The 142,322-nt window shown below is 48.6% G+C and overlaps 4 protein-coding genes and 1 non-coding gene across 7 annotated transcripts; 3 read left to right on the top strand and 2 right to left on the bottom strand.

Annotated features, from left to right (window-relative positions):
- The first annotated feature begins 4,453 nt into the window (after positions 1-4,453).
- Ccr4 (C-C motif chemokine receptor 4) lies at positions 4,454-5,536 on the top strand. The gene has a single exon (XM_032911432.1). It carries the CDS (start codon positions 4,454-4,456, stop codon positions 5,534-5,536), a length of 1,083 nt encoding a protein of 360 aa, XP_032767323.1.
- A 17,800-nt stretch (positions 5,537-23,336) lies between these two features.
- Glb1 (galactosidase beta 1) lies at positions 23,337-95,192 on the bottom strand. Its single transcript, XM_032910991.1, has 16 exons — positions 95,003-95,192; positions 80,584-80,753; positions 77,173-77,323; positions 76,299-76,359; positions 74,139-74,233; positions 67,163-67,343; positions 64,641-64,699; positions 61,304-61,425; positions 61,183-61,223; positions 55,643-55,755; positions 47,554-47,628; positions 44,197-44,286; positions 41,911-42,027; positions 38,793-38,924; positions 35,060-35,314; positions 23,337-23,861 (listed from the first exon to the last, which is right to left on the bottom strand). Exons 1-16 carry the CDS (start codon positions 95,078-95,080, stop codon positions 23,658-23,660), a joined length of 1,944 nt encoding a protein of 647 aa, XP_032766882.1. The 5' UTR covers positions 95,081-95,192; the 3' UTR covers positions 23,337-23,657.
- Tmppe (transmembrane protein with metallophosphoesterase domain) lies at positions 89,510-95,090 on the bottom strand. Of its 3 annotated transcripts, none has more exons than XM_032910995.1 (2): positions 95,003-95,090; positions 89,510-91,739 (listed from the first exon to the last, which is right to left on the bottom strand). In XM_032910995.1, the coding sequence occupies exon 2, from the start codon at positions 91,626-91,628 to the stop codon at positions 90,282-90,284; it is 1,347 nt and encodes a 448-aa protein (XP_032766886.1). In that variant the 5' UTR covers positions 91,629-91,739; positions 95,003-95,090; the 3' UTR covers positions 89,510-90,281. The 3 variants fall into 3 exon arrangements, with proteins under 3 accessions (XP_032766886.1, XP_032766885.1, XP_032766883.1); XM_032910994.1 differs by lacking the exon at positions 95,003-95,090 and adding an exon at positions 94,455-94,978; XM_032910992.1 differs by lacking the exon at positions 95,003-95,090 and adding an exon at positions 94,717-94,978.
- A 14,007-nt stretch (positions 95,193-109,199) lies between the features above and the next one.
- Positions 109,200-109,302, top strand: LOC116908330. The gene has a single exon (XR_004388886.1). It is a non-coding gene; the product is annotated as a U6 spliceosomal RNA (small nuclear RNA).
- Positions 109,303-114,565: 5,263 nt separating this feature from the next.
- Crtap (cartilage associated protein) lies at positions 114,566-130,279 on the top strand. Its single transcript, XM_032910989.1, has 7 exons — positions 114,566-115,113; positions 118,236-118,385; positions 121,697-121,868; positions 124,094-124,222; positions 125,196-125,341; positions 127,176-127,259; positions 129,804-130,279. Exons 1-7 carry the CDS (start codon positions 114,637-114,639, stop codon positions 129,855-129,857), a joined length of 1,212 nt encoding a protein of 403 aa, XP_032766880.1. The 5' UTR covers positions 114,566-114,636; the 3' UTR covers positions 129,858-130,279.
- The last annotated feature ends 12,043 nt before the right edge of the window (positions 130,280-142,322 follow it).

The raw sequence follows: 142,322 nt of genomic DNA, 5'->3' as shown, positions 1-142,322 counted from the left end.
TTCTAAGCCAGGCACATAGACCAACCTTCCCCTCCTCTGCCTGTGTTTGATGTTGTTGGTTTTTCGTTTGCTTTTTGCTTGTTTTGTTGTTGGTTGTTTTGTTTTCTTTCTTTTTTTTTCGGTTTTGGTCCTCTCCCAGAGCTGAAGATCAAATCCAGGACCTTGTACTTACATTTTTTTTTTTTTAAACAACTGTGTGGTCCTGGGGACTGAACAGAGGACTTTGATCACACTAAGCAAATCCTCTGCCTCTGCGCTCTGTCCCTAACCCACAACACATACATTTTACAAATTGAAAAGCTTTAAGGATTTTCTTTTCTTTTCTTTCTTTCTTTTTTTTTTTTTTTTTTTTTTTTTTTTTTTTTTTTTTTTTCAGAGCTGGGGACCGACCCCAGGGCCTTGCGCTTGCTAGGCAAGGGCTCTACCGCTGAGCTAAATCCCCAACCCCAGGATTTTCTTTTTATTCTCCCTACCTGCTCCTTCCCTCCACCCTCTTCCCACCTCCCACCCCCAGTCCCCCTTCCCTTCTTCTTTGAGGCAGGCTCACATGTAGCCCAGGTTAGCCTTAAACATGCTTTGTAGCCAAGGATGACCTTGGGCTCTTGACCCTCCTACCTCTATCCTCTACCACTCGAGTGCTGGGATTATAGTCTGCACCACTGCAAACACCCCCCCCCCTTTTCATTTTTTTCTTTCTTACCACAGAAGAAATTATACTAGCCTAGCTTTGAGTTTGGGGAAATGAGTCACTCAGGGTTTTTTTTTTTTTTTTTTTCTTTCTTTCTTTCTTCTTCCTTTTGTCAAGCAGCCCCATAAGGGTGAGGGAAGAATTGGTATGTCCCAATGTCACAGGAAGTCACCCTTCAAAGCACCTGTGCTGCTTCTAGGATCCTGGCATTTCTTCACAGACTGTCTCAGGACCACTTTCAGAAGAGCAAGGTAGGTGCAAACAGGGCCATTTGCAGGCAGGACCCGTGGTTATGCTGCTGCAGGTGTGTGTGGCTGCAGGGACCATGGACAGGTGGCCTGGCTAGTGTCACACTCGGGATTTGTTTGGGGTTTTTTTTGTTGTTGTTGTTTTTTTTGTTTTCTTGTAAATTTATTTCATGTGTAAGAATGTTTTGCCGGCATATATGTAAGTGCCCATGTGTGGGTCTGTGCCTGGGGAGGTCGTAAGAAGAGGGTCTGGGATCTCCTGGAACTGAAGTTACAGATGGTTGTGAGCCACCAACACAGGTGCTAGAAATTGAACTCACGTCCTCTCCAAGAGCAGCCGGTGACCTTAGCCACTGAGCCATCTCTCCTGATGCACACTCAGGCTTCTTAACCTTAATCGTGCTCACTGGCCTCTACCTTGGAGTTCACACACTTCCTACCTGTCTGCATGCAGCCTAAGGCTCCATCAACCAGGCAACCGCTTGGACTCGGCTCACACCCTCAACTCTGACCGGCAACTCTTGTTCCAGCAAGCCAAGAAATATCACATGCATGGGAATTAGGGAATTGTACGGAACTTATTTGCATACATTAATTTTCTTTTGAAAAGTATTTTATTACATTTCTTTATGTAGTGCACTGTGTGTGTATGTGTGTGTGTGTATGTGTGTGTGTCTGTGTGCATGTATGTGTGTGTATGTGTGTTTGTATATGTGTGTTGTGCATGTGTGTGTGTGTGTGTGTGTGTGTGTGTGTGTTTTGTATATGTGTGTGTGTGTGCATGTGTGTGTGTGTGTGTGTGTGTGTGTGTGTGTGTGTGTGTGTGTATACATGCATACTAAGGGTGCCTGTGTGGTGGTCAACGGATGATTTGGAAGAGTCTGTTGTTTTTTTTTTTTTTTACCATGTGAAACCAGGGGATTAAACTCAAGCTTGATGCAGATGTCTGCATTGGTCGAGCATCGTTTTGGCCTCTTGGTTTTGAGAGTCTGACACAGTGTAGGCCTCAGACTCATTGTGTTGCTGAAGCTGGCCTTGAGCTTCTGGTCTAAAGCCTCTGCCTCTCAAGTGCTGGCTATCGGCGCGAGCCAGTAGGCTGGGCTATCCTTTTTGTTTGCGTGTTCGTTCTTCTGAGCCCATCTTCATCTTCATCCCTCTGTTTTACTTCATTTTCCCCCCTTTATATCTCACCAGTAAAATAATAGCCACGCAAGACAGTGGGTAGTCATTGACAAGCTTCTTGGGACACCCTCCCATACAACAAGTCTTCATCATACCTTTCTAGGAAAAACAAATATGTCTTTTGAGAAATACCAGGGACTGGGGAGACCGCTCAGTGGGCAAAGCATTTATAGCACAAGCATATAACCTGAGAACTCCAGCAGGCGAGCAAAAGCGGGGTGCAGCCCTGCGCGGTAGAGATGAGCAAATGGTAGGTCCCTTGGCCAGCCTGTCTACCCAAAACAGAGAGTTCTGGGTTCGCTATTGAGACTGGGCCTCAAAAAGCAAGGTAGAGAGTGATAGTGAAAGATGCCTCTGGTCTCCATAAACACAGGCACAGCTGGATGTACATCTACACAGATGTGTGCACATGTGTATACCACATACACATACACACAGGAACAGTAGAGTGTTCAGTGTGCAGAACTGAAGATATGGGGAGAGATTAGATGTAAATGACTGAACAAAGTGAGAAGGGTTTAACAGGGACTAGGGTGCCACAGAGACAGACATCAGGAAGCAAGCAGGGTGGCCCTGGGTCAGAAAATCGCTCATGCCGCATGGCCCAGGTGAGTATGTGAATAACTGTAAAAAAGTTTTCACATGTGTGTCCATGATTTATTTATTCATTTTTAGACTTGATCATCTACCTGTGTCTGTCTATTTGAGACATGGTTTCTCTGTGTATCTCTGACTGCTCTGGAACTCCCTCTGTAGACCAGGCTAGCCTTGAACTCGGAGATCTGACTGCCTTTGCCTCCTGGGATCAAGGGTCTGTGGCATCACCTTTGGCTATGTATTTATTAACCAAAAAAAGGGGAAATTTAGCATGTGTGTGTGTGTGTACATGTGTGTATGTATGTGCACATGTGTGCATGTGTGTATGTGTGTGCATGTGTATGTGCATGTGTGTGCATGTGTGTTATGTGTGTGCATGTGTGTGTATAACACAGTGCCAGTGTGGATGTTAAATGACAAGTGTGGCAGCTGCCTCCCACCTTCTATCGTGTGAGGAGTCCGAGAGATTGAACTCAGATAGTCAGGTGTAGTGACACGTGTCCTAGCCCACTGAGTGATGTCATCTGCCCAAGACCTTTGTTTTTAATATTTTTATACCTATATTTTTAAAAAACCTCATTTATTCATTTTATGTATATGAGTACACTGTAGCTGTCATCAGATAGACTATTATAGGTGGTTGTGAGCCACCATGTGGTTGCTGGGATTTGAACTCAGGATCTCTGGAAGAGCAGTCAGTGCTCTTAACCGCTGAACCATCTCTCCAGCCCCTGTTTTTAATTTTTTATTTATTTAATCTTATGTGTATGGAAGTTTATCCTACTTTTATGTCGGTGTGTGTGTGTGTGTGTGTGTGTGTGTGTGTGTGTTTGTGCATGGTGCCTTAGGAGACCATAAGGGAGCATCAGATCCCCTGAAACTGGAGTTATAGATGGTTGTGAGCCACGGTGTAGGAGCTGGGAACCAAATCTGGGTCCTCTGGAGGAAGAGGAACCAGATTTCTTTTTTTTTTTTTTTTCTTTTTTTTTTTTTCCAGACCTGGGGACCCGAACCCAGGGCCTTGCACTCTCTAGGCAAGCGCTCTACCGCTGAGCTAAATCCCCAACCCCGGAACCAGATTTCTTAACCACTGAGCCACCTCTCTAACCCTATCTGTTCCTTTTTTTTGAGACAAGGTCTATCTATGTAGACCTGACTGACCTGGAACTCTCTATGTATATAAGGGTGGCCTCAAACTTGCAGAGTTCTGCCCCCCGAGTGCTGGATCCTGCAAGCATCACCACGCCAAGCTTTCTTTTAGTCTTTTACATCTGTTTTGTGTGTATATGGGGGAGGGAGGTTGCACTTGTGCCGGAAGAGAGTTTTCTTGAGAGTCAGTTCTCTCCTTCAATTCTGTGGTTTCCGGGGGTCAGTGAGGCTCAGTGGCAAGTGCCTTTACCAGATAGGTCATCCTGCTGGCCACAGAGACCGTCCACTCGAAACCCACTATAAACTGTACCGCCTCAGGGGGTTGGGGGCTACTCCCCTCATCTATCCATGAGAGAAATGAGCAGAAAGACAGAAGTCCAGAATGTGAGCCACCCATTTGTCTGACTCCCAAGGCTGACATGACTTCTTTTTGACCTTTAGGTATGTATATGACAATTTGGGGTAACATCGTATGCAGCTGGCTAAACCTTGCATTTATCACTCTCGGCTTATTTTACCCTCACAGGCTACTCCATCCTTCTCTTTATTGGCTTCTTCTGCTGGTACCCAGAGCCTGCGGATTCCAGAGATGAATGCCACAGATGTCACAGACACCACACAGGATGAAGCCGCATACAATAGTTACTACTTCGACGAGAGCTTGCCAAAGCCTTGCACCAAGGAAGGCATCAAGGCGTTCGGCGAGGTCTTCCTGCCTCCTCTCTACTCCTTGGTCTTTTTGTTGGGTCTGTTTGGGAATTCTGTTGTGGTTCTGGTGCTGTTCAAATACAAGAGGCTCAAGTCCATGACTGACGTGTACCTGCTGAACCTGGCCATCTCGGATTTACTGTTTGTGCTGTCTCTCCCGTTCTGGGGCTACTATGCTGCTGACCAGTGGGTTTTTGGGCTAGGTCTGTGTAAGATTGTCTCATGGATGTACCTGGTGGGCTTCTACAGCGGGATCTTCTTCATCATGCTCATGAGTATAGACAGATACCTGGCCATCGTGCACGCAGTGTTTTCCTTGAGAGCGAGGACTCTGACCTATGGGGTCATCACCAGCCTCATCACATGGTCTGTGGCTGTGTTTGCCTCCCTACCAGGCCTCTTGTTCAGCACTTGCGACACAGAGAACAACCACACATACTGCAAAACCCAGTACTCGGTCAACTCGACCACATGGAAAGTCCTCAGCTCCCTGGAGATCAATGTCTTGGGGCTGGTCATCCCCCTGGGGATCATGTTGTTCTGCTATTCCATGATCATCAGGACCCTGAGACACTGTAAGAATGAGAAGAAGAACAGAGCAGTTCGGATGATCTTCGCCGTGGTGGTCCTCTTCCTCGGCTTCTGGACGCCGTACAACGTGGTGCTTTTCCTGGAGACCTTGGTGGAGCTCGAAGTCCTTCAGGACTGTACCTTGGAGAGGTACCTAGACTATGCCATCCAGGCCACAGAAACCCTGGCCTTCATTCACTGCTGCCTTAACCCTGTCATTTATTTCTTCCTCGGGGAGAAATTCCGCAAGTACATCGCTCAACTCTTCAGAACGTGCCGGGGTCCTCTTGTGCTCTGCCAACACTGTGACTTCCTTCAGCTCTCCTCGGCCGACACTTCCAGCTCCTCTTACACTCAGTCCACTGTGGATCATGACTTCCGTGACGCTTTGTAATGTGTGTTCACAGGTACCGTGGTGTTAACAATCTCCACACACCCAGCCCTTCCTTACTCACTTTGTTTCAGTCAGGGAGCCCTGAACAGGTTTCTGAGGAAAACAAGTAAACCAAGATCATGACAAGATGGCTTCTCACCCTGCTAGTGGCTCCCTCTCTTTCTGTAGAGAAGTGTGGTTTGAAATGTGTTTCCCGGGGGTTGGGGATTTAGCTCAGTGGTTAGAGCGCTTGCCTAGGAAGTGCAAGGCCCTGGGTTCGGTCCCCAGCTCCGAAAAAAAAAAAAAAAAAAAAATGTGTTTCCCTATTCATTCACACACCAGCTGTGTCTACAGGGAGAGGACAATCAAGAGGGATGGGGGGGTGGGACTTGGGAGCAGAGTTCTCAGGGGGCTTCTAGATTGTACTAAAGAGAATGACACCCGCCCCCAACCTTCCCAGGGATGCTTGCAAGAGGTTCAGAGCCCTGATGGGTAGAGGAAATCACTCCTTCATGAAAATGAGTCCTTGAATGGATCTCTAGTTTTTATTGAACTACCTAGAATTCTTGGACATGCCATTCTCCATGAAGCCAGATGTCTAGAGAAATGAGGATCTTACATCTTGATTCTCTTCTTATAGAGGATGCTCCATTGAGGGCTGGTTATGAGTATAGAGATAAGGGTGTTGGGCTGATCCCTTCTCCACTTGAAACAAGGTGTGTAGAACACATCTGTTGAAATGTGAATGCGGTTTGGCTTGCTGGTGTGTTTTAATGGTGGATATTCAGATTGTAGAAGAAGCTCATCAGGGCAGAGAAGGGTGAAATGCTCTTGTAATCCTAGCTACTCCAGGGATAAGGCTGAGAGATATTAGACTCCAGGATTGCCTGGACAATACACTGAGAGCCTGTCCTCAAACCAAACCAAACCAAACCAAACCCTGACCCAACCCAACCCTACCTAAACCCAAACCAAACCAAACCAAACCCAAACCCAAACCCAAAACAAAACAAAAGCAAAGCAAAACCAAACCAAACCAAACCAAAACCAACCCAACCAAACCCAACCCAACCCAACTCAACCCAACCAAACCCAACCCAACCCAACCCAACCCAACCCAACCCAACCAAACCCAACCAAACCCAACCCAACCCAACCCAACCCAACCCAACCCAACCAAACCCAACCAAACCCAACCAAACCCAACCAAACCCAACCAAATCCAACCAAACCCAACCAAACCCAACCCAAACCCAACCCAAACCCAAACCCAAACCCAAACCCAAGCCAAGCCAAGCCAAGCCAAGCCAAGCCAAGCAGTACACCAAAAGTTAGCTCTGGAATGCTCTTGTGAACATCCTAACTTTCTTTTCATTTTATTTCTTTTATTTCTTCTCCTTTTTTTAATGTGAACTATTACTAGGCATAGGCTGGGTCTTTAATCCCAGCACTTGGGAGACAGAGGCAGGAGTATCTCTGAGTTCGAGGCCAGCCTTGTCTACAGAGCTAGTTCCAGACCAGCCAAGGCTACTTAGTGGGACTTTGTCTTGAAAAGGAAAGAGGAAAGAAAGAAAATAGTGGGTATATTAATAAAGTATGGCAATATTCCTTTAATGACTTTAAAGGGTCATGTCATCTATTGAGATACAAATAGTTAAAAGTCGTTACGAGTAGGGTGTTAAAATGACTGTTAAATTATGAAGTTGTAAAAAAAATCCTTTGTAAAGAATTGGCGCTAGTTTCTGAATATCAGTTGTATCAAAAGTTAGAACAGTCAGGGTATGACGGTACACATCTTTAAACTCAGCATTCCAGAGGCCAGGGCAGGAGGGTCTCTATGAGTTCAAGTCCAGCCTGGTCTACAATATGAGTTCCAGGACAGATAAAATTAGAATGGTTATTCTTATGTTATCTTAATTATTTAACATGTTGGGGTTGGGGATTTAGCTCAGTGGTAGAGCGCTTGCCTAGGAAGCGCAAGGCCCTGGGTTTGGTTCCCAGCTCCGAAAAAAAAAAATTTAACATGTTGTATCATTAAAGTAACTTGCTAAGTTTGTTTTTTATTCAGGCCATTTAAATCTTTTTTTAAAAAATTACTTCATGTGTATGGGTGTTCTGCCTGCATGTATATCTGTGTACCATGTGAGTGCCTGGTGTCTGCAGAGACCAGAAGAGAGCATTGGATTCCCTGGAACTGGAATTACAGATGGTGAGCTGTCATGTGGGTGCTGGGAACTGAACCCAGGTCCTCTAGAAGAACAACTGATTAAGGGCATCTCCCTGCCTCTTTTCTGTTTTTGAGATCTCTCACTCTTGGCACAGAGTGCCTTGGCACTCAGTACATGGCCAAGCTGGCTTTGACTTTTTCCCAATCCTCTTGCTTCAGCCGCTCACATGCTAGGATGGTAGGTATCAGGCCCTCATCCAGCTGCATAGCCGTGACTGCTCAGAAACACCAACAGAGCTTGTGAGAGTCGACCCCTCTGACATGGGGAGGTACTGAGTTCAAATGCTCCCATTGAGCCTGTACAGTGTGGCACCGCTGCCTTTATAAAGAGTGCATTTCTTGACGTTTACTTTCTGAAGAGTGGCTTTGAGAGGAAAGTTCGATATTGCCTTTATGGAAAACAAATAAAGTTGCGCTTAGCTGTGCTAAGCCTTCCCTTCCTCACGTCTCTGTGTGGTCTTCTGCTGTGGGTAGAGGCGGAATTGCTGGCCCGTCCAAGGTTTAGCCATGTGGTCCAAGTCCAAGGGACGAATGAATGAGCTGACAGATTCACATGGAGCTGGCATTATGGCTCACCTGGCAAGGGTGCCACCAAGCCTGGTGACCCAAGTTTAATCACTGGGACCCACATGAGAAGAACTGTCTCCCAAAAGTTGTCCTCTGAACTCCATCCTTTGCCATGGCATACAGATATGAGCGCGCGCGCACACGCACACACACACACACACACACACACACACACACACACACACAGATCTAGTTGGGTCAAGAGGAGACCTTGTGTTGTACACTGGGAGAGGAGGTAAGAGCAGCTCCAAACTCTGTGTGTATATAGATAGAGAACATGGCTTCCTCCCCGCAGAAAATGATCAGCCTCTGTATCCACAGATATAAGATTCGTTACACACCGAATTCATCTATTAGATTGTCACACTGTAGCCCATAAATGTGTATATACATCTTACACCCGTCAAAAACACAACGGAAGGGGTTGGGGATTTAGCTCAGCGGTAGAGCGCTTGCCTAGAGAGCGCAAGGTCTTGGGTTTGGTCCCCAGCTCCGAAAAAAAGAAAAAAAAAAAAAACAAAAACAAAAACAAAAAACAAAAACACAACGGAAGAAGGCATAGGCTTGGTCCAGGGTTCTTTTTTCTTTTTCTTTTCTCTCTCTTTTTTTTTTTTTTTTTTTTTTTTTTTGATACATGGCTTCTCTGTGTAGCCCAGGCTGTCCTGGAACTCACTCTGAAGCCCAGGTTGGGCTTGAACTTGGGGATCTCCCTGCTTCAGCCTCCCAAGTGTTGGGATTAAAGACGTGCGCCCTTGCAGCCTGGTTAGGAGTGGCTCATAGTGGAAGGCAGTTTTCTTAGGAAACTTTACCTCACGAGGAGGTTCCAGCAGGGGATGTAGCATTTGCTCAGCCAGAGCTCTCTCCCTTTGCCCGGTAAAGCTTAGTTCATTTTATCATGGTGACACTGGAGCTTGACGGATGCCTAAGGGTCTGCTCTCGGTTCCTCAGCACGCACAAGGCTGAGCAATGGGGAGCTGTGGCCCATGGCTCCCATCCTTGGACCCATGGTGGCTCTGGTGTCACTTCCACTCACTCACAAAGGAGGCAGTTGTACAGTTACTAGCAAGCTGACATCCTGCGGTGGCCTCAAAGATGGGACACCTGCCTCTCCACGCGGCCCCTGCTTAGGACGGAAGCATTGACTCTAACATTCATTAGGCTGTTGACAGCCGGTGACTCTCAGCTACTCTTTCGTCATGGGCCAACTCCTCCTGGGGACAGTTTGTAACTGGTGACTGCTCTAAGAGTAGAGACGAGCATTTGACTCCTTACTCAGCTGTGGGACGACTCTGAAGGGTCCTAGCAAATTTGAGTCCTCTAAGATGACATGAGGCTACTGTTAGACCCATCCTGGTCAGCCTGCCTCACTGGCCGAGCTCGTGGCCCTCATGTCCACACAGGTGTTTCCGAGAAGGCGCCATGAGACTTCTTGCGTGCTGCTTTCGGAGTCTCAGGCTGATTCCAGACATCTTAACTAAAACGGAACCAAGCCAGATGTCCTTGCTCCGAGGGCATCCTTCCTTCCTCATGCCCTGAACATCTTGACACACTTTCATCTTGCTTCAGCACTCCTCAGGCCCCAGGGTGCCTTGCTTCAACTGTAGATATTTCTCTTATTGGACACTCCGCCCTTGGCCAGGAGGCATCTCTCTGACAGGCTGTGCCTGTCACGGGCTCTCTTGCCAGCCTTCCCTCAACAAAACGAACCAGAGAAGCTGAACTTCTTTCTGCATCCACAGTACCTCATTACTTTTTTCCCCTAAATACACTTATTTTATCGAGTGGTACGGCAGCACTAAATGGCTTTCCGAGGATGACTTGACTTGCAGGACTCACTTGTCTCCTTCCACCACATGGGTCCTGGGATAAAACTCCGGTTCTTAGATTTAGTCCTCTCCCCAACCCACAACGAGTGACTGCTTCAAAGTTCATCACAGTTCCAAATTCCCCCTTCAGAGCACCAGAAATCCACCAAGTACTTTCACAAGTTGCAACTCATTTCAGACTTTCAAGAAGGAGATGCGGTCACTTTTAGGATTCCAAGAACTGAGGTTCCTCAGGGGATGCAGCTCGGTAGGCAGAGAGAGCTCTTGACTAGCAGGATTGGAGTCTGGGTGTGGTCTCCCTTGTCCTGCTACTCAATAAAAAGGGCTTGGTACCCCTTGCCTAAGAGACGGCACCGGTGGAGGCCAGAAACTCAGTTTAAAAACAACGAAACCAAAGCTTTTTGTTACATTTATTTGTTTAGTGTGTGTGCCAGTGTGTGATGTGTGTGTGTGTCTGTATGTGTATCTATGTCTGTGCTTGTCTGTATGTGTGTTTCTGTGTGTGTATGTGTGTGTATCTACATGTATGTGTATATGTATGTGTGTGTATCTGTATCTGTATGTCTGTGTGTGTATGTTTGTGTGTATCTCTGTATGTGTCTTGGTGTATGTCTGTATGTTTCTGTGTTTCTGTGTAAGTTCTTTGTGTGTGTGTGTGTGTTTCTGTGAATGTTTCTCTGTTTTTGTGCATGTCTGTGGGTGTTTCTGTGTGTGTCCATGTGTATGTTTTTGTGTGTGTGTGTGTCTGTGTATGTTTGTATGTTTCTGTGTTTCTGTGTGTGTGTGTGTCTATGTGTGTCTACATGTGTGTGTGTGTATCTGTATGTGTATGTCTGTGTGTATCTCTGTGTATGCCTGTATGTTTCTGTGTTTCTGTGTGTGTCTCTGGGTGTTTCTGTGTGTGTCTCTGTGTATGTTTGTATGTGTGTCTGTGTGTGTCCGTGTGTGTCCCTGTGCCCATGCCGGAGCATGTATGTGGTATTCAGGAGACAACTAGCAGGCACCAGTTCTCTGCTTCCACCTTGTTGCAAGGGTGGAATTCAGGTCATTAGGTCAGGCGGCCCCACCTTCACCAGCTGAGCCATCTCACGGTCATAAGCACCTACAGATTGACTTCAAGGCCAGCCTGGGCTACATGAGATGATAGAAAATAAACAAATAAATAGACTGAGGTTCAGGGGAACAATATTCTAACCATAAATTGAACTAACTCCACCAGCAGTAGCCACCACATCCAGGCATAGGGAAATGGACAACAAAACGGTTGGTTATTTTTTATTGCATGAATGAGTCCAAGGCCTCTGCTCTCCTAAGTCCAGTTTCTGTTTAGTACACAGAGTCTCTGACTCTTATCTCTAAAATTCCCCAACTGTGTTTCTAATAAAACTTTATGGGGTTGGGGATTTAGCTCAGTGGTAGAGCACTTGCCTAGCAAGCGCAAGGCCCTGGGTTCAGTCCCCAGCTCCGAAAAAAAAAAAAAAAAAAAAAAAAAAAAAAAAAAAAAAAAAAAAAAAAAAACTTTATGTGCCCAGGTTCAAAGACTGACCAGATTGTTTCAGAAGCAGTAGATGGATTTCGGGTAAAAACAAAAACAAAACAAAACTTCATTGAGACTTTTGATATGAACGGAAGTGTGAGAGCTGAGAGTCTGTAGTTTCAACTCTGGGAAATTGTAAAATAACACCAAGAAGAATAAATTTAAAAGCCATAAATTCCTGTGTTTTAATCTGTTGAGGCAGGGTCTCACTAACGGATAAGGCTGGCCTTGAACTCATGATCCTGCTACCCCAGCCTCCCACATGCTGAGATTACAGGCGCCATCCACTGTGCCTGACTAATAAGGCCCAAACTTTGTATTTTATTTTCTGGAGTAAGGACTTTATCCCTGTAGACGAACCCTCCTCCCGAAGCTGCACCCTGACTCAGCTTAAAGACACAAAATGAGATGGAACAGGGTTTTGTATGATCAAATATTGTATGTCCACACAAAATCACTAAACAGGCAAAACTTTATAAATCTCTGGGGAAAAAATTTTTTAACAGTGCTTGATAGAATTTTGCTGTACTTCATTGCTCATAGGAGACCTGGGTATGCACATCAACATTCTTCTATATCACATGCTCGAAATAGGCACGTTTGGGTTGAGATGGCAGCACCCACCTATAAACCCATTAGTTGGGGAACTTCTAGAATCCCGTTAGTTGGGAGGTAGAGGCAGGAGGATCAAGGAGTTCAAGGCCATCTCATCTCTACATAATTTATATTTGAGGTCAGCCTCAGGTATATGAAACCCTATACTAAAACACAAAAGAGGGGCTGGAGAGATGGCTCAGTGGTTAAGAGCACTGACTGCTCTTCCGGAGATCCTGAGTTCAAATCCCAGCTACCTCATGGTGGCTCACAACCATCTGTAGTGGGATCTGATGCCCTTTTCTGGTGTGTCTGAAGAGAGTGACAGTGTACTTATATATAATAAATAAATAAATCTTTAAAAAAAAACAAAAACAAAAAAAACCCCACAAAAGAACCAGGACTTGGGGGATGGCTCAGTGGGTAAAGGCACTTGCTGCCAAGTCTGATGACCTGTGTTCAAGCCCTGGTACCCACAAAGTGGGGGAAGAGTTGTCCTCGGACCTCCATGTGGGCACCATGGCACATGGGTACACACACACACACACACACACACACACACACACAGAGAGAGAGAGAGAGAGAGAGAGAGAGAGAGAGAGAGAGAGAGAGAGAGATTAAGAAACAACAGTGTCAAACAAAGACAAGTGTGTGTGCTCTTTGGCATGGATACTGCACATCAACAAAAGTAAATAGCATTTAAAAAAAAAAAATCTAAGCAAACCTGTCAGCAGAACTTCCTGAAGCAGGAAGTAGCTGCCACTTCAGAACCTGGGGTTCCAAACACTAGGAGGGTCCTTGAAGTTAAAGTCTTAGGCAGGTCCACGGCCTCCCCACTTCTGAAGAGCACCGCTGCCTGTGAGATGCAGGCCTCGTGAGAATGGGGATAAACACAAACTCGCACCTAGAACCAAGCCGAAGCTGCAAAGCAGCCAGGCTGCGGGCTGCAGGCAGAGGGCCTCACGGTGTGTTTCTAGAAGCAGACCCTAATCAGGAGTTCCAGCGTGTTTGGTCTGAACACGAATGCTTCTCGCAGGTCCGTGGGCCCTGGTGATGCTGTTTGAGGAGCTGTGGGCGTGGGGTGATTTTGTTTTGCTTGTAGACAGGGTCTCACTATATACAGCGTTTGGGTGTTGAGATTAAAGGCAGATGCCACTGTGGTGCCACTCTGCTGGGCTATGTCACGGAGTCTACGGGGGGGCGGGGTCTGGTTTGAGGAAGTGGACCAATGGCATGGGGCGATAACCCAGCCTCAGCTCTCTCTCCATCTTGTGTGACTAAGAGCTGAGGAGCCATAGTCAACCACTCCCTGCCATATCTCTCCTGCCAAGATGGGCTCTAGCCTTTCAATTCACGAGCCAAAGTGAATTCTCCATACATGAAGTTGCTTTTCCTCCCCGCTGAGTTGCAGGTCTGGAGATCAAACCTAAGGACTTTTGCGTGTCAGACCAGGAAGCTGCCTCGGAGCTACATTCCAGCCATGAGCCGTAGCACCTTGTCTCCTTACCAAGAGGAGAGCAACCAATGCACAGTCTAAGTATTTCTGAGCTGCTCCTCGGAGAACGGGGAGGAAGAGAGAAAAGGAACGTGGGAAGGGGGAAGACACTCGTTGTTTTGTTTGAACTAATGTCTCTCTGTGTAGCCCTGGCTGCTGGAACTCACTATATAGACCAGGCTGACTTTGAACTCAGAGATCCTCCTGCCTCTGCCTCCCATGTGCTGGGATTAAAGGTGCGCATCACCTTGCTCTGCTGTTGGCTGTTTGTTTTTTTAATTAAAAAATCCATTAAAATATTTAACTTTATTTATATATTTATTTATGTATATATTTTTATTTTATTTATTTATTATTTGCAGGACACACGTATCCCAGAGCACATGTAGAGGTTAGAGGGCTACTTAAAGGGGCTGGTTCTCTCCTTTCACCACGTGGCAATTGGGGATTGAATTCAGGTCATCCGTCGGGTTCTGCAGGAAGCCTCTTCGCCTGTGAGCCATCTCATCAACTCCGGGCTTTGACAGGTCCTCACTTAGGCAAACAACCCAGACTGACCTTGCACTTGGCCTGGTCTTGGACTTGAGGTAATCCTCTTGCCTCACGCATTCAGTAGTAGCTGTGAGGGCGGGAGGAACAGTCTCTTTAGGAGCCGGAGAAGCATGCAAAGGTTTCAGGTAGGACACTGTGTTTGCTTCTCTCCTTGTTGTGTCAAGATGCCTGACATAGCCAGGGAGGGTTTACACTGGCTCACAATGCGGGGGTAGAGAAGTCACCGCAGGAGGAACGTGAGGCAGCTGGCCACATAGCATCCGCAATCGGGAAACTGAGGCAAGCTGAACCCTTGAGTTCCTCCAGGCACTCCAGTCCATGGAGTGGTGCAGCCCACACTCCGGGCGAGAGGACTTCCTTCCTCAGGTAAGCCTCTCTGAAAACACCCTGCAGACACTGCAGAGTTCTGTTTCCATGGCGACTCTAAATTCAGGTAAATTAACCATCTTAGACACCAAGAGCATCCGACTCAGGGGCCACCTAGAAATCACTGTGGAGGGGATGAGAGGGAGGAGGAGAAGGAGAGAGATCTTAATAAACAAAGAATACAAATCATGTGTGCAAAAGAAACATCCAGCCCCAAACTGGATGAAATGAAAACACGAATTCACATAAATAGAATAGTGTGGGAAATGCTTTTATGTAGATAGACTGACTCGGACTAAGAAAAGCACCTATTGAGAACAAGCAGAAGGCTGGGCAGTGGTGGAGCACACGCCTTTTTTTTTTTAAAGATTTATTTATTCTATATGAGTACACTGTAGCTGTCTCCAGACACACCAGAAGAGGGCACCAGATCCCACTCCAGATGGTTGTGAGCCACCATGTGGGTGCTGGGAATTGAACTCAGGACTTCGGGAAGAGCAGTCAGTGCTCTTAACCACTGAGCCATTTCTCCAGCCCGAGCACTCGCCTTTAATCCCAGCACTCGGGAGGCAGATCTCTGAGTTCCAAGGCAGCCTGGTCTACAGAACGAGTTCCAGGACAGCCAGGGCTACACAGAGAAACCTTGTCTCAGCAAACAAAAAACACAAAACAAAACCAAACACACACACACACACACACACACACACACACACACACACACACACACACACACACACAGAATGAGCAGAAGACCAGAAAACATCTGCTGCGGAGGGAGAACAGCTCCCACCCAAAGGTGTTAGGAGAGATGTGCAGGTGTCAGCGGTAAACATCCGTCTAAAGCTGAACTCAGTTTCTACCTCCCGTTCTTCCGAAGGCGGGGGGGTTAACAGTTTCTCACCCACTGCCCCTGGGCCCTGCAGACAATGCAATTTTGGAGGAGTGGCTTTGACTTTTGTCATTTGTTGATAACCACTGCCTGCTGAGTTGCGGAATGGGTCCACTCTCGGTGGGGGCTTTCTTTGGGGCCACTTTGGGCGTATGCCGTGTGTACGCATGTCTGTGAATGATGGGGGTCAACCTAGAGGTCCATACATTTTTGAGACAGGGTCTCTCACTGGCTTGGAAGTCACCAACCAGGCTAGGCTGGCTGGAGAGCCCCAAAGATCACCCCATGATTGGGGTTAAGATGCAGGCTTCCAGGCCTGGCTTTTTTGTGTGGGTGCTGGGATGAAACTCAGATCTTCTTGTTTGTATGACACTTTACCAACTGAGCCATCTCTCCAGGCCACAGGGCCACTTCGTACTCAGTTTTCTGCAGTCTTGGGACATGGGAAATGCTTAGATTTCTCCTGGTCTAATCTGGGACATCAGAAGATGTCACGAAGCTACCCAGGGCCTTTGCCTTGCTGTACTCTGAGTGGGGCGGGAAGTCTCCCTCCTCTCTCCATTCTCTCTCCAGTCCACTTGAACTCGAAGGTGGCCTGAGTCATACACTAAGTCAATGCACGTTGACTACTGCAGTAGTCATGAGCCTGTAACACAAGGGAGCTCGGAGCTGTTTTTCCTCATCAAGCTTGACAGAGAGTGGTGGCTCAGAGATCTGTTTGCTCAGACCCTAACCTTCTATTCTGGGTTCTCTCACCTGAAGAGTTTTACCACGGAGGATGAGATGACTCAGGAGGATGAGATAACTCAGACTCTTAGAGGTGGCCATCGATCCCTGATGTGTGTGCGTATGTGTTCATGTACACAGGTACATGTTTATACATGGTGAAGATGTGTATGTGCCCATGTGTGTGGAGGCTGGAGCCTTCTGTGTTCCTTAGGTCAGCCATCTTCCTTTAACATTTTTTTTTTTTTTGAGACAGGGTTTCTTTTGAGTAGTCTCGACTGTCCTCAAATAAAAAGTATTTTTTAGTGTTGGTAAGCCTGGAGATAAGCCTCAGGATTTAAGAGTACTTGTTGGGGTTGGGGATTTGGCTCAGTGGTAGAGCGCTTGCCTAGCAAGCGCAAGGCCCTGGGTTCGGTCCCCAGCTCAAAAAAAAAAAAAAAAAAAAAAGTACTTGTTGCCCGTCCGTGTATAGGATCCAAGTTTAGTTTCCACAACCACAAAGCAGAGGGGAGGGGGTCATGATTGCCTGTGACTCCATTTCTAGGAGGTCTGATCTGGCCTCTTTGAGCACCTGCAGCCACCTGTATACTCACGCATGGACATAGATAAATACACATAATTTAAAATAAAAAAATTTAAAGGTTTTAAGTAAATTGTGTGTGTGTGTGTGTGTGTGTGTGTGTGTGTGCGTGTGCGCTCATCACTAGGCTGGAACCTGCTGAGTAGGCTGTCTGGGGGCTCCAGAGATCTGCCTGTCTCCAGACTGCTGGGATGGTAAGTGCGAGTCACTACACCCTGGCTGCTGCTCCCTTCTGACTCTAGAAGCCTCTTGCCTCCCAAAGCCCCATCCTAATGACCTGGACCTCGAAAGAGCAGCATGTGTCTTTCAGGAACACAGATGGGACATGCTGAGTTTGAAAATGACTAGAAGTGTGGAGGTCAGAGGGGACAAAGAAGGCCAAGGGAGGGAGAACTTCTAAAGCCTGAGGTATCGGGCTGGAAATGGGGCTTGTTGGTAGAGCGCTTGCCTGGCATGCATGAGACCCTGGGATTCATAGGATTGGCCATGTGATACACGGTGTGTGTCCACGTACAATTCTAGGACTTTGGAATAGATTCAGAACCAGAAGTTCAAGGACATCCTTGACTACAGCAGTGAGTTTAAGGTTAGCCTGGGCTACATGAAACACACACACACACACACACACACACACACACACACACACACACACCCCAGAGAAAAAGGGAACAAAACCAGCACCTCCTATTCAGTATATTGTGTTTATTGTGTTTGTACAGGCTCAGGGCAGATGGACTCTACAAATCCAAGACTTCTGGATGTTAACAGGGCCAGTGTGGTTGAGGGTTTGCGGAACTCAAGACACGCCACTCCACATTTGAGTCATGATACTGTACAAGGCTGTGTAGGATGGCTCTGTCTTTCTTGGACTGAATTTGTTTGGAAGAAGAGAGACTGTCTAGCCAGAAGAAACAACAGGAAAGCTAGCCCTCTGTGGGAAGGTCTTAAAAAATTGACGTTGGTTTGTTTTTTTTTTTTTTTTAATGAAATCTTGGATCTTTCAAGAAGATGAATGAATAAAACGGTGGGTGGCTCAGACACACCTGAGGGGCTGGTGTCGTCACAGGGACCCTATGCCCTCAGTGTGACGCAGGCACACAGGCATGCAGGCACTTACTTACCCAGCTAGTAGGCATTGACCGAGGACCTACTATGGGCCACTAGGTATTAGGAATGCAGGAACTGTACATCACACGAAAGGGTAGGAACCTTCTTGCTTTGGCCTCCCCAGTGCTGGGATCACAGGTGTGAGCACCTCCCCCTCCCACCCCTCCCGTTTTATTTATTCATTTCTGAGACAAGAAATTACAATGTAGCCCAGGGTGGCCTTAAGCTTCCTTTGTAGCTAGGGATGACCCTGAACTTCTAATCCTCCTGCCTTTGATTCCCAAGTGCTGGAATTAAAAACCTGTGCCATCATCACACGGGCTCTGGAGTAAGACCCAAACCCTTCAGCATTAATTCCTTCCAACAGCCAATAATTACAGAGTCCACAGGAATGGGGACAGGACAGACATCACAAAACCTCCAGACGCAAAGTCTCTTTGCTTAGTGAAATTCAAAGCAGAAGGGAGGCGCAAGGTTGGATGGCACCTGAGTGAACTGTCAGCTCTGAGTGAAAGATCTCACCAGCAGATAAGAAACAGAGACCAAGCTTCTCACACGCACGGTGCACAGGCTGGTGTGGGGCTCACAGGGTACATTCCTAGCCTGTGCTCAAGGCCTCTAGCCCTCCTACTTCCATCTGGTGTGTTTGTCAGGGGCCAAGGCAAGCAGAAATGGCCCAAGGAGACCTTGATATTAAATACGGGCCAGGCAAAGCTGGTATGATCAAGCCCTGGACTTTGCTGATGGGGCTGGACCAAAACTGTGCAGTTTCAGAGTGTGAACATTCTTGTGAAATGGACAGACAGACAAAATGATTGCCGCTGGGTACTATTAACAGTTTTTTAAAATAGCCACGATTGGGGGCTGGAGAGATGGCTCAGTGGTTAAGAGCACTGACGGCTCTTCCAGAGGTCCTGAGTTCAATTCCCAGCAACCACATGGTGGCTCACAACCATCTGTAATGCTCTCTTCTGGTGAGTCTGAAGACAGCGACAATGTACTCATATACATGAAATAAATAAATCTTTAAAAAAAAATAGCCACGATTGCCTGGTGTGATGGTCCCGGCCTTTAATCCCAGCACTCAGGGTCACGGTTAGAAGCAGAGGAAGATTTCTCTGGGAGTTCCAGGACGGCCAAGGCTATGTAGAAAAGAGACTGTGCCTCAAAACAAACAAAAGAAAAAAAAAAGCCCCTCTTGGGCTGGCCATTTTATCTGTTGGCTGGGGATTGGTTGGTAGACAGTTTGCCTAGCATGCATGAAAGCTCTGGGTTTGATTCCCAACACTGCATTAAACTAATCATGGTCGATCACACCTGCCATTCAGCCTCTGGGGAGGAAAGGCAGGGGCATTCAAAGTTGAATGTCATCCTCTGCTACATAGTGAACTTGAGGCCAGCCTGGGCTACATGAAACCCTGTTTCAAAAACAAGAGAAGATTAGTTGAGTTGTCACGTCCAGTGGACCGCACTGCTGTGTTACACAGTAACAGACACCATCAAAGCGGCAGACCAGGGGAGGGGGCATGCAAAATCATGGCATTGGAGCCAGAGTCACTCCTGCTGCTGGAGAACAAGAGTGCAGTGGTTTTAAGGAACCAGAACCCGGAAGAGGCATAGACTGTAGCCCTAGAGGCCAATCCCGGGTCTGGAGTCTTTTTTTTAAAAAAAAAAACTTTTTATTGATTTTTTTGTGTGTGTGTGTGTGTGTGTGTGTGTGTGTGTGTGTGTGTGTGTGTGAATTTCACATCATGCACCCCAATCCCTCTCATCTCCCTGTCCCTCCATACCTGCCCTCTGCCCTTGCAACCTCCCCATCACTGTGGGAAGCTGCCGTCTGTCACTAGGCTGTCACACAGTACACCCTTTTGCCCAGACAGCTTTACTTGCAAGGAGTCATTGATCTGGTTCGAGGCTTGTGGCTGCTGCTGCAACATCAACCCTGGATCCTCGCTGGAACTCCTCTTGGTTATCCTGTTGTTGCCCTGTGTCATGGAGATCCTACAGCTTTCGATCTGTACTGGCCCCGTCATGGTTTCTAGCAGCTCACAGGTGGGTAGATGTTGGGGTGGGCCAAGTCAAAGACCTGGATTTGGACCTCGATGGTAGCTGAGTTTGTCAGTCCACCAGCTCTCCGGAGCCCATGCCACCAGGGCCGGCTCCACTGTGTTCCCCAGGTGAGGGACTGGACCAGCTCACCTGTGCTCACACCACTGGGGGCCGGAAGCCTTTTCTCCAGGCTGAGTGTCCACCGTACTCCCAGGTCATGGCTAGAGGATCCCTTTGGGCCTTTCCTTGGTTCATCTCATGGCTCATCACAGACAGGTTTATTTGCTTAATAGCCTGAGCCTAACACAGTGTCTGGGTAGCACCATGTTGCTGAACTGAACACAGAGGGACGCAGAGAACCATCTTGGGTGGCATCGCTTTCCCCATCCCTTAGGCTTCCCAGCTTGGGTGGAGACACAATGGGGGAGAGTCAATGAATATGTGTGTGGTGACTAGCTTTGTCACCTAGATACAGTGTAGAGCCACCAGAGGAGAGTCTCAGAGAGTTGGCCTTTGGGCATAACTATGGTGGACTGTCTTAAGTAATTGCTATGGGGAGACTCAGCCCACTGTGGGTGGCACCATTCCCTGGGCAGGGGGCCTCAAACAGCACAGTGAGTCGAACTTGAGCTAAGCATGGCAAGCAAGCAAGCGATCGAGCTCTTATACTCATCACTCTGCTTTTGACTGTGGGATACACGACTAGCTTCAAGCTCCTGCCATGTTCTGCACCAGTGAGATTGTGAGTTAAAACAAGTCCTTTCTCCCTGAAGCTTTTTTTTTTTTTTTGGCCAGGGTGTTCACAGAGCAGCAGAAACAAAAAACTAGAACAACATACAACATGCTTTATGGCAGGTGCTTGGCTGGATTGCTTCTAATTGAAAAAGCCCACCAAGTGGTTCCCACACTCGAGGAGACCAAGGCATGTAAGCGAGTCACTTTCTCGACACCAATGATGAGAGAGAGGGAGGGGGAGGCTAGCATGACTTTCCATCACAAAGTCTGAACTGTTAGCACCATCACTTTTATCCTGACCCAGACCTTGCTAGGACCTTGAGCTTCCGACCTTCCAGCCTTCACTTAAGAGTGCTAGGATCGGGTTGGGGATTTGGCTCAGTGGTAGAGCGCTTGTCTAGGAAGCGCAAGGTCCTGGGTTCAATCCCCAGCCCCGAAAAAAAGAAAAGAAAAAAAGAGTGCTAGGATCACACATGCCCTTGACCAGACCTTGTTTCTTCGGTGAGGGGGTGGAACCCAGGACCCCACACATACTAGGCAAACGCTCCATCAGCTGAGCCATGTGGTAAGCATGGCTGCTCACACCTTTAATCCCAGCACTCAGGAGGCAGAGGCCGGTGATCTCTGTGAATTTGAGGCCAGCCTGATCTGTAGAGTGAACACCAGAACAGCCAGGAACACAGAGAAACCCTGTCTTGAAAAAAAAAAAAAAAAAGTATAGAGACCTCGATGCAAGTTTCCAGACAGCCAGAGGGGCAAGGGAGGCTGAGGAGAAGCTCTGACTCTCAGGGGCTGGAACACTGTCACCTAGAGCCACCGTGTTCCCTCCCACCCTCTGGACAGTCACCTTGCATTCCTGCAGCCCGCATGTAGTACTGTACCACAGCTTAGACAGATCACTCACAGTGACTAGGAAGTAATAAAATGACCTTTTATTTTTCATAGAAGAAATAAAGACCGGGGGAGATCATCTGCTGTCCCTGTCACTTGACAGGAGATTAAGGGCAAAGCAATTTCATTTTAAATAAACTGGAATTACTGAGAAACAAAGATGGACAGACTGACAAACAGAAAATGACACTAGACAATGGAGAAAAGGCCTGGGGATGGAGCTCTGTCAGTCAAACATCCAACATGCACGAAGCCCTGGCTTCCCTTCCCAACAGAGTCTAAGGATGGTGTGGTGGTGCATGTTTGTAAGAAGTGAGGGCTGGGGGTTGGGGATTTAGGTGGTAGAGTGCTTGCCTGCAAACGCAAGGCCCTGGGTTTCCCCAGCTCCGGGAAAAAAAAAAAAAAAAAAAAAAAAAAGAAGTGAGGGCTAAGGATCAGAAATTAAAGGTTACCCTTGGCTACATGATGAACTCAAGGGCAGCTTTGGGACCTTGTTTCAAAGAATAAAACAGGCCTGGAGAGATGGCTCAGCGGTTAAGAGCACTGGCTACTCTTCCAGAGGTCCTGAGTTCAATTCCCAGAGCCCACATGGTGGCTCACAACCATCGATATTGGGATCTGATGCCCTCTTCCGTCATATAGGCAGACATGCAAATAGAGTAGCATATCCACAAATAAGTAAACAAAAGCAAGCTGTGGTGGTGGCTTGGTGGATAAAGGCACTTCCCAAACATGCATGAGGACGTGGGTCTGGACCTCTGGAAGCCATGTCAAAGCTTAATATAGTAGTGCGCATGAGTGGAACCCCAGTACTCCCGTGGGAGAGGGAAACAGAAGGGCTCGAAGCTTCTAGTGTGTATAAATACACTCTCTCCGAATTTAAAGTGTAGGTTAGAAAATGTGACCAACTACCCAAAATGTTTACCACTCAGATACAAGCATATTAATTCTATTAATGAGACAGGGTTACGTAGAGCCTGAGGTCTGGATCCCACTGTGTAGCTGAGGGTAAACTTGGACTTCAGTTCTCTCATTTCACTTCTTGAATAGTGTTAATGGGTGTACTATCACGCCTGGTTTTATGTACTGCCAGGAACAGAACCCAGTGCTTCTTGCATGGTAGCTTTTTTTTTTTTTTTTTTTTTTACCAACTTAGCTAGAGCCCAGCTTCACATTAACACTTTTTTTTTTTGGGGGGGGGGGACAGCGTCTCAAACATAAGCAGAATTACATTTTATACATTCCGTATGTTCCTAGACACTAAGGCAGTCCTGAGAAATGGGCCAAAGATGGGCCTTTGACCTGCACAAATACATGTAAATACACATGCATCTCCATACATACATGAACACACACACACACACACACACACACACACACACACACTTCTACTTAACTGTAAAGAGAGACCGCAGCACCTACTTTGAGCAACTGTTAATCTCTTAGGTGGTTTGTAACTGGAGATGTCTCACCTCGTAGATATCACAGAGATTCAGAAACAGTCAAACTGGGATCAAAAACGAAGCCCTCTGCTAGCCTAAACCAGCACTCTCTCCTACCCACTTTGAATCTCAAGCTAGTGAAGTGGCTTCACCCAGCCCACTCAAGTCTAGTTGAGATTTAAGTCAGACCTCAGAGTTTAATGCCTGCCTGATACACTAATGACAGGAAGACCACAGCTTGCATTCAAATTTTATTCATCAGAAAGACATGATTATTTCAAGTCAGAATAAGGGACATTATTCAAGTTTTGTTCCAACTCGGCACACCAGCTGTGTATTCCTATGGTATCCACTCTCTTCAGCCTTCCTGGTGGCCACGAGGGTGGGTGGTCAGGCAAGGCAGGGCTGCAAAGTCACCAGCAGGATACACACATTCCATAATTCTGTACCACAATAGTGGTCCACGTAGCGAGAGTAGGGTTGTGTGCCCAGAGGATCAGTCGTCGCAGGTGGGTCAGCCCTCAGTCTTGACCAGACTGGCCTGGAAAATGGCCACTGGTCAGCCAATAACCGGAGTGTCAACAAACTCTACTGTACATAGCTCTAGGGTCCCATTACTGCAGGGTGACGACTCCAGTTCTAGCACTGTGATGTTGTTTGGGGCTGAAGTGGTCAGGATGTTCCTTGGCACAAACAAGGTCATTTGTGGGCCCTTTGTGGGCCAGTATCGCCCGAGGTTAAAGCCATTGATCCATACTTGGCCCTGAAGAGAAAGGAGAGAGAGAAAGGAGAGATCATCAGCTGAAGATCACTAGTACCAGAGAGGCAAGAGATGGCCCATGAGTCCAGCATCCCAGTATCTCGTGTTAGGTGGGAAATGGGTGGGAAGAACACTAGAGCGTTCTCCAAATGCCAATCCTTGCTGCAGGAGAAATGCACGTGGAGCCTCAGATTCCAGAAGCTACAGCTTGGGGGGCACACCTCACCACATTCTGCGATCTATCCTGGCTCCCGGATACTGCCCGTCTGTACCCCGGCCTTCTCTGCCACGGCTGCCCACACCCTTCAGCAGGAGAGTCTCCCTGCTCTCTCTGCTGCCCTACAGAGAGAGGCAGGGTCCGGCCATGCTGTCTGGTGTGCACAAAGTCTGCACACAGTCTAAGAACCGTTCCCCAAACAACCCAGCAGGAATGTGAGGGCGTGTGGAGCAGGTGCTGTAACCTCAGCCCTGGAGGCTACCGGAGGGGGACTGGTCTGTGTTGGAAGGCAGCCTGGGCAGTGCAGTGAGCTAAAGCCACAGCAGGGGGCCAGGAAGGCGATGGGAGCAGAGGGCTACTCAGCAGTGTCCACATTGCTGTTGGGCATGCGGCGCTCATAGCTCTCCTCTGAGGGAGGGTGGCGCGTCTACTTGGAAGACAAGGTTTTCAGAGTCTTACAAGCTGTGGAGATAACTCCCGTGAGCGGGGAAGTTGCTTCCGGAACAGACACAAACAGGGTTCGAGGGGCAGCAGAAAAGAGGGACCGTTCTGTTGAAAAGTCAGGGAGGGTGGGGGGTGGGGTCACACAGCCAGAGGTAAACAAACAGAGGATCTGGAGGAGGAGGGAAGGGACAGAGGGAGAGGACAGAAGGGACGAGAATGGATAGAAGGAAGGAGAGTGGTACTCGTGGTGATCCCTCCTGCTCATTTTTAAAATGAACTATTAATATTTGCACAGTCTTTCTGTATAGCAAAAACTGGCCTGAGTTGTCTAGTTCAGGTAATCCTCCTGCCTCTGCCTCCAAAGAACTGAGACTGCAGGGATAATAAGGCTTCCCTTGGCTTTATTCCAGTCCACCTAAACGTCTTCCCTGGTGTCCCATCTTATTCTTGTCCCCCTGCTAGCTGTCCGACCCCAGGCAGGTCTCCATTTAAGTTCTCCCAGCCCAGGGTCGATGGCAACACACAGAGTCTATGCAGTCTGAGAACGGTTCCCAATGCAACTCAAGATGAAAGCAAGGGTGTGTGAGGTGGGTAATTTCAGCCCTTGGGAGGCTGTGGCGGCAGAGGACGGTTATGAATTTGAGGCCAGCCTGGGACGCAGCACATTTCTGGTGGTCGGCCCAGTGCCTGGTGCAGGGAGTGGGGAGGAGGTGGGCTGCGCTGCCGGCTCAGTGTGGGCGCTGCGGACACCGAGACAAAGCTGCAAGCCTTGAGCACTCACAGAAAGAGGTCAGCGACTCACAACTGCCTGTCTGTTGGATTAAGTCATTTAGAAAAGGGTGACAGTTTCGAGGTTCTCAGAACTACTTTAGTTCTTGTTTTCACAAGGGATCCGTTATCTCCCTCCGTCCTAAAAGGCACAAACCATAATAGTTTCACCCCGGCTTTATCAGCGCCATCTCTGCTAGAATCCTGTTTTCATGGTCGTAAGACCAGCTCCTGATTTCAGTTGCCCTGCATTAGTTTTGACTAATTTTTACCTATGTGTAAGTGTACATAGATGGGCTGGGAGGATGGCTCGGTGGGTGAGAGCCATGCGTGGGCAAGCATGAGGACACAAGTTCAAATCCCCAGCACCCACATAAGAGAGCCAGGCGTGGTCGGCCCTTCCCATGCCTCTGATGCCAGTGTTGGAGACAGAGATCGAAGATCACTGGAGCTTGCTGGTCTCTGGCCTAGCTGCAGGTTTAGTAAGAGACCCGAGCAGGACGCCTCTACTCCTCTGACCTCCTGCCCTGTGACATAGGAGCACGACACACATACACAGACACACATCACATACACTCACACACATACACTAATCAGTGTACATATGCACTATTGTTTTAAATATCACACGGCATTCAAGGGTACGAATATACCAAATATTTTTAGGGACAGGGTGGGTTTGTAGCCCAGGATAACCTCAAATTCACAATCCTTCTACCTCGGTCTCATGTACACTGCGATTACAGGCATGTGCCAATGTGCCTGACTAACACATTATCCCCTCCTCCTCACCTTGTCTTCCATGTTAGGGATTAAAGCAAGGCCCATGCAGGCTACCATGACGCTATATTTGCTGGGAAAAATCCCACCGGCTATTTACCCCTTTGCTACTGAAAACGGGTTCTCCGGTGTTTCTAGCTTTGTGCAGTCAACAACATTGTTTTTGACTTTCTAATTGTTTTCATTTGTTTGTATTCTTTCCCCCAGGATAAGGTTTCTGTGTAGCCCTGGCTGTCCCGGAACTTGCCCTGTAGTCCAGGCTAGCCTCAAACTCAGAGGATCAATCAGTCTGCCTCTGCCTCCCAAGTGCTGGGATTAAAGGCATGAGTCCCACTGCTCATAGTTCTTGTTTGGTTTTTACCAGTAGCCCTAGCTGGCTTGGAACTTGCTACATAGACATGCTGACCTTGAATTTGCAGTGAGCCTCGGGCCTCTTGAGTCTGTAGTGCTGGGGTTTTAAGTAACCATGCTAGGCTTCCGGTTAAAAGTTTTAAAGACTTTATTTAGTTTTATTTTTATTAACCTACTTATTATTTATTTATTTATTGAAACAGGGTTTCTCTACATAGCCCTGGCTGTCCAGCTACAAAGAGAAACCCTGTGTTGAGAAACTGAACTAAGCAACTAATTAACTAACCAACTAACTAAATAGTAAGTAAAATTAATGCTGAAAGAGCCGAGAGTGTAGCTCAGTAAAGAACTCTCGCTTAGTACATTTGGCTGGTCTAGGCCACAGTGCGAAACTCTGCTACCGAAGACCAAGAAGAAAAATATATGCTGAAATTATTCTTGGTAAATTATTCTTGGTAAACGGAAAGGTTTATGCTAATGAGGTGGCTGCAGGGGCTGGGGGTGTCCCATGGCAGTCCCAGCTTCTACAGTCCAGGGCAGAAGCTGACTATCTCTGACCATCTTGACCCCGGCCCACACTCCTGCCCTTTGCTATTAACACTGAGGTGACAGCAATGAGGAAGTTCCTGTAAGTACCTGACCTACTTTTCAGTGAGCGTGCGTCTGCCTTAACTTACCTGGACATAGTCATTCTTCCCAGAATTTACAGCGAAGCTTTCTTTCTTAAATTTATTTTTACTTCATGCACATTGCATGTGTGTCTGTGTGAGGGTGTCAGATCCCCTGGGAGGAGAGCTATGGTTGTGCGCTGTTCTGTGGTTGTGAAAGTAGGTTGAGCATTGGTGGCTCATCCCTTTACTCCCAGCACTCGGGAGGAAGAGGCAGGTAGATTTCTAAGTTCAACATCAGCCTGGTCTACAGAGCAAGCTCCAGGACAGCCAGCATAGTGAGCCCCTGTCTAAAAAATACAAAGACATCACAAACAAGATAATAGACTACACTGAGAGGAGATATGGGTGCTGGGGTGGGGGGACAGTCGGGGAACACGGAGGTCCTTTCTCAAGGTTAAAATGCTCTCACCCTAACTCGTCACACTGTGCTGTGAGGTTGAGAGAAAGCTTGACTTTATAAGGTAAATCGTCAAGGGGCGCCCTTAGAGGTGCGACTGTATGCGGATCCCCTGAAATAAGCAAGGGGGACAAACTTTCCTTTCTCCCCGAACCCCATGGCTATCTGCAGATGGTGTGAATTATACTTACCCAGGTCTTACTATAATCAATGAAGCAGCTCTGCGCTCTCCCTGTATTTAGGAAGCATCTGGGATGGCTTCCTATTCCCCTGACAAATACCCAAGGCTCAGAGAAAGAAGTCTGGGAGCTCTCAAACCCACAGGCAGGCTGCAAAAGGCACGCACGCAGGCACGCAGGCACGCACGCACACACGTTCCTCAAACTTTAAAAGAGAAGGGAATCCAAGTGTGGTGCCTTTAATCTCAGCACTTGAGAGGTACAGGCAGGTGGATTTCTGCGAGTTCAAGGCTAGCCTAGTCCACAAAGTGAGTTCAGAGTGAGCTCCAGAATAGCCAGGGCTATGTAGGGAGACCCCGTCTCTAAAAACCCCCTTCCCCAATAGAAGGGGACGGGGCTGGAAGGTGGCTCGCCAGTTAAGAGTTCTTCTGTTCTTAGAGAGGATCTAGGTTTTGCTCCCAGCACCCACAGGGCAGCTCACGACTGCATGTAACTCCAAGGGATCTGACGCCCTCTTCTGGCCTCTGTGGGCCCTGTGTGCATGTGGTGTACACACGCATACCTACAAGCAGACAAACCCTCATACACGTGGCATTTGAAAGACATGAAAGGTTGGGCAAAATGACTCACTTGAGGGCCAAGAAGTGAAAGAGAGCATAAAAGATCAGAAACAGTCCCAGTGTCCTGTGATGAGGGCATATATATGTACACAAACATGTGAACCACCACCACCACCACCACCACCACCACCACCACCACCACCACCACCACCACCACCATCATCATCATTCTCTCTCTCTCCCCCCTCTCCCTCCCTCCCTCCCTTTCCACTCCCCCTTCTCTTTCACACACTCACTAAAATAAACTCTGTGTATTAAAAATCACAACGAACCCACTGCAGTTAACGACCTTGCCGGGAGAAGCCCAACCATCTAGTTTCCGGGTTCACAGGGTTTATGAGTAGAAAGCATAAGTTAGACTTAAAGGATGACCTTGTAGGGTTAGCACCATCGGAAACCAGGCAAAGGGAATGTGCTAGAGTCTGCCCTTTCTTTGACCCTTGCCAGGCACCGTAGGAATGGCTTGCAGGATGACAGACACCTAGTTTCCAGCTTAAAGCCAGTTGACACCCAGTCACACCCTGGTAAGGTCAGCAGCAGAGCCACAGTCTGCCAATCGTCAACATGGTGAGTGACCGGGGGTTTTCACCTTGTGCTTTGAGACAGGACTGCTCACTGGTACCTAGGGCTTGTTAGTTAGGACAGGCTAACTGGCCAGCACACTCCAGGGTTCTGCCTCTCTCTGTGTCTTCAAGGCTAAGACTACAGGCAAACACCGCCACTGTTTGCAACATTGTATACTGCTCTGCTAGGCTTGAATTTACATCCAGATGCCACGCATAGGAAACACTTTTACCAACGAGCTAGCTCCTTAACCTTCTTATAAATCCATTTAAAAGTATTCATTTGGCTGGGTGGGGTGGCACACGCTAGAACCCAGCAGAGGCAGGGAGAGCTCTACGAGTTCCAAGTCAGCCAAGGATCCATAGTGAGACCCTGCCTCACAAAACCAAAATCTGAACAAAAATGATTTACTTGTGTGTGTGTGTGTGTGTGTGTGTGTGTGTGTGTGTGTGTGTGTGTGTGTGTTCATTCATGTACATTCAGGAGCACAGGCAGGTCAGAGAAGGGTGTCAAATTCCCTGGAACTGGAGTTACAGGCAGCTGTGAGGTACTAGACAAAGCTAGATTCTCTCCAAGAGCACAAAGTGCTCCTAACTGAGGATCCAACTCCAGCCCCACACTCTTTTATGACACTCTGCACTTTCTTTGAGTCAGAATCTCATGTACTCCAGACTGACCTCGATGTGCACGCAGAGCATGACCTCGAACTTCTCCTGTATCCTCCTCTACCTCTTGTTTGGGTTTGGAGACAGCCCTGGCTGTCTTGGACTCACTCTACAGACCAGGCTGGCTTTGAACTCACTGACAGACATCTGCCTGCCTCTACTTCCCGAGCGCTGGGATTACACCACGCAGCACAGCTTGGTGTGATTTTAATGAAAGAGGTCTTTCAACCTGGGATGGAGATGAACAGAAGAGATCTTTGCCTCAGCACAGCAGGACGCCGTACGCACGCAGCGCACAGGACCCACACATTCTGACCGTCAGAGCCCTGGCGAACATGGCTCCCCAAGAGTCTACAGTCAGTCGGTGCAGAGTGCACACAGGTGCTGACCTGTGTGGACGGAGCAGGCAGGCCTGACCCCCGAGATCCACTGAGCACGTCTGCTTAACCAGAAAGCCACATCCGACCCAAGAAAAGCCAGAGTAACCAAAAGTGGTGCTTTTATCTCATGAACTGAATGTATCAGTGATTTCATTCACGAAATCAAGTTAGTTCCTTGGTAACAAATGAAACAAAAGCTAAGTGGCCCTCTGGAGGGAGGGGCCTATAAGGAGGAGGAAGACAGGGTCCATCGAGCATTAACCCAGTCTGAGGACTGCTCAGGCCTCAGTGTCACATGGTCAAGTCCTTCCCCTTCTTCCATACCGTCTGCTGAGGTGTCCCTCAGCACACGGTGAGACCCGGGGGAGGGGTGGCTTCTCTGTGTTCACAGAGGGTGTGCATGGAGGCATTTGCTGGTTTGTGTGTAAATGGAGATCAGAGGTTGACTTTGAGTGCCTCCCTCTGCTATCTTATCATTACTAAATTCCATTGCCTGAATCCATGTCTGTGCACCATGTTTGTGCCTGATGCCCACGGAGGCTAGAAGAAGGCATCAGATTTCCTGGGACTAGAGTTGCAGATGGTTGTGAGCCACGACGTCGGAGCTGGGAATAGAACCCTGGCCCTCCGGAAGAGCTCTTAGCTTCTGAGCCGTCACCCCAGCACTCTCTATTACTCTTCACTCTCTTTTTTGGAGGCAGAATCTCTCCACCGAAGCTGAAGCTGTCTCCCTGACTGTCCAGAGACCCCCACGATTGTGTCTCTGTCTCCCCTCCATGGCCTCTGCTTCAGTTCCTGCCTCCAGGTTCCTGTGCTGACTTCTCTCAGGGACAGACTATTATTACCTGAAGTATATTAAAATGAGGCCTTTCCTTTCCATGTTTCCTTTGGCCATGAGTTTTATGATAGCAACAAGAACCTAAGACACCATTGTAAAGTAATCTAAGCGTGACTCTCTAGAGAAGCCTAGACTGTACTCTAAGGTGGACCCTGTGTCTCTCCCCCTACCCCAACCCTCCCCTAGCTGCCTACCTTTTTGTATAAGCCTTGGGGCACAATGAATGCTCGAGGCTGGAGATGTACCTTGATCTGTGAAGTTTTTTTTTTTTTGTTTTTGTTTTTTGTTTTTTGTTTTTTTTTTGATCTGTGAAGTTTTATCCTTTGGTTCTGAAGTTCTGAGTCCGATCCCCAGAACCCACATAAGAAGCCTGGTGTGTTGGTGCATGCTTATCAGACCAGCACTGGGGACGTAGAGGCTCTAAGGGATCCACCGGTCAAGCAGTCCAGCCGAATTTGCAAGCCCCAGCTCCCAGGGAAAGACTTCCTAAGAAAACACGGTAGGGCAGGCAAGCTGCCTCAGCAAATAAAGGGGCTTGCTGTGAAAGCCTCAAGATCTGAGTTTGATCCCTGGAATCCAAAGTGGAAGAAGGGAACTGATGCTAAAAAGTTGTCTGTGATTCCTGTATCTATGCTCACACCCATGTCACCTGTCTGTGATTCCTGTATCTACACTCACACATACATGTCACCTGTGATTCCTATATCTACGCTCACACATACATGTCACCTGTCTGTGATTCCTATATCTACGCTCACACATACATGTCACCTGTCTGTGATTCCTGTATCCACACTCACACTCACTTGTCTGTGATTCCTGTGTCCATGCTTACACATACATGTCGCCTGTCCGTGATTCCTGTGTCCATGCTCACACACATGTCACCTGTCTGTGATTCCCGTGACCACACTCATACACACACATCACCCACACATGACAGTAATAATAAACCAAGTAAAAGAAAGTCAAACAAGCAAAACAAAACCAAGGCAGACGGGCTCCTGCAGTGTGTTTATACATTCAGGTCAGAGGTCAACCCGAGGTCCCATGGAGCCCAAGCTGTCCTTGAACTCCGTATGTGGCTGAAGATGATCTTGAATTTAGGATCCTCCTCCCTGCCTTCTGGTGCTGCTCAGTACCATCCACCCAGTTGTAAGTGGTACTCAGGGTTGAGCCCATGTAGCAAACACATACATGGATACATACATATATGTATGGATACATATGTATACATGGATACACACATATATACACTGGTACACTCACTCTATCAAGCCACACTCCGGTCTCCTTTGTCTTTTTAATTATTTAAATGCCCTGGGTGGCCTAGTCTAAGAGGCTGGGTGGCCAAAGCCGGAGATTCTGTGTGATAAACCGGGGGAAGAAGAGGACATCCTGCGGTACCGTAGCTGGGAGAGGGTCCGGTGCACAAGGCCTTGCTCGGTGGCCCACACAGGTAAAAAAGAGCCGCCTCTGATGGCCACAGTGCCCTTCACCTTCTCTCACTTTAGGTTCTTCTTGGCAGGGGAAAAACCAAAGGTGACCTAGGAGGCAGAAAGTCCCCTGCTAGGCCGCAGGGGAAGACCCAGGGTGCACCTGTCTGTTCTCAGGCCCCAGGGCCTCTGCTGGGAGAGAGAAGAAAGGCTGATGAACCACAGGCAGAGAAAGTGAGAAGATCGCTTTTGGCTTTGAGGAGGAAGACAGGAAGGACTGAGCCTTCCTTCTAGAGACCACTGGGCAGGAAGTTAGGACAGAGCCTGACAGGAAGCCCAGGAAACAGGAGTCCCAACTGATGGCAGAGAGAGGAGGTCCCCAGGGACAGGGCAGAGAGTGTCCAAGTTTACCAGGCAGGTGGAGCTTGAACGTGGGAGAACATGATGGTGACCAATGCATAGCAGAAGCCTCACTGTGCTTGGTGCATGATGAACCAGCCAGGAGGCCAAGGATGGTCACTTCCAGGGGGCGGAAGGGATGGGCGAGGGTCAAACGGACCCACGGTTCTAGGATTTTTTGTTTGGTTTGGTTTGGTTTTGAGACAGTCTCTCGTGTAGCCCAGGCTGGCCTGGAACTTGTTACTGTGAGGAATAAATGGCTATGGTCCATTTACAGTATGAGGTATGCTTACAGTTAATCAGAGTCACCAGCAAGCAGGAGTCTCAGACCCCTCTCCCATGGCCGGCAGTTAGCACTGATCTCAGAACTCTGAGAACCGGAAGATTACTGGAGTCGGCTCCTGACTGAGCCCAAGATCAGAGAAGGGGGCAGGGGTGAGCCCCAAAGTATTCATTAGATGAAGCTCGGTGAGTGAAACCAACAGGACAGGGAGTCATTCTGGCTTGTGGGAGGTGAGGACAAGGAAGCCTCAAAACCTCAGATAATTATCAACTACTGTCTTGAGCCAAGAAGCACCCGGCCCTTTTTGCCTTTTCTCCAAGCCCGCGTCTCGTTCTGCACACCTGCGTATCAACACCGCTTCGCTCTCTCCGGTCTTCCAGACTTGTTACTATCTGATTTCCAACGCTATGCGTACTGGAAGATGACTTTGAATTTTTGATTCTCCTGCCTCCAACCTCTCAAAGACTGGTTGTGCCAGTGTGTGTCACTACACTGGTTTTTTAAATTACAGTTTGTAATCTGCGTGTTTGCCCCCCCCCCCGCCCGCTTTCTTTTTTCAAGACAGGGTTTCTCTGTATAGCCTCGGTTGTCCTGGAGCTCATTCTGTAGACTAGGTTGGCTTTGAACCTGCAGAGGGGCTGCCTGCCTCTACCTTCCAAGTGCTAGACTTAAAGGAGTGCCACCACCGCCCTACTCAAGCTATGTCTTTTCAATAATTAATTTATTTGTCACTAAGAATTCCCCCAACCCCCTCCCCACCGGAACTAAGAATTTTTAAAGTATTTATTATCCGTTTGCTTACTTTCTCTGTGCAATTGCTATTCAAGTTCTCTATCCAATTTCCACGAGACCTTTTTTTATCGTATGTGTATGGGTGCTGCCTGCACCGACATCTGTGCACCATGCGCAAACTGCACCGTGGAGGCCAGAAAAGGGTGACAGATCCCCTGGGACTGGACAGTGAAGAGGTGCCATGTGGGTAGTGGGAACCAAGCCTTGTTCTTCTGCAAGGGCTGGCTCTGAGCTGCTGAGCCATCTCTCCAGCTCCCCTAAATGGTTTTCGGTTGGTATTTCTTCCTCTTACTAAGTGGAGAGAACTCTATGCGTTCTAGATTGAAGCCCTTTGTTGATGATAGGATGTGAATATTATTTTCTTTCAGACTGCGGGCCGTCGTCTTTGAAAAGTAAACGTTTTAGGGTTGGGGATTTAGCTCAGCGGTAGAGCGCTTGCCTAGGAAGCGCAAGGCCCTGGGTTCGGTTCCCAGCTCCGAAAAAAAAAAAAAGGAAAAAAAAAAAAAAAAAAAAGAAAAGTAAACGTTTTTTTTTTGGCTTACACACAGTTCTGCTAGTCTCCACCCAACAGCGACCTAGCAACAGCTTACATCATCATCGGCCGCCACGTGCGTAGCACCTGGCCAGGTGTGTGTCAGGCATGTAAGAACACTGCTCGCACCCCAGCGCTCTCTCTCCATCTTCTTTCTCTCTCTGTTCCATGTGTTCCTGGCTGACCTCTCTTTCTCTCTTCCTCCTTTCCTCTCTGTCTTTCTGTCCTTCTCTCCCCTCTTCTCTGTCCTCATAGCTCTGTTGCCCAATTCCCCTCATAAGCACGCATGTGAAGAGGCCCTGGGGATGGCGAGGTGACCCCATGGTTGAGGGTGCTTGTGTGACAAACTGAATGACCTGAATTCGATCCCCAGGACCCACGTGGTGGAGGAAGAAAGCTAATTCTATGGCTCTGACCTCACGCTTGCCTTGGCAGGTACACGTGTACACACATTTGAACGCACACAACAAATGAGTGTAATAAGAATAAAGAAATAGGCCCCAGCTCTTCCTGGAGGAAGCGAGTGAGCTGCCATTCAATGAAGAAAGTTGTCAAAGAAAATGAGTCAGATGGGGTTGGGGATTTAGCTCAGTGGTAGAGCGCTTGCCTAGGAAGCGCAAGGCAAGGCCCTGGGTTCGGTCCCCAGCTCCGAAAAAAAGAACCAAAAAAAAAAAAGAAAAAAAAGAAAATGGGTCAGAGGAGGACACCAAGCCAGACACTGGGTCCCTGAAGATCTGCCACAGTCTTGTTCCTGTGTGAGTGACCCAGTGGGAAACCCTCCCCACATCACGCAGCACCTAACTAGCAGCCTTCTAATTCCTTCTCAGATCCTAAGAACCAAACACTTGAGGTTTGAACCCAAAGGCTCATCAAGAAGACGCCTACCTTGGCCCATCCGGGAAACTGGATGAAGGTGTCCTGCGGCAGGTCTGGGATGCCCGAGGGGATGGAGAAGTTGCCCACGTAAAAGGTGGGGGGTGTGAAATTTGAAGAACGTAAGGTCGAGTGTCCATCGAGGCGACCCTCATCAGCGACCTCCCAGTTCCCAAGATGGCTGCTTGCCAGGGCCTCAGTGTCCAGTGGGAACATTGTCCAGTTGGTGAGGACAGTGAAGTTGAGGGTCATGTTGGAAATCAGACCCTGGTAAGGGAAGGCACAGAGTCAGTCAGTGGGGAAGCAGGGACTCACGGATGTCACTGACCTCCTGGGAGACGCAGCAGGAAATGAGGCTCAGCTGTGTGGACAGCAGGTGACACAGGGCTGGCTGGAGGCTCAGTCCAATCGATTCTTTCGGCAGGAATGAAAATACTCCATCCGCCTGTCTGTCTGTCCATCTTGTTTTTTCAAGACAGATTCTCTGTGTAGCCCTGGCTGTCCTGGAACTCGCTCTGCAGACTACACTGGTTTCAAACCCACAGAGATCTGCCGGCCTCTGCCTCCCAAGTGCCGGGATTTACGGAGTACACTGCTACCAACTGGCTCCTTTTTTGTTGTTTAAAAAAAATTATCTTTATTTGTGCGTGTGTGCGTGCACGCATGCATGCATCTTTTGACATAAGATACCCCGGAGTTGGAGTTACAGGCAGTTACGAGCTGCCCCGTGTGGGTCCTTGCATCTGAACTTGGATCCTCTACAAGTGCGCTCACCCCTGAACCACGCCTCCAGCCCAGGATGAAGACATTCTAAAGGGACACGTACGCCTCCCTCTGGCTGGCAGACTATTGAGACAACGGAACCCAAGGAACTGGAATTTTCCTAGAAATCTCGTGCTAGGAGAAGAAAGACCAAACAAAGCCTGGTATCATCGAGAGCCAGCTGGACCTGTCTCCCAGGAAGAGGTGTCACCGAGTGCTGACTACACCTCAGAACACCGGCTGCAGAGACTGGAGCTGGGGCACATCTTTACCAAGACCGCCAGAGCGCCTCCAGCGTTCTATTTAAACCTGAACCCCATGTTAGGATGCGGAGGATGGACTGGGGTGCAGTAGGATGGGGTGTTACAGGACTTACTTATTTCTCTTCCCAGAGTGGCCACGTGGATAAATCTGCTTTTCAGTGTCCCGTGTCTGGTTCTACTCTGCAGGCAGCTGGATCTGTCTGACCCTAACAGCTCCCGCAACAGCAGCAACATTTGGAAAGAGGTACGGCCCTATGCTCCAGCTTCACCACAAATCGCCAAAGTCGCCCTAGTGTCTGGGCTACAGGAAGTGGGTGCCTCAGAGAGAGCGCTCTAGCCTGAACCCCCTGCCTTCAGAATTTGCTAGAATGGAAAAAAAAAAAAAAAAAAAAAAAAAAAAAAAAGAATGCCAAGGAAGGGGAGAATGAGTTAGTAGGGAAATCTAGGAATAATCATCCCGATGCAGATGGCGAGGGGTCAGGCGGGAAGGGGGGGCTCAGGCAGGGGTGGCTCTGCCCCTCACACCAACCAAGGAGCAAGCTCTGACCCAGAGTGGCCAAGCATCTGGCCAGCTGTGAGGACCATGTGTGTGGACATCTGTGGGGTTGAATAAAGGCTCTAAGGGCAATGATGACACAGTGGACACCAGATTGGTTTAGAAGCTCTCCTCTTTGACCTGCAGGGGCCAGGGGCTGAGGCAGGCCTGACTACAGCCATCACACGGACACTTAGGATCACGATGTAGCAAACTTCTGTTTGTTGTTATTGAGACAAGGGCCCATGTGCTCTGAAGCCAGCGCTCCTAAACCTTCCTGCTTTGGCCTCCCAAGCACTGGACTGCAGGTCTATGCCTCTGGGAACTCCCCTAACGTCTCACAATAGCTTTTTTATTTGTTCATTGAGACAGGATCTTGCTATGTAGCCCAGACCTCACAAGGGGCTGGGATTACAGATGTGCACGCTCACATGCTCTCGAGTATATATGTGTGTGCATGTGTGAGTGTAAGTGTGTGTGTGTGTGAGTGTGTGTGTGTGTGTGTGCGCGCGTGTGCATACGGGTATGTCCCCATACCTCATCCAGTCTCTACTTTCTACATGAGGAGCTTTCCCACTCGTGAGCCATCTCTCCAGCCCTGATATTTTTCTTTTCCTTAAACAAGTTAAACAAAACAAAAACCCAGATTAAAAATGTAAAGTTTTGGGTTGGGGATTTAGCTCAGTGGTAGAGCACTTGCCTAGGAAGCGCAAGGCCCTGGGTTCGGTCCCCAGCTCCAAAAAAAAAAAAAAAAAATGTAAAATTTTGGGACTGGAGAGATGGCTCAGTGGTTAAGAGCACTGACTGCTCTTCCAGAGGTCCTGAGTTCAAATCCCAGCACCCACATGGTGGCTCACAACCATCTGGAATGGGATCTGATTCCCTCTTCCGGAGTGTCTGAAGACAGCTACAGTGTACTTATGTATAATAAATAAATAAATCTTTTTTAAAAAATGTAAAGCTTCTTAATGATCTAGAAATGTTGATCAGAACAGCACACTGGGACTGGACAGAGAATAAGTAACCGGCTGGTGGCTGAATGGCACCCAAGAGGCTTTCCCTAACACAGCTTGGTTGCAGGCCACCTCAGGTCCTGAGAGGGAGAGCTCCTGGTGAGCTGGGTGGGTTTTCAAAGCAGAGGAAGGGCATGGTGGAGTGGCTTCCGTTTCTCCCCACAGGATGACTGCACCCAAGCACAAGGAAGTGTTCTGTTTGCAGAGCTCAAGGTTCTCTTGGGCTGTGGAGGAAAAGAGCCTCTTAAAGGAATTCATCATCTAGGCTGCAAAACATCAGGGGGCTTCACTCCTTAGGCTCAGCAAAGTGTGCGGGCCTCGAAAGGGAACTGCTGTGATGTGTGACAGCTGGTCTGTGGTGACTGGTTAGAATGAAAAAAAAATTATATATGTGTGTGTATGTGTGTATTTTCCCCAGCTCTTAACTATTGTGTATATATTGATATTATATATAATCATATATGTGCTATATATACATATAGCATATATAAGTATTTATCAATTCTTAAGGGCTGAGGAATGTGGGCTCGGCTGGCAGGGTGCTTGCCCAGTGTGCAAGGGGCCCTGAATTCAATCTCCAGCATCGAATAAACAGGCTGGTAGCAGAGTTGGGATCCCAACACCTGGGTGGTAGAGGCAGAGGGATTGAAAATTCAAAGTCATGGTGAGTTCAAGAACTCACTTGAGACTTTGCCTTAAACAACAACAAAAAAGAGAACAAACAAAATTAAAAAGGTAAGTTATAGACATAGTATGTGGTGATGCAAACCTTTAATCCCAGCATCTGGGAGACACAGGCAGGTAGAGCTCTGAGTTTGAAGCCAGCCTGGTCTATATAGGGAGTTCTAGGACAGCTAGGACTACACAGGGAGACCTTTTGTTGAAAGAGAAGAGGAGGAGGAGGAGAAGACGAAGAGAAGAAGAAAGGAAGAGAAGACGATGAAGAGGAAGGAGGATAAAGAGGAGGAGGAAGGAGAGTAGAAGATATATATATATATCTGTATATATATATACACTATATTCCTTAGTAGAAATAGAAAAACTCTCTTAGATTTCTTTGTGTATAAATGAATGGAAGCAGGAAACAAGACGAATGTGCGAGTGGGTTGCATGCAGAACAGAACTCCTTCCAACCACTCAGGCACAGATCATCCCTTGTACAAGTGTCCTACCTTAAAGTCTTTGATGGACTTGCCATAGTTCACACGCCCCATGTTCTCCACCAGAATGTCTAGCGTGGCTCCGGCCTTCCCCCGAATGTTCAGAACGTTCATACGGTTTCGATCAAGGATTCCTTGGGGGACCTGTGAGTTAAGGCCAAGGCTGAATGGGGGGGATCAGATCAGAGAAGAGCAGTGTGCACAGCTCATCTGTCCCTTTTCCTGTCCTGAAGTGTCATCAGGCTACAGGATAGTCTGGATGTGCTCAGGCCAAGTTCCCACAATCGCTGTCTTTCCAAATGAGGAGGATGGCTGTACGCAACTCAGGGTCCGCTCCTCTTCTGGGAACGTGCTAGAGCGAGTGAGACCCCGTTCTACGTGGAACAAAGTCCTGGGATGCAGTCCAGGATGGCCTTGAACTTGAAACCTCCCTGACTCCACCTCATAAATGCTGGGATTATAAGTGTGGACCAACATGCTTGGTTCAGGCATTTTTCTCCTTGATATATCTGTGTGTGTGTATGTGTGTGTGTGTGTGTGTGTGTGTGTGTGTGTACACATATATATGTGTGTGTGTATGTGCATGTACTTGTATATAATAAATAAATAAATCTTTTAAAAAAAGACTTTATTTATTTAATATATATGAATACACTGTAGCTGTCTTCAGACACACCAGAAGAGGGGACATTGGATCCCATTACAGGTGGTTGTGAGCCACCATGTGGTTGCTGGGATTTGAACTCAGGATCTCTGGAAGAGCAGTCAGTGCTCCAAACTGCTGAGCCATCTCTCCAGCTCCTACATTGCTATTTTTAAAGGAATGAGTTACATAAGATACTCTAATGTCCCTGTAAGAAAGATTACCACACCTCCTCACAGCTCCTCACCTTTGCACAGTTAGGTGCAAAGAAACAGTCTTTAAAACATGAGGAGAGAGCAGATAAAATCAGGTAACAGATAAAATCAGAGTTAGGTGGAGAGAGCTCACCTCAACTGCTACGGTACATCAGCCACAGAGATTATGTAACAGAACAAGGGAAAACAACAGGTATTTTCTCAACAAGACAATTCCTAACCACTCATCCATCCATCTGTCTTCCCGTCCGTCTGTCTGTCCGTTTGTTCATTCATTCTCGGTCCCACACTTACCCCAAGCTGAGGCCAGAACATACGGCTCTGTTAGGGCGCTCAATCCCCATCCCTAACTTTTTAAAAGGTTATTTTTTTAGACTGGCTGCACTGACCATAAGTCACTAGGACACAAGCTAATGAAGGCTGGAAAATGGTAAGCACGGTGTCACCTCACAGGGCCTTGTCCCCACTGAAATTAAATCTGTTGGCTGTAAAAGAAAGCCCTCCCCCCCTTATTTTGTGTGTGTGTGTGTGCACGTGTGTGTGTGTTCAGGTCAAAGTACATGTGTATGTGTGTAGAGGCCACTGGGACAATTTTAGGTGTCATTCCTCAGAAATGGTCCATCTTCCTTTCTGAGATAAGATCTCTGGCTCCAAGCTGGAGAAATGGCTCAGCAGTTAAGAGCACTGACTGCTCTTCCAGAGGTCCTGAGTTCAATTCCCAGCAACCACACTGTGGTTCACAACCATCTGTAATGGGATCCGATGCCCTCTTCTGGTGTGTCTGAAGACAGCTACAGTGTACTTATGTATAATAAATAAATTTTTTTTTTTTTAAAAAAGATCTCTGACTCCCTCGGAACTCTGAGGAGGCTAGGCTGGCTGGCCAGGCTCCCAGAGGACCCTCTCGTCCCTTTCTCCCCTGAGATTATAGGTGCACGCTTTCGTACGTGGATCTTTTTCTTCTTATTCTTTTATTTAGCTTATGCACAGGAGTGTTTCCCTTGCAATGTATGACTGTGTACTCTGTCTGGGCCTGGTGCTCAGAGGCCAGGATGTACAGGGTCTTCTAGGACTAGAGTTACAGACAGTTGCCAGCTGCCACATGGGTGCTGGGATTTGAACCCAGGTCCTCTGGAAGAACAGTCACTGCCCTTAACCACTGAGCCATCTCTCCAGCCCCTTGTTTGTTCTACATGGGCGCTGGTGATGTGATCTCAGGTCCTTATGCTTGCAAGGCAAGCTATCTTCCTAGCCTAGAATGAAACCCTTCTGGTTTAAACTACTCTGAGTGTGGCTGTGTGCACTGTAATCCCAGCACTTGGGAGACAGAGGCGAGAAGACCGGGAGTTCAAGGCTGGCACTGGATAACAGACACGTCTGAGGCCAACCTGGGCTGCATGAAACCCTGTTTCTAAAGACAGAACCGAAACCAAAAAGCCCCCAAAGGCTAAATCTTTTCTGGGGGGAAAAAAAGGGCTTGTTTAGGAAAACGTTCTCAAGAGCTTTTCCCACAACTGTTCCAATGAGGAGCGAACTGCCAGATACCTTTTGAGTTATTCTTTCGCTGTGGGTGTGCACCCAGGGACTGAAGCACACGAGTGGGTATCAGAGGTCGGCTTGCAGGAGTCAGCTCTGTTTTGTACCACGTCACTCCCACGGATCAAACTCATCCTCAGGTTCACGGCAAGCGCCTTTACCGGCTGAGCCATCCTGAGGCCCCTGGCTCCCTGACCTTTCTCTTTTGTTTTGTAGAGCCTGGATTCCATCACACAGTTAGGCTGGTCTGAATCTCGCAATTGTCCCGCCTCAATCTTCTGACAGCTGGCATTGCAGGCGTGTGCCATCACACCGGATGTTGGGAAGGGTGTTTAAAAACATATCTGCATTTTACTGCGAAACGAAGCCCTTGGCATACTTTGGGTACAACTGTCATGAGCAATCCTTTAGAGTCTAACGTCTTATTGAGGGGAAGACACTAACTTCAGTACATTTTGTATAGTGGCAGGTCCCAAGCTGTTGTGCATGTTGTCCCTAAAGAGCAGAGAAGGCCTGGGTGTCATGCTGAGCTCAGTCAGGGCAGCATTGGCCTTGGGCTCAGGAGACCCAGGGTTTTCTAGAGTGCGCCTGTCAGAGACTAGCCCTGAATCTGCGGCGTGTGGGCCATGGCACGTACTGCCCAGGGACACGGGCTGGAGAAGTGACGTTATTAAGTGTTGAGGACCCTCCACCCTGCTGTCAAGGCTTAGATGCGGAGTTCAAAGAGAATGCTTACCCCGTCCACAGAGACGTAGGCCCGATCACGGACACCATTTATGGGTGAAGAGAAAATGGGTTTCGGGTTACTGCAATCTTGAGGAAGTGTCGTTCGGTATAGCACATACCCAAAATACTGGTGAGAAAGGAATATGAGAAAAGCGTGTCACTCTGAACGTTCAGGTGCTGAGAGAGAGCTTGGCTGCCCTGGATCTGGATGAAAGCAACGTTCTGAAAGCCGTAAGGAATGAAAAGCTTCCTCCACCCACAGCCAAACTCAAGCTGACTCCGTCCGTCTTGGAGCTTCTCTATTCAAACACAAAGGGGCTTCTCTGTCACACCAGGAGAACGAGAGTTAAGTTACTGCCCAGAGTGACCCAGGGAAATCATACCTACAGGTCAGAGGTCACTGGCATTCAACCGAACAAAACAAAAACAAAATCAAGAGCTGGTGAGATGGCTCGGTGGGTAAAGGTGCTTGCCACAAATCCTGATGACCTGAGTTCAATCCCCAGGGCCAACGGGATGGAAGGAGAGAGCCCACTCCCACAGGTTGTCCTCTAACCTTCGTATGTGCGCTGTGGGTCACAGCCATGTACACATCAACATGAATGAATGAATGAATAAATAAATAAATAAAGTTAAACCAGGCTTGCAGGCAGAACGCAGACAGGCAGTGGATCTACAGACGAGCAGGCGAAGCACTCATGCACATAAAAGAAATTAAGCCAGGAAAAGCCCCAAACACAAGACAAGCACCGAGTCCTGCTCAGTAAAACATTCTCCAGGTTCATGGGCTGAATCTGCTCTAAGCACAAAACAAGACTCAACCTGAAACTCTTTAAAGCAAAGAGGGAAAGAGAGAGTCGGGGGGTGGGTTCCCCTACCAAATCAGGAGTAACATTTATTGATTTATTTATTTTTTTTTTTTAAGACAAGGACTCAGGTAGCCAAGGCTGACCTCAACTCTACCACATCACTAGGGATAATCTTGAATTTCTTACTCTCCTGCCTCCACCCCTCAAGTGCCGGGGCTTCATGTAACCACGCCTGGTTGTGTGTAATTTTGGGGATCAAGTGCAGGGCTTCGGGCCATGCTAGGCATGTGTGTGGGTAGCAGGTTTATGTTCGCACGTGTTAGCGTGTGTGCACGTGAATGCAGGTGCCCGCAGAGGTCAGAGGCTTTGGACTGCCTGGTACTAGCGTTATAGGCAATCATGAGCTACCATTCGGGTGCAGGGAACTGAAACCAGGTTCTCTAGAAAAGCAGCCAGGGCTCTTAACTGTTGAAGCATCTCTCCGGCCACTTAAATTCTTTTCCAATCTTGTCTCCGGTTCATGATCTCACTGGAGTTTGGGTGTCAGATTTTCTCATGTTTTTCTGAGATAAGGTCGCACTGTTTCACAGGCTAGCCTGGAGCTTACTATGTAGCCCAGGCTGGCCTCTAGCTCTCCAGCTTCTTGCCTTGGCCTCCCATGCGCCAGAGTTATACTTGTGGCCTCCACAGCCGGACTGACAGCAATAGGTTTTGAAGAGTTCAGATTGTTCCTAGACCATTCCTCCCTCCCTCCCTGGAGTCAGCAAAATGCCTTTTATGTGGACACAACAGCGGAGACGGGTCCTCCTGTCCCTGTGTGGCATGGGACGGTGTCGCTGGGACATCACGGGTCAGTTGGTTCCTATGTCACACTGGATCATCTAGTTGGGATCTCAGCCCTGTTTTCTGGGGAGAAGCAGTCCACAACATACACGCCCGAAGCAGGAAAAGCGACTGCTAGCCAATGAACCGGATGAAACGTGTACAGGGTAAAATCCTGTGAAATAAAAAGCTTCGAGAAACTTCTAGCGAGACAAGGAAGTGAAGTGCCAGGAAATGAAGCACACGCAAGAGGAGCACACCAAAGTCCTTCCCAAAGCAGGAAACAGAGCCTCTAAGAATGAAAATTGAAACCAACATTTTTTTTTTTTTTTGAGACAGGATCTCATGTAGCCCAGGTTGGCCCCCAATACCATGTATCTGAGAATGACCTTGAGTTTTTCTTTTTTTTTCTTTTCTTTTTTTTTTTTTTTTTTGAGCCTCCTACCTCCACCTCCCACACGCCGGAATTACAGGCTTGCCACCATGCCTGGTTTCTGAGGTGCTGAGGATTGAATCCAGGGCTCTGCTCACACCCCAGGCAAGCACCTTACCACCGTAGCCCTAACCCGAGTCACCATTAAAATAACGACACCCAGGAAGCAATAAGGAAGGATACACCTGTGTTGCCAGAAACAGAAAGACAAGCATTTCCTGTGGAGACCTACCTGTTTTACCTGAGTGAACGTCAAGGGGTAGAGGCTTTTCACCGGCCCGTTGGGACACAGTATACCCAGAGCTTCTGTCACCGTCTTGAACTGAAAAGAAGCAAAACCAGACTCAGTGTCCTGCCACCAGTGGGTGGGTGGGAGGGGTGGTTACATTAGTCTGACTTAACAGAGACATCGAGATAAGCCTCAACTGGCCAAGTTCTATTTGTTTCCCAATCCCCTTTGGTCCTACCCACTCCCTGTTTTCTTCTCTCTCTCCCTCCACCCTCCCTTTCTCTCCGAGACAGGGCCTCACCTGTCCCAGGCAGGCCCCAAGCTTGCTCTGTGGCCAAGGACGGCCTTACTCTTTTGATCCTCCAAGGAGTGCTACTTGAGTGTTCAACCACTCCCACCCTATGTATTGTTGGGGTTCAAACCAGGGGCTTTCGGCACGCCAGGCAGGCCGTCCGCTGACTCAGTTAAAACCTAGTACCCACTCACTTTTATTTCCTCCTGTTTTCTGCAGTGCTGAGGATTGAACCCAGGGTTGGTTGGTTGGTTTCTTTCTTTGGCTTTTAAAGACGGGGCTTCTCGATGTGACAGCCCTAGCCATCCTGGAACTTACTCTATAGATCCACCAGTTTTGAATTCACAAAGATCTGCTTGCTTCTGCCTTCTAGGTGTTGAGACTGAAGGCATGTGCCATCACATCGGGCTGTGAGCCCAGGGTTCCACACAGACTAGATAAGTTCTCTACCACTGAGCGGCAAGCCCCGGGCCTTGCTCGTAACCTCTTTTTTTTTTTTTTTTTTTTTTTATCTTTTTTTCGGAGCTGAGGACCGAACCCAGAGCCTTGTGCTTGCTAGGCAAGCGCTCTACCACTGAGCTAAATCCCCAACCCTGCTCGTAACCTTTTATTTTGTTTTATTTTATTTTATTTGGAGACAGTGTCTTGCCATGTAGGCCAAGCTGGCCTTGAACTCACAGCCTGCCTTGTCTGCCAAAGGCTGGGATTAAAGCCATGCCCAACCATATCCTAAACCTGTTCTTTTCTTTTTTATTTTATGTGTTTGAGTGTTTGGCCTGCACGTACATCTGTGCACTGTGTGTGCTGTGCCTGAGGAGGGTAGAAGAGGGGGTCAAAACCTGGAGTCACTGAGGGTCGTGAGCAGTTGTGTGACTGCTAGGAATCAAACCTGGATCCTCGGAAGAAGTCAAAGCCAGGCACGGTGGCCCACAACTTGAATCTCAGCACTTAGAAGGCAGGCAAACGTTTGTGACTTTGAGGCCAGCCTGGTCTACCTATCAGATCCAGGATGCCCAGAAACTCTGTCTCAAGCAGTTTCAAGAGCGCCCATTCAGAAATAAAGCTCAGAGCTCTCTAAGAAAGGCCTCAAGACGAACGGCACCCGAGGCAGGAGGCCAGCTGCCTCTGCGAAACATCACAACATGTTTTCAAGTGAGGAAGAGTTCTGAAGCAAAGATAGTAGGCAGAGGCAAATCACTCTAAGATTAGATCGTGTGCCACGGTCGCCCCACTGTCTTCCAGGCTTCTGTGTTCTGAGCCTGTGTCACGGCTCCGGAAAGTTGCCCTCTGAACTCCACAAGTGTGTGCAAGTGCACACACAAACACATCTAATTTTAAATAAAGCTTTATTATACACTGTATCTTACATAAGTTGAAAAAAGCTGTGTGCAGATTCCCTCCCTCCCAGCCTTCTGTGTTTTGTGTTGAGTTTATTAGATAGTGTGTTTCCTGCAGCCCAGGCTAGAACCCTCTATGTAGCCAAGCTGACCCTGAATACCTCATCCTTATGCCTCCATTTCCAAGTGCTGGGATTACCTCCACATCTGCTTCCCCCTACACCTTTCTTTTGGAGATAGACTCTTGCTAGCCCAGGCTAACCTCAAACTCACTACGTAGCAAAGGCTGGCCTTGAACTTGACAGCAATCCACAGTTGGGAATGTAGGCATGAGCCACCAAGACAATTTGCTGGTTTCCTTCATAGCACTAGGCTACATTTCTCCATGGTTTTCCAATTTTGGTATCGTTGTTGTTTTAATTATTTGTAGCTATTTATATCACGTGAAAGAACTCCCGACTGTTTTAAAACCAAGCCACCCTTTGTCGTAAGCAGCTACGGAGATGAACATGTGCCCCTTTCCAAGTGTGATTCAAGTGCGATTACCCCGAGTAGAGATTCCTATCAGAGACCACGTTCTTTGTAGAATGTGGCACAGGATCTGACACTACACGGAAACTATTACGGCAGCCCGACCAGCCAACCAGAAGCTCAAGGCTATGGATGGAAAAACTATGCTGTGGGGTTTGGTGTTTGCCTTAAAGATAAAAGCTTGGGTTGTTATTTTAGAATTTCAAGGTTCTTAAGAAGTAAGTGACTATTCACGTTTTCTTCTTTTTTTTCTGGTGAACGAATGCACGTGGGAGTAAAACATGGGGCTAGGGGAAAACCGGAGACCCAAAGGGTCAAAACAAACCAGTTTTGTAAACTATTCAGTAACTCTCTCCTCCCCAGAATAAAATTACCTGAACTCTTAGTAATGATTAATTTCTATTTCCTCCGATGTTCCGGTATTCAAAAAGTCACTATGGTATGATTTTTGGATCTAATTTAAGAACAGAGATATCCAAATTCCAGTGGCTTTGAGGGGCTCATTGAATAAGGGGTGGATGGGACTCTCAAGAGGGTTCAGCGGATAAGGGAGCTTGTCACCGTGTCTGATGACCTGCCCGACTGGCCTCCACCTGGGTGCCACGGGTGCATGTCTCCCAACCGAAGAAATAAATTAAGAAATAATTAAGAAGGAAACGATGGGAGTAGGCCTCACCGGACAGAACTGTGAGGTATGACGTCACTTCCGCGGCCACCGGAAGCACTGCCTTTCAAAGCCAAGCACCGAACCAAAATGGACGGAGTGGCCCACGAGCACCTCTTACTCTTCTGTGCCGCGCCCTGCATCCTGTCAGCTTGCACAAGCATCCTCTCTTCCATCTCTCTCCTCCCCTGGAAATGCCAACTCTCCCACCCAGCTCTCAGAAAACAAATGCAGGGAACAGAGCAACCCCCTGGCCGGCTGATGACACACCAGTCTCTGTCTCCCCATCAGACGCTCAGTGAGGATCTGACTTTGTTTTTTCTTTTCGAAGCAGGGTTTTATGTAGCCCAGGCTAGCTTCTAACTCACTATGTAGCTGAGGATGACCCTGACCTCTTCATCCCGACTGCCCGGGTTACAGGTGTGTGTCAGCATGCCTGGTTTATATGGTGCCAAGGAGAGACCCCAGGGATCCACTTATGCCAGGCAAACACTCTACCCACTGAGCTACACTACCAACCCTGTATACTGTCTTACCTTTCTCAGAGCAACTTTTCCATATGCGAACTTGGGTGTAGATGGAGGGATTGGGCCTTCTGGGACTTCTTTAAACTATAAAACACAGTAGGGAAGAGGAGAGGAAAAAAAAGTTAACCCTTTATACGTTCATCTGTAAAATTCTTCTTTTTTCCTTTTTTTCAAGACAGAGTTTCTTTGTGTAGTCGTAGCTTACCTGGAATTTACTCTGTAGACCAGGCTGGCCTCGAACTCAGAGATCCGCCTGCTTCTCCCTCTCAAGGTCTGAGATTAAAATTGTGCACCACCACGCCTGATTCTGCTTAATAGCTTTTTATTGGTACCAGTTTACGGCTCAGCAAAATCATAACATCCTATCCTGGTAGTGAATGTTTCAGAAAATAAGCAAATATGTACAAATACCTCCTACCCTTCATTTCTCCATTCTCCAGCATAATCTATGCCTGAGACACGGCATCCGGACTGACCATCAAAATCACCGCATTCAAAGACGCATACCCAGCGGACTGCTGCTCTTTCCCCTCATGGAGTCCAGCAGATTCCATGGAAACCGGCCTTTCCAGCAGTCACAGGTTTCTGTCCCTCCATCTAAAGAGTCTGCTTAGAAAGCACTTTGTGTAGAGATGCTCAATAGCGGGGGGCTAGAAACAGTCCTTGCTCAAAGAGTGAGAAAGACCACAGCCGGCTGCATTAAACCTCGCAGTAAGTCACGTAGTAAAGATTCCCACATCACCACACAGCCAGGAGACAGCATGGGTGACTTTGCCCAGAGATGAGTCAAAGGCTGGGGAGACGGCTGAGTGGGTAGCGTGCCCACCTCGGAGGCATGACGACCTGATTTCAGATCCTCAGGACTCGCATGAAAGCCAGGTGTGGCAGTGCATGGGGGTTGGGATGGGGGATACAGAAATGGGGGATCCCAGGGCTTGCAGCAGCCAGCACAGCTGATCCAGCAAGCTCAGAGTTCAATGAGGGACCCTATCTCAAAAATAAACCCTACAGAGATAGGGGAAGATGCCAGAAGTTGTTCTCTATCCTTTACACAAGCACACTCGTACAAGTGCACGTGAGCTCCTACGGGTACACACACATACACGCAGGTTGGCAAGGCCAAGGCACACACACACACACACACACACACACACACACACACACACACACACACACACACAGGCATATGTGCGCGTTTGAAGCTAGCCTGGTTAGTGGGTTCTAGGTCAGCCAGGGCTACACAGCGAGACTGTATTAAACAAACTCGTAGTACCAACAACAAAAAAAAGCAAAATTTAAAAAAGGCAATAAGTGGGCTGGAGAGATGGCTCAGTGGTTAAGAGACTGCTCTTCCAGAGGTCCTGAGTTCAATTCCCAGCAACCACATGGTGGCTCACAACCATCTGTAATGGGATCGGATGCCCTCTTCTGGTGTGTCTGAAGACAGCTACAGTGTACTCATATAAATAAAATAAATCTTAAAAAAAAAAAAAAAAAAAAAAAAAAACATTAAAAAAAAAAAAGAAAATTTAAAAGAGCCCATGACTAGAAACCAACAAAGAAACTCAAGTCCAACCCTCAAAAAAGCAAAAAAAAAAAGGCAAAAAAAAAGGAAGTTAAAAAAAAAAAAAAAAAAGGCAGTAAGTTCCCAGAGTCGGTCAGCCACCTGAGGTGTACATTCATTTCCGGTGTGGAGGACGGAGTGGTGAGCATGCTCAGGGGTACAAGGAGCTGTGCTCCATTCAGCATAGTTCTCTGGGTGGTCTGGTCCATTCTAGAGCCAGCATTAAACATAAAGGGGGGATTACCAAGAGATGAGGTTGAAGGGCTCTTCTCACAGTCCTGCCTCGCCCACAAAGTGCTAAGATTACAGCGGTGCACCACCATCCTCAGTTAATGACTAGCTGGGAACTGGACCAACAGAGCTGTGTCTCCCGCTTTGGAAACACTGGGACCCACAAGCCCGGCCAGTCCCAACAGCCACCTTTTGGAGTCTCCAGTGTCCTATAGCTATTGGGGTCCTCAACCACACCTACTTAGGTGTAATTATGTTAGCCATCTAAAAACCCCGCTGGACTCTCCCAGAGCTGGGAGATGGCTCATGGGGTAAAGCCCTTGCAGCCTAGGAAGCCTCATGAAGGCGGAAACAGGGGCATGCATCTAGTAAGTGGAAACACCAGCATCCATTCCTACAGTGAGGTGGGAGAAGACAGGGCTCCTGGAAGCTCAGGGAACAGCTGGCCTGGTGACACAGGTGCAAACAACACAAGGTCCACCACAAACAAGGCAGAACCAGTCCTCAAGCTCATCCTCTGACTGCCACACTCTCTCACAAGCGTGGAAGTGTACACACACACACACACACACACACACACACACACTGTGATGGCTTGTATATGCTCAGTCCCAGGAGTGGCACTATTAATGGGTGTGGCCTTGTTGGAGTGGGTGTGTCACTGTGGGAGTGGGCTTTAAGACCCTCGCCCTAGCTGCCTGGAAGTGAATCTTCCACTAGCAGCCTTCAGATGAAGATAAAGAACTCTCGGGCTGGAGAGATGGCTCAGTGGTTAGGAGCACTGACTGCTCTTCCAGAGGTCCTGAGTTCAAATCCCAGCAACCACATGGTGGCTCACAACCATCTGTAATGAGATCTGATGCCCTCTTCTGGTTTGTCTGAAAACAGCTACAATATTCTCAAACATAAAATAAAAGTTAAAAAAAATATAGGGGCTGGAGAGATGGCTTAGTGGTTAAGAGCACTGACTGCTCTTCCAGAGGTCCTGAGTTCAATTCCCAGCAACCACATGGTGGCTCACAACCATCTGTATTGGATTCTGGTGTATCTGAAGACAACTGCAGTGTACTCATATACAATAAATAAATAAAATATTAAAAAAAATAAAAAAATATACAACTCTCAGCTCTGCCTGTATCCTGTCTGCCTGGACACTGCCATGCTCCCACCTTGATGATAATGGACTGAACCTCTGAACCTGTAAGCCAGCTCCAGTGAAATGTTATCCTTATAAGACTTGCCTTGGCCACAATGTCAGTTCACAGCAGTAAAACCCTAACTAAGACACACACATTTTCTCTCTCTCTCTCTCACACCCACACACTTGTTCACACCCACACACACACACACCACACACACACACACACACACACACACACACACACACACACTTGTTCTCTCACACACCCACACACATGGTGGAGGTTAAGATAGAACTGTTAAAATAGATCACCAATTTAATTAAGAGCTCATAGAGACATGACTGTCTCATGAGGATGGGAGGGTGTATGTGTGTGTATGTGTGTATGTGTGTATACAACACTCTGCCCCAGAGTTTTATGGTCAAGGTGTTAACCCTGTCTACTTTAGTTTTACCCACACCAAAGACAGTGTCTTACAGAAATGCAAATGTCAAGTTTTGTCAAGCCTTGAAGACTCCCACGTGACCTTTACCAGCGAGTTTAGGCTTATGCAGTCGGCTGGGAAGCCATTCCCTCCATACTCCAAGGCAGGGGGAGACACTGCCCATCTCCACGGGGGTACCCTGACACTGTCTCACTGGGAGAAACTTCCCACTCCCTAAGTCCCTAAGTCGGTTGAGTCTGTACAGGCCCCTTGTCCTTTGTTATGTCTCTCCATGGCAAGCAAATATCCAGATACTTTAACAAATCAGTTACCCATGCATCTACGAGTTCCGGGAGAAATTCCTCTAAGAGCCAGAGGCAGTCCTCAGTGCAGAGTGCTTGCTGAGCATGTGCAAGCCAAGCCTGGGAGTGATCCCTAGCACTGGGCGAAACAGCATTCCACTGAGTCTTTTAAAAGAAGCCATTCCCAAGCCAAGGGGTGGTGCTTACCTTTAATCTCAGCATGCAGGAGGAGGAGGAAGCACGTGGATCTCTGAGTTCGAGGCCAGTATGGTCTACAGAGCAGCCAGGGTTACACAGAGGAACCCTGGCTTGAAAAACGAAATCAATCAATCTCTCTCTCTCTCTCTCTCTCTCTCTCTCTCTCTCTCTCTCTCTCTCATGTCACAAGGTAAGTGTGCATATGTGAAGATCAGAGGACAACTCTGAGAGTCAGTTTTCTCTCGTACCATTCGAGGACAGGAGACTGAGCTCGGGTTGTCAGGCCTGTCAGCGAATGCCTTCACCTGCTGATCTACCTGGCCAGCTTTTTGTATTCACTGCGACGATGGCTCCCCTTGCAGGTCCCCTTACTTGGCCTGCTGGGTAGATACACGGGATCTCCTGGGTTGGTCTTTTGCATGGCTCTCTGCCCTCTCTCTCCCTCATGTTCCACAGGCAATGTTAGCCACAGTGTGACCTGTGGACACCCTCTGCTGATGACAGTCATGGAACTGTCTCTGACCTTCACATGAGCATCACAGCAAGCACACACATGTGCGACCCACCTACACGCCCCACATACATGTGATTTGTACCGCAGGGGTGACAACACTAGCCTTGGAGTCTGTCAGGCCAAACAGTGAGAGACATTGATTCTAGTTATTATGGGCTTTATGTTGTTGATATTATTATTATTATTATTGTTATTATTATTATTATTATTGTATGCACACACAGACTGCCACCGCTTGCATATGGAGGTCAGAGAACAACTTTCAGGAGTCACTTTTCTCTCTGTACCACGTGGATCCTGGGGCCTGAACTCAGATCCTCAGCCTGGGTGACAAACGTTTGACTCGCTGAGCCTCCCTCGGGCTGAGGCGACTAATTCTTGCCCTTTCCCCTCACACTTACCCCAGAAAGTCACAAGTATCTGCATTCTCCCTTCCCTCCATCCCCGAGACAGGACTTTCACCCTGTAGCCAGCTCTGGTTGGCCCTGAACTCACTACGTAGCCCAGATTGATCTCAGACGCATGGGCGCCATCCTACCTCAGCTCTGCAAGTGCCGAGATTATGGGTGTGAGCCAGCGCGTGCGGCTTTCCACTTTCATATCGTGGTCTGAGTGTACACACACCACAGTTACCACCAGTGCGCGCCCGGTCTTCCTGCTCCACTGGGCTTCTCTCCCTGGTCAGTTCATGTCACAGCCTGCATAACCCTCCAGTTCTTCTACCCAACCCGCCCATGCGTCCTCACCTAAGCGAGTCTCGGTCTGGCCAGGAGACGGACTTAACCTGGCTTCGTCCATCTCAGACTTCACTGGTTGGGCTCCGTCCATTACATTCTAAAAGCAAGGCGCCTTCCTCTCCCTGGCTGAGTCCTGACAATGTTCCAGCCCTGGCTGTCAACACGATGCTCGACTCTCTTGGCTCTGCCTGAAGACTTTGTACAGGTTTCACCTTGAGCAGGAGGCCTGTATGTACCAAGCAGCTAAAACCAGCTAGCGCAAAGCAGTACATGACACATACCTGTTTAGTCATCTGTGAAGGAATGAGATTTATAGGTTCAAAACATCTGAAGCCATGGGATGGGGAGATGGCTCAGCGGTTAAGAGCACTGACTGTTCTTCCAGAGGTCCTGAGTTCAAATCCCAGCAACCACATGGTGGCTCACAACCATCTGTAATGAGATCTGATGCCCTCTTCTGATGTGTCTGAAGACAGCTACAGTGTTTATACACACACACACACACACACACACACACAAACACACACGTGTGTGTGAATATATATATATATAAATTTTAAAAAATCTGAAGCTATTATGGTACTAATTAAGTATTAATTAAAACAGGACTCCAAGTAGCAAATTCTCAAGGTTGCTGAGGATAACCTTGAACTCCCAACCCTCTTGCCTCCACCTCCCAAGCGGGATTACTTGTGTTTGCTATTATGCCCAGCTTAGGTTTCCTGGGTACCGTGACTGAAGTCAAGGAGGCGCCTTGGCCTGCTGAGTCATCTCACCAGCCCCTTAGTAATTTTTTTCAGGTACGGTTTCATGTAGTTCAGGGTGGCCTCAAATATACTATGTAGCCAAGGACGACTCTGAATCTCTTGTCCCCCCCACCCCCAATGTTAGGATGGCGGATGTGCATCACCACACAGTTCACACTGCTGGGGATAAAACGCAGGCCTCTGTCCGTGCCGGGCAAGCACTCTATCAACCGGGTTCTACAGTGCTATAAACTACAACTGAGGGCAGGAGCTTCCCGAGGGCCAGACACCAAGGTGTGAATTGGATGAATCTATTTTCTATTATATGAATTCATTTATATCCAGTTTAAAACAATTCCATGACTACGTGGTAACAGGAGTTGGGGCAGCGGTTCGCTCCAGGCACGGGGGTGGGTGTAGAGGAAGATGGAGGGGTACCAGGGAGGCTCCTGCTGGGCGTCGGCTGCTGTGCTCTGCTCACTTCCCATACACAGTAGCCTAGGGAGCCCTGTTTGTTCTTCTAAGGGCACAGATAACACACTTGAATAGGCAAGAAAACAAACACAGAGAAAGACAAACTTCCTACCCAGAAGAAGGGGGAGGCATAGAAAACAAAAACATCCTCGAATAAGGTGAAGAGAAAGTAATACAGGGAAGAAAAACAATGCAAAGGGGGAACACGAAGAAACTTAAAAAGAAAAAGCTGAAATTAATCCCTGCATGGGCACAGGTGCTGAAGAGCCAGGCACTCCAGCGAAGGAGCCCAGTTCTATCCCCAGCCCCACAAAGAGCTAGGCAGGGTGGCACGGACTGTGATCCTAGAGATGGGAGAGTCTAGGGGGCCTGTTGGCCAGCGAACTCCAGGGGCAGTGAGAGATTCTGCTTCAAAAATAAGGCGGGGAGAGTTTGAGGAAGATAGGCACTTAGAAGCACATGCATACACAGGTGCAAAACACAAACCAGTCTCTGTGTATCAAGAGTTACACTTACAAGCACGAACATACATCAGAGAGTTACAATGTCTCCGGCTGGAGACCAGGTGGGGTGGTTAAGGGTGCTTAGAAAACTCCACTTCAATTCACAGTGTCAACCACATTGGATAGCTCCCAACCGCCTGCTGACTCCAGCTCCAGGGGACTCAATGACCTTTTTGGCATCCTCAAGTACCCAACACACATGCACACACGTGCTCACACACACACACACACACACACACACACACACACACACACACACACACACACACACACACACACATGCACACGCACACATACACACACACCTACACCTTAAATGAGAATATACCCACCCCCCTCTCTCGTTTTTTGGAGATATGGTCTGTGTGGCCAAGGCCTTGAACCATGGCACTGAGAACCTAACTCCTGATCCTCTCGCTCTGAGTCCGCAGTGCAGGCATGCATCACCCCAGGTTCATACCGTTTTTCCCCATAACATGCCAGGTGTGGTGGTGCACAGCTCTCGGGAGGCAGAGGCAGGGAGACCTCTGCGAGTTCAAAGTACAAACCTCACCTACAGAGAGAGACCGTGTCTCAAAACATAAACCACCCTCCCACCCCCCCAAAAAACCCAAAATATTTCTGAACACAAACCTTAACACATGCTTAAATTATCATTGCATGACACATAATTTTTACCACTTATAGGCAGAAAATCTGTTTTTTGTTTTTTTTTTTAAGTTCAAAACTTAGGTGACTGAGCAAAAAAATTTTGGGTTTGCTCTTTTTTTTTTTTTTTGTGCTTTTTTTTTTTTTTTTAATTCACCTCAGAGACAGGAAACCCCACCTGAGAGCTTTAGGCGCTTCAAAGGCTTGGCTGCCAGTAGAACAGACACGATGTTCCGGAGCCAACTAGAGGAAACAGCAGTGCTTGCCCCAGATGGACCACAGCACCTCTCTGCACCGGTCATAGCTGCTCTGCACACTGGTGACTATCGGTTTCCTCCCTTGCTTGAGCCACCCCCACGAGGACGCATTTTCTGGCTTCTCCTCGCTGCAGTCAGAGACCAGGCTGGGTGGCCTGCAGTCCTTTGCTCTCCCTGTAGCATTGATTAGGAACCCTAACCCCAGCCTCACAGATGAGGGGTGCAGAGCCTTGCTGATGGCAAACCTGGGTCTCCTTCCTTCTCCTCTGTTAGTGAGGGAGCCATTCAGAGCCATGAGGAGTTTACGGCAGGCTCCCCAGATGTCCAGCTCACTGAGAGTCTGAATCAGAGGACCCACCTTCCGAATGACATCTCGTACAGCGAAGTACTTCTCAGTGAGGTCTCCTGCCTCGCTCAGTGGGGCATCATAGTCATAGCTGGTCGGCTGTGGGGCATAGGGCATGTTGGCACCTGGAAGACAGAAAAAAAAAACATGGCACTGGTCACTCGAGGTCACTGCGAAGGGGCTCACGTTAGGGCGAGGAGAGACGGAAGATGCATTAAAGCCCCAAACCGTCAGAGGTAGGACAGAGTCTCCACAGCTCGTCAAGTGCTTCTGCAGCAGCGCGGACACTGGATGCTTGTCACTGAGCACTTGGGAGGTGGGGCGGGAAGATCAGAAGTTCAAGGCCATTCTCCTTTTGCACGTGTGTACGTGCTTTGCCAGCAGATCCGTCTGTGCACCATTTGCAATCCACAGAGGCTGGAAGAGTGTGTCAGATCTCCTCGGACTGGAGCTGCAGATGTGGGTGCTGGGAATCGAACCTGGGACCTCCGGAAGGGCAGCCAGTGCTCTGATCTGCTTTTCCAGTTTACATCCTTCCAGGGAAAGCCTTTATCTAACAGCCAATCAGTCTGGGAACATAAAACCACCTTTCCCTGCCTCCCCTGCCTCAGATTTCCTTAGGACAGGCTGAAGCTGCCCACGAAGTTACGTCACCTTGTCTTCTACATCTGTGTGACAGACGCTGCCCCTGAGAACACACCAAGGAGCATCTTCTGGGACAGTTGACATTAACTCGACAGGACTTAGAAGCACCTAGGAGGGACTCTGGGGAAGAAGCTACCACCCCACAGTGAAGACTAAGCTAGCTGAATACCAGCATTCATCTCTGGACCTTTCCTGACTGCAGATATGACATGGCTAACGACTGTCAGTTCCTGAACACTTCCTTATGTTTGGTTTTGTTAGGTTTCTGTCACAACGATGGGAAGCATCATCAATACAAGTTCCCAGAACTTGACCTGTGACAAGACCCATGAGCAGAGTCAGAGCTGGGTACACAAAAGCACCAGAAGAATAATTCCCTTCCAATTATTGTTCAAGGCTCAGAGTCTAGACCAGAAACTTCCAAGCTTGTCAAAGAGGATGCTCACAGGTTTAGGATCCCTGTACTATTGCCCAGTCCTTTGGAAGTTTACCCACGAGAGCTCAGTGGTTAAGAACACTGGCTGCTCTTCCTGAGGTCCTGAGTTCAATTCCCAGCAACCACATGGTGGCTCACAACCATCTGTAATGGGAACTGATGCCCCCTTCTGGCGTGTCTGAAGACAGCTACAGTGTACTCATAAAATAAACAAATCTTAAAAAAAAAAAAAAGACTGAAAAAAGTGAAAATTTACCCACGAATGAGAATGAGAGACATATGAGTCTGCAGAAAGATTTGAGCCCTGCCCTCGAGTCTGGTTCCTGTGAGGGATTGCGGGAGGGGATGGGGAGGAGGATGTGTGGTTGGGTGTGGGGGCAGGGGTGGTCTCTCTTTCCTTCTCTGCTCTTTCTTTTAGATAAAGTTTAGATTAGCTTTACATAAGCTATGTAGCCAAGTGCGATAGAGAAATTCTGATCTGCTTTTTACCTCTCAGGTGCTAGGATCACAGGTGTGTATCTGGGATCATGGATGTGTATCTAGGGCCACAGGTGTATATCTGGGATCACAGGTGTGTATCTGGGGTCACAGGTGTATATCTGGGATCACAGGTGTGTATCGGGGTCACAGGCATGTATCACTAAACCTAGTTTATGCAGTGCTGGGGTGGAATTCAGGGGCTAGCGCAGGCTAAGCTGGCACTGGGCCAAGAGGGTGCCACCTGCAGCTCTTGAGATAGCAACACTGTTGCAGCTAAGGTTTTCACCTCCTCTTCTAGGTTGGCAGCACTCTGCCGTGCACACGGGAGAATGAATGAAGCTGTTCTACAACGGCTCTAATTTATAAGTAAATGAGACACAAAACATGCGGGTTCGCCAACGCTTGGTTATAAGTTCACAAGTGATGGGCTGAGGACCAGCTGTCAGAGGGCTGACATCAGTGAGCAGGGATCAGGTCCGCGCGAACTTTCTCATCAGTGCTCCGCACAGAATCTAAGCAGCCCTAGACTTTCAGCCAAGAGACTGGTGTATTCATCTCCTCTACTCCCCATCCTCAGAGGCAGCTCTTTGCCAGGTCTGCCTGCCCCAGGGGAAGTACAGGTTCAAATACATTCCTTCCCATGAGACACAGAGAGATTAGAAACCACATCCTCACCTAAGGCGTTCACCTTCTGTGTGGCCCCTCTCCAGAGTGGATTTCTCATTTGACTCATACATACTAAGCTTCACACACCTTACAGACAGAGCAGCCTGTGCTGACCGACCCCAAGTCCTCAGCCTGAGCCTGGCAAGGGTTTGGGGGTGTATGGTGTGCAGGTAGAACAGGTGTAACTTTCCTAGTTCTTTATGTGTGTGTGAGTACATGCATGCACACGTGAGTACACATGCACACAGGGGCACATGTATGTACAGTGCATATACATATAAAAGCCAGGGGCTGGCTGCCATCTTGTTTTGAATGGATGAAAAACTGAGTTAATGACTTTGTTTGCATGTGTGTCATGGTACTCATGGGGAGGTCAGTTTCAGGAGTCATTTCCTTTCCTTCCACCATAAAGGTCCCAAGGAGCAAACTCAGGTCTTCAGCCTGGGCACCGGACCTTCAGCCACTGGACCATCATCTCATCTCATTGGCCCTCAATCTGGTTAGGGAGACAGGGTATCTCACCAGCCTGGAGCTTCTAACTCAGCCACAACTACACCAAGTGACTAGTAAGTCCCAGAAATCTGCCTGTCTCCCCTTTCTAGCACGAAGATTACAGAAGTTCACCTCATCACGCCTGCCTGGTTTGGCTTTTCTTTCCTTCCTCCCTTCCTTTGTTTTGAAAATGGGTTTCTCTCTGGAGCCCTAGCTGCCCTGAGGCTTGCTCTATAGAGCAGGCTGGTCTCAAAGCGCTCTGCCTCCTGAGTGCCCGGATTAAATTGTGCCACCAGGTCTCAGACTCAGGTCCCTGTGTTTGCACTGCAAGTTATCAACGCCATAGGGGAGAGTTTGCGCTTAAGGCATGTGGGGGAATTTGTGGCAAGATGGTGATAGAAGGCTGGAGAGATGGCTCAGTGGTTAAGAGCACCGACTGCTCTTCCGGAGGTCCTGAGTTCAGTTCCCAGCAACCACATGGTGGCTCACAACCATCTGTAATGAGATCTGATGCCCTCTTCTGGTGTGTCTGAAGACAGCTACAGTGTACTCACACATGAAATAAACAAATAAACGAATGAATAAAAAGATGGTGACAGAGACTGGGCATGAGTGTCCCTCAATGTACGCAGACGCACGCACACGCACAGAGGGAGTGTGGGACAGCCGAGTTGGGGATAAGAGCTATGCAAAAGCAGCGTCAGAGAGGCCTGGAGAACAAGACCTGGCTGATTTGGGGTTCACTCCGGGCCTGAGGGCAACAGGGGGTCATCAGAAGGGCAGTAACCTGGGGCTGAAACCTGGGCTCTAATCCAGACTCCGCCCTTTTCCAACAGAACGGAAAATGGGGGGCAGTAGGGGGAGTGATTTGGGGTATCCATATATTCTTATCTGTAAACTGATGTCAATAATCACTAGTCTGAAAAAGCCTGGTAAGAGAACTCAAAGACAAGCAGGAGACGGATCCCCACCGACACAGCAGGGCCAGGGCCTGAAGGCTAAGAACAGCTTTCATCATTTTTTTAAAAAAACTCTACAAACAAACAAACATTTGTCTGTTTACTGATTGTTGAGACAGAGTTACTTTGTAACCCTGGCTGGCCTAGGGCTCACTATGTAGATCAGGCTAGACTGGAACTTGTGGTAATTCTGCCTGTCTCCCAAATGCTGGGATCATTGGTTCCCACCACCACACCTGACTCAGCCTTCACTCTGTTTATTTTTATTTTTTTTTATTTTTTTTTAATATTTTTTAAGATTTATTTATTATGTATGAGTACACTGTAGCTGTCTTCAGACACACCAGAAGAGGGCATCAGATCCCATTACAGATGGTTGTGAGCCACCATGTGGTTGCTGGGATTTGAACTCAGGACCTCGGGAAGAACAGTTGATGCTCTTAACCACTGAGCCATCTCTCCAGCCCCAATGTTTATTTTTTGAGAGAGGGTCACAAGTGGCCTCTCACCCACTGTGCAGCCTGAAAACTACCTTTCACCTCTCCCTCCCAAGTGCTGGCATTAGAAACGTGTACCACCATGTACATGGGGCTCAAACTCAGGGCCCTGTGCATGCGAGGCAAGCACCCTAGCAATATTATTTAGCAATAAAAATAAAAGGTTAATACACGGTAGAACGTGGATGAGCCTTGAACAGATTAGGATAAATCAAAGAAATCAGATTACTTGTGACTAATTACAAACTACCTAAAATAATTACCTCTATATTATATGGTTCCATTTATAAGAAGTACCCAGAGCAGGAGAGTCCCTGGCAGCAGGAAAGAGCTTAGTGACCTCCATGGGCCTCGAGGAAGAGGGGAGACAGTGTGACAATGTGTGTTCTTTCTGGGGTGGGAGAATGTTCCAGAAGTAGAAGGCAAGGACTATACGACTCTGAGAGTGCTTAGAGTAGTTACTTAACATCACCGGTTTTATGGGTTTTTGTTGTTGTTGTTGTTTGTTTGTTTTTAAATTAAGGGCTAGAGAGATGGCTCAGAGGTTAAGAGCACTGACTGCTCTCCCAGAGGTCCTGAGTTCAGTTCCCAGCAACCACATGGTGGCTCACAACCATCTGTAATGGGATCTGATGCCCTCTTCTGGTGTGTCTGAAGACAGCTGCAGTGTGCTCATATGTAATAAATAATGGGAGTGGAGAGTGGTAAAGACACCCCACCAGGCCCAACCATCTGAGCTCAATCCCCACGATCCACAGGGTGGAAGAAGGGGATCAAGTCATTCTTTGACCCCCACAGACACATAACTAAATACATGTAGTAATGAAAGAGACAGACAGACAGATCAGGGGAGGTAGAGACAGGAGGCTTCCTTGGCTCAGTGGCCAACTCAATCTACTTGGTAAGTTCTGGGTCAGTGAGAGATCTTGTTTAAAAAAACAGGAGAAGGTGCCCGAGGACCGACACTGGAGGTTGCCCCTGACCTCCACATGTATGCACACCCACAAATACTCATGGGTACAGACACCTGCACAACACATGAAGGCACACACAGGAAGACCAAAGCAGAGGATGAACACACATACACACACACACACACACACACACACACACACACACACGCACACATACACCCACACTAGAATGCCAGACAGACTGGCTTAAAAGCAAGGCCTCAAACCATTAAACCATCAGACGATGGCCCTTAAGGTTTTTTCCCCACACTCAAATGTGATTCATATGGTGATTCTTACATGTTAGAAAATGTAGAAGACAAACGGAAACAGAAAATAAGAATTGCCCACAGATACACCATCTCCCCAATCACACACGGTAGACAGGATAAGCTTTTAGCAATGGATGGGAAACGGATCTTACCATTCCAATAGGCAAAGTTGGTCCCACCTATAAACATGTACCTACAGAGAAATAAGAGAACACACGTACTTCACTGTGAGCCACAGCCACGGGGCTCCCTCTCCCAGTCCTGGGTACTCACAAGTTCACGCTGGCCCCGTAGGCAAGCAGGTTATAGAGGGAGGCCACCAACTTCTTAGTATTCACTTTGGAATGGGGTTGACCCCAGTGGTCTAACCAGCCAGTATAGAACTCAGAATTGATCTGAAAGGGAAAAGGGGTGGTGCTTAGGAGACGCTTACGACCGTCGATTGACGCTGAGGTGTCCCTGTAACGCCCTTCAGCAAGAGCAGGGAGGGTCCCATGAGAACCTCCAATTGCAACAGTATCGACACTGGGTCTCCGAGGGTCAACCAATTGTGACATTTCATCTTACATAATACAAGTACAGTTCACCATCAACATCCATGGGTTCTGCATTGAAGACCCAACCTAACAACAATCAGAAATATCTGGGATGTGGTTCAACTGGTAGAATGCTTGCCTAGCATGAATGAAGCCCTGGGTTCCGTCCACAGCCCTGCAAAAACTAGGTCCTTGTAAATCCAGCACTCAGGTCGTAGAGGCAGGAGGATTCTAAATTCAAGGTAATCTTTAGCTATATGGTGAGTTGGGGGCCAGCCTGGGCTACATGAGACCTTATAGTTTTAAAACAATTTTTTTTTCTTTTGAGAAAAACTTTGTATCAGTACTGAGCATGTATAAACTACCCCACCCTAGGCATTATTAATTACCTAAATAGTAAATTAATATGCTATCCAGACAGTATCTATACTGGGTCAGATACAAGCAACCTAGAGAAGAATTACACCTAGGACAGGATGTGCAATGTAGGTTTACAGGAAGTGCATCATTTTACAGAAGGGACTTGAGTATCCCACGCCCGAGATCCATGGATATTTTGGGACAACTGATTCCTAAAAGTCTTTTGCCTCCCTCAGTTTTGTCAGCTGGGAATGTCCCACACTCCCTGTCCAACACCAAAACATTTATCCAGGGAAGATATTTTCATAATTAATAGCTCCAGTCAGGCATGGTGGTGTGCAACTATAATCTGAGCACTTGGGAAGCTGAGGCAGGAGAATTCTGAGTTCAGAGTCAGCCTAGACTGCATAGTTAATCTGAAACCCACTGGAGGCTACCTCGCAAGACTGTATTGGAAATGAAACACAAAAACCCAAGGGCCAGGGATATATCTCAGTGGTAGAGAAATTGCCTACTGTGTGTAAACTCTGTATTCAATCCCCATGTGACCGGGCAAAACAGTACAGACACTACAGCACTTCATAGACCTGGAACTCACTGCCTGGCCTGTCTTGTATTCTTGCTGTGGCCATTTCAGGTTTAACGGGTATTTAATCTCTTTGATGAAGAATCCAGTGGAAGATTAGCCAATCCTATTCTAGGCCTTGAAACCAAGATGCCCTAGCTAACATATCTTGGCTACTGTTAAACTGTTTGCTTGAGCAATCCTCCCCTCACCCCCTGGTCCCCCTAAGCTGCTGAAAGAGATAACAGATATGTTGCTGTTCCCTATAAAAGCCCCATCGTCTAAATTCTCAGGGCTACACTGAGGTCCCCAAAACCTGGGTGTAGTCCCAGCTAGCTAGAATAAAGACTTCATTTTTTTTTTTTTAAAGAGTTATAAATACACTGTAGCTGTCTTCAGACACACCAGAAGAGGGCATCAGATCCCACTACATAAGGTTGTGAGCCACCATGTGGTTGCTGGGATTTGAACTCAGGACCTCTAGAAGAGCAGTCAGTGCAGCAGTGGAGAGTGGCACTGAGCCATCTCTCCAGCCGGAGGAATAAAGACTTTCAACTGGGGATAAAATCAGTCTGAGTGGGGCTGGAGCGATGGCTCAGTGGTTAAGAGCACTGACTACTCTTCCAGAGGTCCTGAGTTCAAATCCCAGCAACCACATGGTGGCTCACAACCATCTGTAATGGGATCCGATGCCCTCTTCTGGGGTGTCTGAAGACAGCTACAGTGTATTTATATACAATAAATAAATCTTTTAAAAAAAAAAAATCAGTCTGAGTGGTTATCTCAGGCGGGATCAGGTGGGATTCAGTAATGCCTTATACCATTAACAACAACAACAAACAATAAACAAACAAAAAGCCCCAAATTTATTCATTATGCAAATTGCACAATTCCCTGTGTGTGTGTGTGTGTGTGTGTGTGTGTGTGTGTGTGTGTGTGAGTATGTGTGTGTGTGTGTGTGGGTGTGTGTGAATACTGATCTTGAGAGCCTTTGGCCGGAAGCAGCTAACATCAGTTCTGTGTCAGAATAGGAAAAGGGAACCTGGAGAGGAAGTGGCTCTCCCTGCCTGAGGCTCTGCAGAGCTCCAGCCGCGCTTTTTTTTTTTTTTTTGCAAACCAGGCCTGCTGCAGCAACCTGGTGGGAAGAGCTGAGAATGCAGGCTCATACAGGCCGGGCCAGGCTCTGGTCTCTCTTCTCCCAGCAGGCTCAGCAGAATTGAGCACCAAAACTGCAACCCTGCTGCTTTCTGGCTGCTCCGGAAACAAGCATCAGGTCCACCCAGGCTCAGCAGAACTGAGTTCTGCATTTCAACCAGATCCTCAAGAGAGGCGGGGAAGCTTGTGGAGTTAAGAAACAAAAAAGTCTGCGGGCTACAGAAGCTGCTTTGAGGTTAAAAGCAGCTATTGAGCATGTGGTGATGCATGACTTTTATCCCAGCATCTGAGGCAAAGACAGAAGGATCTCTGTGAGTTCAAGACCAGCCTGGTCTACAGATCGAGTTCTAGAAGAAATCCTGTCTTGAACCCTTTCTCCCCACAAAAAGCACCTGCTGTTCTTCACAGCATCCCACATCAGGCAGCTCCAGGGCATCCTACATGCCATTTTGGTTTCTGAGAGCACCCATACGTGTGCATCATACACAGACACAATAATAACAAAAATAAATCTTAAAGAACACACACGTGAACCAGATCCTGGCCGTGCCACTCCTGGGCTCCTCCTCAAATCAGAGCAACTGACAAGTGTTCCCTGAGATGTAGCTCAGTTAGGAAAGCAACAGCCTTCGCTTGCAGGGAAGCCCTGGGTTTGATTCACCACATAAAGCTGGGCGTGGGAGTGCAGGATTATTCCCAGTGGCCAAGAACGGGAAACAGGAGGCTCAGGAGTTTAAGGTCAGCCTCCGTTACACATTGAGTTCTGAGCCTCTGGATACCTGAGATCCAGTCAGGTGAGAGGAGGGGAGAAAAGGAGAATACAATAAAACGAGAGAACTGAAGACAGCCCCGCTGAAGACATCTCCTTCACTTCAGCACAGAGGTTTTTAGTTTCCAAACCGGAGCACTGGCCCCACTGTCACTCAGGGGTCAGAAAGGAGCTGTGATGAGGTTGGTACCAGCCCAGTCTCTACCCCTTACCCCCAGTTCTTACCAAAGGTCCTTTGGGTTCAAAATTCCTCTGGATCAGGAAAGCTCGTGTGATATTGCCGGCTGGAAGAAAGAGAAGACAAGTCAGTCATAGGCATTAAGAAGCTAAACAGGCCTGCTAAGGTCACTGGTAGGGAGTTCACGAGGCCAACCATAATCCCAAATATGAACGTATGAGAAGTGGAGGGCCAGCAAGAGGGCTCAGAGGGAAAAGGTGCTTGCAACCAAGGTTGATGACCTGAGTTCAATCCCCAGGACCCAAATGGCACAAAGAGAAAAATGACCGCCGAGGTTGTCCCCTGACCTCCACACATGCTCCGTGGCTCTTGGGCACCCTCTCCCAGTAAAAAGAAATACATGAAAAAACTGTGTCTTAAAGGCTTTATAGTGGAGGGGGGCCCTCACCCCTTTCTGCCACGTAAGGACTCAACAGGAAACTGATACGTGGAGTTGAAGGAGAGACCCTCATTCAGCACTGCATCCAAGGGAACCCCCCCAGAACAGTGAACAGGACAGGAGATCCTGTTTATTTCTTTTAGCTTCTCCTAAGACAGGGTCTTACCACAAAGCTCTGACTGTCGTGGAATTCACCATGCAACCAGACTGACCTCAAGCTCAACTCTCCTCCTGCTTCAGCCTCCAGAGCGCTGAGAGAAAGGGATTCACCACTGTATCCAGCTCATTAATTTGCTATAATGGCCCAAACTGGGTTGGAGATGTAGCTCAGCCGGGAGCATGCACAAGGCTCAGTCCCCAGGACACACGGACTCAGGGAGTGAGGCCTGCCTGTGCGCTCCCAGCACTAGGAAGGCAGAAGCAAGAGTATCAGAGGTTGAAGGCAAGCCTCACCTATGAAGGGAGCTGAGGCCAGCCTAAACTACAGCCCTGTCAACAACAGTAATAGTAACGGCTTAAATGGAAGGAGACAGTGCCCTGCCTTCCCCCACACTCCCTCCTTTCCCTTTCTAGCTCCCTTGTTTGTGCCTTTTTCGAAACAGGGTGTCTAGAATGTTTTATGTAATATATTATAGTTCCAGCTGGCCTCTAAGTCAAAGCAACTTTCCTCCCTCCGTGTGTCTACAGGACTGGGATTGCAATTATGCCCCACCGTGCCCTGGAAAAACAATTCTTTTAAGTGAGGGTCTCACATAGCCTTGGCCTGGAACTTGCTACGCTGTCAAGACTAGTACTGAACATTCGCTTCAGCATTGTCTTTATTTATGCGCATGTTTGCGTATCCATGTGTGGGTGCCCGTGGAGGTCAGGAGAAGGCTTTGTATCACCTGGAAGTGCAGTTGTAGATGAGTGTGGGTGCTGGGAATTGAACCCGGGTCCTCTGGAAGAGCAACTAGTCGTCTTACCTACTGAGGCATACCTCCCGCCTGTTTTTAACTTCTGTTTTAAAAGGTGTTTTGCTTGTATGTACCTATGAGCTGCCATGTGGGCAAACCCTAGTTCTTTGTGAGGGCAACCAGAGGTCCTAACCACTGAGCCATCACCTCTCCAGGACCCTGTTTTCCATCGTATTAATCTCCGTTTGAATCTATTCTTGTTGGTTTTTTTTTTTTTTTTTTTTTTTTTTTTTTCAAGACGGTTACTCTGTACAGCCCTGGCTGTTCTGGAACTCGCTCCATCGACCAGACTGGCCTTGAACTCACAGAGATCCCCCCTCCCTCTGCCTCCTGGATGCTGGGATTACAGGTGTGCTACCTGTTGACTGAATCTGTTTTTTCATCACATTTTTATTGGGTAACTTTGTGTATGTACACGTGTGAGTGCATACACGCATGACTGTGTACGTGCGTGCCTGTGCACACGTCCTGGAATGCTCTTGGTCGGAGGACAATCTATAGGAGTTGGTACTCTCCTCCCACCCTGTGGGTTCCAGGACACAATCTCAGGTCATCAGACTTGACGGCAATCACCCTTGGTCACTGAGCCATCTTGCTGACCCATCACTTGAAATCTTGTACAGCTGTGGAAGAACAGTACAAAGAAGCTGAGGGTAGGGGTTCCACACATCTAGAACCCCAGCACTTGGGAGATGGAAGTAAGGCCATCATCCTTGGCTATACAACGAATAAGAAGCCAGCCTAAACTACAAAAAAAAAATAAATAAATAAATTAAAAAAAAAAAAATCCTGTCTCAAAAAGAGGGGGGTGGGGTGGGCAGAGCTTAGATTTTAGGTCACTGGGAACATGTTGGAGAAAGACATGGTGTCAGTCCCATCTCTCCCTCTTTGAGGGCCTCAAGCCATGAGGTAAATGGGTCTCCTGAATCATACGCTCCCAGAAAGACTCTACTATAGGTCAAACAGATTGTAGATTGAAGCTTCCACAACTGTGAGCTAAAACAAAACCTTCCCTCTTTATGCGTTGATTCCCTCAGGTATTTTGTTACAGTAATGCAGAGCCCACCTGATAAAGGGAACTCTGAGACACCTCACTCTGTCTGCGAAAGCTGTGCTGAGAGTGACCACTAAACCAACGGTCCAACAGCATTTTCTAGTTGCCACAGACACTGACTTGTTCCAAAATCCACGGTGGCGTAGAGGTCCTGCAGGGTCCCACACTTGAGTAATTTTTCAGCCGCTCCGTCAGTGGTGAAGAGAATGATGTCGTTACCCAGATGGTAGCGGAAGCGGTGCTCCAGGAAACGCAGGTAGTTATAATCGCAGGCGAAGTAGGACCCGTACTCATTCTCAACCTGTGTGTTTAGAAAGAAGAACGAGAGATCAGCAGATGCCAAGGCAGCCTTAGCCATCTCTGGGAACATACCCAGATCTGGTCTGAATTGGTCTGGCGTGCATTAGTGATAAAACCAGCTGTGTGCTCTTGACACACACACACACACACACACACACACACACACACACACACACACACACACACACACACACACACACACACACACACAGGAAAAGCCCAGAGGCCCACGAACACCCGTAATTCACCCCTTAGTAACCAGCACCCCTTCTGGCCACCCCCTGATAAGGAGGCTGTGCTGGCTACAGTCATCACAGAGAGGACCCTCAATTGAGAAGATGCCCCCATGAAATCAGGTAGCAGGCCAGCCTGCCAAGCATTTTCTTAGTGATCGATAGTGGGAGGGGCCAGCCCAGGTGGGCGGAGCCAGCCTCTGGCTGGTGGTCCTGGGTTCTGTAAGAAAGCAGGCTGAGCAAGCCATGGGGAGCAAGCCAGCAAGCAGCACCCCTCCATGGCCTCTGCATCAGCTCCTGCCTCCAGGTTCCTGCCCTGCCTGAGTTCCTGTCCTGACTTCCTAGAGGGATGAGGCATAACATAAATGACTCCTTTCCTCCCCAAGTTCTTTTGGTCCTGGTGTTTATCACAGCAGTAGTAACCCTGACTGAGATAGAGGACCCAGGCACTAAAGAGCTTCACTCAGTGGTTCTCCACCTTCCCGATGCTCTCAACCTTTCATGAAGTTCCTCATGTTGTGGTGACCTCGGATCATGAGATTATTTCATTGCCACTTCCTAACTGTAGTTTTGCTGCTACCATGAACCGTAGTGTAGATAGCCCTGTTCTCTTATGGTCTTAGGGGTCCCCCGAGAAAAGGGTTTTTCGACCCAGAGGCTGAGAACCACTGCTCTAAGTCAAAAGCTGTTCTTCTCTGGGAGCACTGCTCCTTGCCTTGGTTCTGCTTCCTCACGCTTCCTGTCAGGACAGCCTGCGTGTGGTCCTTCAGGTTTCTGGAAAAGACACGAGGAACCTGGGAACACTCAGTCGGGAGAGTGACCCCCCCAGAAACAAAGCGGGTGCTGTCAACTTTATTTGTTGTTGCTGCTGGTTTGAGACAGTGCGCTCACACCGCAGCTCAGCATAGCACTCACTAGCCCAGGCTGGCCTTGAATTAATTCACAGCAGCCCTCCTGTATCAGCCTCTGGCTGCTGGGTTTATGGGTCTGAGCCAGCATGGCTGGCTAGCTTTACTTATTCTAGGGAAAAACTGGGATTAACACTTCATGTGAAACCCATCCTCAAGGCCCCGCCTGGCTTATCTCTCCTGAAAATAAACATTTACATATCTGTGGCAAGTCCAGTTGTCCGGAATCTGGAAGAACAAAGGTAGAAGGGCCTGCGTGCCCTTAGGCCAGATTGGAAGGCACAGCCCATTTCACCCTGGTTATAGACACAGCCTCTCCTCCTCAGTGTCCTTGGGCTCACCTGGGAAGTGCCAAGGTCAAGTTCTGGGTGAAACCCTCACTACCACTTGATCTAGCTGAAGAGACAAAAGCAACAGTCACATTTGGGCGTGGTTGGGTATGGCTGCCCCTCCAGCCCTCAAGAGGTAGGAGCAGGAGGCCCACTGAAAGCCCAAGGCTAGCTTAGTCTACCTACAGACACCTTAGTCAGAGTGCAGCAATGGGGGCTGGGAACATGGCTGGAATTGTGTCTCAGCCTCTTGGTTAAGATCAAGTGGGTGGTGACCCGAGTTGGGACCTTCAGCACCCGTGGCAGCGTACTGTCTGTGACCTCAGTGCTGGGAGGCTCGATCATCAGCCAGCCTCGTCACTCTGCAAGCCCTAGGTTCAGTGGGACCCCGTCTTTAGAAAGTGAATGGGGTGGGATTCCCAGCCTTGCATACGCCAGGGACAGGTGGGAGTCGGTCATCTCAGTACTTGGAGGCAGAGGCAGGGGAATCAGGAGGTCAAGGTCAACCTCAGATATGCGTTGAATTAGAGGCTGTTGGGACCTGGCTTGGAGGACCACACTCAATAATAGTCCTAGTACCAGGGAGGCTAGAGGACCACTGGGTCTGAGGCCAGTCTGGGCTACACGGGGTAACTATGCCTCAAAGCAACAGACAGACAGAAAGACAAGGAAACAACCAATGATATACAAAAGAACCGTAGATTATGTCCAAACTGCAGGTGTGAGACAAGGCCTTTGACAGGGAAATGAGGTGAAAAATACCACACAGGAAACAGGTCACATCACATAAGCTGCAAAAAAGGAAGAGAGGGAGAGACAAAAATCTCTTCCGCAAAACCCCTGAAATATGTTTCTGGCTCCTGAGGTCTGAGTGACATAATTGGAGGGGAGGGGACCAGGCCGAGAGCAGAGTCACCCAGTGAAGCAATGGCCAAGATGGATGGGAAAAGAAATATCCCCAAGGAGTGTAGGTTTGCTCTCTTCTTGTAGCGTTAAAATAGGTCTTTTACATCTTGGTTTAAAAAATTAAAAAATTGGGGTTGGGGATTTAGCTCAGTGGTAGAGCGCTTGCCTAGCAAGCGCAAGGCCCTGGGTTTGGTCCCCAGCTCCCAAAAATAAATAAATAAATTAATTAATTAATTAATTGGGGCTGGAGAGATGGCTCGGTGGTTAAGAGCATTGGTTGCCCTTCCATTGGTCCTGAGTTCAACTCCCAGCAACCACAATGGTGGCTCACAACCATTGTAATGGGATCTGATGCCCTCTTCTGGTGTGTCTGAGACAGCTAGAGTGTAATCATATACATAAAATAAATAAATCTTTAAAGAAAAGTGACTTAGCCTGGTGGTGTCAGCACACACCTTTGATCCTGGAGGTAGGTGGACCCCAGAGGCAGGTGGACCCTCCCGTTTCACTGCCCTACCCCAGTACTGAGGTCACATTTGCATGGAGACATTCCTGGCTTTTCACATGGGGCCTCAGGGTTTGAACTCTAGTCCTTGTGCTAAGGCAGTAGGTAGTCTTAACCACAGAGCCATCTCTCAGTCCCGTGGATCTTCCTTTGACCTGGTCTTAGGTGAGATCCACTTGCCTGATGTTTGCTTTCGGTCCTGACCTCATCTCGAGTCACATTTCGGCCCACAACTTTTCAGCATCTTTTGGTTAAAGAAACTTCATAAAAACTGTGATCAAATATAGGACACGTTGACACACTTAAAATTCCAGCACTTGGGAGGCAAAAGAGGGGACGGTCAGGAGTTTGAGGCCAGCCTCAACTACCTATTAAGTTCTTGGCCAGTCTGGGCTACCTAAGATCCTGTCTCAAAAGCCAAACGAAAGACTTTAATCAGTCAGTCATAATGAATGCAGGTTCAGGGACCACCCTCTCTCGAAGGAATCAGGTAAACAGTGATGAACAGCACACCTGATACCCTCCTCTGCACAGAGTACAGACATGCCCAAGTTTCCTGTCTTCACACAGGAAGCTGTGGCCTTGGTACAGGCTCTACTTGAAAAAGAGATCAGGGGCACTCAGGGGTCAAGAGCTACATTCTTCAACAGGCAGCCACCTGTCCCCTCACAGTGGACCCCTGACCCCCCCTCAGTCGTTTCATCACCTCTCATCACTTACACCCGATGGCCACGCTCCTACTCCATCAGCACTCGTCCCTAAAGCAGCCCACAGCTGGGACTCTGAACCACAGTCCTCAGAGAAAGCCACACTCCATTTAGCATCTCAGGGCCCAGGCAGTTCCACACGAACTTTGCTCCTTTCCATGAAGACATGCTCTGCCAGAGCTCACAGAACCAGGCCTCACCATCCACCCAAGTCATTTTTACAAATACCGAAAGTTGTTGAAAGTCAAGTGTGCGTTCTGCACCCTGGGTTGCAACCACAGCCAAGCGCCTTCGCAGGGCCCAGAGCACACTGGGAAAGATCACGGCAGGAAGTGGGAGAGGAAACAGCACAGTCCCAGTTCATCATTTGCTCTGGCCACTTCAGAGAGGCCTGAAGTCCTTCTGTCAAGGTTACAGCCCAAGCTTCCTGCACGAGGACGATTCACTACGGCGTCAGCCGATGAGGCGGTGCTCGCAATTCTACTACCTGCCAGCTAGGCAGCGTTAGCTAAGTCACTTAACGTTTTTGAACTTTTTTATTATTACTCTTTTATGTGTATGGGTTTTTATTATTACTCTTTTATATGTATGGGTGTTTGGCCTGCATGTGTGTATGTGCACAATATGTGTGCAGTACCCACGGAAGACAGAAGAGGGCACCAGATCCCCTGGAACTGAACTTGCAGATGGTTCTGAGCCGCCATGGAGGTCCTGAGAATCAAACCCAGGTTCTCTGCAAAAGCTGTCAGTGCTCTTTACTGCTGAGTCATCCCCTGCACCCCTCTTTAAACCTCTTCATTTAAAAGGGGGCATCTGGAAGAACTGAGTAACACTGGCAGGACACTGGGGACAAAGGCAGATGCTCATGGGCATTAACAAAATAATGACGTGAGCCAGGCATGGTGGCACACACCATTGGTCCCAGCACTTGTGAGGTAGAGGCAGGTGGGTCTCTGAGTTCAAGGCCAGTCTATCTACATGGTGAGTTCCAGGACAGACAGGGCTATGTAAAAGGACTATGTCCTGAGGTGTCGGGGGAGGATTTAAAAGGCAACATGAGGAGCCAGAGAGATGGCATAGTGGCCAAGAACACCAGCTGCTCTTCCAGAGGGCCTACGTTTAATTCCTAGCATCCATGTGGGGCAGCTGACAATCTATAACTCCAGCGTCAGGGGACCCAACTCCTTCTCCTGGCCATCACCTGTAACTGTATTAACATGTACTGACAACCAGGCAACAAAAACAGGAAGGGCTGGAGACATGGCTCAGTGGTAAGAGCACTGGCTGCTCTTCCAGAGGACCTGGGTTCCATTCGTAATACCCACAAGACGGCTCACAACCATCTGTAACTCATTCCGGGTGATCTAATGCCTGCAGGACTCTACCAGTTCCTGAAGGCACATGGTACACACAAGCTTACACGAGCATGCACACATACACATAAAACCTAAAAAACTAACAATACCAAGCAACCAGAGCTTCCAGGGACTAAGCCACTACCCAAAGACTATACATGGACTGACCCTGGACTCTGACCTCATAGGTAGCAATGAATAGCCTAGTAAGAGCACCAGTGGAAGGGGAAGCCCTGGGTCCTGCTAAGACTGAACCCCCAGTGAACTAGACTGTTGGGGGGAGGGCGGCAATGGGGGGAGGGTGGGGAGGGGAACACCCATAAGGAAGGGGAGGGGGAGGGGGATGTTTGCCCCGAAACCGGAAAGGAATAACACTAAATGTATATAAGAAATACTCAAGTTAATAAAAAAAAAAAAAAACTGATGACAAGAGAGATGGCTCAGTGGTTGGGGTCACTGGCTGCTCTTGCAGGGGACCCAGGTTCAGTTCCCAGCACCCACATGGCAAATGCCAACTATTCACCATACCAGGGGATCCAATGCCCCCTCTGCTGACCTCCACAGACCCAGACACATATGGTACGCACACATACATGCTTACAAAACACTCATTCTCATAAAATAAAATAGATAAGCTAAAGTTTTTAAATAAAACAATTAAATTTAAAAAAAAGTAAAGCTGTTTGTTTTTCTTTTTTTTTTTTTGTTTTTTTGTTTTTTGTTTTTTGTTTTTTTTTTTTTTTTTCGGAGCTGAGGACCAAACCCAGGGCCTTGTGCTTGCTAGGCAAGCACTCTACCACTGAGCTAAATCCCCAACCCCCTGTTTGTTTTTCTAATTCTAATTCTGTCCTGGAGTTTTTTGGGTCCGGTGGTGGCTAGGGACACAAAATGTACGTGATTCTGGACTGAGGGTGTGGCTTGGCTGGTAGACTGACTGTGTGCTCAAGGTCTTAGTTCAGACCACATAAAACAAGTATGTGGTGCACCCTGTCATGGCAACACTCAAAGGGTAAGGAGGGAGGAACAAAAGTTCAAAGTTATCCTCAGGTGCAGAGTTTGACATCAGCACGAGATACATGAGACCCAAACTAAAGGGGAGACAGAGACAGAGAGACAGAGGATAGAAAGACAGAGACAGAGAGACAGCGACAGAAAGAGGAACAGAGACAGAGAGACAGAGAAGGACAGAGAGACAGAGAGTCAAAGACAAAGAGACAAGACAGAGACAGAGAGATATATGACAGAGAGACAGAGAAGGACAGAGAGAGTGACAGAGACAGAGAGACATAGAGAAGAACAGAGACAGAAAGAGGAACAGAGACAGAGACACAAAGACACAGAGAAGGACAGAGAGACAAAGACAGAAAGAGGAACAGAGACAGAGAAGGACAGAGACAGAGAGACAGAAAAGGACAGAGACAGACAGACAGAGAAGGACAGAGACAGAAAGAGGAATAGAGACAGAGAGACAGAGAAGGACAGAGACAGAGAGACAGAGGACAGAGACAGACAGACAGAGATAGAAAGAGGAATAGAGACAGAGATAGAAAGAGGAATAGAGACAGAGAGACAGAGAAGGACAGAGAGACAGAGAGACAGAGATAGGAAGAGGAATAGAGACAGAGACAGAGAAGGACAGAGACAGTCAGAAGGACAGAGACAGAAAGAGGAACAGAGACAGACTGACAGAGGAGGGAGAGAAGCGAGAGAAGACAGTTAACACTTCCCCAGACTGTGTCACAGCAAGTGTCATTTTTAGTGTGCAGCCAGGTGACAGTTGTCATTTCTACGATGTCGATGGACAGCCGCCTCCCTTCTCGCCCTCCTTCCTCGTCCAGGCTCGGCTCAGGTACCTGCACGGTTATGATGGGCCCTCCGTTCTGGTAGAGCAGACGCTTCATCTTGGGCAGAAGGACTGCCAGCCATTTATCCACAGCTGCGAGGTAATCTGCAAAACAGGGCGTGCAGCAACTGTCAGCAGCCTTTGTCACCAGCTACTGTTAGCCTGTGTGTGTGCAAGTGCATGTGGGCGTGCGAGAGAGGCAGTGGTGGTGTGGTGTACGTGAGCACAAGCCCTACAGTGGCTTTCAGGGATCAAATTCAAGTCAGCTGACTTATCTTGGCAGCCCCGTCCTTTTAAAGCCAGGAGACCCCAATGCAGCCTGTCCCCGGATAGACTGTCCTCAACAACTGTCTTCTACAACGAGGCAGCCACAGTCTGCTGAACACACTTGTCCTGATATCCGAGTATGCCTGGGAACTTACTCCGCCATGGGGCTCAGTAAGAAGCACAGGCAGCAAGGCACTGTGGGATAGGCACAGAGAGGTGCTGAGTACTGAGTCCTCCTCTCAAACACAGTAGGGGGCTTTTTCTGCGAAAATCAATCAAGTCAGCTGGGTAGAGGATGTGGCTTGGTTCGTTGGCAGAGTGCCTACCTAGTGTGTGCCAGGCCCTGGCGTTTGATCCCAGCACTAGACCTGGAAGCTCACATCTGTACTCCCACTGCTTGCCGAGGGAGGAGGATCAGAACGTCGGGATTGTGTACAGCTATATAAAGTGTAAGGCGGAATTCCCAGCACCCACGTGGTGCCTCCTAACTGTCTTTAACTCCACTTCCAGGGCATCCAACACCGTCTTCTGAATTCTGTGGGCATCAAGCAAGCACGCCTGTGGTGTAAAAAGTAAAACAGAGCGGGGTGTACGCTCCCAGGACTGGGGAGGCAGAGGCAGAAGGATCTTTGAGATCAAGGCTAGCGTGATCTACAGCGTGAGTCCCAGAAAAAAGCCAGGGCTACACAGAGAAAACTTGTCTCAAAAAAACAAAAAACAAAAAACAAACAACAAACAAACAAACAAACAAACAAAAAAACCAAAAACAAAACCCAAATAAGTAAGGCTATACTCACACTTGATTCGTAGCTGGGGAAGACCTCGAAACCCTGATCCTCCTGCCTCACGTTCCAAGTGTTAAGGTTGCGGTGTGTGTGTCCATAGCCACCCCAAAATTAACAACTAACAAACCATATGTTTACAACCTCAAAAAAGACTGACAAAAACAGGCATTTCATACAGTTGTCAGGAGAGATGGCTAAGTGGTTAGGAGCACTGGCTTCTCTTCCAGAGGACCTGGGTTCAATTCCTAGCACCTCCAGGGCAGCTCACAACTGTCTATAAATAACTCCAGTTCCAGAGGACCTGTGGCACTCACACAGACATGCCAACAGGCAAAACATCCAATGCACATGAAAATAAGCAAATCTTCTTAAAAATGGTTAGGAAGATTCAGGAGAAAACACATGTGAAAACAGCAATAATGTAGTAAGAGTGCACGCTCACATGCAGGCACATAGATGTGCACACACACGCAGACACACACAGGCACACACACACTCACACGTACACAGAAACACACACGCAGGCACACAAACACACAGGCACACACACACGTACCCATAAACACACACATGCAGGCACACAAACACACAGGCACAAACACACACACACACACACACACACACACACACACACACACACACACACATTCGTGAAAACCGAGATGCAACTGAATGGCTGTTTAGGGTTTTACAGATAGAAATAATATCTCTTGTTCTGAAAAGATAAGACAAAAAGCTGTCATTGACAAGTCCCTCTGAAAATGCACAGAAACAAGGCACACAGCTACCAAGAAAACTAGTGACATCATCCCAGAAACAACCCTGCCATTTTGACTAGCTGGCTGCGTAATATACTAAGTGTGTGGGAAGAAGAAACCAAGTGTTGAACCCAGTTGGTTAACCGACAACCAGGTTGCAAACGCAAAAGGTGACCCACTTATCCGTGAGATCTGTTCAAGCCTACAGAGGAAGCCTACACGCCCACTGTCCAGTGAAATGAGACTTACGCCCCACTAAGGGGTATTTATACAGAAGAAGCCCCACCTTCAAATGCCAGGCTCTTTTGATATAAAGTGTCCAATCTCTCGTAAGTCTTTTAAGGGGCATCGGTAACTCACCTGGGTCGGAAGACCGGAGAACGATCGATTCTTTCTCTAGTAACCAAGCGGGTAAGCCCCCCTATGAGAGAGAAAACAGCAGTCATTTGCCTGTCACTTTAGGAGAGATTGCTGTCAGCAGGGAGAGAGAAGACAGAGGGGAAAATGACCTGGGCTTCTGGGAAACTGGAATATAAAAAAATTAGGATCTCTCTATTAATCCTGTTCTAAGAATCAAGACACTTTCCCCTTTGTTTTGAGCTAAATTTAAAGCTGGAACCCTCCTCCTCCCTACTCCCTCATAGGGCACCTGCTGGCCCCATCCTCCTGCCTCTGCCTCTCAAGTGCTTGGATTACAGGATTGGTCTAGCCAGGGCCCTACCACGGAGCTATACCCAAAAGCTCTTTTTAAAAATAAAAAAAAGGATTTACTTATTTTATGTATACGAGTACACTATAGACTTTCACTCTCTTCAGACACACCAGAAGAGGGCATCGGCCCTATTACAGATGGTTGTGAGCCACCATGTGGTGGCTGGGAATCGAACTCAGGACCTCTGGAAGAGCTGAGCCATCTCTCCAGCCCCCAAAGCTGTTTTTATGTGCTTCTCTTAATTTTATAACTAATCCATGAAGGAGACAGAGCGGAGCGCAGTCCATGTCTGTGACAGAGGAAGCCGAGGAAGTCCCCAGGTTCTGCCTCCAGCCTGCTCCTCTCTGCCTGGCACCTCACCAAAGGAATGAATGCTGGTGGATCACAGCACCACACGTTCTAGACTCTGTGTCTTAGATCGCTTATTTAATCTACTCTGCCAGAGCACCGCCCCAGCCCCGGTCAGCCTCTCCTGCCTGTACTCACGCCGACCAGGAGGGCAGGGTCCTGCAACAAACTCACCATGTCCCACTCTGCACAGATGTAGGGCCCAGGCCTCAGGATCACCAGGAGTCCCAGCTGGTGAGCCAGCTGAATGAAATGTTCCACATCACGGTCCCCAGAAAACTCATATTGTCCTGGCTGGGGTTCATGGAAGTTCCAGGGCACGTACCTGTGAAGACACACATGGCTGAAATCCTCACAGTGGTAGTTGAATGGGAGGGAAGAGAAGGGAGCCCGGGTTCTATGACCGTTTGACACCATAGGCATAAGAGTGGGACATAAGCCAGTGCTAAGGCCCGGTGGGTAAAGGCCACCGCCAAGCCTCACCCCAGGAGTTCAATCTGGGAACCCATATAGTGTAAGCAGAGTGCTGGCTTCTACAGGTTGTCTTCTGTCCTCCATACACATGCTGCACTCATGCACACACATGCACACACACATGCACACACACATGCACATACACACGCATACACACATGCACACACATGCACACACACATGCACACACGCACACACACATGCACACACACATACACACACATGCACACACACACATACACACATGCACACACATATGCACACACGCACACACACATGCACACACACATGGTACACACATGCACACACATATGCACACACACATGCACACACACATAATACAGCCAGCTCAGGCAAGTACAGGGATGGGAGTCACTGAACTTGACAAGAAGCAGGAGGCCGAGGCTGGCCTCTGTATGTCACGCTGGAGATGGTCCAGCAGGGCCACTCTCATTCACTCTCTCTTGCTTCCTGACTGGTGGCATGGCGGGGGAGGGGGGAGGTCAACCTGTGGGTTTGTTTGTTTATTTTTGTCTGTGGTCTGGTAGGATTACAGATGATGCTCCTCACACACAGAACTGCTCTGAGGACAAATGAGTTACCAGCGTTATCTGCCCAGGCGGATTTACTTCAGATGGCTTCCTGGTCAATTCTGTACACCTCTCCTTTGGCTTCACTTTATACCCGGCAGGTTTGACACCTTGAGAATCGGACACAGTCCTTGAGCATACCAGGTACCCACTCTAATGCAGAACCCCAAAATAGGCCTCTCTGAAAACAATTCCATAAAAACTGTGACAGAAAAAGAAATCTCCCAGCACACCGAAAACTTTAATTAGTGCACGAACTCTAATTATCATGCTAAAGGAATATGAGATATTTATTTAAAAAAATAAAGGTTAAACAGAACACAGTGGCACTTGGGAAGTACAGGCAGAAAGGTAAGAGTTAAATGGCCAGCCTGGGGTCACTGTAAATTTTAGGGTAGCCTGGGCTACGTGAGCGTCTACTTGAAAAATAAACAAAGAAATAGCTGTCACAGCGGCATTTACCTTTAACCCCAGCATCCAGGGGACAAAGGCAGGTGGGCCTCTATGAGTTTAAGCCTGGTCTACAAAGAGAGTTCCAGGACAGCCAGAGGACAAAGAGAAGCTCTCTCTCAAAAAACAAACACTTAAAAGAGGCAGCGTGTGTGTGTGTGTGTGTGTGTGTGTGTGTGTGTGTGTGTGTGTGTGGGGTGTGTGTTGTGTGTGTGTCTCTGTGTGTGTACGTGTGTCTGTGTGTGTGTATGAGTGTGTGTGTGTCTGTGTGTGTATGAGTGTGTGTGTGTGTGTGTGTGTGTGTGTCTGTGTGTGTGTGTGTGTATGAGTGTGTGTGTGTGTGTGTGTGTGAGTGTGTGTGTCTGTGTGTGTGTGTCTGTGTGTGTGTGTGTGTGTCTGTGTGTCTGTCTGTGTGTGTCTGTGTGTGTGAGGTGTGTATCTGTGTGAATGTGTCTGTGTGTGTGTGTGTGTGTGTGTGTGTGTGTGTGTGTGTGTGTGTGTGTGTCTGTGTGTGTGAGTATGTGTGTGTGTGTCTGTGTGTGAGTGTGTGTGTATGTGTGAGTGCATGTGAGTGTGTGTGAGTGTGTGTGAGAGTGTGTGTGTGTCTGTGTGTGTGTGAGTATGTGTGTGTGTCTGTGTGTGTGTGAGCATATGTGTGTGTGTGTGTGTGTGTGTGAGTGTGTGTGCGTGAGTGTGTGTGTCTGTGTGATGGCTCCCTCCTCAGTGGTTAAGCTCACTTACCGCTTTTTCAGAGAATCTAGGTTTGGTTCCTAACCACATGGCCACTCACAACTGTCTGAAACTACAGTTCCAGGAGATATGCCTCCCTCTTCTGGACTCTGAGGGCATTGCATGCGCATGATATATAGATATACATGTTATATGAATATAACATTATATGTCTATATGTCCATCTATAACAAGAAACAAAACAAAACAAAACAAAAAATCCCACCCAGTCTAGAGAACTACATAGCCCTGTGGTAACGTTCTTGCCCAACATGTGCGAAAGCCTGAGTTTGGCTCTCAGCACTGAAAACAAAGCCACAGGTAAACCTCCAGCCTACAGGAAGATGAAAGACTTTCATCAGGGATCCCAGGCCAGGAAACGGAATGAGCCAAACTGAACCACCTTCCCCAGCTCTGGTGAAGACACGCACGCGCGCGCCCATTCATCGTCACTCTCGGCACAAAAGCCTGGTTGATGAGCCCCACAAGCACCATCCCTCCTCATCCGGACGATCCAGGGTGAGCCACGGCCCACCGGAACTCAGTGTTAGCAACTGTGAGTGAACTGGGATCCAGAATAAATGGGGACTCCCCTAGATTTCTACCAAACCCACTAAAGCTTTCTCACCCTTTATCTTTTAAGATGTTATCGGTAATTCACACTGGCTCTGCAAAATCCAGTGATCAGCTGCCCCAGTTTCTCTCCCACAGTCACCTCACAGAGTCAGAGGATTCTGGAACATGCCTGTTGATGTGAACCTATATCCTGGCTCAAAAAATTAACCCGGTAAGATGAGCTGGGTTCCAAAAACCTAAGCACAAGACTTACTTCCTCACATCAAAAGCAGCCACACTCCATACCTCCTCCCATTCGGCTCCTCACTGGACCTTGGACCAACGACATGGCCTTGGCATAAATGTAAGTTTCATGAGCTATGACCTTTATTAGCGTATTGTGTGTGCTTGCGGGCAGACATGCACACGCACACATGTAGATCAGACAACACCCCGTAGGACTCTGTTCTCTTCTACCAGGTAGGTTCCCAGGATCGAAATCAGCCTGTCAGGCTTGGCAGCAGACACCTGTGCCTTCTAAGCCATTCCCTGCCCTCCTACCTTTGCCTCTTCAAGCTGATTTCAACTTCATGGTTTCTGAGAACAAAGTTCAAGTGAGAGGTGCTTCGCTACCTTTAGGAAGGCAGGACAGGCTCCTAATGAGTCCCTCTCGGGTGCACACAGAGCTCTCTCCTACTTCTGAGCAACACAATAGCTAGTATGGAAGAAATAAAGTTAGGCGTGGGTATTGGGGGAGGGGGGGTCCTCAGGCAAATGTCCTTCCTTACGTCTGGATTGCATCCAGCCCAGCCATCTTCATCTTTAGCAGCCGGTCCTCCCAGTAGAATCGGGGTATCCGGAAGTAGTGAATGCTTCCCGAGATGTAGCGGAATGGCTGCCCATCCTTGAGGAAGCGGTCCCGTTTGTAGTCCAGCTCAAATGTCCTCTGGGAGACATTCTGCAGGGCAAGTAAGGGGCCAGGTGAGAATGTGAACCTTTACTTCAGAAGTGCAGCCCGGGGCAGATGCTTTTCTGTTTAAGTTACACAACGAGTAGACTTACTAAGTTACACAATAACTGATACACAAGTCATGGCTCAGCCCAGCCCAGGTGACTTGGCTACAGAGTAACTGAGGAGGCCACCCCCTCTTTGGCTCTACTCCCAAAATCTGGAGCCTGCTGACATCCAGGAGCTGGGACTCCATCCACTGAGCTGTGTGTGAGGCGTAGAGGCACACGCATCAGCTCAACAGCAATGTCCCCCGTTCGGATCACCAGGAATATAAAAAGCAGGGCAGACAGCCAGGATCAGGTGCTGGGGGTGGAGTGTCAGAGAAGTGGAGGAACGAGGGTCAGAAATCCAAGGCGATCCTTAGCTACATTCAGAATTTGAGGCCAGCCTGTGCTACAGGATTGCCTGTCTCGAACGCACGAAGCAATAGACCCATGGGTCCCCATCCTAACTGCTGCTCTGAGTCCCAGAGTGACCTGGGCAAGTGTCCTCTCCGTCCCCATCTCTCATCCATAACCGCCGGGGAATCAGAGGAAAGGAACTTTCAAACGGTATTCTTTTTGTTATTTTATCTCTGCCCCCTCCCAACCCCCTTCGGAGCTGAGGACTGAAGCCAGGGCCTTGCGCTTGCTAGGCGCTCTACCACTGAGCCAAATCCCCAACCCCTGGAACCGTATTCTTGAAGTCGTAGGGTCGAACTGAATGGGGCCCGGGGGGGGGGGGACGTAAATCAGCACCTATCTCAGGGACAGAGAACAGGGCATCGCACCCAGCACAGTAAACTCCAACACGCCCGGTATACACCTTCACCGGCTGAAAGGTCAAAGAAAGGAACCCAGTTTGGGATTCCCATCAGAGCTGTTAAGCAGCGTGGAACACTGCACCCTGGTGGACGAAGGCAGGTAGCAAGGGGCAGCAGACACCCTCCAAACCAGGGTTACGGGGAAGCCGGAGTTGGCACGTGCGCCTGGAAGTTTTGGGGGGGGGGGGTGGTGAGGAGCCAGGTTCCACCAGCCTCCTAGCCCGCAGCAACTCTGGAACAGAAACATCTGGCAACAACTGCGGGAGTGCTGAGTCCTGGTTCACACGAGGTCGATATCCGCTCGGGAGCGGAGCCTCCCCTGATCCGTCAGACGGATCGCTAGTGTCTCCATCTCAGGTCTAATTCTCTGCTTCTTCGCGGTACCACTAAGGTCAAATCAATGACGGCTCAGGACCACTTTCCAGGCACTTACCACGGGCGCTGTAGTGAAAGACACCACACCTGCTCCTTTATTGCTTCCGAGGCTGAAACTGAGCAGAGGATGGTTCTGGAAAGCTCATCCCTGGTCTATAGGAATTAGTCACAGGTGCCACGGGGCTGAAGAACGTGGCACACAGATCCAAGACTGCAGAGTGCAGTTAACAAGGACTTACAGAAGCTTAATCCTAAACCGCAGACTGGCTGATTGCCACAGTATGGGCTAGAAAATGAGGTGTATATTCGCAGGTCTCCCCTCCTCCCCCTCGTTCCTGTGATCATTTGGATTCTCAAGCCACCTGCCCCCAAGCCTTTGTTTCAGGTTCTGTTTCCAGAGGGTCCTAAATTAAGGCAAGTGGTACCAGGAACGGCCTACGGTGACGAGTAACTTTGACTGTCTCCAAGAACAGAGACGGACGGCTAAGTGTAGTGGTTGAGAGTGGTCCCCATGCCCTCGTATATTTGAATGCTTGGTCCCCAGCTGGTAGAACTCTTTAGAAAGGATGGGGAGGTGTGGCCTTGTTAGAGGAGGTGTGTCACGGGGGGTGTGGCTTTCGAGGTTTTTTTTTTTTTTTTAAAGATTTACATCATGTATATGAGTACACTATCGTTCTCTTCAGACACACCAGAAGAGGGCATCAGATTCCATTACAGATGGTTGTGAGCCACCATGTGGTTGCTGGGATTTGAACTCAGGACCTCTGGAAGAACAGTCAGTGCTCTGAGCCATCTCTCCAGTCCACCTTCAAGGGTTTCTAGAGCCCGAGCCATTCCTAATTACCTCTCTCTGCCTCGTGCTTGGGGCTCAGCTTCTGCCCTGGCACCATGTCCTTCTGCCAGCTGCAACGCTCCCCACCCCACTCCCTGGCACCCTGCCATAATCATGGACTCTAAAACTCTAAGTAAGCCCTGCAATTAAATATTTTAGAAGTTGCTTTGGTCATGGCGTCTCTTCATGGCAACAGAACAGTGACTAAGACAAAGGTATCTGTGAGGGAATTCCCGGGGAGTTTTAAATGGTGGTGGGAGACCTACTCTGATTGTGGGCGTTACTATGCATGGGTTGGGAGCTACGGCTGAAGAAAAGAAACTAGGCCTAGTATCAGTACTCATTTCTGTCTTTCCACCCTGGACCCAATGTGATCAGCTGTCTGCCTCACAGTCCTGCCCCATCTCGCTGGACTGCACCTCCGCACCACAATCCAAGGACCCTTAGGTTTGTCAGGGCAGTGAGAAATGAAACAAAGACCTACACATGGGCTGTGGGCCAGCATCTGGAGTTTTTGGAGGTGACCCTACAGCTAGTGTTCAATGGGCGAGCAAGGACACTCCAAAATGTATGCCACGTTCCTCACCTTCACTAGATACAGAAGAGGTCCAGGTTAAGGGGGACAGGATTTGGCAAGTTTAAATTAGCTTTAGTGTGCACGTGTATGAGTGTGCATGTCTGTAAGTGTGCATGAGTGTGTATGAGAGCATTGTGTAAGTGTGTGTGCTCACACACGTGTGTAGCATGCTTGGCGTTGTACGTGTCCCACAGTGCACATGCAGAGATCAGAGGACCATGTGGAGTCCATTCTCTCTCTCTTCCTTTCCCTGAGTTCTTGCACAGCAAGCGCAGTACCTGTTGAACACTCTCCTCATGCGGGAGTTGCCACGTGACTTAGCACTTTTGGTTTACCAGGAACTGGACAGACCAGGGCTGTCTGTCTTGGCTAGCAGGTTCGGAAGCTCTGAAGAGAGGGACTGACAGGTTTAGGCCACCCGGGGGATTCTTTGAGTGGCACGAATGTCTGTAACGGTTTCTACAGAGACCCTCATCTCCTACCAGAAACGCAAGGTTGAAGGTTTAACCATGGTGGGACACTGGGATGGACCTAGAGGAAACAAAGAACAGTGTCCTGGGAGAGGACAGCGGGATGGGGTATCTGGCCTGACTCAGGAACTATCACCTTGGTGTCAGCTCGAATACCTAAGCTCATGGAATAGTTTCTTGGGAACAAACATGACACTAGTCTGCAGGAAGGGCTGCCTATGACTGAGGGAGCAATGGAGTGTTTGTTCAGGGAGGGAGTAACTAATGTAAAGACGCACCTGAGAGAAACCACTGTCTGACCCTATAAACCGTATACCTCAGGAGGCCCAGAGGATGCACGTTCAGTCAGGGAGAAAAGCTTTGGTAACCTTAGTAGTCCTCAGTAGATGCCAGAGGACAAAAGATACCACCATGACACTGGGCCCTCATCGCTGGAGTTGGTGACATCCTGGCATTATCGACCACTGTGATAATCCAAAACTGGGAGACACAATTCCCTCATTGTCCTAGGCAATAGAATCCCCGTGTGCTGAGAGGGCCGAGAGAAAGCTGAGGTGCCTCTTTCCAACCTCCAGCTCTGAGTCAGTTTGCTGCCACACTGGTTAAAGGGGGCGGTGAGTATCTCCTGAAGGAAGGACCCCATAGTGTAACCGCTTGCCAAGCAATAGCTAGCCGCTCCCAAAGCCCTCAACAATGGGACTTGGGGTACCTACCTGCAGAGAGGTGCGTACAGGCCATTGGTACAGCTCAGTCTTAGCCAACACTGATACTATGAAATGTCACAGATCATCTTTCTCCTTTGTCACTCCCAAGAAGGTCCAAGTCCCTCACACAGTGGATCCCAGAGGTAGAGCAATCCTACCATTATTTCCCTGGTTTGAACGCAAGCTGGAACCAAGCAGCCAGCAGAACCCTCACCACACACAAGGGCTTTTATGAGTGCAGTGAAAGTTCCAGAATTGGATACTCATCATCTCTTCCTCAAGAAAAACCCGGAGACCACGCTCCTGGAAGAATCTCCTTCCATCAAGGTTTAAAGGTCATCTTTATCGAATTCCATCTGATGTATATGAGTACAGTGTCGCCGTCTTCAGACACACCAGAAGAGGGCATCAGTTCCCATTACAGATGGTACTGAGCCACCATGTGGTTGCTGGGATTTGAACTCAGGACCTGGGAGAGCACTCAGTGCTCTTAACCGCTGAGCCATCTTTCCAGTCCCCCCTCTGTTCAGTTCTTATCACCTAGGTTAGGCAGCTCACGGCCACCCGTAACTCCAGCTCTAGAGGACCTGATGCCCTCTGCTGGCCTCCATGGGCTACTGCACACAGTGCACATAAACTCACATAGGCACACACATGTGCAAATTAATAATCATAAATAATAATTTCTTTAAAAGAGAAGAGGAAGCAGAAGGGAAAGAAGGGAGAAGAGAGAAGAGGGAAACAGGAGTGAAAAAAGGGAGGGAGGTGAGGGAAGAGGAAGAAAGCAAAAGACAAGGAAAGACAAGAAGCTAGCTTCTAGTAATTAAAGGAAAAAGACCCGCAAATTTGCCCAGGGTATGACTCAATCCCTTCCGAACGAATGGACACCAAAAAGTGATCACGAAGAGAGAAAACTTTATTTCACACTTGCAGGGTGGAGTAGCATCGGTGTATTTACAAAGTGCATAGCCACAGGAACACAAAACAAAACACAGTCCTAAGCACAGCCATAATGGATGTTCAGGTCGCCTGGAGTCCCCACCCCCACTATACACACACTGCATATCATACTGGAGGTTTAAGAAAAACCAAATCAGCACATACAAAACACCCTTAGATGGACTCATCAGGGGTCCAATTCAGTGTGATTTCTTCAGTTGCAAGCATCTTTAAGAAAACAACAACAAAAACCCCCACTAACTGTAACACAGAATTGAGCGTCACTTGAGCAACCTGAACATCTCCCCCAGGAGTTCTAGTCCTCAGTGCTAAAAATAAATATATCTGCATCCCCCATGCACATCCCTGGACTTAGTAAAAGCAGCTTGGTGACATCACAGGTTAAGGGTCATTGTGAATGAGCTGATCAAGCCAGACCTCGGTCTCCAAGTCTTCTGGGAGAAAGCTGAGAAGTTCCAATCCAATGGGTCCCTACTCACCCTCCAGGAGCCCTGCCAACTCACCCCGGCGGGGAAGAACCCAGCTGTTTCACTAGCAGCTCAGGGCTATGGAAAGCGGGGGAGTGGGAGGGAGGGCAATGCTCACTAATGGCCCTTAAGGTCATACATGGAGAGAAAGCCAAGAGTAATTTCAGGTGGCCGGAAGTCCAGAGGCTGCTGTGGCCAGGACCTCATTTCCAACAGGCTGGTGAAGCAAAGCAATTGAGGTTCTCCATGATGATGCCCCGGGGGCAGATCTGTGGATACCACACACCCATGCTCACTCATCTTGCTCATGTGTCTTGTGTCAAGAACATTTTCTCACCTCTGAAACACAGGAAGAAGAGGACCTGTCCTCTGACCTCCATATTAGTACTACACACACACACACACACACACACACGCACACGCACACGCACACGCACACGCACACGCACACACACACCCCTCTTTCAAAATATACCTTAAATAAAGATATCCTCAATTATTTTTGTTTAACTTTTTTTTTTAACGTATGTGGGTACACTGTCACCATCTTCAGACACACCAGAAGAGGGCATCAGTTCCCATGACAGATGGTTGTGAGCCACCATGAGGTTGCTGGGAACTGAGCTCAGGACCTCTGGAAGAGCAGTGCTCTTAACCGCTGAGCCATCTCTCCAGCTCCCTTAACTTTTTCGGGTGTGTCCACGTTTACATGAGTAAGAGGAATGTCACAGAATTAAAGAGAAGTGGTCCTCAAGACACACGGAACTTGTCAGGCTTTGACTCATACGAAGATCAAACTGTAAAGAGACATTTCCTCAAGAAATTAAAGAACTGAGCACGGGGAGGCAGGCAGATCTCCTGGACTTTTAGGCCAGCCTGGTCTATGTAGTGAGCTCCAGGCTAGCCAGGGCTACATACTGAGACCCTGTCTCCAAACACAAAAAAGAGAAGAGAAGAGAGAGACTACTGGAACAGGGAGCAGAAGAAAACAGCGCAAGAGTAAGCAAAATAGACATTTGGCTAAAAACACAACGGACGGACCTTTACACAACAGCTCAGTTCAGAAGGGAAAGGGGGTGCAGTGCAACTGAACCACAGAAATAAAAGTGACCTGAAGAGGGTGGGCCTGGCAGCACCGGCAGTGCCTAGGGTGCGGCCCTGAGACTGTCAAGGAGGAAACGCGGTGAACACTGCGTGCTAACACGCACGCCCTGAAGGCTGAAGGTAAAGCAGTGTAAGAGGGATCGAGAAGAGAGGACCTGACACGAACACGGCATCGCTCTTCCCTTTATTAGGATAGAAGACCTTCAGAAGAACAGGCAGTACCATCTCGTTAGACAATTTTATTTATATAAGCATTATGTGCTGTGCAGAGGTGTGGCACGGAGTCCATGGGGGGAGGTCGGAGAACAGCTCTGTGGCGTTCTATCCTTCCACCATGGGTTTCGGAGATGGAGCTGAAGGGAGGCTTGTGAGGCGGCCTGCTGAGCCACCCGACTGTCCCTCACCACTGTTTTTTCCTTTCTCTGACGTCCCGAGATCGAACCCAGAGCCTCACACTTGCAAGGCAAGTTCTCTCTCAACCGAGTGGCAACCCAGCCCCTGTCTGTTAATAGAAAAGCATTTGGCAAAGCAGAGTTCAGAGAGGACGAAGGAGCCAGCTGTGGTGACGCATGCTGGCATCCAGCTCTTGGGAGGCAGAGGCAGGAGGATAACTGCAAGTTGAAGGCCAACTGGTGTACAAAGCAAGACCCCGCTTCAAAAAAAAAAAAAGAAAGAAAAAAGAAAACACCCGAAAGCCAGAAGAGCAGATGTGCACACAGGTCACAAGACGACCGTATCAAAACGAGACCAGGATGGGTCTAATGCCCCGAAGAGAAAGAACCAGAAAACGAGGAAGAATAGAAATGGCAGGAGTCGAAGGCCACCAGTAGCCTAGAGGATTGCACTGAGAAGGCATTGACTCCGTCTGCTGAAATCCAAAGCTGAGGATAGAAAGGGCAGTCGTGACCCCAAGAGGGTTGACAGCAGAAATGGAGGACATGGATTAAAGGCCTTCGTGAGGTTGGAGGGGTTGCAGTTTGCGAGAGGAGGTCTCGGGGGACAAGGTGCTGAGTTGTGGCTTCTCCTAGAATCCCAACTACAGATTAGCCCAGTGCATTGAAATCCTCTCTGGGGTGGGAGGGGAATGAGACCATCACAGTATCTAGGCAAAGCTATTTCTCTCTCTCCTTCCCCCCCTCCCACCACTCACCCCCCAAGACAGGATCTCACGTAACCCAGGATGGTCGCAAACTCACTACGAGCTTTGAACTCCCAACTTTCCTGTCTCTATCTACTGAGTGCTGGGAATTACAGGTATGTTTGCTTCATTCATTCATTCATTCATTCATTCATTCATTCGGGGACCAGATGGCGCCCTGCCAATACTGGGATGGGAGACAAGAATGAGTCAGTAACCTCCTGGACCCACTAGACAGCATCACACCAGAAGGACAAAAAGGTGAAGAATCCTCCATTTACGGAAGCAGAGAGTGCATAGGAAACTCGAGACACTTGCCAGGAAGGTGGCTCTTAGTATCACATGTACATCTGGGCTGTGCTGGAGGGCAGCAGGCCAGCCATCGGCAGTCCCCCGGGTTGGCTCTCTAGGCACTTTTGCTTGGCAATGCTCCCTGGCAGGTCTTGGTGCACTGATTAACGAACATTACAGTGCGTGCCCACCGTGGGTACGGACGGGCTTAGCGTTCTCTCAGCACAGCAGCCTTGAGGTAGATTCAGGAAGTACGGCCATTTCTGGGATGACGGAAGCTAAGAATCTAGGAGGACTTGCCACTGTCAGGTCTCAAGCCTCTCTCACAAGCAGCAGGAAGAGCCATTCCAGACAGAGGACTCTCAGCCTCCCAGATGTTCTTAAACACATCTCAGTAGAGCCTCTTCCTAAGCCCAGCTAGCTCTCGGCTCTGCAAAGGGCAATGTCTCTCTTGCCCCTGGCAAAGAAAGACTAGACCGACAAACTGACACTGCACAAGAGAGCGCTTTGTTTCTTGTGGGTCTAGAAGCCCTGCGAATGACCCTATGCTTCTGTGACCAGAGGCCAAGGTATGGGTTAGAATTCCCCCAAGCAGGTAAGACAGACCCTGTCTTTCCAGGGCCTAGGGCAACCTGCAAGGGCAGAGCTGGGTCAGACCTGGGGCAGCTTCAACTTTCCTATGGGTAGACGAGAAACCCCAGCTTCTCACCAAAATCTCAGACCCAAACCTGGCCTGATGGGTAGGAGGTGCTAACCTCAATGGTTATTAAAGATGGCCTCCTGCAGTGACTCTTAGAGGGACCCCCTCATCTAGCTGTGAGTGAACTGAACCTGCCTCGCTCGAACAAAGTGCCTCAAACAAGCAAGGCCCTTTGAGGGGAACGTGGGACTCTAGGGTCTTGTTTATCTGCATACAGAATCCCGAATCCGCTGTAACCTCTAAAGATATCAAACCATCGGGCTGCAGAATGAACTCCCTTCGCACAGAGTTAGAACCTGTTGTTGAGCACCTCCTAAGAAAGTATTTGTCACTGTGGTGTTTTAAAGATACCTCATCACATCCAGTGTCCTTCCTCACCCCCAAACACAGAAGCAGCCTGTCCTTAATTATCTCACCCAAAAACTACAAAGAACCAGGGACTCAGAACTGCTAAGTCCCTAAGGGACCGCAGTCGTCCCTTACCACAGTCCCCATGACTCATTTTTCTAGCCATTCTGGCCCAACTACTCTGTACAGTAATCAGGACCCCTCAAGGTACAGACAAGAAGTGCCCCCATGATCCAATGGGGTTTGCCGATGTCCTCAATAAAGGTAACCTTCATGGACATGGAGGAAAGGGATACTCGCCTCTCAACACGGCCCATGCCCAAACCAACTATCAAATGATTCCAGAGCCCACCCTAACCATAGCTAAACCCACAGGAGACAAGTGTTCCTGCCCCTCCCTGAGTTTGGTCAAGAAGTGCCCTTCCCCGCCATCCCACACTCTGCAAAAGGACCCCCATTTCCACGGCAGCTGGAAAACAAATGCCCACTCCACCATATGGCACAGAGTGGACCCCCAGGTGTACGGTCAAAAGTGGTTCATTATCTAAAGAGTTAAGCCAGCCTGAATTTTCCAGGCAGCCTCACTGCAAATCGGTGTTCCCAGCAGGCTGTGCCAAAGGGGGCTGGCAAGGTTAGGACGGCACAGGAGATGGACGAAGGTCATAGGCCAGGGCGGGGCAAGGCAAGGCAGGACCATCGGGCAGGCTTACGGAGCCCGCCACAGTATGAGTTCTGTGATTTCTGCCCTGCTCCCCAACCTCATGGGTATCCCATAGTAGGCTGTACCCGGGCTAACATACACGAACGTAGCCTTGCCTACTTGGTAAAGTCCAGCAAAGAAAGGGTTCAGGAGATAGGCCGCGACATTCCAGGGGAAGATCTGCCCTGCATGAGTGTGCCCGGAAAGGATCAAGTTTATATCTGGCCGAGCCTGGAGGGCTCTCTTGGCAGCCAGAGGCTGATGAGCCAGTAAGATGGTGGCATGTTCCGGGCTGCAGCCTTCCAGAGCCTTGTCAAGGTCCATGCCGTGCCCAGAGTAGTGAAGGATATCTGCTTCTATGTCATCCACGCCTGCCAAACAGACCCATTCTCTCTCTCCTCCTCCACTGTCCGGGTCCCCCGAGGCAGAAGAAATCTTGACATTCTCATTATGTAGGGGCCGGACGTGCAAGGATTCCAGCAGTGTGAACCAGTTGCTGACGTCCGACGTATAGTACTCGTGATTACCCGTGACGAAGTAGTTGCCGAGACGGGAACGGAGCTGACCCAAAGGAGCGACCGCCGTCCGCAGGATGGAGGCTTCTGAATCGGAGAGGTCGCCCACGATCACCGTGATGTCTGGCTCTAGCCTGTTCACCATCCTCACAAACATCTCCATCTTGGTCCTGCCCACCGTGGGCCCCAAGTGAATGTCCGAAAGGAGCACGATCTTGAGGTTATTCATCGAAGGGGGCAGCTGGTGGATGGGCACCTCCACGGTTTTCACCAACGGGGGTTGGGCAGCATTCAGGAGGCCAATGGTACTGAGCACAGCCGTCACGGCCACCGCCAGCGCAGGCCTGAGCACCAGGTGCCTTGTCTTGTTAGGGCTGCCCACCACCCTACCACTGCGCCAGGCTAAGAACTGGTAGGCCTGCTCCATGGCATTCAAGATGCAAAGGAAGAATACCATGATGATGTAGGCGCCCAGGCAGGAGTAGGCTGCTAAGGAAAACAGGTAGGGTTCCTCGGCCACCAAGAAGAGCATGGTGAAGAAGCTGGAATGTGCCAGGGCCAGAAATGTCATGACAACCAGCTTCCAAAGCTGGAAACAGGTAGATTCCACAGCAGGGGGATGGCTGAGGTTGCTCACTGTGCTCCGCCAGATATACGACGAACCAATGAGCAGAATCGAGTTCACAAACAGGGCCAGCTGCAGACGGAACAGCCAGCGCCAGGCCTGGAGCTCAAGGGCCTCCGCCAGGAAGGAGCGGGAGAGGATCATGGACACGAAGACCGTGGCTGCAGCCAGGGCAGCCTTGGAGCCCAGGGACAGCTGCCTGAAGAGCGCCATTCTCCCAGCGCCTGAGGAGTCCCCCAAAGCTCAGTGCTGGAAGACTCTGGGAGGCAAGTGACTTCCTGAGAAAGGACTGTGGCCAGTGAGAGACTTCCAGGTCAGCTCCGCCTGCAACCAGGAACTGGCATCAGCTTTATAGATAGACCATCAGAGCATTCTTGTCCCCACTCGACCAAAGCCCAAAGACCACAGGCCACAGACGTGGCTCCAACCTGCCTCAAATCCAAGCCACTCAAACACCAGTGAGCCACCAGGCTTCCTTATTGAAACACACCGCAATCATGACGTGAAACACGAGGGCGGTTTTCTTTTCCTTTTGTGACAGGTCTCGGGTAGTCCAAGCTGGCCTTGGATTCACAGTGTGACCAAGGACACCCTGAACTTCCAACCCTCCTGCCTTCACCAAACAGGTGCTGGGATTCCAGGCTTTACCATGCAGCTTTATGTGAGGATGGGACCCTAGGTTCCATGCATGCTAGGCAGGCGTTCTACCAACCAAACCACATCTCCTGCTTCAGTTTCCACTGTTGTCTTAGTGTTTCAGCCGGTTAAAGGGTCCCCACAATGAACGGGCATGAAACATTCCCTCCCTCCCCACCGCCCCTCTGAAACATACATTCTTTCTCTCTCTCTCTCTCTCTCTCTCTCTCTCCCTCTCTCTCTCCCTCTCCCTCTCCCTCTCCCTCTCCCTCTCTCTCGTTTTTTGAGGCAGAGTTTCTCTGTGTAGCCCTGGCTGTCCTAGAACTTGCTCTGTAGACCAGACTGGCCTCCAACTCACAGAGATCCCCCTGCCTCCGCTTCTCTGAGTGCTGGGATTAAAGGCGTGGGCCAGCTGCCCCACCTCCCCAGGCTGTTTTCTTTATTTCTTTTTAAAGATTTATTCGTGTGCCTACAACACTCTGCCTGCGTGTATCCCGCAGGCCAGAAGAGGGCACCAGATCTCATTATAGATGGCTGCGAGCCACCATGTGGTTGCTGGGAATTGAACCCAGGACCTCTGGAGGAGCAGACAGCGCTCTTAGCCTCTGAACCATCTCTCCGGCCCATTCTGTTTTTTAATAATAGGAAAATTACTATTTCAAAGGATCCGCTGTTAGCGTGTCACCTGGGGGAAGTCTCACATGGGAGTTGTGACAATGGCAAAGCATCACTGTGAATGTCCTTACATGGAAACATTAACACGTGAAACATTTTCACACTTCCAGTGAGCGCATAATACAGTTTTTCAAAGACACCAAAACCTGAGTTGACTGCAGACCGCAAACAGCAATGTAAGACTCTGACTTCTGCGCCTGGGGACATAGCTCAGTTTGTAGGGCACCTAGCATGGACAAAGCCCAGGTTCCACCCTCATCACCACAGAAACAGGGCACAGAGGTGCATGCCGGTACTCCCAGCATGCGGGAGGTGAAGACAGGCTCGTCAGAAGTCCAAGGCTATGTCTGACTACATAATAGCAAGTTTGAGGCCAGCCCAGGCTTCGTGAGAGCCTGTCATTAAAAAGCAAAGAATAGGTCTTCTCAGGCTGGAGAGATGGCTCAGCGGTTAAGAGCACTGACTGCTCTTCCCAAGGTCCTGAGTTCAAGTCCCAGCAACCACAATGGTGGCTCACAACCATCTGTAATGAGATCTGATGCCTTCTTCGGGTGTGTCTGAAGACAACGTCAGTGTACTCATATGCATAAAAATAAAAAAAAACAAACAAACGGCCCTTCTCTTAAAGTAACTACAGCTCTAGCCAAAAACTGAGAGACTCTTCTTCATATAAGTGTACTGCTTGTTGGGGTTGGGGATTTAGCTCAGTGGTAGAGCGCTTGCCTAGCAAGCGCAAGGCCCTGGGTTCGGTCCCCAGCTCCGAAAAAAAAAAGAAAAAAAAAAAGTGTACTGCTTGTTAATGTCCAATTGGTTTACTACTTCTTAAGGCAGGAGGATCTCTGACTTCCAGGCCAGCCTGCTCTACAGAGTGAGTCCCAGTACGACCAGAGCTTCAAAGAGAAACCCTGTCTTGAGAAAGCAAAAGCAGAAGGAAAAAAAAAAAAAGACACATTTTAATTTTTAATCTAGGTCTGAAGTTTGAGAGTTAATGTTGCAGATGCAAACAAACAAGGATAACAGAAAGCTAGTCGACTGGAATTTTTCGTTGGCTCTAATCTAAATGCCCAGGAGAGAGATCCATCTAAGATTTCCCGAGGATCATGCAGCAGCCTTTCTGGGTGGCGCTCTCCCAGGGCACCTCCTACTTCTTACCTGATGACTAACATCAAACCGGTGACCTCCATAAAACCTTATCACTTCTGCTCATCCTGACACTGAAGATTTATGGGTTCCTTTCTGCCCTCTCTACCCTACCTGTTGGAACCTCTGCCCACTGGTTCTCAGGACGTCAAGCTCTGATGAAGCAGCCGGCACTCAATTTTTCTTTTCCTTAAATGAAAGCATTTTCAACAACTGTTTTTCCAGAAACTTCAAAAAGTTTCAACTCTGGTTTCAGATAAACGTGTGTCATTTCCAAGAGTGTAGTTTTTACACGTCTACCAGGCTCAAAGTCTACTAGCAGGTACTTGAACTTACCGCCCCCCACCCCGACTCAGTCCATCGGGGGCCTCAAGCTGACTCGCTCAAAGTGCAAAAGAGTAGGAGCCGCGTTCCACCACGCCCTGTCCTCTTCGCAGGTTCCGTGCGGGCCTCCCCAGGTGCGTGTCCCACGCGCCTCAGCCACTGCCCTGCCACCCAGACCTCGCCCGCTGCAGTTTGCCTCTTCCCACCCTCGACCCGCACTGCCAAACCCTAAGAGGAAAAGGCTTCCAACAAGGCGATGCACACCTCAAACTAAAAGCTGCCAGCAGGTGGCTTAGCGAGAAACGTGAACAGGACGCTTGAAAAGGGAGAAGTCTCGGAAAGCAAATGTTCCGGTGACCCCACTGCAGGAGCCTCTCCTGACCCCATTTTTCTCCTTCCGGAGCGCTCTGTGAAGCCCGAACTCTGCAAGGATCGCGTCCCACGCCACTGCCCGCGGAGCCCCCTCGCAGCCACCAGCCTGGAGCCCCGTTCCCCAGAAACCGAAGCTGGAAAGACTCAGGCGCACCTCAGCTAGCCCCGGACCGCGATGCGCAAACCGGGAAGCAGGTCGGTCCGCAGGGGACAGCCGCAGCGGAACCCACGCGCGCCAGCAACCAGGAAGGACGCGCGCCCCGCCCGTCCGGCCCGCCCCTACGGGAGGCCCGGCCACTGCCTGCGCCTCGGCGGCCTGCGTGCTCCGAGGGGAGATGGAGGGTAACCCAGATCCCCACTTTGCAGAGCCGCGGCTTTCCTCGGCCTCTGCCCGCTTCCCAGCGGCGGAGCGTCCCCGCGCGGTGGCACCGGAGACTTACATAGAAACTGTGCGCAGCGCCCAGCAACTGCAGGAGCGCCAGGAGCGGGAGCAGCATATACTGGGGGACCCGGAGCATGACGGCGCCGCGATGGGACCGCTCCACTCTGCAGTGGGCGCTCTGGCCAGCCGCTCCACCTCCGAGGGGTTACTGAGGACCCTTTGCCAGGACCCGCCCAGGAGGACCCGCCCCCAGCTCCGCCCCACCCCGAGGCTCTAGGCTGGGAGCGAAGGTCCAGCCTCTGCAGGCCACGTGACTCCGGAGCCGCTGTGGTCTAAGCATCTGCGAGTCCCCCCGGAAGGGCGGATCTTCAGAATGAACGGTGATGAAGCTCAGGGGCTGGCCAGCCACAGGGCCCTTCAGGCTGTCCCGGCTGCCAAAAAGAACTGAGCATGGAAAAGGAAAACAGCCAGTCCTCAGTGCTTCGGGCAGTAGTCCTAGCCCCTAAAACTCTCCCTAGCACGTGGTCTAACACAAGGTGAGGTCCACGGACCAGGCGACTTAAACCTGGAAATGCAGACTCAGCACCCCAGCCCTGAACCCAGCTCCAAGTTTCAGTGCAAGCAAAGTTAGAGAAGCACTGTGTTAGGTTATAGAGAAATTCCAAGTGTGACTGAGCTGCGGCCAAGTTCTTTTGAACTGCCCTGAATTTTAATGAGAGTAATGGCACTTCCTTCAGTCAACTTCTTGTTCTTCCTGCCTACTGCCTTCTGGACGCTGAATTACAGTCATGGGCCACCACCTCTGCTTAAGTCGAGGTTGGTTTAAATATAGATAAGTTTTTTCCAGCGTTAGTGAATTGCAACCAATAACAATATTTATTTATTTTAGACATTGTCTCATTGTATTTATTTATTTCACTTATCTTTGCCGTGCACCGTGTGAGTCTCAGGTCCTCATTAATCTAGGCTAATACTCTACCATTGGGCCATACCCCTTTCTTTTCTGTTTTTCTGAGACTGCTTCTCACTGTTTATCCTTGACTAACGGGACAGGACAGGACAGAACACACACACACACATGTGGGTACTCACACACACACACACACACGAACATATATACACGACATAATATACAAATACATATCCTAAGTAAAAGCTGTTCCTTATTTTAAAAAGCAGGATCTCGAGTGGAACAGGCCTGTTCTGTAAAACAGGGCCTTTATTATGCATCTCTGACCGTCCTAGTCCACTCTCAGACTGTTTTGATGAATAGAACGTGTGTGTCGTTAAATTGTGTTACTGACAGATTAACTCCCTCACCAGATTCTATCACCAGATTCTAAATGATCTCCTGTCTTTTTCTCACCTGGGTCTCTGCTTTGTCCATGACATTTAGTTCTGTCCTTGGTGGTCTAGGCCACCGTGTGGCGACTTACACTTGTAATCATTAAGGCTCCAGAGGCTGAAGCAGGAGGATTGCCACAAAAAAGAGGGTAGCCTGGGCTACATGTCACCCGAGGTAGACATCTCTAGGCCTCGTGTCTCTTAGTAATTTTCCACACATTACCTCTCCCGCCCCCGCGCTCCCCCACCACTGTCTACATGCTCATAATTGTATACTCTGCTTAGGGCCCAGACAGATCTCTCTCTCCTACTGCAATGGTGTCAAACCCTATTTCAGTAGTTGAATACAGTCTTCAAGATATAATGTGAGAGAATGAGTTTTCCTCGGGGCCAGGGAGATGGTGCAGAGGATTAAAGCCGTTGCTGTTAAAGCCTGTTGTCCCATTAAAAGAAAAGGTTCTATCCAAGTCCAGCTTGGCAAGGTTTGAGTGTCCTGGGGTTAATTACTGGGTGACTGAAAAGCAGCTGCCCTAGAGCAAGTGCCACCCACACATGGAGGAGGAATGTGTCGCTGTGTCCTGACCGCCCAGTCAACCTTCCACTTCCTACACTGTCAGCATTCTACAAGCCCATAAGCAGTGAGGGCCCACAGATGCCTTGTGTCTGGAACTCCAGACACTCTGAATCTGGTGACCCTTTCATTGACATGTGACCGTCCCCATTACACCTACCTGGCTGCTTTGTTTTGTTCTATGGCTGCCAGACTCAGGTACTGTGTGGTCCCCTCAACGACTTCCGCTTCCTGATGGTGACCATGTCTTTCAAACGTTCGAAAAGGAAATAGTGACCCCAGAATTCTCCACTCCTTCCCCACGTCTTTCTACCACCTCTTCGGCCATGTTTGATGGGGGGATGTGAGTATGACTCCGTTCTGCGCACTGGGACACTATGCCCAAATGTCAGCTCCCTATTCTCACGGCCATTCATCGCCACAGTAACCTCCACCCACACACCAGAAAAGAGTTAACCTGGACCTCGGCTGAAAACTAGCCAGCCATGGGACTTTGCCCTGATGTACAGTACCAAACATGAATTTCCACTTCTGGAGTGGGCCTTACATCGCTTACGTCGAATCAGAAAAGTAGTTGGTTGTACCCATAACTGTCATGCTTACCTAGAATGTCATGTCAACCTAGAATGACTATTGCCCACATGTGGGTGTCTTAGTCAGGGTTCTCTAGAGTCACAGAACTTATGGGTAGTCTCTATATCGTAAGGGAATTACTTACGGTCTGTAGTCCAGGGGTCTAGCGGTGGCCCAGTCCCACAAGGCAGGCAGGCAAAAGAGAGAGACTCTGACTGACTTCTTCCAATGTCCTTATGTAAGCCTCCAGCAGAAGGTGTGTTCCAGATTAAAGGTGTGCACCACCATGCCAGGATCTGGGGCTTGCTTTGTCCCAGGCTAATCTTGAACTTAGAGATCTCCTTGCCTTTAGCTCCTGGGGGATTTATAGCCACTTTGCCTCAAGATCTCCATACCAAGATCCAGGTATCAGAAATTTGTATCTCCCAGTCTCAAGATCAGGATCGCGGGTGAGCCTTCCAATTCATTCCAGATACAGTCAAGTTGACAACCAGGAATAGCCACTACATTTGCTAATGGGATATGTGGATCCAGAGGGGAACAGGGCTGACAGCAACAATCCTTAGCAGCTTGTGCAGTGCTGTGGTATTATTTATCCCAGCTGTATTAGTCAGGGTTCTCCAGAGTCACAGAATTTATGGGATGTTTATATTGAGGGAATTTAATGTGATGACTTAGTCTGTAGTCCAACTCCCCAACAGTGGTCAGCTTGGATGGGAAGTCCCACGCAGCTGGTCTTCTGTAGAAGTAGGCTTCGACAGACGTGCTGGCGAGTAAATGCAAGTGGAGAAGAACAGTGAATCTTCCTTCTCCCAAAGTCCTTGTGCAGGCCTCCAGCAGAAGGTGTGGCCCAGATTAAAGATGTGTCTGGATCTGGGACTTACTTTATCTCAGACTGACCTTGAACTCAGAGATGTCCTTGCCTTATTCTCCTGGGGATTAAAGGCGTGTACTATCTTAGGCGTGGCCTACGGTTTTCATGGCCACTGTGCCTCAAGATCTCCATGCTAAGATCCAGGTCAGAAACTGTTTTCCAGCCTCAAGATCTGGATCACAGGTGAGCCCTTCAATTCTGGACTATAGTTCATTCCAGATACATTCAAGTTGACAACCAGGAATAGCCACTACCCCAGCCATCAGGAAGAAAGCCTCCAGCCCTGATGTCTCTGTGCCCTGTAACCAGAGGGTATAGTGTTCTGGCAATAACAATTTGTCATTCCAGTTCTGGTGTGCAGCCATCAACAACGGTAATAGCATTTACTATAGGTTCTCAGGGACCTTCTTAGCCAGTCAAGTACTCCTCCCTAGTTACTGGTGTTTGAAAGATAAAAGTTTTAAAGTTGCCCCCCTAGACACAAAGTTTAGAGCAGAAAAAGAAAACAGGTTAGGCCCCAGAATTGTATGTTCCAAGAAGCCTCTCCTAGGGCTATAGAATGGATAATTACATTGGCCAGCTCAACAGCTTTCTCCCAGAAACTAGCTGACCATAAATCTTAGAGAACAATCTTGAGAAGCAGGAAACAACTTCTCCTAGGAACTAGCGGACCATGAAGTTAAACAATCTGAGAAGTAAGAGACAGCTTCTCCTAGGAAACAATCTTGGGAGACAGAGAGTTCTTCCTTGTGATTTTTCACTGTTATTCTATGACGCCATCCCTGCCCCCTCAGGTTGTGGTTTCTCCCTTTAAATACCTCTTCTCCCAGCCTCTCGGGGTAGAACTCCACTGCCCCTGCGTGGGATACGAGTCTCAACCCCAGTGCACTGGTTGCTATCGATAAACCTCATGTGATTACAACAAGGACGGTCTTGTGTGAGTTCTTGGGGGGTTGCGTCATCCCGAGACTTGAGTGAGGGTCTCCCCACTCCGGGGGTCTTTCATGTGTATGGCTGTTTTGCCTGCATGCATATCTGTGTACCATCTATGTGTGCCTGGTGCCTGCAGAGGCCAGGAGAAGGTGTCAGATCCCCTGGAACTGGAGTTACAGAACCTCCATGGAGTTCCTGGGACTAGAATCTTGGTCTTCCGGGAGAGCAGCCAGAACTTTCAACTGCTGAGCTGTCTCTCCAACCCCCTTTCCTCACATAAAAAATTGTTGCATTTGCACACGCACGTGTCTCTGTGTGTGTGTCGGTGTGTGTGTGTGTGTGTGTGAGTATGTGGTCCCATACATGCCAAAGCACACATTCGAAGTTCAGAGGACAACTTAGAGTAATGTGTTCTCTTCTTCTACTGTGTAGGTCACAGAGATCAAACCCAGGTTGTCAGTATGTTGGCAAGAACTTTACCCAATGAATCATCTTACTGGCTCCGTTTTTAATTATATTTATATATATATATATAATATATATACACACATATATGTGTGTGTATATATATATATACACACACACACACATATATGTATGTATGTATAGTTACTTTTTTTCCCAGATAGAATCTCACTCTATTCCGGGCTGATCTGGAAGCTCACTGTGTAACTCAGGCTGGACTGGAGCTTCACACTGGTCCTCTTAAACTCAGCCTCCCAAGAGCTGGGATTACAGATGTGCGTCACCAGACCTGGATGAATTGAACTCAGGACCTCTGGAAGAGTCAGTGTTCTTAACCACTGAGCCATCTCTCCGGACACCGCCTGGCTGATTTTTAACTCTCCTTTGTCTGTTTGTTTGTTTGTTTGTTTGTTTGTTTGTTTGAGATAGGGTCTCACTGTGTAGTCTTGGCTGGCCTGAAACTCACTATGTACACCAGGTTGGCCTGGAACTCACAGAGATCCGCCTGCCTCCCGAGTGCTGAGATTAAAGAGTGTGCCGACAGGGCTGGCTGATTGTTAACTTTAACTATTTTCTTTTAGATGTCTTTCTAGACTGTTTTTTAAAACTAAGGGTAGACTCCTGAGGCCCAGTCTTTGTTCAAGCCAGTATGAAGTGTTCTTGGGATTCAGTAGACAAAAGGATTTCTAAAAGAATATACTAGCAAGGTCCAAGACAGTACGAAGAGATCCCACTGCATTGATTTTTCTGTCAAAAGGGCAACGCTAGTTAAGGTGGCTCTGGTGGGGCACCCACCGCCTTATGTAGCTCCCTGCTGTCTGTAGCCATTCATCATGGGCTGCCTGCCTGGCCTCTCCCTCTCCATTCACCATGCTCCGCATCGCCGTGGGCTGGCTGGCCTCTCTGTTCACCACACTGACATTTTCAAGGGCTTTGGTCTAGATGAATACTCTCTTTTCACAGGCTCTCATTTCCTGAGCTGCACAGGATTGGGTAAAATTCGGTAATGGTGGGATGCAGGGTATGGTCAGCAGGACACTCACCCTGGCCCTGTTTCTTGTAATGAAGGATTGCATCCACCATACAGGGAGAGATGGTGCTAAGGGACCAGCCCTAGGACAAGCATGGCTTTCACCATCTGTAGTGTCCTCCCCCCACATCCCTCCGCTGCTGGTGCTTTGTGGGTACTGTGAGTTAAGGTACACCTGAAAGGAAAATTATACAGATTTAAGGTTTAAAAATATGAAGTTAAGGGGTTGGGGATTTAGCTCAGTGGTAGAGCGCTTGCCTAGGAAGCGCAAGGCCCTGGGTTCGGTCCCCAGCTCCAAAAAAAAAAAAAAAAAAAAGAACCAAAAAAAAAAAAAAAAAAAATGAAGTTAAAAGAAAATTCAGACTCAGGACTAAACACTGTGAAAAGCAAGTCCAGGCAGCCCCGCCCTGCCACTAGGACTAACAGACCATAAAGATAAAGAAAAGGAATGCAGGAACCAGCCCGAGTTATCAGGACTGACTCAAACCATCTTGCAGAAGGGCACCTCCCCCAGCTTACTCAGTCACACCTTAACCAGATGTCCTTCAAACCCTGATATGCCCCTAGCTCCTAAAATCCTGTACGCTCCAGTCAATACGTACTCTCCAGCTATGCTGTAATCTCACTGCCATGTTTAAATGAGCCAATCACTTATAGCCGCGCCAGAAATTAGCCAATTGTGTGTAACCGCGCCAAACCCCCTAACCTCCCCTATATAAACCCCCGAGTTTGGAGGCTCGGGGTCGATTCCTCTGTCTCCTGTGTGAGATACGTGTCGACCCGGGATCCCGCTAAGACCCGGGATCTCGTTAATAAAGCTACCTCGTGCTTTTACATCAAGAATGGCTACTCGTGGTTCCTGGGGGCACCCCATCCCACAATTGGAGCGAGAGACACGTCCCCCGTTTTGGGGTACGCTCTTTCACACCTAGCTCCAATACTGACTGAAGCTCGAGCATTCTGCACATCATTAGAAGGAGGGCCAGTAAATCTGAAATTCAGTGTGGAGCCACTGTTGACCCTGGAACCGGCTTCATACAAATCTGGCCGCATTTGTTTGGGAGTGACCCTAGCAGGTCTCTGTCCCAACTCTGATTGCTTTCAAGCTTTACGAACTGGATTCGCTTCCTGGTCCAAGTCTTTCAGAGCTGCCAAAGACTCATCTATCCAATACATGCAAGTACAATGCAGCTGTCTTCACACACACCAGAAGAGGGCATCAGATCCCATTACAGATGGTTGTGAGCCACCATGTGGCTGCTGGGAATTGAACTCAGGATCTCTGGAAGAGCAGTCAGTGCTCTTAACCACTGAGCCATCTCTCCAGCCCAAGCCTTTCTTATCTAGTAAAGATAAAGCCTTATCCAGTAAAGATTAGGTTCCACTATAAGTCTAGGCAAAGCCCACTGAATTAATTTTTCTGTTAGCATTTTGACTAGGCTCCGCCCCTCAGTTACCTGGCAACAGTCAGGTGTGTCTGACTCACTATAAAAGGGGCTGGTTTGGCTCCTCCTAGCTCTCTTGTGTTCTTGCTCTCTCTTCTCCTACTTCCCTTATTTCCTGGTTCCCCTACTTCCCCTATTTTCCCGTTCCCCTCCCCCACCCTTCATGTGCTCAAGACCCGTGCTCTACTCCTTTGCTCTCTCTCCCTGCCTTTCTCTGTCTCTACTACCCTCTCATCTCCCCTCCCCACTCCCTGAATAAACTCTACTCTATACTCTACGGATGTGTGGCTGGTCCCTCAGGTGGAAGGGATGCCTCAGCATGGGCCCGCAGAGGCACACCCTTCCCTCACACCTTACAGCGCCTCCACCAAACACATTCCTTCTCTATTTTTATAAAACACACCTGGGGACCGAACCCAGGGCTTAGCACTCTACCACTGAGCTAAATCCCCAACCCTCTAATTTTGGTCTTATCTTACGTGTTTTGGTACAATGTCTGTGTACTGTGGTGTGCAGTGCCCTTGGGGGCCAGCAGAGGGCACTGGGTCCACTGGAACTGGAGTTGGAAATAGCGTAAGCCGCCATGTGGGCGCTGGGAATCGATCCAGATCCAGTGCTCTGGGAATCAATCCAGATCCAGTGCCTTTCTCCTACTCTCGTGTTTCCTGTTTAGATAGGCTCTTACTATTAGACCAGGCTGGACATGTGACTGCTTCCTGGATTCCTTACAATATTGATCCACATGACACCTATCTGTGAACTGACTGCAATTTAGTCTGCCAGCCGTTTGGGGGCATCTGTGTAGAGCCGCTTGCTTGCTTAAGCCCTCAGGCTTAGTCACAAAAGTGAAGGGATACTGGTCTCTGATCCGGAAGAAGGGGACTTCTCTTTGACTGAGAGATGATTGGCGTCTCTAGGTTATATGTTATGTTAACCCAGCATGCACCATTCCATGATTCTGCTATAGTCACATGAAGTTATGAGTCTCACATACACTACCCCTTAGGTAGTTTGTGATGTCCCAAAGGTCACCTTGGGATAGCTATTTTCTTTATTGCACATGCGTGTGGAATACCCTACTGGTTTTACTTATCTTTTTTTTCTCACAAAATCTAAAGCTTCCGTTTTACCAATTGTTATGAAATATAATGGGTCAAGGGGGTGGGGATGGGGGCATGCCGAGGTATGTCCCTGAGTAACTCTGCCTTGTAACAGATCTGGTATAAAGGGGGTTTACTGGGGAAAGGGAGAGGAGTGAGGGCCTGGAGAAGGGTCAGAGGCAGCAGGTGATGACGTAAGCTAGGTCACTGGGCGGAGCCTAGTGGAACCGCATGGAAGCTAACACCAATAAAGACTCTGGAGCCAGATGCTGGCATTAAAGTGTGCTAGGACTGAGCTACACCACAACTAAAAACAGGTTTTTCCAATGAACACAGTCTCGGGGTTCGCAGTGTGGTCAAACATCCTGCAACAGTATCCCCTTTTTATGTAAATAAGAAAGAAAGGTTTTAATTCTAACGCAGCAAAACCGTTTACGATGACGAAGCTGTTTCTGCCGGGCTTTCCACGGTGTGCGGCTTGGCTGTGTTTGGCAACTTAATTACAATTATCTTTGAAAAGCAGTTTTAATGTCCTGAGCAGTTTCTAGTCCGAAGCTGCTCTTTGGGTGGTGTTTGCTAGCTTAGTGGCAATCCTGACTAGGTAGAACCCAGCAGTCAACCCAAAGATGTCCTCCGTGTGTAGAACCTAGTGACAGAAGCCTGGGGCGTCCTGCTCAGTGGTTAGGGTTGCCACAATCCACGTGGGCTCATCCTTGCTGGGTCCCATCATCTTCTCAGAGACCTCAAAGGTTATTAGGGATGGTAGAAAATTTAAACATTTTAAATGGCATATTCAGCAGATCCAGAAAGGTTTGAGGACCACAATCTATTAAGTACATCTGAGGTACATAAACTATTTTCCTAGTTACCTGCTTCAGACACAAACCTGGAAACACATACAGGAAGCTAGGTGAAGCCTATTTCCAGAATCAGCCAGTATTCTGTATGACTACTAATAACATGAAAGAAAATTTAAATATTCATAATAATCTGATGAATGTCGTGATTATACCTTAAGAAAAGTTAAAGAGTTAAATGAAACCCAAAAGACTGAGATTAGTGGCAATAGAATGGTCCTTTCTCCCTTATTTTTCGTTTCCCTTGTCCCACACCAGGTGGCTCTTTTGATATGAGGCGGAGATGTTGGATTTTCCTTTAAGAAGCCTGTGTGAGGGGTTGGGGATTTAGCTCAGTGGTAGAGTGAGGGGTTGGGGATTTAGCTCGGTGGTAGAGCGCTTGCCTAGCAAGCGCTAGGCCCTGGGTTCTGTCCTCAGCTCTGGAAAAAAAAAGAAGCCTGTGTGAGAAGGAGAGCGCCATGCTCTAACCCCAAAGTCAGCTTTAATTTTAACTGAATTTTAATAAAGACCAGTTGTCATTCGTGTCTGTACAGGGCAACAGAGACAAGCTGGAGGTGGACAATACCACTTGGCCAGTTTACTCTTTTTCTTGACCCATTTTCTCTTGATGATCTGTTCTTTTTCTTCAGATGTTTCACTTGTCCAGTGGTCTCTGGGTTCCTTAAATGGATACTTCTCCCAGAAAGACAAAAACAAAACCCTGCCCCAACCCTAACTCTGGGGGAGTTTCCTTTTTGGCAGGTTACATCTTTCCTAGGGCGAAATCTTTTTTTTTTTTTTTTTTTTTTTTTTTTGGTAACAGTAAAAGTATTATCTTTCAATTGAAATTTAAAAGGTTCTTTTGAACATTTGAAACTAAAACATACCATATAAATATGTCTATAGTCCCCCCTTTCTCTTTATATGTAAATTCAAGGTTAAAATGTATATTTATTTTTAGATCACAAAGGACATTCACTATGAATTTCAACCTGCCTTTTGCAAGTGGTTTTTAAATTCAAATCACTGTACTCCTATTTGCCTGCCTCTGCCTCCCAAGTGCTAGGATTAAAGATGTGAACCACTGCCTGACTATGGATTCCTTGTAATAGTCACTCTCATAGGGTCATCCTGGTCTAATTTGGTTCTCCATTTCCCTTTATTTCTTAGTGTTTGGGGTAAACTTTCAAGTTTTTTGAATGTGTAACCTATCACCCTTGCTGATTTATTCTGAATTTGATCCCTGGTAAATTTTAACATTCTAGCCTTAATTAAACATGATGTACATTTGTCCCCTACTTCATTAATTTTGGACATTTTGTCTGTCTTGCAAACTAAACTTTGATATTTTTGCTAAGTTTGCTGGGTTTTACCATTTCCATTCATGCTCCCCTCCCCAGGACCAGCCATCTTTGCCACTCATCTGCCAGTTAGTGGGTTTCTATTTCGAGGACCACATACCTGCTACTCCATTGCACATGCAGCATGAGTTGGAGAACACAGCCATTTTCCTTTTGCTCCCTAGTTGTTTGTCTTATAGCCAAGAGTGCTGCGCTGACTTTGTGGTTCCTTCCTCAGGATTGGCCATTCCATCCCCATCTATGGCTGCCACTTTCCATTGGTTTTGATTCCGTCAGTGGTTGATGAACCATCAGTAAACCACGAACGCCGTGACCATTCTCTTAGTCACCATTGTTTAATAGGTGCCTCTTGGCAGGAAGGGGTGAGCAGTTTATGTTTGAGGATTGTAGGCAACTGAGATATTTCCTCAGTGAGGGAGGCACGTACTGTTTCGCCACCACATCCTGGTCATGAAGGAGTTCACATAGGTACCAGGTCCACTGTAATACCTTCCCTTCCATAGCTAAGCCTGTGAAGGATTCTGCCATCCAATGGATCTAATCCATCATCGTAAGGGCCACCCTTATGACCATAGAGTGGCTGGCAGGGACTGAATATTAGGTTCTCCGTTCCTTGTAAAATGTCCAGATCTGTTTCTCAAAGAGAGAATATTTATTTTCCATATATGGAAAGCATTTGCAATAGAAGTCAACGGGCAAATGTTGGTGGGCTCTTTTTTGCTTTATGAAGACATGTCCCAGTTGCCAAATCACCAATAAATGTGATATTCATAGTTAGGGTATCATTTGGTTCAATATTGGTTAGGGTTGCATGACAGAGATGAGCTCACCTGTAGTCACGAAAGCTGCTCTCTCTGTTCCTGGTCACATTGGAATTTAGCTGCTTTTCTAGTAACCCTGTAGAGAGTTTCTATAATAATCTGTAAATATGGTACGTGATTTCTCTAGTGATCAAACATACCAGTTAAGATCCATATCTGAATTTTGTTCCTGGATGGTGGGATTAAAGACCATCAATACCCAGTCCAGTGTAACTCTAGAGTTTAGAAAACAACAGTTTATAGAGATCTACTTGTCTCTGCTGGGATTAAAGGTGTGAGCTACCTGTTCAAATATTTTATCTTAGTTCCAAATTCTTAAGAGATTTAGAAAGCAAGTTGGAACTGTAGTAACCCTTTAAATTTACTTAAAGCACTTTAAATATCTTAACTGTGCTTTTCACACAAAACAACAAACATATTCTTTTTATTTAAGAAGAAAACTCAAGGGCTGGAGAGATGGCTCAGCGGTTAAGAGCACTGACTGCTCTTCCAGAGGTCCTGAGTTCAAATCCCAGCAACCACATGGTGGCTCACAACCATCTGTAATGAGATCCGATGCCCTCTTCTGGTGTATCTGAAGACAGTTACAGTGTATTCATATAAATAATAAATGAATAAAAAAAAAAAAAAAAAAAAAGGGGTTGGGGATTTAGCCAGTGGTAGAGCGCTTGCCTAGGAAGCGCAAGGCCCGGGGTTCGGTCCCCAGCTCCGAAAAAAAAAAAAAAAAAAAAAAAAAAAGAAGAAGAAAACTCAAAACCTGATGTCCAAGATGGCATGGGTCACGTGGCAATCTACAATCTAACATTCTAACGTAGAAATAAGACGCATGGTTTAAGAAAACCCATCTTTTATTTCATGCCAGCAAGGCAAGTTTGCCATTAGTAAATTATGATTCAAAAATATTATTAGTTTTTAATTTCACTTTTCATGTCAGGCTGTCTGAGGAACTATCACCTCTCCTTATTCAGGAGATCTCTTCTGTTCAAATCTAATCGTTATCAATCTTGATGGTATCCACGGTGATTCTGAGAATCACCATACGAACCACTCAGACACCGATCTCAGTCAAATAGGAATGACTTACTGAATGCCACACCCCGAGTCTGATTGATTAGGGCCACCTTCCAGGCTTGTGAGCTCAAAGTGTGACCCTATATGAGATCCTATAGGGATATTTAAGCCTGAGATCGACAAATATCTGTGCCAAGTTATTTTACCAATCAGGGTTTAGGGATAAGGAATGTGTCTTTGTTGTACACTTATCCCGTTTCCATTGGTTGGGGTGTTCAACTATGGCAGGGGACTTGCCTTGTCTAACAAATTCATGTCTTAACTTGTCAACCAGGTTAGGACTTGTCTAACATTCGTGTCCTAACTTGCCAACCAGGATGTCAGTTACCCATGTACATGTCTTCTGCTAAGTAGGATGTCAGTTCCCAGGGAGGTCTTGGGAATTTAACTTTACTTGACTCCTACTTAAAATGGAAGGCTTATTCCAAATAGTTTCTTCTATTGGTGCAGGTGTCTCTCTTATGTCGAGATCCATCCCAGGGGCAACTTATAAACGCAAATACCATAAAAGCTCATACATAGGTACAGGGAGTGCTGCTGGGTGGTTGGTTCAGGTCCAAGCTTATTGTGGGTAACTATACAAAGCAGTTACACTGACTTCTGTAGGATAGGTTTCCAGGGACACAAAACATAACAGACAATCTTGGCATTAGAAAATTTTCTAGTAACAGCAGAGACATATGAGAACATCTCCTTAAAATATTCGTAGTAGCACAAAATGGCAGGCTAGCCAGGTAACAGTTACCTAGGCCTTAACATTTTTCCTTGATAAACCCCGTCTCAGAAAAAAAATTTGTGTTTTATTGACTTGATCATTACATTTGAAATGTGAGAGACTATTCCTTTCTTTCTTCCCCTTTCCTCTTCTTTTTTAAAAAAGATTTATTTATTTATCATATGTAAATACACTGCAGCTGTCTTCAGACACACCAGAAGAGGGCATTGGATCCCATTACAGATGGTTGTGAGCCACCATGTGGTTGCTGGGATTTGAACCCAGTCATTGAGGCTGAATATTTAGAGCAGGGTTGGCGAAATTCGGGCAGAGGACCAGATCCATTCTGCCGTCTGTTTTTGGATGGCCTTCTAGTTAAGCATACTTTTTATATTTTCTTACGGTCATTGATGCACAAGCCAGAGATCCAGTTCCTTACTATGCATGTATGTACGCATGTGTGTGTGTACTCTTGTGTGTTGTTGTATGTGTGGTATGGTGCATGGTCATGTGAGCACGTGTGCATGTGGAAGTCAGAAGACAGCTTTCGTTGTCATCCTTAGGAACACCAACAACCCCGTTTGCAATGGAGCCTCTCAGTGGCTTGGAGCTCACTGATTAGGCTAGCCTGGGCTAGCCTGGCTGCCCCTCAGGCCCCAGGTATCCTTCTGTCCCTGCCTCTCCAGCACTGGGACTATGAATTGGTGTCAGTAACTCTGGCATGTTTACATGGGTGCTGGGGAGTTGGTCCTCAAGCTTGCAAGATAAGCACTTTACACACTGAGCCGTTCCTCAGCCCGAATGTTTAAGACTGAAATGTCAGTGTTCCCTGGCTAACGTGCACATAGCAGAGCCCTCCCCAGGCCTCTAGCTCCCTGATCACTGAAGGAGAACAGCAACTCCAGCAGAGACTCAGGAGCCATGGGCCTAAAATGCTTGTTTCTCTGTCCTTTGCTGAAAAGGCTTGCCAGGAGAAGACAGATTGTGGTTTGAAGTGTAAACACATTTAAAAAACAGAAACCAAAACAGAACAGGGTAACATCACATGCGTGCACGCATGCACATAAACAAAAAAGCAAAATAAATCGTTTTTTTTTCCCTTTTTAATGTACAACAGTGTTTACTTGGCAGTGCACATGCTAAAATTGAAACCACACAGTGATGAGCACGGTCCCTGGGGAAGGACAACATAAAAATTCGTGAAGTATTCCATATTTATTTTTAGATTTATTTTTTATGTATGTTTTTGCCTGCCTGCATTCAGAAGATTGAGGACAACCTGGACTACATGATTCCCTGGGTTTTTGTTTTGTTTTGTTTTATAATATATGTCTGTATAACACATGGGTGCCTAGTATTTGATGAGACCAGAAGAGTGGGTTGAGCCCTTGGAACTGGAGCTCTGGACAGTTGTGAGCCACCATGAGGACTCTGGGAATTAGGGAATTGAACCGGGGTTCTTTGGAAGAGCAGCCAGTGCTCTTAAATGCTGAGCCATCCCTCCAGCTCCGTATGTGTGTGTATGTATATGCATATATGTGTGTGTTAGAGGCATACAGTTCTTTTGAGTGTGTGTGTGTGTGTTTTAAATCTTGCTCTATAGCCCAGGTTGGCATTGAGCTTATGACAATCATTTTGCTTCAGTCTCTGCCAGAATACACAGGAACTCATATCAGAATTGAAAGTCAGTAAGGTGCTTGTCACACAAGTAAGCATGAAAACTTCCTATATTTGAATTCTCAGAAATCATGCTGTAAAACAATAAAAATCTGGGTACAGCAGTGCTTTTTTTTTTTTTTTAATTCCTTTTTTCGGAGCTGGGGACTGAACCCAGGGCCTTGTGCTTGTTAGGCAAGTGGTCTACCGCTGAGCTAAATCCCCAACCCCAGCAGTGCTCTTATAATCCCAGGTTTCAGGGAAGACAAGAGAGGACCCCAGGGCTTTTTGGGCAGTTAATCTTCTCAAATCAGTGAGCTTAAGGTTCAAAAGACCCCACAACAAAAAGGAGGTGGTAAGTGATTGATTAAGACATCAGATGTCGGGGTTGGGAATTTAGCTTAGTGGTAGAGTGCTTGCCTAGCAAGTGCAAGGCTCTGGGTTCAGTCCCCAGCTCCAGAAAAAAAAAAAAAAAAAAAAAAAAAAGACATCAGATGTCTGTGCTGGAGAGATGGCTCAGTGGTTGAGAGCCCTGACTGCTCTTCCAGAGGTCCTGAGTTCAATTCCCAGCAACCAAGCAACCACATGGTGGCTCACAACCATCTGTAATGGAATCTGACGTCCTCTTCTGGTGTGTCTGAAGACAGCTACAGTGTACATATATATAATAAACAAATAAATCTTAAAAAATAAGAAAAGGACATCAGCTGTCAACTTCTGAACTCCACACATAGATATACGCGTGCGCACACACAAACACACACACATACACAATGTAAAATTAAAAGTTACTTAAAAGGTACATGCAAAAATAAACCAGCCATGGTGATTCACACCTTGGAAGGATGGAGCAGGGGGATTGCAAGTTTAAGGCCAGCCCTAGCTGTAGAATGAGTGGCTCACAACAAACATGCATAGGGCAGGTATGGTGGTTTGAATGCTTGACCCCTTGGAGGGGCACTGTTAGGAGGTGTGGCCTTGTTGCAGTAGGCGTGGCCTTGTTGGTGTGGGTGTGTCTCTGTAGCTGTGGGCTTTAAGACCCTCATCCTAACTGCCTGGAAGTCAGTCTTCTCCTGTTTGCCTTCAGATGAAGATGTGGAACTCTCAGCTCCTGCACCAGGCCTGCCTGGATGCTGCCACGCTCCCACCTTGATGATAATGAACTGAACCTCTGAACCTGTAAGCCAGCCCCAATTAAATGTTATCCTTTTAAGAGTTGCCTCCGTCATGGTGTCTGCTCACAGGAGTAAACCCTAAGACAGAAGGAAATGGTTTAGTGATGCATCCACTTGTCGCTAAGCCTGAAAACTTCAGTTTGAGCCCTAGAACCCACAGGGCAGAAGGAAAGGACCAATTCCTACAAGCTGCCCACTGAGTAGTGGCGTGTGTGTGTCTTCAAACACAAATAAATGATTTAAAATAGACAAAGCCAGGCCCCTCGCCCACTCTTCAGCTAAAAGTGTGGGAAGTTCTGCTGTGTCAAAAACTCTTTATCTTTCTCACTTAAGTTTCCTGGCATGGTATGTCATGAGCTCCGTGTCTCGGGGTTAAGTTGTGCAACCAAGCAAGATGCTTGGTTATAAAGTGATAAAAAGATAAAGTTGCAAAATAAGTAATCAGTAAAAGTTGGTAGCCGCGTGTCAGGAATTGGCTTATGCACATAGCACCAGGGGCTGCTGGGATATCTTCATCCGCATTTGTCCTTTCAGGAGTCTGAACTGTCTGACAGCACCTGAGGCCCCATGGATGCCCGACTTGGGGCAGAAGGCTGCTGCAGTTATTTACCCCAAATTTCTTTCTTATTTTCCTGTGTGTAGAGAGCATGTGCTCTTGGTACCTTTTGGCTATGTCTTTAAGGTTTCTTTTCTTTTCTTTTTAAAGATTTACTTATTTGTTTTGTGTGAGTATGCTGTCTTAAGACATGATACACCAGAAGAGGGCATCCGATCCCATCACGGATGGTTGTGAGCCACCATGTGGTTGCTGGGAACTGAACTCAGGACCTCTGGAAGAGCAGCCAGTGCTCTTAACCCTGAGACATCTCTCCAGCCCTTAGTTTGTTTTTCTTCTTCTTCTTCTTCTTCTTCTTCTTCTTCTTCTTCTTCTTCTTCTTCTTCTTCTTCTTCTTCCTCCTCTCCTCCTCCTCCTCCTCCTCCTCCTCCTCCTCCTCCTCCTCCTCCTCCTCCTCCTCCTCCTCCTCCTCCTCCTCCTCCTCCTCCTCCTCCTCCTCCTCCTCCTCCTCTTCCTCCTCCTCCTCTTCCTCCTCTTCCTCCTCCTCCTCTTCCTCCTCTTCCTCCTCCTCCTCTTCCTCCTCCTCCTCCTCATCCTCTTCCTCCTCTTCCTCCTCCTTCTTCTTCCTTCTCTTCCTCCTTCCCCTTCCTTTCCTCCTCCTCCTCTTCCTCCTTCTTCTTCCTTCTCCTCCTCCTTCCCCTTCCTTTCCTCCTCCTCCTCCTCTTCCTCCTCCTTCTTCTTCCTCCTCCTCCTCCTCCTCCTCTTCTTCCTCCTCTTCCTCCTCCTCCTCCTCTTCTTCCTCCTCCTCTTCCTCCTCCTCCTCTTCTTCCTCCTTATTTGGTTAGTTTTCTGGTACATTTGGTCTGTCCCCAGGTCTTGCTGTTTCTTCTACAGGGAGGCTCCCTAGGTTTATGCCACTCTGAGTTTACAGCCACACCTGCAGGTGTGACTCTCTTAGTCTCTGAATAATCACAGTTCTATTCTAGCTACATCAAATGTTATAAGTAGATGTGGCCCAAGGAGTTATTGATTTGGCCCATGACATGTTAGTCCACTGGTGTCTCAAGTGTAATTTAATTTCTATAGTTGTCAACATACAACCAGAGGATGACATAATCTACATTTCCAGGTTTCTGTGAAAGATCAGAAGGTCTGGCCATACCAGGCCCAAAGTCCCAGGGATAACAACATATCAGACATAAGCTCTGAGAAGTCCAGTCCTCCTCCTCCTCCTCCTCCTCCTCCTCCTTCTTCTTTTTTAAAGATTTATTTATTTATTATATATAAGCACACTGTAGCTGTCTTCAGACACACCAGAAGAGGGCATCAAATCCCATTACAGATGGTTGTGAGTCACCATGTGGTTGTTGGGATTTGAACTCAGGACCTGTGGCAGAGCAGTCAGTGCTCCAAAGTGCTGAGCCATCTCTCCAGCCCCCCAGTGTTCTTCCGATGATGGACTGTGTTCTGCAAGCTGAATAAACTATTTTATGTCCAAGTTGGCTTTTGGCCATGATGTTTCAACACAGCTACATCAAGTAAGACAAGCACTCACCCTCCTTCGTTCTGAGAACCAAACCCAAGACCTCACACATTATCAGGTAAGTACTCAACCACTTTTTACAATTTTCACTTCTTTTAAAGTTTGTGTGCATGGGTATTTTGCTTGCATGGTAGGGTACCACATACGAACCTGGCGCCTCCAGAGGCCAGAAGAGGGAATCTGATGCCTGGGAAGAGAGTTGCAGAAGGCTGTGAGGTGCCATGGGAGCGCTGAGAATTGAACCCCAGGTCTCTGGAAGGGAAGACAGTGTTCTTAACCACTGAGCCATCTCTGCAGCAATAATATTGTTATTGTTGGTGATAATTAGTATTTGAGAGAAAGTATGGACGGCCATGGCGAATACAAGAAAACCAACTGTTGGTTGGTCTCGTTTACTGAGAATGTGCCCGATTTATTCAGGTTTCTGATATCCCCAATTCTAATCTAATAGTCATATAATCTTAGTCCCAAACAAAGGCCATCTATTTATTTATTGAATGGCACAATAGGTGGAAAAGAGATGAGGAATTCTTGTCGTGCTCTTTTACAGGACCTTCCCAAAGAACATTATTTTTCTGGCCCTCCTGACTCGGAACAGCACTCAGGTCCCACAGCACGTGTGCAGAGGTCAAAGGATGACCTGAAGGAGCTGATTCTCCGTCGAAGCTCTTTTGTTTTGTTTGTTTTAGACAAGGTCTCATTGTCTCATTATGTAGCCTAGGCTACTCTGGAACTCACCGCCTCTGCCTTTTAAAAGTGCTGGGATCGGGGTTGGGGATTTAGCTCAGTGGTAGAGCGCTTGCCTAGGAAGCGCAAGGCCGTGGGTTCGGTCCCCAGCTCCGAAAAAAAAAAAAGAACCAAAAAAAAAAAAAAATAAATAAAAGTGCTGGGATCAAAGGTGTGCAAGTTTTCACGAAGGGATGAATATATATAAAATGATTCTATCCCTACAACTTTGCGGAGAAGTATTTCAAAAGTGTACATAATTTTTAAAATGCTTTCTTCCTCATAGCTCAGGCACAAATTTCTCCAGCATCCTAAGATGCAATATATCTTCAACCTGACAAGTCACACCACTGGCATTCTTACTAATTTTATCCATGCAACATCCTTTAAAACCTTAGGTAAACAAATAGCATTGCTATTCAAAGTGTGACATTTGTAAACCCGCAGCCTGTTGTGTATGGCAGACTTGGTGATTCCCTGCAGTGAGGAGGCTGGAGGATGGCAGTGAATTTGAAATCAATTTGTACTATAGAGGGAGTTTAAGGCTAGCCTGGGCAAGGAGACCAAGTCGAAAAAGAAAACGCACCCCGACCCAGGATGTGCTGAACTGGAAACTAGAGGTGCGCGGCCCATACATTCTTCAAGTGATTATAAACTTTCTTTCCTTTCAAAGATGGGGTTCCACACACCTCAGGCTGGCCTGGAATTCACTAAGGTCCTGCCCCTCCACCTCTCAGAGGCAAGGACTGAGCACCTCCCCCAGGCACGCCCATTTCGGTCCCCGGACGGGGAGGTCTGCCGGACGGGGCGGGCCACGGCCGGCGTCCCCGCCTCCCCTCCTAGGCCTGCCGCGTAGCGCATCCTGGGCTCTGGGCTCGGGTTAGCGGGCCGGGCGCGATGGGGCCCCGCAGCCCTGCGGCCGCCTTGCTGGTGCTGCTGTGTGCTGGGTGCGCGCTGCCCCCCGGGCGCGCGCAGTATGAGCGCTACAGCTTCCGCAGCTTCCCCCGGGACGAGCTGATGCCGCTCGAGTCGGCCTACCGCCACGCGCTCGACCAGTACAGCGGCGAGCACTGGGCCGAGAGCGTGGGCTACCTAGAGGTGAGCCTGCGGCTGCACCGTCTGCTGCGCGACAGCGAGGCCTTCTGCCACCGCAACTGCAGCGCAGCCACGCCTGCGCCCGCGCCCGCTGGTCCCGGCAGCCCCGCCAGCCACACGGAGCTGCGCCTCTTTGGCGGCGTGCTGCGCCGCGCGCAGTGCCTCAAGCGCTGCAAGCAGGGCCTGCCCGCCTTCCGCCAGTCGCAGCCCAGCCGCGCGGTGCTGGCTGACTTTCAGCAGCGCGAGCCCTACAAATTCCTGCAGTTCGCCTACTTCAAGGTAAGTGCGCTCGCCCCACCCTGAGCCCCGCCCCGCGAAACCCCGCCCACCCCGGCACAGAGCCCCGCCCCGTCGAGCCCAGGTCTTCGCCCCGAGTCCCGCCCACCCATCCCCTTCCGGCTGAACTTAAATCCCCGCCCTTAAGTCCCGCCCAGCTGACCCCAGCTGCCAAACCACTTCTGCCCCACCTAACCCCCCAAGCAAGCCTGCAGTCCAGTTGAGCCCCGCCCACACAAGCCCCGCCCATCATATGCTGTCCTGGGTGCAAGACCCTCCCTTCTCTGCACAATCACCCTCTCTCAAAACTTGTCCTACCAAGCCAATCCCGACTTGCCCCAAGACCCACCTCAGCTGAGCCTCGCCCAATTGAGCTGCCAGTTCCCAGAACCATACTTCACCTCCCAGCCTCTCCAGCTCTACCCTGGAGTCCCTCTCTACAGAGCCCTGCCCCAGGCCTGCCCCTGGGCCCTACCTCACCAAGCTTATTCCCACCCCACTCCCAGATCCCAACCTGTCCCATTGAGCTCCCCCAATTGAGCTCACCCTGCCTCTCCCAGCCCACTGAGCCCCACCCTTGTGAGCACCCACCAGCAGCATACCCTATTGGTGGGCCTCTGCTCTAGGTCTAGCCCCACCAAGCCCAAGGATCCGCTTCGCCCCTCATCCTTGAGCATCGTTCCTTTATCCTTTGATTTTTTCCCTCACTTAGATATTTTTGTGTGCATGCGTGTCTATCTGTATGCTTCTGTCTGTGTATACCATGTCGTATGTGTGTGGATGCCTGTGGAGGCCAGAAGAGGGCAGCAGATCCCCTTAGAGCTGGAATTAGAGGTGTTTGTGAGCCACTCAGAGCAACTGTGTGCAGGGAATAGAGAGAGAACCTTGAGTCCTCTGGAAGAGCAGGAAGTGCCCTTACCGACTGAGCTATGGCTCCCGTCCCTTCACCCAGGCTCTGCCACAGAGCTCTGCCCAAGCTCTCAAATCCTGCCCTTCCTCCTTCATTTGAGCATGAAAATTCTCTCTCTCTCTCTCTCTCTCTCTCTCTCTCTCTCTCTCTCTCTCTCTCTCTCTCTCCTCCTCCTCCCTCCCCTCCCTCCCTCCTCCCCCTCCCTCCTCTCCTCTCTCTCTCTCTCTCTCTCTCTCTCTCTCTCTCGTGCTAGCTTCAGACTTGCCCCACAGCTGAGGCTGATGGTGGATCTTTATGCCTGCTTACCTCCTGCACGCCGCCTGCCCCCCCAGCTCCTGTGAAAATTGTTTGCGGCCTCTGCTGAGGTAGCAAATACGCCGCAGGGTGCCCCAGCGGAGTACCCGGAACTGGAAGGAGGGCTTCGTAAACGCGGCCTGCCCTTTGGTGGCAGACTCCTCTGCTCTGGGAAGTGTGTTGCAGATTCCCAGGTTCATCTGTGCTCGAGCCCTGTCATCTAGAATTTAAGACAGATCATTCACTGTCTCTTCATGGCTGCTACATTCTGCCCGCGATTGCTTGCTAAAAATAGCCACAAATTGCAGCTCCCTGCCCTTTAAGTCCTTGCTCTGGGAGGTTTGATTTCCCAGTTTCTGGACAGAAAGGTGTCAGCTTACTGGGCCTTCACGGGCCTTGGCAGAGAGAGAATTCTCAAGACCCAATTAATACTTTTTCTGGTTAAGAAATATTTATTTATTTATTTATTTATTTATTTATTTGCTTTTACTAATTTAGTGAACCTGTGTGCACAGGTGGGCACACGATGTGCACGTGTGACGGTCAGAAGACAGTTTGTAGGCATCTATTTTCTCCTAGAATGTGGGCTCCGGGCACAGCCGTCCAGCTTGGTGGCAAGCACCTTTACCCACCGAGCCATCTCGCTGGCCCCCGTGCTCTTCCTAGAACAAGTCTCAGGTCATTGGCTGCATTCCCAACCTTCTCTTCTCTCCAGCTGCCAGCTCAGCCTTCCCTCCCAAGTCCCACCAGCCACAGGCCACCTCCTGCCATTCTCTGGGCAGCAGCCTTGACACCTGGGAGCCTGCCTTCCCCCACCCACTTCCTCTCCACGTGGAAACCACCATTGTATGCAGATTGGCTCAAGTTTAGGGGCTTTCTGGTGCAGATTGGTGCCTCTCCTAATAACTGTGTTCCTGCTAGTACTGGTCAGGTAGCCAGCTCTAAACTCTGAAGCTCCTGCAGCTCTGTGGGTGAACTGACTGTCACTAGCCTGCTTCCTGCTTCCTGGAAACAGTGCCTGCATATAGGAGAGGCTCTACAAATATGTGTGGAGTGCATGAGTCAGAGAGAGGGAGGCAGAAGGTGCCGTGAGATCTCCGCAAACATTAACGTGTTGGTCGAGGTTCCTCCAGAAAAGATAACGTGAGGAGAATTTATTAAGACAGTTGTTTGTAGAAGTGTTCAGGGGCACACACGGGATGTTCTAATCCCCCCAGCACTAGGGCCACTCAGGGATACCCAACCCTTGGCCAGAAAGAGCAAAGGAGTGAGCGGTTACTAGAAGTTACTAGAGTGACCAAAGGAGAAGGCCATCTTGACAGGGTCTGTGACCTTTAGTTTGGGAACACTGCAGTCAGGGGGTCGCTGTGGGGAGAGAGCCAGAAGATGAAATAGGCCACAGCTCTCCTTTTAGCTTCCCACTGGGCTCCTCGTAGGTAACCCCTGAGCCAGCCAGAGAACCTGGGATCTGCGGTCAGTGCCATTCTCCTGGGGCTTGGATGGTGCAGACAATGCAGAATAGACAGGAAAGGCACAAAGACTCATCAGAATGGCTGGGCCAGGTCTTGAAAGTCCTTGACACGTCCTTCTTCTCTTAAGTGGAGATGTCACTTAGGTCAAGAGGGAACTGAAGGGCTCCCTGAGGAGGCTGATGCCCTAGCTCGGCTGGTAGAGTAACTGGCGTGCAGCAGGCTTTGAGCCCCATCGAAGAGTAAGACTAGTTATAGTCACACGTGCTGTGATCCCTTGTCAGAAGTTCAAGGTCATCATCAGCTTCCAGGCTAGCCTGAGCTACCTAAGAGTGGGTTAAGGAAGGAAGGAGAGGGAGGGAGGGGAGAGCGAGGGGAAGGAAGAAAGAGAAGTTGCTGAAATGAACTCCCAGTCATAAAGGCTCAGTGTCTGTCTACAACTACACACTTAGGCCAATGACCTCCCGAAGGCCATCGCTGCCGCTCACACCTATCTTCTGAAGCATCCTGAGGACGAGATGATGAAGAGAAACATGGAGTATTACAAGAGCTTGCCTGGAGCTGAGGACCACATTAAAGACTTGGAAACCAAGTCCTACGAGGTACTCTCTGGCTTCACCCCACAGTTGGGCAGGACTCTGGGAGCAACTGATTTTTTTTTTTTAATTACATTCTATTTTGTGTGTGTGTGTGAATGTATGTGTGTGTGAGTGTGTGTGTATGAGTGTGTATGAGTATGTGTGTGTGGTGTGTGTGTGATGTGTGTGTGTGTGTGTGTGTGTGTGTGTGTGTGTGTGTGTGTGTGTGTGTGTGTGTGTGTGTGTGTGTGTGTGTGTGTGTGTGTGGTGTGTGTGTGTGTGTGTGTGTGTGTGTGTGTGTGTGTGTGTGTGTGTGTGTGTGTGTGTGTGTATGAGTGTGAGTATGTGTGTGAGTGTGTGTGTGAGTGTGAGTATGTGTGTGTGTGTGAGTGTGTATGAGTGTGAGTATGTGTGTGTGTGTGTGTGTGTGTGAGTAGGTGTGGCGTACCACTTTTGTGGCAGTCAGAGGACAATTTGTACTTCTCTTTCTTGACCCTGTGGGTCTGGGGGATTGAATTCAGTTTGTCGGGCTTGACGGCAGGAGCCGTTACCCACTGGGCTATCTCCCTGGCCAGGATGCTGACATCTAAAGAACGTCGTGATGTTTTCAGTGATACCTGCTGATCTGTGACAATAGGAAACTGGGGACACACAAAATATCCATGAAGGAAAATTGGCAAATTGGGCATGGTGACTTTGCCTGTAATCGCAGCACTAGGGAGGCCTGAGGCATTGATGATTGCCGGAGGTTCAAAGCCAAGCTGGGCCACATGCGCCACCATGCTCTTTTCGCTAACTGCTGATGAACTTTATGTAATTCAGTGATCTGTGACAACTTCATGTGTCATGTGACAGCTACAAAGAAGCGTGGTGAGGAATTTTTTTTTTTTTTTTTTTTTTTGGTTCTTTTTTTTTGGAGCTGGGGACCGAACCCAGGGCCTTTCGCTTCCTAGGCAAGCGCTCCCCCCCTGCGCTAAATCCCCAACCCCGAGGAATTTTTTAATCACCCTGACTGACACATTTCCTCCTGCCCCTTTGCAGTCAGGCCGCCGCCAGCCAGCCCCTGACTCAGAGGCTGATCCAGTTTCAGCCCCGATCCAATCTCTTCTACTTTTCCCTGGTCTGAATTGATTTTATTGTCAAATACTTGCTATATTTTGAGTTGAACTGAAGAAGATTGTCTTAGGCAGAGTTTCTATTCCTGCACAAACATCATGACCAAGAAGCAAGTTGGGGAGGAAAGGGTTTATTCAGCTCACACTTCCACATCGCTGTTCATCACCAAAGGAAGTCAGGACTGGAACTGAGGCAGGTCAGGAAGCAGGAGCTGATGCAGAGGCCATGGAGGAATGTTACTTACTGGCTTGCTTCCCCTGCCTTGCTCAGCTTGCTCTCTTATAGAACCCAGGACCACCAGCCCAGGGATGGTACCACCCACAATGGGCTGGATCCTCCCCCTTGATCACTAGTTGAGAAAATGCCTTACAGCTGGGTCTCATGGAGGCATTTCCTCAACTGAGGCTCCTTTTTCTGTGATAACTCTAGTTTGTGTCAAGTTGACATACAAAACCAGCCAGTACAATTGACCCCTTGTCACCTTGACATACACATCACTATTAAGCCTCAACCCTTACTTTCTTATTCATCCCCAAGATCTAAATAACTTTGAGAGTCTCACAGTCTTTACATATTAAAAGTTCAATCCATTTAAAATGTCTAATACCTTTTAAAATTCAAAGTCTCATAACTGTGAAAGAGGGAAAAATATTAGGGCACAGTCACAATCAAAAGCAAAATCAAACTCTAACTGTCCAATGCCTGGGATCCACTCATGATCTTCTGAGCTCCTCCAAGAGCTTGGGTCACTTCTCCAGCACTGCCCTTTGTAGCGCACACCTTGTCTTCTAGGCTCCAGCCGCCTGTTCTCCACTGCTGCTGCTGCTCTTGGTGGTCATCTCATGGTACTGGTGTCTCCAAAACACTGCTGTCTTCCATTGCAGCTAGGCTTCAGCAATAGCCTCTCGCAGGCTCTCTTCATGGTGCCAGGCCTCAACTCCTTTGCATGACTACTTCAGTCCTGGGCCATCAATTGCAACTGAGGCTGCACCTTCACCAATGGCCTTCCATGGCCTCTCACAGTGCCCAGCCTCAGCTGCTCTTCATGACCCCTTCATGCCTTTAAAACCAGTACCACCTGGGTGACTCTTACACATTACCAAGTCCAGCCACAGTATAAGGTACAACCTTAGCAATCTCTGGAACACAGCTCTAAAAAAAACACTTCCCAGATGATTTTACCTCAGTGATGCTGGTCTCTTCTTAATCACTGCTAATTTCTTAACTCGATCTGACCAGCATCAATAGTCCTTGTAATGCAAAGATTCGCTTTAGTAGTTCTGGAATCTTGTTAATCACAGCTGATTCTTCAGCCCCAGCTAACCGAAACCACAGAATCTTCACAATCAAAACAACATGGCCCCGATAAGAGTCTTCCCTCTGAAATTTCACAAGCCAGGCCTCCATCTTCTGCACTGTTCTCAACATTATCTTCGAAGCTCCTACAGAAGCTCTTAACATCCCAAATAGCTCTTCTAGCTCGAAGTTCCAAAGTCCTTCCAGAGTCCTCCCCAAAACATGGTCAGGTTGTCACAGGAATACCCCACTATGCCGGTACCCATTTGTCTTAGTCTTAGTACAATGAGATCTGTAGTCGTTTGGGTTGGGGGCGTAGCTCAGTGGTAGAGTGTTTGCGTAAGTGCACAGTGTCCTGGGTTCAGTCCCCAGCATTGTATAAAACTGGGCGTGGTGGCTCATACCTGTGAATCTAGCACACAGAAATTCAAGGTCCAGCTAGCAAGGTGGCTTAGTGGACTGATGTGTCTTTGCTGCCAAACCTGGGGAGTGTCCTGAGTTTGATCCCCAGGACTCAGTTTGGTAGGAGAGAACTGTCTCCTCTCAGAGGGCATCTGATCTCTACAAGTCTACATGTGGTGCACACGCATGTAGGCACGCACGCATGCATGCACTCTAAATAGAATGTAAAAGTAAAATTTTAGAAAGGAGGTAGAAGTCATCTTTAGCTACACAGGGAGTTTGAAGTCACCTCAGGCTACCTGAGATTCTGTTTTGTTTTGTTTTTTTTTTTAAAATGTGTCTGTTGTGAACATGGTCGGCAAATCTAGATCCACACACAGTGGGGCTTGGTTTGCATCTAGTCAAGAGTCATCCAGGACCAGGGAGCAGGGCTTGGTCAGGGTCTTGCATGGTTCTTTTGGGGAGACAATGTGTCTCTTGTTTGCCAAGAGGGAGCTTCACGGCGTCTTCTTGCTTTACAGAGCCTGTTTGTCCGTGCAGTGCGGGCCTACAACGGGGAGAATTGGAGGACATCCATTTCCGACATGGAGCTGGCACTTCCTGACTTCTTCAAGGCCTTTTATGAGTGCCTGGCTGCCTGTGAGGGGTCGAGGGAGATTAAGGACTTCAAGGATTTCTACCTGTCCATAGCAGGTCGGTTATGGGTGGGGCCTGTACACCAGGTGCTTGAATTGGCATCTAAGGACCCTTTTTAAAAAAGATTTATTTATTTGTTTGTTTGTTTATTATATATAAGTACACTGTAGCTGTCTTCACACACACCAGAAGAGGGTATCAGATCTCATTACAGATGGTTGTGAGCCGCCATGTGGTTACTGGGAATTGAACTCAGGACCTCTGGAAGAATAGTCAGTACTCTTAACCACTGAACCATCTCCCAAGCCCCTACAGTGTTTTTCTGTCTTACTCATTTCCATTTTGTGTGTGTGTGTGTGTGTGTGTGTGTGTGTGTGTGTGTGCCCGTGTCTGCCACGGCACACGGGTGGACGACGCTTTGTGGACGTCAGTTTCTTCTTTCCACCCTGTGGACAATGGGCTCAGGTGGGTTTGGGCACCTTTATCCCCATTGAGCTGTTTTATTTTTCATTTATTTGTTTATTTCTCTTGAGTGCATACACGCTTGCACACACGTGCCATAGTGTGCGTGTAGAGGTCAGAGGACAACTTACAGGGCCTGTTCTCTCTCTGCCACATGGATCCCAGGGATCAGACTCCAGCCGTCGCGGCTTCTGCAGGTGCTCTTACCCAGTGAGCCACCGTTTTACAGGAAAGGTCCCTGCTGCCATCTTCTGCAGTTTTGGCCAGAACAGCTAGAAGTAGCTTGAGCATGTCACATGCAGACGTGTCATGTCTGCTCTTCTCTTACCGGAGGCGCTATTTATTTTTTATGGCGATGTGGGAGTTGAACCTGGGGCCTCACGCATGCTCCATAAATGTTTAACCCTGGTTACCGCTCTGTCCCTGCCCAGGGCTGTTCATTTGTAAGCATTTAGTTAAAGTGTTTTCTGCTTGTGCTGCATCAGGGTTGATCTATCGCCTCACGGGTTATATGTTAACAGCAGGGGCCCTAAGGACATCACAGTCCCTGCCTGCTTCTCCTCAGTTCCAGCTTCACCCTTGAGAAGTTTTGCTGATACCATTTTTTTTCTATGAAAGTCACTCATGCATAAGTACCTCCCCGCCCCCACAGATTTTACAGTCTCTTCTGGTTTTCATCTTTCCCATTTTGTATATCCAAATTCACACACAGGACTTCCGTCGTTTGGGTTTGGGGGTGCGGCTCAGTGGACTAAAGTGCTCACCCAGCCCTGGGTTCGGTTCCCAGCTCTGCATTATCTGGTCCTGAGGCGCACGCCTGTTATCCCAGCACTTGGGATCACTAGGTAGAGCCAGGAGGATGAGGAGGTGGAGGCCGTCCTCTGCTACGTAGGAGTTCAAAGCCAGCCTGAGCTGCATGAGACGATGTCTCAGTTTTGTTTTCTACCAACTTGACAATTAAATTGTTGTTGTTGTTGTTGTTGTTTTTTGTGGTGCTGGAGATCAAACCCAGGCCTCATGTATGTCAGGCAAGCCCTCTTCCATTGAGTTAAACCCCTAACCTTTGGTTTAAACCATTAGAGAAATGACAATATTTACAGTAGAAGAGGAATAGCGTCTCGGCAGTGCAAGATCGCTATTCATATTAATTTATATTAATATTCTTTTTAGATCGTATTTTTTATTTATTTTGCGTGTATATGGGGTGTAGGGAGGGGTAGCACGGTGGCTCACTCGTGATCAGAGGACAACTTATGGATATTGGTTCTCTCTGCCTACAATGTGGGTCCTGAGATTGATTCATGCTGGTGGCCGGGCCACATGCCTGGTGCCTGGAGAAGCCAAAAGAACGTGAGGGGATCCCCTGAAACTGGAGGTACAGGTGGTTGCGAGCCACCCTGTGGTGCCAGGATCTGAACCTGGGTCCTCTAGAAGAACGGCCGGTGTTCACCATGGGGCTATCCCTGCAGCCACGAGTTCTTTATTTTAAATGTTGAAATTTTCCCCCTTTTACCTCCGTGTGTGTGGAAGGCAGGACTAGACTGAAGATAGTGATGGGGCTGAGGTTGGGCTAGTGGAAGAGCTCGTGCCTAGAGTGCACGGGGCCTTGGTTTTCAGAGAGGGAGGGAGGGAGAGAGGCAGAGAGAGAGAGAGAGAGAGAGAGAGAGAGAGAGAGAGTTGGGGGGGCAGAGACAGAGAAAGGGAAGGAGAGAGAGAGAGAAGGAGGAGGAGGAGGAGGTGGAGGAGGAGGAGGAGGAGGAGGAGGGGGACACAGAGACAGACAGACCGACTGTTCTAAGAATTTATATCTGTTTTTTCAGATCACTATGTGGAAGTTCTGGAGTGTAAGATTCATTGTGAGGAGACCCTCACCCCAGTCATAGGAGGCTACCCCGTGGAGAAATTTGTGGCTACCATCTACCACTATTTGCAGTTTGCTTACTACAAGTGTAAGTAACTCCCTGCCTTCCTGTGGTGGCTGAGAAGGTCCACCAAGGGCTGTGCTGTGCACGAAGAGGCCTTGTGGCTCCTTGAATCGAGCAGAGACCCTGAGCCAGGCTTCCGAGCTTGAACTCTGGGTTTTGCCTGCTATTCTGTGGGAGATTTTTGCTTTCCAGGGGTTGGAGAAATAGAGTCTAAGTATAAATTATCACCTTCATCAGCCATACAGGCTGTGTGCAGGAAGAGCCTTAATGTTGTCATTAGAGGAAGCAGCCACTAGGGGGCACAATTGAATCATCTTCAAATGCTAAACACGTGTCTTCGCATTATAGATTAGAAGTGGCTCTGGAAAGTACCAGAGTAAATACCTTGGGGCTTCTGTCTCATTTCTTCTTGGCCTGCCTCCCAAGACAAATGCCACTCTGTAGAATCCCCGTGTGGATGGTGATGTAGGGGGGTCCAGTTCTAAACAGGGAACCCATGTTCTGGGAAGATGGCAGGACAAGGTCACCTTTGATTCAACTATGCATGGTTTATAAAGAACTAGGGTTCGAACCCAGGGCTCCATGTATGTTCAGCAAACACTTTACCAGCTGAGCTACATTGCCAGCCTTTCTTCTGACTTCCAAGTCTGGTTTGGTTAGAGGAGGGCCTGCCCTCTCTGGGAACAGTGGTCCTAGCCAGATGGGACCCAGGAGCTGCATGCAGCCTCCAGCAGGAAGCCTGTAGTTAAGCAGCCTCGGTCCTCCTCAGTCCCAGTGTGGCACAGGCCTTGAGACCCACCCGTCACCTCTTGTGACACGCTCCGATTGTCTGAAGCCTCAGCGTGATCCACGGTTTCTGCCATCCTTGAGGCTGCCATGGGACGTGGACTGTGCCCTGCTCACGTCCCGAGGTCTAAGGTCAAGCTTCTAGCTTCCATGGGGGTGGGCGGCATCAGGGCTGGCTCTCACCTGCCTGGCCTCTCCTCTCTGGTTCCAGTGAACGATCTGAAGAACGCAGCCCCGTGTGCCGTCAGCTACCTGCTCTTTGACCCGAATGACAAGGTCATGCAACAGAATCTCGTCTACTATCAGTACCACCGGGACAAGTGGGGCCTCTCAGATGAGCACTTCCAGCCCAGACTGGTGAGTGTCTGCACTGGGTCCGACTTACCAGTCTCCCTGCCCCTCCAGAGTCAGGCTCTGACTCTGTAGCCCTGACTGACTGAGTAGACCAGGCTGGCCTTGAACTCGGAGAGACCCCCTTGCTTCTGCCCCCTGAATGCTGGGATCAGAGGCATATGCCGTCACACCCTGCTTAATTTTTCTCTTATATTTTTACTTATTTGCCGTGTGTGTGTGTATGTATGTATGTGGCTCTGCACATACAGCGGCATGCAGTGGGGCCAGAGGACGACTTGTGAGAATCATTTTTCTCCTTTTATGATGTGGGTCCCAGGGATTGAACTCAAGTTGTCAGGCTTAGCAGCACCTTTACCCAATGAGCCCTCTCCAGACCCACATAGCTTTTTAAATTCCTTCTTCCAGTTCATGTATTTACTTATGGGTTTATTGTTACAAAAATAGGATTTGACTTCACATGCTGGTTTTGTAACTTTGTGTCCCCAGCATCACCCCCGCCCCCCTTTATGGTATTTGAGTCCAGGAGCTTCTTATAGTCTTACATGCTCCCTCACTGAGGTACCGTCCGCCCTTGGTCTTTAAAGATAGGGTTTTACTATCTAGCTCAGGCTGGTCTCAAATCTGCAATCTCCCTGCCTGTGCCTCCCAAGAACTGGGGTCATAGACTTTTATGAATTAAATATCACTTAATTCCTTTGATACAAATTTGAGGCTTTATACCTACTGTCAGGGGTTAATTATATGGGACTTTTTTTTTTTTTTCTTTTTTCTTTTTTTTCGGAGCTGGGGACCGAACCCAGGGCCTTCCGCTTGCTAGGCAAGCGCTCTACCACTGAGCTAAATCCCCAACCCCTTATATGGGACTTTCAAAAACTATTTGCCACTGTCAGGCATGGTGGCATGTGACTATAATTCTAGCACTCTGGATGCAGAGGCGAGAAGGTTATCATTAAGTTTGAGGCTAGCCTGGGCTACAACACCTGTCCCAATAAAATAGTAACAAATTTTTTTTTTTTGTTCTTTTTTTTTTTCGAGCTGGGGACTGAACCCAGGGCCTTGCGCTTCCTAGGTAAGCGCTTGTACCACTGAGCTAAATCCCCAACCCCATTTTTTTTTTTTTTTTCTATTCAGGAGGTTTCTTTGTATGCTGTCCTAGGTTTTCATAAATAAATCTTCCGATCTCAATTCCTTTGCAAAAGCACACACACACACACACACACACACACACACACACACACACACACACACACACACACACACACACGCACACACATTTCCTCAGTTGCTATGAGTGTTTTGGTTTTGGTTTTTGTCTTGTTTTGTTTAGTTTATGCTACGGGAATAAAACCCAGGACTTCATGCGCACCAGTCACATGCTCTGCCACACCTACATTTCCAGTGGGTTTTTTTGTTTTTGACAGCATCTCATGTAGCCCAGGCTGGCCCTGAGCTTCTCCTGCCTTCACCTTCCAAGGTCCAGGATTACATGCATTCAGCACACACTTGGCCTGTGCTGTGTTGGGGGATGGGTCCTGGGGTTTGGAGCAAGCCAGGCAAACATGACCCCAACTGAGCTTTGGCCCAGAACCTCCCCCAACCCCAGTCCCTGCTCTCCCCCCACCCCGCTTTTAAGAACCATATCATTTATATATCATAGCATTCACTTTAGTATCCCCACACTTCGGTGGCTGTGGGGTTCGTTCACACTCACAATCTTTCCTCTTGCATGCTCGTTAACCCTTTCATGACGTGAATGAAATCCAGGACCCTGTGCCTCTTGCTGCCAACTCTCACATGAGAAGTCCGGTCACCTGACAGTTCTCTCTCTGTCTGACAGGAGGCAGTTCAGTTCTTTAATGTGACTACGCTCCAGAAAGAACTGTACGACTTCGCTCAGGAACACCTCATGGACGATGATGAGGTAAGCTTTTGTGCTCTGCACGAGTCTGCCCAAGAGAAAACGTGACTCTTGTCTCTGCTGCTAGAGTCACTGGAAGGCTGGGTCTCCCTCATGTAAGAAACAAAAGGGGCCCTCAAAAAGACAGCTGCTGGGGTTGATTTGGCTCAGTGGTAGAGCGCTTGCCTAGGAAGCGCAAGGCCCTGGGTTCATCCCCCAGCTCCAAAAAAAAGAACCGGGGGAAGACAGCTGCTGTTAGTGGTTTTTTTTTTTTTTTTTTTTCCGAGCTGGGGATCGAACCCAGGGCCTTGCGCTTCCTAGGCAAGCGCCTACCACTGAGCCAAATCCCCAACCCCTGCTGTTAGTGTTTTAATGAAAGCCAGTGTTCTGGTGTGGAAAGCCCAGAGCTGGAAGTCCAGGCTAGACCGATGCTTTTCCTGTGGGGGAAATGTGTTTGGAATATGTGACAAGTGTGTGTGTGTGTGTGTGTGTGTGTGTGTGTGTGAGAGAGAGGGGGGGGGAGAGGGAGAGGGAGAGAGGGAGGGAGAGATAGAGGTGGGGACACTTGTCCCTGTGCATGTGTGAGGTCACAGGACAGCCCTGTGGGGTCAGTCCCTACTTCTACCTTTTTGTGGGTTCCGGGGATTGAATTCAGGTCAAAGCAGAGTTGCTCACAGAACCTGGAGTTTATTTACTTGGTTCAACTGACTATGCAGCAAGCTCCCGGGATCTTCATTTCTCTGTCTGCTTCCCCAGCGGTGAGTGACAGACCTGTGTCATTGTGCCTTGGTGCTGTGCACGTGCATACTGAGGTCCCTAAACTTGAGAATCAGGCACTTCTCCCTTGGACCTGTGCCCCCAGCTTTCCCCTCCTTTTGTTTCTTCTGGAGATAAGGTCTTGCCATGTAGCCCAGGTTAGCCAAGTCCAAATCGGTAGAGCTATAGGTGTGTCCCACCAGGCCCTTTCTTTGGTTTTATTTACATTTATTTGCTTGTTTACTTATTTGTGTGGGGAAGAGGGCAGGGGCATGCTACAGTGCCATCATGGAGGTCAGAAGCAGCTTGAGGGAGTTGGTCCTCTCCTACCTTGTGGGTGCCAAGGATTGAACTCAGGTCATTAGGCTCTATAGCAAACACTTCACCCACTGAGCTGTCCCAAAGGTTGTCCCCCCACCTTCAGTTTTGAGAAGTGTAGTGAGTTTTACTGGTTCTGCACTCTGAAGGCACTTATAACTCCCACCCCATTTTCCTACCAGGTTATTATAATCTGATGGGTATAAACTGTCCTCGCTCATCCTCTTCTGGGAGCTGATTTTCTAGCCAACCCTTTGTTTGTTTGTTTGTTTGTTTTGTCATTTGAGACAATATCTTATGTAGCACAGGCTGGCTTCCAGCTTGCATTATAGCTCTAAGGTGAAGTTCTGGTGATCTGCTGGGACCTCTCAAGTGCTGGCATTACAAACAGGCACCACCGCACCCCGTTTATTCATATAGTGGGGCTCAGTTTAGGACTTAGCCCATGCTTGGCCCATGCATTCTTCCTCAAAGCCAGCTCCTTTCCTGACCCATCCTGACCAAGAGTGACATGGTCATTTTGTGGAGGGGCAGCCGGGCCAGGGAAAAGCCATCAGTAGAAATGTCTTATTGTTTACTTATTGAGATCTGACTGGAAGGAACTGGAAAATGCTTTGTAAGAAAGCTGGGCACTCATGCGTTTAGAGCCGTAAGAGATCTGGGAGCTTGTTCTGCTCTGACCCATTGTATCCTGGGAGAGCCAGGAGGATGTGTTCTGAGAGATGCTGGGCTGGTCCCAGAGGCTCTGAGCCGCCCCTCTCCCCAGCTTCGCTCTACCTCCCACTCTTCTTACCACTCTGAATAAGACATGGTCAGGGAAGTTTCACCATGCCCATCCGCATGGTCGGTCATGGCCACTAAGGAAGAAAGCGGCAGTTTTTTACGAAATAGCAGTGACCGTGAACAGCAGTGGGTATGAAAGTTCTGTGCAAGTGAGAAAGTGGGGGCCTGGGGTATAGCTCAGTGGTATAGCATTTACCTGACATGCACAAAGCTCTGGGTTCAATCCCCAGGGCTGCCAAACTAACGAATTAATCAAGGATGCATAGGCCTGCACCTTAGGTTGGGTCTCACTGAAGAGGGTCCCAGGGAACTAGTCCCTAACATACCAACATACCTACATGGCTGTAGTGGCTTGGGAAGTGTGACTATTGCTCAAGGTGGAAAGTACCGGAAGAATGTGTTTCTGAGGTACAACCAAGGGACCAGGAGGAAGATGGAGAGGTGCCCAGCAGGGTGTTAGTTAGACCACCTACTTGACACCAGTCATCTGTGGGGTGGCAGGCTGCTTTACAACGAGGTCACATGGGGTAGAATATAAGGCTCTGTTCTCAGGCAGAGAAACATCAGGTCATCTGGGCTGCAAGTCAGTGGGGGAACTTGCCTGGGTCCAAGCAGCCAGCCATTGGTAGCCTCTGGGAAACTCTCTTCCTGTCTCTGACGCCTTTCCTGCCCTGTGGCCTGCCTGACCGAGGTGTCTGCCGTCTCTTACAGGGAGAGGTTGTGGAGTATGTGGATGACCTGTTGGAGGTGGAAGAGTCTGCTTAGTCCACAGCAGCTGAGGGACTTCTCTTCCACGTTCCTCCTTCCTCAAGTGCCTGGGTTGTTGATACCTCACAGCCTTCCCTTCTTAAAGTAAGGGGGAAGCCACCGTCTCTCCCGACCAAGGTCAAACCTGCCTTCCCCGAGGTCACACCCGTCCACTCCCCTTTCCACCTGCCTTCTCTGTATTCACACTCGTCTTCGTGGTTACACGTCATCACGCCCGTCTTTCCCCTCACATGTGCCTTCCCGTCGTCCAGTCCAGCCCTCCCCATGGTCACACTTGTCTCCCGTCTGGTCCCATGTGTCTCCCCCGTGTTCAGAGAGACAGTCTTCTGTGGTCTGCTTTTTTAATCCCTGAAGAAAATCAGTATTATTTTTTAAGTAAGAAAAACACTAAAAGATGATAAATATATTTGAAGAATTCCTTTGGTCTCTCCATCCTTCCAGACGTTCCTTTACGCCACCGGTTAAGGACAGAAGATTCAGGCTAAGCTCGGAGCCTCAGATCACCTTCACTTGGCCTGGCCTGAGCCCCTCCTTTCACCCACTGAGAGGCAAATTGAGTAGAACGCCCGAGGGTGGCCTCTGCTCAGTTCCTTGGAGTCTTCAGAATACACCAGGGGTTACAGTCTCATTTGATTTGGACAGTGCCGGGTTACAAGTCTCAGAGTTGGAAATGATGCTAGGGACGGGGTCTGGTTTTCTTTATTCTCCTAAGGGGTGTGGGGTTCATTTGACTGACAGCAGAGGTCCCATGCCTAGTAACCAAAGGAAAAGCTGCTTGTGTTAGTTCCTGGTCTGGGAGCTGCAACAGAATATCTGACACAAGCAACTCACAGTAAGAGGGTGGACTCCATCATGAGATTCCGTCTGCAGGAGGCCACGGTGGTGGGAGGTCATGATGGCGGCGGGAGTTCATGACAGGTGGGGAGAAGGAGGGGTGGGGGTTTAAGTGGGGGGTTAGAGAGAGCAGTAATGGGTGGGAGGTCACAGCAAGGGGGGTGAGGTGGGGGAAGGTAACTGTGATGGGAGGTCACGATAGTGGGGTGGAGGGCGAGGGGGTAGGGGAAGAGGTAGTGGGCAGCAGGAGGTCACAGTGGCCAGAGGTCACAGCAGAGGGAGGTCATGGGGGCAGGAAGTCATGGTGGGGGTGGTGATGGGAGGAGGTCATGGGGGTGGGGTGGGCAGGAGATCGTGGGTGGTGGGAGGTCACGACAAGGGGGTGGGAGGGAGGGGAGGAGATAGTGGGCAGCAGGAGGTCACAGCAGAGGGAGGTGGGTGAGCGGGGTCATGCGGCCCGGGAGCATCTGCAGGCAGGAAGTAGAATGCTGGTACTGGGCTCACTTCCTCTGTTTTCCATCTGGGATCCAACCCCTAGACAGGCGAGGCGCTGCTGCCCGCATTTACAGTGGGCTTCCCCACCTCAGGTAAGGTAACCTAGGATCGATCTCCCTCTCAGGCTTAGAGACTGGAGACTTGGGCGATTCTGGATCCTGTCATGTTGACCTTTGATGTTAACCACTGCCCTGCCCTCACAGCTTAGAACCTTCAGGAAAAGGGATGCTCATGGGTTTGTAGGAACCGAGGCATCCTACGTGTAGGACACTGACTAGAGAAAAAGGAAGCAGGGAAGACCAGAGGTTGGAATGAGGGTGAAGTGCGGTCAGGCTGACTGAGAAGGTGACATCAGGTCTCAGGGCTCAGCGCTGGTCGATCTGGATAGCTGCAGGGTGTCGATGCCCGCACCGACACACTGCACCGAGAACTGGGCGAAAGCCTGCGGGATTAAAGAACACACACACACACACACACACACACACACACACACACACACACACACACGAACTGGGCTTGGACCTGGGAAGCCTGGGCAGGATTAAAGAACACACACACACACACACACACACACACACACACACACACACACACACACACACACACACTGGATTCTCGTGCCGTGTTGGTGTGGGCATTGACAGCAGGGAGGCCTGTAGAGAAGCTTGGACCTGGGACCTAGGAGGGAAGGCTGGGCAGCCATGTGGGTCGGAGACAGATGCCCGGGGTTCTGACAATCTGTGGAAAAGCCTTTGAGATGCAAAGAGGAGTGTTAGCTCCACAGGGGTCACTTACTGCCCTGCAGGAAACCTGAGCAGTGGGGGTGGACACAAGGTGTTGGGACAGGGTCTCCCGGAGCAAGGGCTGTATCCGGAAGTGGTCAGATTCCACGCGGAATTTGAAAGCATGGTCCCGGGAACTGATAATGGGGTGTGTGTGGAATGTAAGAGGAGAAGGCAAAGGGTAGGCTGACGCTCCCTCATTTACCAACGTCGGTGAGAGGCTAATACCGTCAACGTAACAGGATTTAGATGGCCTAGGAGACAAGGCTCTAGGCTTGCCTGGGAGGGAGTTTCTATGGGTAAACTGAGGTAGAAAGACCCACCCTATAACTGTGCTTGCCCGCTCACCTGGGCTGGGATTCTGGACTGATAAAACGAGAAAGTGAGCTGGCACCAGTGTTCATCTCTCTGCTTCCTGAGGTAACTGAATGTGACCAAGGACTACGTCCCACTTCAGCCACCCTGGCTTCTTCCCAGCGGAATGTCTGCCTGAACCAAACCCTGAAATAAACTTTTCTTCCCCTAAACTGCTTCTTGTCAGCATTTGGTCACAGGGAACAGGGAAGTGACTAATGGCAACAGTGGGCAGGGAAAGGATCTGGGGCAGAGCTGGTGGCCTGAGGTTGGTCTGAGAGGCTCAGGCTGCAAACAGTGGAAACATCAGAGGGTGGAGCCTGAGGCAGGGGTACCAGTATACATGTTTTTTTTTGTTTGTTTGTTTGTTTTTTTTCCACAAACAGGGATGTGTGTGGGCACATGCACACCATGGCAAGCATGTGAAGGGTCAAAGGACAGCCTTGGGTGTAGGGCTCAATGGCCACCTTGTTCACTGCTATGTACTCCAAGCTAGCTGGCCCAGGATTCTTCTACCTCTGCCTTCTTTCTCACTGAGGGAGTGCTGGGGTTACAGCATGACTGTGGGTTTGAACTCAGGTCCTCATCATTGTGAGACAAATACGTGACCCTCTGACCATCCCCCTAGCCCCACAGATGGTTTCTTATGAGGTGCTCTCAAGGACCGCTGTGACTGCCTCTTTCAGGTATTCATTGGCAACCTTTAACAGCTAGTGACTTCTACAGAGGACAGTTCTCCTGAGGAGAAGTCGCGGGTCTGCCATAGCCAGCATGCCCAGGGTTCTGAGGTTCTGTGAGGGACTGGGAAATCCACTATTGAGTCCCTAGCATGTCAGGAGCATGTGAAGCCATCAGGTGATGTAGGGATGTGCATGATGACAGGCTGCCATGGGAAACTGAGGACAGAATCCAGGGCTCTCTAGGACATGGGGAAAGGCTCAAGGAGCTAGCCTTGGGCCACAGAGGGCCAGGAGGATGGGGGTCCAGGAACCCGAGACATCTTTAACTTGTGACTACTTGTTCAGGTGGGACCCTGTGTAGGGAGAAGCAGGCACAACATTTGGGAGATGATGTCCCATTATGGACTGAACACAATAAATCTTCAAATTATGGGGATTCACTGAGGAAACTCACACGTGTGGGGGTAATGGTAGCTCAGGTAGTAAAACGCTTGCCTTGCTGGGAGCTTGAGTTCCAGCCCCCAGAACCCATCTTGAAACACCAACAGCTGGCAAGATAGCTCAGTGGGTAGAGGTGGCAGACACTAAGCCTGACAACCTGAGTTCAGTTCCCCAGACACACATGGTTCCAACGGACTGTTGCAGGTCACCCTCTGACCCTCTCCCCTCCCTCAGAAAAAACCTGAGCAATGGCTGCCGGCTGGAAACGAGCTGGAAGACCAGTCTAGCTTACTTGATGACTGTCAGGCCAGTGAGAGACCCTGTCTCAAAAAATAGGACCTGAGGAATGACACTTGATGCTGTTCTTTGATAGATACACACTCATGACGCGCACGCGCGCGCGGAGGGTGGAAGTGGAAGGCTGTCTTTTTTTTTTTTTTAAGATTTATTTACTTTTATGTGTATAAGTGTTTTGCCTCCATGTCTGTCTGTCTGTGTGCAATCTAGTACCTGAGGAAGACAGAAGATGCCCCGGAACTTGAATTACCACATGGGTGCTGGGACTAGAACTTGGAAAAGCAGCCAGTGCTCTTGACTGCTGAGCCATTTTTCTTTCCAGTCCTGAAGAATTGCCTTGATTATTTTAATTGATGTGGTTGGGTCCAATCCACTATGGGAGGAGCCATTTCCTGGGCTGGTGGTCCTGAGCTGTATAAAAGCTAATTGAGCCTGAAAAGCGGCACTCCTCGGTGATTCCTGTCTTGGGAAGTGGGTGGGGGTTTGCTTGAGTTCCCGCCTGGCTTGCATCAATAGACTGTAAACTGTAAGTTGAAATAACCTTTTCCTCCTGTTAAATTTCTCTCAATCTAAGTGTTTTATCACGGCAACAGAAACAAACTAGAACAGCCTCGAAGCGTAAATTCCCCTTCCTTGCCTTGCCCCGCCCACTGTTCTACCAGAGAAACTTCATTGGGAGAACTGGGGATGAGTCACACGACCGGAAGGAGGCAGGGCTGGGCGTGGTCAGGACAGGAAGGAGGCAGGGCTGGGGCGTGGCCGGACTCGGTCTTGAAGCTGCCCTAGAATTCGAGAGAACCTGGTGGCTGTTGAATTTGCCTTAAGGCTGTAGTGACATCTACAGGTGCTTACTCGTCTCTGGAGCCCTTAAAGTGGCCACTTGGTCCTTGACCTTGGAGTTAGGGTGAATACGTGCAAATAGTAGGGTTACGGTTTGAGTTGGGGCCTTTAAAAGTTGGTTTCCCGGTTCAGCAGTGTGTTCCCTGGTGATAGTATTTTCGAGGCTGACAACGCTGTGGTTTGAAGTGCTACAATCGGTTGGTTTAGTTGGGGCTGGACACTGTTCTGTAGCTCTGGCTGGCCTGGGAAGTTGCTCTGTAGTCTCCTTGCCTTAGCATTCTGAATGCTGGGATGATGGGCGTGCACAACCAGAGCCACTGAAATTATTTTATTTCAAAGGAAACCAGGTCTTCTCTCTAAAATAAATAAATAAATAAATAAATAAATAAATAAATAAATAAATAAATAAATAAATAAACGAACTTGTTCCTTCGTATCTGCCATGCAATCGCTCGGTGGCTTCAGCCAACACCTTCCCACCTCTGATTCTTGGAAGAAGCTTGAAGGTCTTTGGATTCCATAAGGTCAGCATCAGAATGGTGTATACTTTTGGGGAAATAAAGTTTTCTTGTAAAGCATGCAGTGTCAGTTTATGAGGATTTCCATGTCTGCATTGAGATAGTTTATTTATTCTCTGTCCCGCGCATGGAGCAGTGGCTGTCTGTGAGTGACCCCATCACAGTGGGGCATCTGCTCAACTCTAGGAACTTCCAGAAGTCTGAGTGTCATACCCTAAGGGCTGTCACTTAGACTCAATATATAATCTGGTTTTGTGTTTTGAGATCTGGAGCCTTGCTTTATAGCCCAGGCTAGTCTTGAACTGAAGGTCGTCCTCCTGTTTCAGTCTCCTAAGTGCTGGGTGTGAACCCTATACCAGCCTTAGGCTTGACTTCCAGAGAGAAGTGCCAAGGAAAAGTTAGTGTACACACATGCGTGTAAGGTTGACCAACAGCCTACCAGATTCAAGATTACTTCTTGTTCTTTTGAGACAGGTTCTCACTGGGTAGCCCTGCCTAGTTTAGAACTTGCTACAAAGTCCAGGCTGGCCCCAAAGCCACGCAGATCCACGTGCCTCTGCCTGCTGAGTACAGGGATTAAAAGGGTGAGACAACACACAGATTCTTTTTCCTTCTCCTTCTCCTTCTTCTTTCAAGCTGAAGATGACCTTGAACTCCTGATCCTCCTGCTTGTAATCTCTCCAGTGCTGGGATGACAAGGTGTGAGCCAACATCCTTCAAGTAAAAGGAACGTTGGAATGCATGGCAGGCAAGGGGTGTGTGTAGTGTGTGTGTGTGTGTGTGTGTGTGTGTGTGTGTGTGTGTGTGTCTTGAGGATTGGACCTAGGGCCTTGTGCATGCTAGGTAAACACTCACTAGTGAGCTGTGTCCCCAAGCCAGAGCACTAGTTTGAGCACCTGAGTGTGTTTCTGAGTTCAAGGCATTCTGATGGTCACTAACTGGGCCCCACTCACCTCTGGGATCCAGGAGAGCTGCTGGGAACGTTACCCACAAAGGCTGCCCTAGGAAGGAAGCGTGTGCTCTTAGGAGCCCTTATTAAGGGAATGTTAAGCACAAAAATTTTATTGAACCCAGCCCAGTGGCAAACAGAAAAAGATCTGTTAGATTGTCAGTGGGCAGGGGTTTATTATAGCCACCGGGGGAATGACCAGTGGCCTGGTTTCTGCCAACTTTTATGGAAATAACTTTTTTTTTTTTTAAGTTTTAAATGTGCACTGCAAACCAAAGCTGCTTCTTTTTTTTTTTTTTTTTTTTTTAAATCAATACTTAAACTGTGGGGAGAAGATGGATTAGCGCCAGAGCAAACATTCTCACTTAATAGTGTTTGAACATGGGATGGCAGTGCAGTTGGTAGCGAGGCTATGAGAAGAAACCACAACTAACCGTTCATCGCAGCTGTCTGAACTCTTGATCGCCTGCCATCGCCCAAACAGCGACTTCTTTTTTCTGGTGACTCCAGACTTGAATGACCTAGTGTGGGGAGTAGAAACTGTGTGCACGGGGGCGGGGTGGGGAGAACCTTAAGTGAGCCCCAGTCAAAAGGTTTATGTATTGCTCTTCCTGTCTGCAGCCAGGGGCAGCACCAGTCCCCGTCTGCCTTAGTCTCGTGTTCCCGAAAGAACAGGCACCAGGGTAGCCCACGTTTGTATAGACTGACCTACTCCAACCCACTCGGGTTTGCATGGGCTGACCCACTCAAACCCAGCGGGACAGCAGTGCTGTGCAAATGCTGTGTGTGTGTATGTGTGTCTGTGTGTGTGCATGTGTGATTGTGTGTGGTCTGTGTGTGTCTGTGTGCATGATTGTGTGATTGTGTGTGTGTGTGTCTGTGTGTGATTGTGTAATTGTGTGTGTGTCTGTGTGTGTGATTGTGTATGTGTCTGTGTGTGTGTCTGCGTGTGTGATTGTGTGGTGTGTGTGTGATTGTGTGTGTGATTGTGTGTGTGATTGTGTGTATGATTATGTGTGTGTGATTGTGTGTGTGATTGTGTGTATGATTATTGTTTGTGTGTGTGTGTATGCTTGTGTGTGTGTGCTTGTGTGTGTGTGTGATTGTGTGATTGTGTGTGGTCTCTGTGTGTCTGTGTGCGTGATTGTGGGATTGTGGGTGTGATTGTAGTTGTGTGTGTGTGATTGTGCGTGTGTGATTGTGTGTGTGATTATGTGTGATTTTGTGCATGTGCGTGTGTATGTGTGTGTGTGGTATGTGTGTGATTGTGTGTAATTGATTGTGTGTGATTGATTGTGTGTGGGATTGTGTATGTGATTGTGTGATTGTGTGTATGTGTGTATGTGTGTGTTTGTGTGTGTGTGTGTGTGTGAGTGCTTTTGAAAAATCTCTCTTGGTAACATACCAACAGCTCTCCTAGTGCCTCAGAGCATCCGCCACAGATTCCTGGCTTGGGATACTTGTGGCTTTGCTTTAGTTCCTTCTTGGAGCGGGCACACAAGATCTCAGTGCCTCAGTTTACAAAGGGAAGGTAGCCATAAGCTGTTGTGGTTCGTGCCTGTAAACAGGAGCCTGAGCAAGTAGGATCACGAGTTCAAGGCCAACACGGGGTTCTAGGCCAGCCTGGGCTAAATAGCAGGATTGTATCTTGGAAGCAAAAAGAAGAAAGGGAGGGCTGAGGAAGCAGCTTGTTGGCACAGCGGTTGCCCTGCAGACACCGGGACCTGAGTCCGATGCCAGCAGCGTGTAAGAAGCAAACAGACGGAGTGGTGCACGACGCTAATACTCCCAGCACTGGGGAGGAGGGAACAGGCACTGGCCAGCTGGCCTCCCTAGGTCCCAGAGAAGGACGCTGTCTCAAAAACCACAGCTCCTGAGGGACGACACTTACGGTTGACCTCTACCTGCACAAGTATGGACACACAAAGGAAAGAGATTTGTAAATATGGCCGGGAGATGAGAAATCGAGTTTTGTTTCCCACAGTGATGGCGAGCTGCAGCCTCGAATGTTATTTCTGGCCGTGCCTACCCCTAGAGTTAGAGTGGTATGTTCATTCTCTGTCTTGGAGGAAATTAGAACTTGGAAAATAGTTGGGAAAAGAACCCTTTTTTTTTATTTAAAAAAAAGTTAGTTTAAGTGTTTTATTTTGGTTATTTCCCACTGTTTCTCCTCCATCCACTGGGCTCAGGGATCGTAGCCACACCCAGTCATTCCAGGACGCTACTGCAGTGCACTCTGTTCTCTCAAGTCCTGAGGTTTCTGACATGCACTTTCTAAGGCAGAGTCCTCACAGCGAGACCCCTGGATCGTCCAAAGCTGGGTGGGGCTTCTAGACTTCTGGGCTGGCTAGGATTGAGGGAAACCTAGGAAGACTTTCAGAGGAGACCTGGGGTCCCAGGAGGAAAAACATTTGCAGTGTATCCCATAGAAGGACCTGAGCATTTTTGGATGTGAGTTCCGATGGCAGCTGCTGCGTGCGTGTGAGGCACGGGAGGGGAGGGGACAGGAATGAAAAGGAGTGGAGCAGAAAGAACAAGGAGCTAGACAGTTTTGAAACAAGAGACCCTTGGCAAGGTGGTATGTGGCTGAATTGCCAGCACGCTGGGAGGCCAAAGCAGGAGGGCTGCAGTTCGAGCTAGCCTTGGGCTATGTGGCAAGCCAAACCGGCCAAAGCGGGGAAAACCCAACTAAAACAAGACAAAAACAATTGTAAGGAAGTCTACGAGGGATTCTAAGCCCCTCCCTACATCTGGTAGGGCCGTTGTGGTTCTGCTCACAGTGTCTGGATGGTCTGTGCTGTCGGAGCCATTCCTGGCAGCCTTAGAACGAAGCCAAACTGAAAATGGCATGTGCTTTTTTTAAAAGATGGGTTGTTGAATTCAGTTTGCAAGTCATTTACTGGTAATTTTGTCGTCTGCGTTCGTGGACTCTTGGTCTCTCTTCTTTTGTTATGTCCTTACCTGTTTTGGTAAACTCGATTTGTAGACCAGACCAGGCTGGCCTTGAATTCAGAGATCCACCTGCCTCTGCCTCCCGAGGGCTGGACTAAAGGTGTGCGATCACAATTGATCCTGTTAGTTTTTTTTTGAACGTCTGATGGAATTCAGAGGTTTATCTGTTTGGTCCTGGGTTTTCTTTCTTGGGAGATATTTTATTACTGCTCTTTTCTCCTTACTCAATATAGTTAAATATTGTCTGTATCATTTTATTTAACTTGGGATGGTCATGTGTGTCCAGGCACTTATTCACTTCCTCTGGATTTCTCGGCACTTTGGAATATAGATTTCCAAAGGATCCCTAACAATCCCCTGGATTTGACTGAGAGCTCTCGTAGTCTCCCTGTTTCCATCTCTTAATTTTATTAGTTTGGAGTTTGTCTTAGTTAGGGTTTGACTGCTGTGAACAGACACCATGGCCAAGGCAACTCTTATAAGGACAACATTTAACTGGGGCTGGCTTACAGGTTCAGAGGTTCAATCCATTATCATCAAGGCAGGAGCATGGCAGCACCCAGGCAGGCATGGTGCAGGAGGAGCTGAGAGTTCTACATCTTCATCTGAAGGCTGCTAGCAGAAGACTGGCCTCCAGGTAGCTAGGATAAGGGTCTGATAGCCCATACCCATCGGGCCACACCTACTCCAACAGGGCTGCATCTTCTAATAGTGCCACTCCTCAGCCCAGCATATGCAGACCATCACAGGGTTCCTCTTTTCTTTGACTACTTTTGCTTAGGATTTCTGGAACTCATTTATGTTTTGAAATAACCAGCCTGGTGGTGGTGGTGGCCTCAATAAAAACAACAACAACAAAAAGAGCCAAAATGCTACAAACACCATAAACAAACAAACAAACAAAAAGACAAAAACCAAACCACCACAAAGAAACAGCCAATGACTGGGCTCTTTATGCCCCTCTTCCAGCTCCGTCTCATTGGTTTCTGCCCTGGGCCTTATTGTGTGGAGTTTGGCTGAGTCATTAAAAAAGTACTGAGGTGCAGGGAGCTGGAGAGATGGCTCAGAGGTTAAGAGCATGGGCTGCTCTTCCAGGAGATGCAAGTTCAATTCCCAGCACCCACAGGGTAGCTCACCACTGTCTACAATTCCAGTTCCAGGGCATCTGACTCCCTCACCTGCAGGCAAGGCACCAAAGCTCATATAATAAGAATCAGTAAATTATTTTAAAAAATATTTGGTGCCTTCATCAAATTATTTATTTGGGACTTATTTTGACAAAAAAACATTTTTTGCTCTTATGTATGTGTATGAGTGTGGGGGTGCATGAGGAGGTCACAGGAGGGTCTTCTGTCCCCTGGAGCATGAGTTACACAAGACAGCTCCCGTTTTAGCGAGGGAGGTGGGCCTGTTTGATCTCTGTGGTACTGTGCCAGTAGGGGAGAAAGTGAGTCTCGCTATGAGTGAGGGTACACTAGGTACTTCACTCGTGTTTTAGCAGCTGAGAGATCTTCACCTGCCGGGTGTGTCTGCAACACAGGAGGCTTGAGAGTCACAGTCTGTTGGTGGCTGGAGGTTACCAGGGGATGACACTGAAGGAGATGGCAATGGTGCTAATGGTTTCTGTTTGAGCACCCATTCCCTCCCAGCTAGACACTCTTCTCTCTTCCTCTCCCTCCCCCTCCCCTCCCCTTCCTCTCCCTCCCTCCCTCCCTGTGGTATTTACTATCTGGACTCTTCTTGTTGCCAACTAGACCCATGTGCTGAAGACTGCAGAGAAAGGTAGCCAGGTCTTTATCCTCAACTGCTCCAGGCCCTGGCTGGACCATGGCTGCGTCTTCCTCCAGGCCAAAGATCCCCTTGCAGGGTCCTTCCACTTGCTGATGCTGTCACTGAGTACCCTGCCAACTCCCAGTCAACCTTTGGTCTTTCTGTCAGCCTGCACATTTGAAGACCTCAGTCTAGCCCTCCTTAATTATCCCTTTGAGAGTCTAACTGTTGAGAGGAGGGGCCACTGGGTGCAGGTTCTAGCTCAGCAGAGCTGGGGAAGGCCCAAATTCTATACATCTGACATGTGCTCCAAATTCCTTTATGATCATCATGAGGAAGGTGGAGGGAGGTGGGAAGAGCTCTGTACCCACCCCCCAAATCCTGCAGCGGGAGGTAAGGAAGCTGACAGGGTCAGGGTTAGAGAGAACCACAGTGTATACAGCAAGCACTAAGACATTGTTTTTGTGACTACTAAAGTCATGATGGGGGTAAGGGGGTTGGCTCAGTGGGTGACCTGGGGTTGATCCCCAGAACCCATTTCAGGCCGGGCACAGGAGTGGGGATCTGTAATCTATGGAGAGATGCATGTCAGAGACAGGAGAGCTAGCCTGGTGTATGCAGGCGTGAACAACAGTACACCCTGTGGCAAACAATGTGGAGGGTGAGGATCAACACCTCTGACCCCTTACACAGTCGCAGATGCACACACAGCATGTGGGTGCACACTCGAGTTTAATGTCGGCAATGTAAAAATTCAATACATTTATCAAGAATTTGGGGGAAAGAACTTTATTTAGATATGTCAGAAGCTTTGTGTTAGTGAAACCCTCCCCCCTCTCCATTTTCGTAAGCATTACCGTCCTCAAAGCGTCTGCAGTGACAGCCTAGGTTCCTGGTGAGCTTGCCACCTACGCCCTCCGACGAGCAGCCTTGTGTTTTCATATTAATTTAGATGACAGCAAATTGGTAAAATGTATGAGCTGGTGCGCTGAGCTGACTTTACAGTCCGTGTCTACGAAAGGGCGCATTGACGCATGTTAATAATTTATAATAAACTTATTAAGACATTTGTATTAATACCCTCTACTTACATGTTGGCATAAATTCAGTGTTCCAGGTTAGTTACTTACACCATCCCCGTGTGGAGACGAAGGTTATTTTACATAACTAAATCATAAAAATAGAAATGCTATCTCACGAGAGATTCGAATCTGATTTAAAAATGTACAGTCTCTGGATTTGCTCCGTCCAGTTTTTCTTTGGCTACATACAGGAAGCGTCTTCTTCCCTCTCTCTGTCCCCTCCGAAGCAGAAATGTCCTCTCTGGTCCCCCTCAGGCCTTCATGCGACCCAGTTATGGACCCTAGGATTTTGTATTGTGCTATATACTGTTCTGTAGCTCTCGAACCTGTTGTTTTCCAAAGTATGACTCAAGCAGGTGACAGCGCAGAAAATACATCGTGAGATCTTTTTTCTTCCTTTGGTAAAAGACCACCACCAACTTTTTGTTTTAGGGTTGGGGGTTACACCATACCCAGAGATTGAACCCA

The sequence above is a fragment of the Rattus rattus genome, chromosome 8 (genome assembly GCF_011064425.1).
Source record: "Rattus rattus isolate New Zealand chromosome 8, Rrattus_CSIRO_v1, whole genome shotgun sequence".
In the NCBI taxonomy this organism is placed as follows: Eukaryota; Metazoa; Chordata; class Mammalia; order Rodentia; family Muridae; genus Rattus; species Rattus rattus.
Note: the sequence above shows the minus strand (reverse complement) of the source record. Positions and strands in the feature narration are given on the sequence as shown.

Coding starts and splice junctions, on each gene's coding strand:
- Ccr4 (XM_032911432.1), top strand. CDS start 4,454: ATGAATGCCACAGATGTCACAGACACCACACAGGATGAAGCCGCATAC.
- Crtap (XM_032910989.1), top strand. CDS start 114,637: ATGGGGCCCCGCAGCCCTGCGGCCGCCTTGCTGGTGCTGCTGTGTGCT. Junction 118,386..121,696: donor TGGAAACCAAGTCCTACGAG/GTACTCTCTGGC, acceptor CTTGCTTTACAG/AGCCTGTTTGTCCGTGCAGT. Junction 121,869..124,093: donor TTTCTACCTGTCCATAGCAG/GTCGGTTATGGG, acceptor CTGTTTTTTCAG/ATCACTATGTGGAAGTTCTG.
- Tmppe (XM_032910995.1), bottom strand. CDS start 91,628: ATGGCGCTCTTCAGGCAGCTGTCCCTGGGCTCCAAGGCTGCCCTGGCT.
- Glb1 (XM_032910991.1), bottom strand. CDS start 95,080: ATGCTCCGGGTCCCCCAGTATATGCTGCTCCCGCTCCTGGCGCTCCTG. Junction 47,629..55,642: donor TACGAGATGTCATTCGGAAG/GTGGGTCCTCTG, acceptor TGTGTTTTATAG/TTTAAAGAAGTCCCAGAAGG. Junction 35,315..38,792: donor AGTCCATCAAAGACTTTAAG/GTAGGACACTTG, acceptor TTCCCTTACCAG/GGTCTGATTTCCAACATGAC.